Source organism: Mauremys reevesii, linkage group 13, assembly GCF_016161935.1.
Source record: "Mauremys reevesii isolate NIE-2019 linkage group 13, ASM1616193v1, whole genome shotgun sequence".
NCBI lineage: Eukaryota > Metazoa > Chordata > Testudines > Geoemydidae > Mauremys > Mauremys reevesii.
The window spans coordinates 6,160,117-6,294,531 of NC_052635.1; the positions used below are offsets into that span (position 1 = coordinate 6,160,117).

Below are 134,415 nucleotides of genomic sequence, written 5' to 3' on the forward strand. Positions count from 1 at the left end.
GCCAGGTTTTTTTAAAAAAAAACCTTTCCTCATAGGTCAGGTTTTCAAGACCTTTGATCATTTTTGTTGCTCTTCTTTGGACTCTCTTGAATTTGTCTACATCTTTCCTAAAATCCCAGAATTGGGCACAGTTCTCCAGCTGACGTCTCACCAATGCCGAGTAGAGTAGAATGACCCTCCGTGTGTTACATACAAGACTCCTGTTAATACGCACCGCCCAAGCCCCCACCCCCCCGAGCGCCGCACCGCCCAAACCCCCGCCCCCTGAGCGCCGCACCGCCCAAACCCCGCCCCTGAGCGCGCGCCGCCCAAACCCCGCCCCTGACCGCCGCTCCGCCCAAACCCCCGCCCCCTGAGCGCCGCGCCGCCCAACGCCCCCGCCCCCGAGCGCCGCACCGCCCAAAGCCCCCGCCCCCCGAGCGCCGCGCTGCCCAAGCCCCCGCCCCCTGAGCGCCGCGCCGCCCAAGGCCCCGCCCCCCGAGTGCCGCGCTGCCCAAGCCCCGCCCCGAGCGCCGCGCCAAGCCCCCACCCCCGAGCGCCGCGCGCCCAAACCCCACCCCGAGCACCGCGCTGCCCAAGCCCCCGCCTCCTGAGTGCCGCACCGCCCAAGGCCCGCCCCGAGCGCCGCCAAGCCCCTGCCCCCTGAGCACCGCGCCCAGCCCCACCCTGCACCGCCCAAAGCCCCCACCCCGCGAGCGCCGCGCCGCCCAAGCCCCCCGAGCGCCGCCTGCCCAAAACAAAAACAAACAAACAAAACCCTCCAGCGCTGCCCCGCCGAACCAAACAAACATAAAAAAAACCCGAGCACCCCCCCCAAGGTGCCGCCCCAAGCATGTGCTTGGTCGGCTGGTGCCTGGAGCCAGCCCTGTTTGCAGCTGTGCCTTTGATTTTCCCTTCCTAAGTGAAATTATTTGCACTTCAGGTATCAGGGGGTAGCCGTGTTAGTCTGTATCCACAAAAACAGCAAGTAGGCCGGTGGCACCTCCTCATTGTCTTTGCACTTGTCTCTATTTAATTTCATCCTGTTGATTTCAGGTCAATTCCCCCAACTCCTCAAGGTCATTTTGAATTCTAACCCTGCCCTCCAAAGTGCTTGCAACCCCTCCCAGCTTGGTGTCCTCCGCAAAGTTTATAAGCCTATTCTCCACTCTCCAAGTCATGCATGAAAAGATTGACTAGTGCCAGACCACGACTGAGCCCTGTGGGACGCCATACATTCGCCATCTCGCTTTAATGGCAAACCATTGCTAACTGCTCTTTGAGGATGGTCTTTCAGCCAGTTGTGCACCCAGCTTATAATAATTTCACCCTAGTTTGCTTATGAGAATGTCGTGTGGGACTGTCGAACACCTGACTAAAATCAAAATACATTTGTCTACTGCTTCCCCCCATCCACAAAGCCAGTAACCCTGCCAAAAGCAGGCAATGAGGTTGCTTTGGCATGATTTGTTCTTGACAAACCCATGCTGGCTCTTTCTTATAATCTTCTTATCCTCTAGGTGCTCACAGATTGATTGTTTAATAATTTGTTCCAGTATCTTTCCAGTATCAAAATTAGACTTACTTGTTTATAATAATCAAGGTCTTCCTTCTTTCCCTTTTTAAAGATAGCTACCATGTTTGCCCTTCTCCAGCTATCTGGAATATCACCCATGCTCCATGACTTCTCTAAGATAATCGCTGACAGTTCTGAGATTGTTTCAGCTAATTCCTTACGTACCCTAGGATGATTTCGTCAGGCACTGTCAACTTGGATACATCTAATGTCTCTAAATATTCTTTAATCTGTTCTTTCTCTATTTCCTTTGCTGTGGTTATTTCTTCCCCGCTGTGGTGTGTCATTGGCCCTGTACTGCTGACCCAGAAGGGAGATTTTCCTTAGAACTCCTGTCCCTGCTGAGCCGGGCTGTGGCCGGCTGTGTGCACCCACCACTATCCCCACCATCAAGGAAATGCCACCTTGCCCTGAATCTATGAGGCCGTGGGCTCAGAGAGCGGCAGCCCCCAATGAGCTGAATTCAGTTCCTCTGGATATCAGGACTCCTGGGTTCTTGCCCCAGCTCTGGGCATGGCATGGGGGGACTCCTGGGTTCCTCTCCCAGTTCCAAGAAGGGGTATGATTCTTATCAGTCAGGAAGACATGCAACCAACATTTTCAAAGGTGACTTGTGGGTCCTTGGGATCTGGCAAGGCCCCCATCCTCCAAGGGCAGCTTCCCAGCTAGTCAGACAGAATCTCTAGGCACTCTCGAAATTCCTGGCCTCTGGTCTTTATCGTGAGATCACCAGCATCTACCACCCCAGAGCCCACAGCCAGTTGCTGCCCATAAAAGCGTCAAGGCTGAGATGGCCAAAGGGATACAGACACCCAATTCACATCCTCGTTCATGGGCATTCAAACCCCTTAGGCCTCAGCCTAAACAGGCAAGTTTGAGCTGCTTAGAAAATCAGGGAGAAAAATTTCAATGCAAATGGGGGGAATCATTTATTTTCTTATATGTTGGCCACCGCAAACATCTGACTCCCAGTGGAGACTGTATCGCCCACCCTTGCCTGCGCCGTGCCTCAGTTTCCCCACACAGCTGGAGAAGGCCCTTGGGTTAGATAACACCGCATTGAGCTGAGCTGGCCCAGGGCCATGTTGTTTTTGCAAGACGCAGAGTGGGGGGAAATGCAGGGAGGAGGCCTCGGTTTGCGGTCAGCAACTGCTGTCACATTTCCCAAGAGCCCGGCATGTGACCATCGCTGGGATGCGAAGGAAGCAGAGGCTGGGTGTCACGTCCACACCAGGGTTCAGCTGACAGGAAGGGAGCCAGTCTCCGCCCTGGGCAGAGACGGGGCTGGCAGCTCAGGACCCAGCTCTCAGCTCACTCAGCATGGAGCTAACACTCCTTCTGCCACTGCTAGGTAAGTAGCCTCCCTGGGCCCACTTCCTCTCTTGGGCTGTCTCCTGTCCTCCTTGCTTTCCTGCTTCTCTTTCCTTGCTTGCTTGCTCACCATCCTTCTCTCTGGCTTTTACTTTCCATCGCTTTTCTTGCTTGCTTTTCTCTTTTGACGGCTTTTCTCTGTTTCTTCCCTTTTCTTTCTAGCTCTTTAATTTCTTTCTCTTGCTGTGGCTTTTCTTTCTAGCTTGCTTTTCGGATTCCTCTTCGCTACATTGCTTGCTTGCTTTCCTGATTTTTCTTTCTCTCTCTTTGGTTTCTTGACTGCTGCCTTCCTTCCGTGCTCTTTTCTTGCATTCTCTTTCTGTCTTGCTTGCATTCCATCCTCCTCTTTACTCTCTCCTGCTTTTCTTCCTTGCTTGCTTGTTTTCCTGCTTTCTTGTTCTGTCTCTTTTCTATCTTGCCTGCTTGCTCTTTCTGTCTCTTTTCTTGCTTGCTTGCGTTTTCTTGCTTTCCTTCTCATCTGAGCGGTACTGTCCTGTGACACTACAACCCCATCTTCTCCATAGAGATAGTGTTATGATATGATTAGGGCATAACTATGATGTATTTTATACACGAGAGGTCATGCGAGGTATCATTGGATAGGTTATGGTTTACTGAATATGATTATCCTGTTTGTGTGCATGTATCGTCTTCATAGCTGAAGTTATTACTATTGTCCATGCACCAAGTACAACTGTGTTTACACCTGGGGACGCCCACTAGGTAGAACGCACTCAGTCTGGATGTCTCGCTGGGAGGGGCTGTTAGAGAAAACAACAGGTCTTAGACGATGCTTCCCACCCACTGAGAACTCTGGGAGCTCTGCAAGCAGCCTCTGAGTTGTGGCCGCAGGGTCATGTAACCAAGTCACCCGGTACTGGACTCCATGATAATACCAGTGTTTTTCCACTGACTGGGGGGTGGGATGAGGACAAAGGATTCCCGCCATATGCAAAAACTATTTAAGGCAGGGGAGTGACATCGTCGTGGCTCATTCTTCACTGCCTCCCGGCCCAAGGAAGCAGACTATTGAACACACCTGAGAAACAAAAAGACTGAACTAGGGGAGAAGGGCTGATGACCCCAGGCTAGAGGGTTGTCTAGACTGTGAAAGGAATAACTGGAGTTTAAAGCTGAAAGCAAGTGCAGCTTGGCTTCAAGAATCTCTGCAATCTGCCGAAAACAACATTGAGGGAAAATTTGCTGCTCATATCGAATTTTGTTAGTACATTAAGCTTACGTTGCATTTTTTTATTTGCTAGGTAATCGGCTTTGATCTGTTTGCTATCCCCTATAATCACTTCAAATCTCTCTCTTGTAGTTAATAAACGTGTTTTGTTTTGTCTAAAGCCTGTGTGTGTGTGTGTGTGTGTGTGTGTGTGTGTGTGTGTGTGTGTGTGCAGGTCCCGCTCCACACTGAGGGAGGGAGCGAATTTCATGAGCTTATGCTGTAGAGCAGGGGTCAGCAATCTACGGCACGCATGCCACCTTTGGCACGCGAGCCGATTTTGCCTGGCATGCAGCTGCCAGCCGGGATCCCAGCCAGCTGAGTGAACGGAACCCCAGGCCGGCAGGAGGCTGAGCGGGGCCGGCGGCCAGGACCACAGACCAGCAGTAGGTGCACCCCCCGGCTACCCCCTCACCGCGCTCGGGTTCTGTGGCTCCCAGGAGTGGGAGCCGCCGGGGCGCAGGGCCCTGAGCCTGCTGCAGGAGGGGCAGCAGCGGTGGCTCCCACTGCCTGGAGCCGCAGAGCTGAACGTGGCAAGGGGGGAGCCGGGGGGTGCATGGGGACCACTGCCCATATGCATCCTCTGCAGGAGCCCCCGGGGGAGGCACCGGGCTGCAGCCAGCGCAGGCGCGCCCCCCGGCTCCCTCCTCACCACGCTCGGGTTCTGCGGCTCCCAGAAGTGTGAGCCACCGGCGCTGCTGCCTCTCCCATAGCTCCCCCACCCCGGCGCCTCAGCTCTCCACATAGAGTTTTGCCTCCACGTGGAGCCAGCGTCTCACCAGCATGGGCCTGGCAAGGGGAGTCCCGGGGGGCAGTCAGGGAGCAGGGGGAGGGATGGATGGGTCGGGAGTTCTGGGGGTCCTGTCAGGGGGTGGGGAGTGGTTGGATGGGGCGTGGGAGTCCCCAGGAGTCTGTCTGGGGGCGGGGATGTGGATAAGGGTTGGGTCAGTCAGGGGACAGGTAGGGGGTTGGGTCCTGGGGGGCAGTTAGGGTGGGGTCTCAGGAGGAGGCAGTCAGGGAACAAGGAGCAGGGAGGCTTAGGTAGGGGGTGGGGTTCTGGGGGGCAGTTAGGGGCAGGGGTCCCAGGAGGGGGCAGTCAGAGGACAAGGAGCGGGGGGGGTTGGGGGTTCTGACGGGGGCAGTCGGGGTGGGAAGTGGGAGGGTGTGGATGGGGGCAGGGCTCTCCCCTCTTTTTTGATTGTTGAAATATGGTAACCCTAGGTGAGGGGGGAGCCAGGGGGCGCATGGGGGCTGGTGCCCGCATACATCCACTGCAGCCTGCAGGAGCCCCCGGGGGGCACCGGGCCACAGCCTGGGCAGGAGGGGTGGGGGGGTGCAGCTGCTCCCCGCTAGCGGTGCCACTGCCACCTTTGCAGGGCTGCTGCCCCCTGCACCGCGCCGGCTCCTCCATGGCTGGGGCTCGCCGCCGCCGCAAGCGGGACGCTCTGGCTCTCCGGTGCCTCCGGACGGCGGCTCCTCCCTGCCGAGCTGCTGCAGCAGCCCAAGCCCGGCAAAGCCAGTGAGTGGACTCGGGGTGGGGGCTGCCGGGGTGGGGTGAGGAGGCCTCGCAGGGGGGCTGTGCACCCTCCAGGGGAGTTCAGGGGCAGGGAGGGGGGAACCTGGTCTAGGGAAAAGCCCCTGGGCATGGCTGGCCCCTGGGGTCTATAAAGGCTAGTTGGGATTTGCCCCTCAATGAACTGATGTGCGGGGGGGTGGGGTGGCACAAGGTGGAAGTTTTGCCTAGGGCGCAAAATATCCCTGCACCGACCCTGCCCCAGGGGGTGCGCGCACCCCAGGTTAAGACCCACTGCACTGAACTGATAAGATCTGCATTTTAATTTAATTTTAAATGAAGCTTCTTACACATTTGAAAAAATCGTGTTTACTTTGCATATGACAATAGTTTATAGACGTATAGAGAGAGACCTTCTAAAAACGCTGCCATGTAGGACCGGCCCGCGAACCCTTCAATGAGAGCGACTGCATGAAGACTCGGCACAGCGCTGCTGAAAGGTTGCCCACCCCTGCTGTAGAGTCCTCTGGGCAGCGGAGGACGGTACAAAGTTGTGCTCACCCTCTGGGGCGGGGGTGCACTTGAGTCCTGGGCAATTCCTTAGCTGAGCCCTCCCATGCAGAGCTGATCTCAGCATCTGTGTGTAGCTGCAGCTGGGTGCGTCCCTCCCTGTATGTGTGCTGGGAAAGTGAGTCTGAAGCCTGAGGCGGGGCTTGGCCGGCTTGCCTCAGCAATACAGTGTAAAGGGAGCCCAGGCTGGTGGGTCGGGTGGGCTCAGTGGTACCCCAGTTCCAAGTGGCCCCCTGGGGGGGGAGCCCATCACATATCCCACTCCCCGTTCTCCCTCTACCCCCCTGCCTTGCTCCTGGCAGTCCTGATTCCCATCACGCTCCTCCCTCCCCAGATCTCTGACTCATCCTCTCTTCTATCTTTCAGCCACTCTCCAGATTCTCCCCAGGCCAGTGCTCCCTGCAGGTAATGCCAACTCTTGTGCTCTCTGAGATGACTCATTTTGGGGTGGGGTTGTCTCTAGAGGAGAATTTGCCGGTGCTGGGGCTTGGAATCCCACGAGGTTGGGTCTGTGGGGATTTCCTGTTAGTCCCCCCTTGGACACACCAAGCTCCCACTTTGTCCAGCCCAGCACCAATGCCAGCCCCACCCCAGAGCGGCCCATAGGTGAGACAAGTTCTTGGGGTCTCAGCCCAGGGAGTCCAGAGGCTGGATGGGTACCCTGCTGCCCCCCAGTGGGGAGGGGAGGGTACATCAGTGGGTCACAATGTGTTTTTTGGGGGGTATCGTCCCTTGAAGTCTTGAAAGGCCAGTTTAGGAACATGCCTCATCATTGCAGAAGATTCTCCTCCCACCTGACCCTCATCCACCTCTTCTCCTGCCCCCACCCCCTAGTTCTGTGCCTGTATGCTCCAGGGGGGCAGGTCCTAATTCTTTGGCCTGGTCTGGTGGTAGCCCATGTCGGAGGGTTGGATGTGGGGCATCTGCGGGCTTTTCTCTTGGCTGCTGCTTCTGCCTTCCTTCCCAACCAATGCCAATGGAAGCTTTTCTTTCCCAGGTGCCCCTGCGGCCCCATCCCTGTCCCTGAACCCCCAGAAGCAGGAGTACCTCCCCGGAGACACTGTTGAAATCAAGTGCTCTGCTCCTCCTTCGGTGGATAGAGTTGAAGGATTCCAGTACTACAGCGATATCAGAAAGGCCATCTCAGCCCTAGCTTCATCCAGGAAAAGCCACACTTACAGCATAAACCTCGCAGGGCCTCAGGATGGGGGGTCATACCAGTGCGACTACTGGATAGGCCAAGCCGGTGCTTGGAACAGGTCCAGCAGGAGTGATGCTGTCCTCATCAGAGTAAAAGGTGAGCTCTGCACTGGCTCTACCATTCCTTAGGGTCAGAGGTGAACACTTCCAAGATGCATAAAGACATAAGCGGACAAAAGTATGGCAAGGAACCAACCAATGACACAGTCCCTCAACATGCCATTCAGTTCCCAACTACAGCTGCCCAACAGGGCTAATCCCCAGTGAATACAGCCACACAGTATGGCTGACCAGCTGTCAACAACATGGCCACCCAACATGGCTGCCCAGCTACCAACAACATGGCTGCCCCATTACAAACAACATGGCCACCCATCATGGCTGTCCAGCTGCCAACTATATGGCCCTCCAGTATGGTTTCCCCACTACTGACAACATGGCCATCCAATATTGGTCACCTACCACACTGGAATTCCGGGCCTGGACAAGAGCTCCTAGGCACTATGATAATTCAAATAAATAATTATTGCTACCCAACTGCTGACAACAACCTACAGCCACTAACACGGGCAGCCAACACAGCTGCAAAACTGATATCAAACATCTCAGCTTTCAGAAATATGGCTTCCAAACTACTGACTACCCCCGCCCCCGCCCCGCCCCCGGCCATGACTGCCAAAAATATAGTCTACCAACATGTCTGACCAACTGACAACACAATCTCCAGGCTTCCAGAAACATGACTCATTGACATGCTTACCCGAAAGCTAGGAACACCCTCAGCCACTGTACAAATACTGTGCCAAATTATGGAAATCAGGCTGCCAGCAATAGTCACCAAACATGCCCTTCACTTCCCACATAAGGGTAACCAAAATGGCTGCCAAACTATCAACAAAATGGCAACCCAATATGGCTATCCAACTACAAACAACATGGCCACACACTATGGTGATCCAACAGACACAGTCAACAACATGACATCCGAAATGCCTTCCCAACTAACAGGGTCACTGAACATGGCTGACAAAAAGCTAACAAAATGGCCGCCCCACTTGGCCGCTCAACATGGCTGCCCAATGGCCAGCAACATGAGACTCATCATGACTATCCAACAGCCAGCAATATAGCAATTCATCATGCCTACCCAACATGACTACTTGACTGTCAATAGCATGGAGATCCAGCATATGCCCCATACTCAGGACAACCTGATACATAAAGCACAGAAAAGGTTGTTACATGGAGGAGGGAGAAGAATTGTTCTTCTTAACCTCTGAGGATAGGACAAGAAGCAATGGGCTTAAATTGCAGCAAGGGCAGTTTAGGTTGGACGTTAGGAAAAAAACGTCCTAACTGTCAGGGTGGTTAAGCACTGCAATAAATTGCTAGGGAGGTTGTGGAATCTCCGTCATTGGAGATTTTTAATAGCAGGTTGGACAAACACCTGTCAGGGACAGTCTAGATAATACTTTGTCCTGCCATGAGTGCAGGGGACTGGACAAGATGACCTCTCGAGGTCCCTTCCAGTCCTATGAGTCTATGATATCTACGTTCCCAGAACCTGTTCCCCAACATGACAAACTAATGGCTAACAACACTCACCTTGCAGAATCTGGAGGAAGGAGTAAACCCCAGGCTCTCACTCGCAGCTACACAAAGGTCCTCATGTAGGGAGGCATGCGGTACCAGTTTGAATCTTACCACCGTTGAGTTTTGGGCAACATCTCTGCATTCCCACCATGTAAACCCCCCACCCCCAATTCATTCTTGTTGCCTCTCCTACCCTCAGACTTCCCTCCCTGGCCGGCGCTGAGTGTGGATCCTCCATCCGGAGCGGTGAGCGAAGGGCTCCCCCTGCTCATCACCTGCACGGCCCCCAGCAGTGCTGGCGAGCGGAGGTTTCACTTCTACAAGGAAGGAGCTGAGCTCGTCCCCGGGGATGTGGGGTCTGTGATCAGCACAAAAGAGACCAGGACTGGATCTATGATGCTCAGCATCCTACGAGCTGGTCTCAACAGCACCGGGCAATTCACCTGTGCGTACGAGGAGAACATGAGCGGGAGGTGGATTCTGTCCCCAAGGAGCTTGGCTGTGAATGTTACCGTGACAGGTGAAGTTGCCCCAGACTCACCAATCTAAGATATACTTAATGCTTCCTGCAGGGGGCAGAAGTCACAAATGTACACACACACACACACACACACACACACACACACACACACTGAGCAGGACTCATCCACTCCAACAAGGCTCAGCAGACACACACAAACATACACTGAGCCGGGCTCATCCCTTCCAGCAGGGGCCAGCAATCACACACACACACACACACACACACACACACACACACACTGAGCAGGACTCATCAGCTCCAGCAGGGCTCAGCAGACACACACAAACATACTCTGAGTAGGGCTCATCCCCTCCAGCAAGGGGGCAGCAGGGACACACACACACACAGAGACATTGTGCACATCCAGCAAGGGGGCAGCAGTGATGCGCGTGCGCGCACACACACACACACACACACACACACATATATTGTGCTGGTCTCATTCCCTCCAGCAGGGGGCAGCATAGACACACACTCCTGCCAGTGTAATATTTCTTAGCAATTTGTTCCTTTTTGCAGCCCACAGCTATTACTGGGTCCGGGACCTCGCTGTGGGTGGGTCCTTCTTCACCATCAATGGCTTCATCTTCCTCATCTCCCACCTCTGCATGAAGGGCAAAGGTAATTGCACATTTCCCTCCCCCCTCCCTGCTTTTGCAGGACCTTGGAGTAGCTTAAACAGATGGACCCTGAAATTTCTCCTCCTGAGTCTTACCTGGCAAAGCAGCTGCTGCTGCAGGCAACACTGACCCAAGTATCTGTCCACCATCTACACCGTTATATCTCCTCTTCTGACCCCTGAGCTCCACCTCCTGAAATGCAGCCACCTCTGGGGAGGGGCACCTGGGGAACCGCCACCCAGTAACATTGCCTAGGAATTCCCAAGGCTGAAAGGCAGCCGCTTCTCGGGTGGGATGTGGCAGCAGCTGGTGGGCAGCCGCAGCGTAATGCCACAAAGGGATCGCTCCTCCAGATGCAGCCATCTCTGGGGTGGCCTGCGGCAGCTGGACGCAGATGGTAGAGCACTGCAGGCCAGAGAGAAATGTGAATGCAGACTCCCAGGTAAGCTGCAGCAGCTCCACATCTCATCCACAGCTCCAGCATGATCACTGAGGGGACAGCACCCCCTGAAGGGTCACGCATCCCTCTAGCTGCAGCACAGCGCCCCCTAGTGCTACACAGGGGCATTGGCGATAGCACTGATAATGAGGGCAGAGCACCCCCTACAGAGCCCCTTCCCTGCTCCCCACAACACAGCGCCCACTATTGAGATGCCTGCCCTGCTCCCTGCAGAACAGCACCCCCTACTGTGACCCCACAGTCACCCCCTACTGGCTTCCTCACTTTCCTTGCTCCAAAAAGATACCCCCTCAAAACATGCCCTAAGCCTTTCTTTCTTTCTTTCTTTCTTTGTGATCTGAGCATTGCCATGTGCTTTTCTCATTCTCAGGTTCCAAGGAGGAGCACACAAGCAGCTCAGATCCAGTTCAATCAGATTATTACTCTGTCCCGGTTCAGCTGGTCACTGGTCAGTCTGGTCATTCTGTGACAGCCAAGGCAAACCACATCTCCAGCTCTATGCCCCAGTCCCGTGGGAATGAGTACATGGAAGAGATCTGAAGGCTCAGATACTGACTGTGAATATTCCTCCCCTGCTCACAGATGGCTGGCCAGCTCCACAGCTCAACTGGGTTTAAGGGAGAATGTTCTGCTCCTGAAATACTACGGACAAACTCTGTGTCACTTTCTCTGCTACAAAACTGGGAGAAACCAGATGGGTGTGTTTTGAAGAAAGAAAGAAAGAAAGAAAGAAAGAAAGAAAGAAAGAAAGAAAGAAAGAAATTATATTCTCATTTCTCCTCAGATCTTCCTTCTCTATGTATATTCAAAGCTGTATGAATCCCTGTAAATTTCCCCATCTCCAGCTTTTAATTAAACCTTTTTTTAGCCCCTTCTGGTCTCTGACTCTTGTTTCCTTCACTGTGGTTATTTTGTCCCCCACACGGTGTGTTTCATAGGCTCTGCACTGCTGAAACAGAAGGGTGATTCTCCTTCAGACCACAGACTGCAACACTTTCCCCTGTTGAGTGGGCCTTAGGCCAGCAGTTTCCACCAATTGCTGAGCCACCCAGTAGAGCAGAAAACAGTGACCTAGCCCTGAAGTTAGAGGGTGAGAGAGAGAGGCAGCCCATGAGGGGTAGGGGCCGGTCACTGCAGCAGGCCTGCTACAGTCCCCATCATTTCAGTGATATTCAGGGTCCCAATCCTGCCCCTGAATGTGACACTGAACTCTCTTTCACCCCCCCCCCATCTCCTCATCCATGTCATTCATTCATTCACCCCCCCTCCTCTGTCTCCCATATGTGCCCGGCTGGGACATACATGGGGAGCTGACACTGTCAGGGCCTGTCTGGTGCATCCCTGGCTTGGGGAGGGGAGTGGGGTCTAGTGGTTAGGATGGAGACGCTGGGAGCCAGGACTCCGGGGTTCTGTTTGATGTTCTCCTCTCTCTGGAGTTCTCCCATCTCTCTCTCTCTCTTAAGCCGCCCCATCCTCCCTTCGTTCCCAGCCCCGAATTCCCATCCTCTCCCTTCCCTTCTCTTACAGGCTCCCTGAAGAGTCTCCCTGGGCCGGTGTCCCCTGCACATCATGCCGACTTCTCGCCTTGCTGAGATGCCTCATTTGGGGTGAGGCTGGCTGGGGCGGGGGACCCGCTGCTGCTCCCACAGTGGGGCTTGAGGGCCCAGCAATGGGGTGTCTGTTAGAGGGTTTTCCCTTCCCCCTCCCACTTCCCTGGTTCTTGGCACGCAGACAGCAAGCAGCAAAGTCCCAAGCGCAGACACTGCGATGTTTATTGGGGTTAGTTTCCAAGCAAGCCTATTCCGAAGCCCTTCCCACCAGCCGGGCTGATCTCTATATGCGGATAGAGTCTGTTCCCCAGTGTTCCCTTCCCAGCTGTGATGTCGCAGAGAGTTTACCTGACGTCCCCACCAGGGCCGGCTCCAGGCACCAGATGACCAAGCACATGCTTGGGGCGGCACCTTGGGGCAGGGCAGCGCTCGGGTTTTTGGGGGGTTTTTTTGGTTCCTCAAGGCAGCGGTGGAGGGTTTTTTTGTTTCTGCGGCCCGGTGCTCAGGGGGGTGGGGCTTTGGGCGGGGCGGTGCTTGGGCCGCGGGGGACCCTCGGGGGGTGGGGCTTCGGGGGGCGAGGGCTTGGCACGGCGCTGGGGAGGCAGGGGGATTGGTGCGACGCAGCACTCTGAGGGGGCGGGGCTTCGGGCGGCGTGACGCTCAGGGTGGGGCTTCGGCAGCAAGGCACTCACAGGGGGGGTAGGGCAAGACGGCGCTCTTCTTTTTTGCTTGGGGCGGCACAAAAGTTAGAGCCAACCCTGGTCCCCACTCCCAGCTCTGACACCACAGAGCATTTACCCCACATCTCCTTCCCAGCTCTGACACCACAGAGCATTTACCCCACATCCCCCTTCCTGGCTCCAACGCCGCAAAGCGTTTACCCCAAGCCTCCCTTCCCGGTTCCGATGCTGCAGAGCGTTTACCCCATGTCCCTCTATCCAGCTCTGACACCGCAGAGCGTTTACCCCGTGTCAAGGTTCCTCCCCCACTCTGAACTTTAGGGTAGAGATGTGGGGACCTGCATGGACACTTCTAAGCTTAATTACTAGCTTAGATCTGGTAACACTGCCACCATCCAGAAATTTCAGTGTCTGGATCACTTTCTGTCCCCGCAAAACCTTCCCCTCCCTGGGCAGCCTTGAGAGGCTTTTTCAGCAAGTTCCTGGTGAACACTGACCCAACCCCTTGGATCTTAATACAAGGAGAATTTAACCATCCCCCCTCATTTCCCCCACCAATTCCTGGTGAGTCCAGATCCAATCCCCTTGGATCTTAACACAAGGAAAAAATCAATCAGGTTCTTAAAAAGAAAGCTTTTAATTAAAGAAAGAAAGGTAAAAATTATCTCTGTAAAATCAGGATGGAAAGTACTTTACAGGGTAATCAGATTCATATAGCCCAGAGGAACCCCCTCTAGCCTTAGGTTCAAAGTTACAGCAAACAGAGGTAAAATCCTCTCAGCAAAAAGGAACATTTACAAGTTGAGAAAACAAAAATAAGACTAACACGCCTTGCCTGGCTATTACTTACAAGTTTGAAACATGAGAGACTGATTCAGAAAGATTTGGAGAGCCTGGATTGATGGCTGGTCCCTCTTAGTCCCAAGAGCGAACAACCCCCAAACAAAGAGCACAAACAAAAGACTTCCCTCCACCAAGATCTGAAAGTATCTTGTCCCCTTATTGGTCCTCTAGTCAGGTGTCAGCCAGGTTTACTGAGCTCCTTAACCCTTTACAGGTAAAAGAGACATTAACCCTACATGATTCCAATTTCCCTTCCCCCACTTCCTGTTTGAGCCCAGTTTATATAGTAATAGTCTCAGCTAGACCGTAACCCATCATTGTACTGAAATGTAACTAACCAATCCTAACATATTGTGAGATAATTCTCTAACCCATTATATCCCCCTACCCTAATTAACTTACACCCAGCGAAATTAATTACACAGCAGACAGAAACAATTAGGGACCCAGACAGATTAACAATAGAAAAGTGGGGGCCATAAAGATCAAACATAGAGAAATGAGGGTTTCACAACCACAACCGCTGGTAAGTGATTTCTTGCCAGACCGGATGCTGTCAAACTAAGTTCTCTTTAACCATCTTAAGATGTTTATCTGGTGGTGATGGGCCCTATCAGGACAGGATCGTCTTCCTAACAGCCCAATCCCACCGTATTTCAGTGTGACTGGTTTGGGATGGGAGGATGTCACCGTTCGCTTCCCAACTTATGGCTGCCCCTGCTGCTTAGCCAAAGGCCTTAGCCTAAGAACCAGGCCTCAGACTGTCCTAGTGAGCGAAGGCCCAGACACAGGCAGACTGTGATTTTAATTCTTAGTTCTTTGTAACTAGTTAAGTGATAAAAATACACCTAAGTTCTTAAAGTACAGGCCTTCGCAGGCAGCCCTGCAGATCTATATCCTAATACTCCCCCCCTTCCTTTTTTCTTTTGGGCTCCTCCTGCTCAGGTATCCCTGGAAAAGCATAGGACATATGGCGACACATTTCCTGACACGGCCAGGCACCAAGGTGGAATGTGTCAATGCTCTATCTTTCCCACTGCCCCTTGTGCAGTACAATGCCCTGCCCCGTCTCTCGTACAGTCATACCACACCTATTCCAATTAGTGCTCCAGACTTCCCATTACAGTGGGCCCCAGAAGGCTGGGTCCGGGTTGTCTAGTGCACTGGGCGGGAGGGCTTACTACATTGGGTATAGGTTATAATTAGTGGCCGTTCTTTAGAGGGTTGTGCCCCTCTTGACTGTTTTCATCTACAATATAACACAAGTATACTTATGTAAGCAGAGTCAGGAGGAACTCTATACTGACATCTGGTGGTGAATTATGGCAAGTATGGAAAAGAATTTCAGGGGCTGATCGTGTTTGCATAGGCACACCCACACCGCCTAGCATAGCCCACGACAGCCTGGGATGGTTGCTTTGGCAGCTGTGGGATCCCCAGTTTCTTTGTTGTTGGGGTGGGAGGAGTGGAGTGTTGTCACCCTGATTGTGTGGATGAGGACCTGTGAAACTGCTTTGTGACAGGGAGTCTCACCATCAATTGAGTGACACTCGCTAGACAAGGGAGTGAGCTCCTTATGTGAGCCAGGAGCACTAATTGTACCTTCTTCACTCTCTGCTGTTGAATACCAGAGCTGATTTTTGATTCTCTTAAGAATCTAAGTTACGGGTTACTGAGCTGAACTCACTAAGAGCTGAAATCACTAAAAAGCTGTGCTAACTAGTGGGGGAGCCTGAAGATATATTGTAGAACAGAGCAGCTGGTGAAGCAGAGCAGATTGTGGGACAGTGGGAGTGCTCGCGGAGCTGAGCAGTTTGTGGGGACGGCTGGAGCAGATCACAGGACAGCTGGTGGAGCAGAGCAGCTGGCAAAGCGGAGCAGTTTGTGGGATGGTTGGAGCAGCCCACAGAGCGAGTGGAGCCAAGCAGTTTGTGGGGATGGCTGGAGCAGATCACAGGACAGCTGGTGGAGCAGAGCAGCTGGCAAAGTGGAGCAGTTTGTGGGATGGTTGGAGCGGCCCATGGAGAGAGCGGAGCCAAGCAGTTTGCGGGGGCGGCTGGAGTGGATCACGGGACAGCTGGTGGAGCAGAGCAGCTGGCAGAGCAAAGTGGAGCTGAGCAGTTCGTAGGGAAGGTGGGAGCAGAATCCCACGGAGAGGCAGGGCAGTCGGCCCCGGACCACATAAGGAACCCCTTTCTACCCAGGCTGGCAGAGGGAAAACCCCTGCAGAGAGACTCTTCAACTCTGGAGCTGCAACTGACACAGGACAGAGACTTTTGGGTTGTGGGACTTTTGGGACTGTGGGTGATTTTGGGGTTGCTGGACTCAAGAGCCCAGGGAAAAGGACACTGCCTAGTTGAGGTGTTTTCCCAATTTAATGCTATGCTGTTTATCTCATGTTATTAAACTTTTTCTGCTACACCAAGATTCTGTGCTTGCGAGCGGGGAAATATTGCCTCTTTGATTTTCCCAGGTCACTGGGTGGGGGCTCGAGCTGGTTTCCATTATGTTGTAGGGAAGGGACCTCTATGTACTGAACCCAGCCCTTGCTGCTGTCAATTCGGCCTGGCAGAAGGGTTACACTTAACAGTACACCAGCCGCTATGAAGTGGAAAGTGTCTCTTTTAAAACAATCTCTGAGGCCTGGTCTACACTACGAGTTTAGGTCCAATTTAGCAGCGTTAAATTGAATTAACCCTGCACCCCTCCACACACTTTTGTCGATATGATAATCCACAGCAACACCGAGAGTCCTGACCACTGTAGTACAGTTCAACATCCTGGCCACCACCAAAACACCACTTCTACTCCTTTGACAGGGTTAAAATTTGAACACCATTTTGCAGACCCCCACCGCACCACATGGCTGGTTTCAGGGACGATCCCTGCTAGCCAAATGCGAACAGCCCAGCGCCAATCCCTCCCCCCACCGCTTGGCTAACTGCACCCCAAGTCCTCAGGGCAAATTAATCATTAAAAAATGCTTGCTTTTCAACCATGTTTTATATTTACAAAGGTACACTCACCAGAGGTCCCTTCTCTGGCTTCATGGTCCAGGATACCGCCTTGGGAGGGATGGGAGGGTATTTCAGTCAGGGTGAGAAAAAGATCCTGGCTGTTGGGGAGAACAGTGTGCTGTGTGCTCTCCTCAACCTCCTCCTCCTCCTCATCTTCCCCATCCACAAAATCCTCAGGCATGGCGACTGAGAGTACCCCATCATCAGAGTCCACGGATGGGGTGGGTAGTGAAGGAGTGGCTCTAGGATTTGCACCGCCCCAAGCACGGCAGCACGCCGTGGGGGGCGCTCTGGCGGTCGCCGGTCCCGCGGCTCCCGTGGACCTCCTGCAGACATGCCTGCGGATGCTCCACCGGAGCCGCGGGACCAGCGGACCCTCCGCAGGCACGTCTGCGGGAAGTCCACCGGAGCCACCTGCCGCCCTCCTGCGGGATGCCGCCCCAAGCGCGTGCTTGGCGCGCTGGGGTCTAGAGCCAGCCCTGGGGTAGTGGTGGCGGCCCTCCCTAGAATTGCCTGCAGCTCAGCATAGAAGTGGCATGTCTGCGGCTCTGTCCCGGAGCGTTCGTTTGATTCTTTAGCTTTCTGTTACACTTGTCTCAGCTCCTTATGTTTCACGCGGCATGGTGTTGAGTCGCTGTTGTGGCCTCTGTCCATCATGGCCTTGGAGATTTTTTCAAATGTTTTGGCATTCCGTCTTTTGGAACGGAGTTCTGATAGCACAGATTCATCTCCCCACACAGCGATCAGATCCAATACCTCCCGTACAGTCCATGCTGGAGCCCTTTTTCGATTCTGGGACTGCATGGTCACCTGTGCTGATCAGCTCTCCACGCTGGGCAAACAGGAAATGAAATTCAAAAGTTTGCAGGGCTTTTCCTGTCTACTTGGCCAGTGCATCCGAGTTCAGATTGCTGTCCAGAGTGGTCACAATGGTGCACTGTGGGATAGCTCCTGAAGGGCAATACCGTCAAATTGCATCCACACTAACCCTAATTCAAACCAGCAATGTCAATTTCAGTGATCATAGATTACTAAGGTTGGAAGGGACCTCAGGAGATCATCTAGTCCAACTGCCTGCTCAAAGCAGGGCCAATCCCCAAATGGCCCCCCTCAAGGACTGAACTCACAAGCCTGGGTTTAGCCGGCTAATGCTCAAACCACTGAGCTACTCCCCTCGTCGGGGAGGAGTACAGAAATCGATTTTAAGAGCCCTTTATGTCGACAAAAGTGGCTTCGTTGTGTGGAGGGGTGCAGGGTTAATTCAATTTAATGCTGCTAAATTGGACCTAAACTCGTAGTGTAGACCAGGCCTCAGAGATTGTTTTAAAAGAGACACATTCCACTTCCACCAGAGTTCTGATTACTTTCCACTTTCATCTCCTGCTCTAAAACATACACAGATCTGAAAAAGAAAACACAACCTATTGTGGCTCCTTTCGGAGCCCTAATAGGATTTTAATTAAGTAGCGTGTTTTGTTTGCATTGCTTTTACCCCTTCTGCGATACACACTGCACATGTTCTGGGAAAATGCACACACCCTCCACAGTACAACTCTACAACATTCTATTAGCCACATCAACTTTCACACAAGGTGTAACTGACTCCCCTGCGCCCAGAGTTCTCATGCACCCCCACCAAAGCGACAGTCCGATCACCCAGAGCCACCCCAAGGTTCCCCTTTTCCTTCTCTTTTCCTGTGCACACACAAAAAGATCCAGAATGTGTCCCCCATCCCCTGGCCCTTGCCGCCTCCCACCACAGCCACCACTTTTGTCTTTATTTAAAAACATATTAAACTTTATAAAGCATCGAGGTACTTTAAGGGTTAAATGCTAAATACCAAAGCCAAACAACACTAGTTACCTATGTCTGGTAAAAAGTGTCCATCGGGTTTGCAACTTTGAATGAAAGATTCAAATGGCTTTTTAGTGGTATTATTTAAAAACCAAACCAAACCAATTCATCTTAAACCTACAAAAAAAGAGTTTTACAAACCAGGAGTGTTGATTTAGGTCCTTAAAACCTGACATATTTACACACACACACACAGATACATACATATTCTTTTTCTTAACATTCCTTGCACGGCTATTATTCATTTTTACACCGCTGTACCCCGATTACACTCCCATCTTATGTAATCAGAGACAGTCACGTTCAGTTCCAACAGAAACCCCTGACACTCCTTTAGTGATTTTGATTAACTCGTCCAATAGTCAAATAATATAGACCAGAGTATCTGGCTGCCTGCAGCAACCCTTTACAGACCATTTCTTTTGGGAAAAGGACCCATTTTCCTTCAGAATAGCTGCAAAGGCTTCCGGGGACAAAAACACAGTGGTGGTGGTGGTAGCCACTTTACGTGACCCCCTTGTATATGTAACCCTTCTGCCAGGCCGAGCTGGCAGCAGCAAGGGCCGGGTTCAGTACATAGGGGTTCCCTGTCAACAATACAATGCAAAACCGGCTTGAGCCCCCACCCAGTGACCTGGGAATATTACACACACCTCCTTGGGTGCCTCAACGAGGCCATACTTCCCCTCTCGCAAGCACAGAGTCTCAGTGTAGCAAAAAATCTTTAAAAACAGAAGGTAATCAACTCAGCATTAAATTGGGAAAACACCACAACCAGGGTTCATAAACACAAACCATGAACTAGAAGACCCACCCCCAAGCAGATTGGGCCGTGTCCTTTCCCTTTGGTTCTTGAGTCCAGCAACCCAAAAGTCACCTCTCCCACAGTTTCTGACCCTGGTCAGTACAGCCTCCTCCCCCCGAGTTCAGAAGTCCATCTGCAGAGTTTACCTCCCAGCCTGGGTCGAAGAGGGGAGGTATGGGGGCACCATACATGCTCCACTGCTTGGGTCAACAGCCAATTGCCACACCTCTCTGGGTGGTTCTGCAGTAGTCTTCACCACCACTCATCCTGCCAATCCACACCCCCAACTTAACACAGCTCTCAGCAACTTCAGCTCTTCAGTGATTTCAGCTGTTGCTAGGGGAGCCTCAATATTGCTGCACTTAGAACCACTGGCCCAAAATCAATGTAATACTTAGACCTAGATATCAGTGATCTCAGCTCTAGAACATATAATAAGACACCTAATGAAGTCAAAATTAAGTCTTTTATTACACCATGAAACAAAGAAAAAGCAGCATGGTACACAAACCCCTACATGTACCAACCATCTCAACACACTGCGTTTTGGAACCCATGTCCCTTGCTCGGCGGGTGCTACTTGTTGAGGGCGAGACCCTCTGTCATAAAATGCCAAGTACAGTTCTACTGTCCTTGATTCACATAACCAGGATAACAACATTTTATTACTCCTGCCCCAATAACAAAGAACTGGGGATCCCACAGCAGCCAAAGTGACCATTTGGGCAAATAGTCCATCCTGCTAGGCGGGGTGGATGTCCCCATGCAAACGAGATCAGCCCCTGAAGTTCCTTCCCACAGCTCACCACCAGATGTCAGGGCAGAGCTCATCCTGACTCTGCTTACATATCATTTAACTACCAAGCTTTCACCCAATGGGACTGCACAGAGTTGCACATATAGTTACATTTACATAACTGGATTTTATCATCAAACCAAAAACTTCCTTTTTCTACCACCACAACTGTGACTCTGTAACATCTTCACAGCTGCTACCTTTTAACATTTCCACAACTCCCAACCATTTACTTCCCTCCAAATTCCACCCACACTCTGTAGTATTAATTTCTGCAAACAATTGCCTTTTACCCTGGGCTGCCTTTATCTCGGGATTGTTCAGAAGTGCAGTAAAAAACTTTTATCTCCATGGTGTCCCCTGGATCTTTTACTCTAACAATTTCGACAGAATCCAGCAGGCTATCCTCATACTTTTTCCAAAAAGCACAAACATTTCACATGAATATCTATAGGACCCTCCATTAAAACTTCAGAAAAACCAAAAGTGTGAGAGAGGAAGGTGGGGTGGAAAGCAACCTATTAACCCTGTGAAGTTATTTTAAAGTACAGGCTAACAGCAGCAAATTAAGCAAACTGAGGCGGAGGAGGAGAGGAAAAGGATCTAGTTAGCTCTGAGCACAGGGTAGGGATCCCTAACTTTAAAAGTTGGGATCCCTTCCCCACGGGTTTGTATCCTGGTTCTGGGAGAAGAGTGGAGGTTGTTACCCGCTCCTGCAAACCCTGCCATTTTTCATTTCAAAACTTTTTTTTTCTCCACTCCCCTAGGACCAAGTCCCAGCTCCTGTCTCTTAGGGTTTGGAGTCAAAAGCAGAGTTAACAGACCAGCTTGTTGTGCCAAATCATCTTTAACCACCCCTAACTCTAATTTACAATCCTCCAGTAGCCTTCGCTGGAGTAGCACCAGACCTGAAAGATTACTGGCAGCTTCCCATAATGCTGCCTTGACTCCAAACCTCTTACAAGCAGATTTAAGTGCCTCCTTTCCCTGGAAGGCATCCTGTCCCCCTGGGCACAGACCTCCTTCCGCCACCCATTTACCAAGGAGGGTGGGCTCCTCAGCCAGCCCCCGTCCCTCTGGGTCCCCTAACACTGATCCCATTTCCTTCTTACTCTCATCCCAGGTTGACACTCGCACCTGAAATGGGCCCTGATTCTTCCGTATCCACTTATCCAAAAAGACTATTCCCCAGCTCGCCAGGACCTGCAACTACCATCATGAGAGACTTCCATAATCCCCGCCAAGCAGCTCCGGGGAGGGGAATTTACCAGGCTGCTACTCACCTGTCCAGCATGATGCACCAAGATGTTAGAAGGTTTTCCCTTCACCCTCTCCCTTCTCTGGGTCTTGTCACGCAGACATCAAGCAGAAGTCCCAAGCATAGACACATAGACACATAGCTCCCCCGGGCAAGCCTACCCTGAAGTCCCACAGCCGGGCTTATCTCTATACGCGGATAGAGTCTGTTCCCAGTGTTCCTTCCCAGCTCTGCACTGGGAGCGTTTACCCAGTCCCTCTATCCAGCTCTGGGGTGAAGTGTTTACAGCTGGTAACATCCTTCCCAGCAAATTCCCAGTGAATATCAAGAAAGAGATTGGGAAAGGAATCTTGAGAACCAGACAGATTAACAATAGAAAAGTGGGGGCCATAAAGATAAAACAGAGAGAAATGAGGGTTTCACAACCACAACCGCTGGTAAGTGATTTCTTGCCAGACCGGATGCTGTCAAACTAAGTTCTCTTTAACCATCTTAAAATGTTTCTTTATCTGGTGGTGAAGGGCCCTATCAGGACAGGATCGTCTTCCTAACAGCCCAATCCCACCGTATTTCAGTGTGGCTGGTTTGGGATGGGAGGATGTGACCGTTTGCTTCCCAGCTTATGGCTGCCCCTGGTGCTTAGCCAAAGGCCTTAGCCTAAGAACCAGGCCCCAGACTATCCGAGGGAGAGGAGGCCCAGACACAGGCGGACTGTGATTTTGATTCTTTGTTTTTATACCCCTGTGACTACCTAAGTGATGAAAATACACCTAAGTTCTTAAAGTCCAGGCCTTCGCAGGCAGGGCTGAATATTTATATTCTAACAGTGTCAATGGGGAATTCCCATCACTCCCGCTTGGAGGGATCAAACTCCCTCGTCCAAAGAAGACCCTCTGTTGGACAACCAAGGTGCTCGTGGATAGAGGTCAAGAATGTGGGGGAGACTCATAGAACTGGAAGGGACCTCAAGAGGTCATCTAGTCCAGTCCCCTGCACTCAAGGCAGGACTCCAGGCCGAGCTGGCCGTGGCCAGCTGCTACATCTGTACTACAAGGCGATGCAGCCGGGGGGACATCCCCTCCAGGGTCAGTGCCTCTGTCCAGGTACTGGTGCTGGATGAGTGGCTGTCAGTTCGTCCTCCTCCTTGATATTGGCTGGGGGGGAGCTGTGTGGCAGGGAGCCCTCCCCTGGCAGTTGGCGCTGACCCCAATGCCCCAGCATGGTGCTAGGGGGTGTTGTCACAGTCTCTGAGCCCCCCGTCTCCATGATCTGATCAGGGAACGTCTCCATAGGATTCCAGCCATCTGCAGGGCCCTCCGTCTCTTTGTCCGTCACCGCTCTCTGCCCCTCCCCATCCTGGTGCAGTCTAATCACGCCGTTTATCGCCTCCTAGTGGCTTCACATGGAACCCATCCAGCAACCCGGGAACACACACACACCAAGTATTGATACAGAGGTCTATGAACACTCTTGCAGGCCCATAGTGCGTCAAACATCTCAACAGAAGAATCAATTACATTTTCCTGCTTCCAATGTCCGGCTCAGCAGAATGCAGGCGACGTTTACAAAGTGGGTATCTTGGATTCAAAGATACGCCCGCCTGCCTCACGTCTGTCACGCCGTCCCCTGGGACAGTTAACAGCCCTGCAGTGACTCACATCCCACAGCCCTGAAATGCAGCTGCCTCTGGGGATGGGGCGTTCTGGAGAGGGTGGCCACATGCCAGGCGCCCCCTTGTGGGAAGAGGTGTTTCTGCAGGGCCCTCCCTCTCTCCTCTCGTTTCTCACCATCCCTGCCCTCAGGCTGGGTCGGTAGCCCGACGTAATTCCAAGTAGTGTCCCAAATGCAAGCCCCGGTAGGTCATACCCATCTCCAGTGCACTGGCGCCCACAGAGATCTTATTCTGCTCAGCAGACACCTTTTCTATGGGCACCACCCGATCCCTCTGAGGTGTGGATCTTGTATTCAGGGCTGACTTTGTCCCAGGTTCTCCAGCTCCCCCGGGCAAGCCACCCTGGTACAGGCATGGCAGCTGCTTAATAGACACGCAGCAGCACAGCATGGGGATCGGTCACCCAGTGCCGAAATGCAGTCACCTCTGGGGTGAAGCGTAACAGCTGGTAACATCCGTCATCATGACGACAGAAAGAGATTGGGAAAGGAATCTTGTGTCCTTCAGAGGCGCATGGGGAAGCGGCATTCGCTGTAGAAGAACGGTGCTGGTGGGGCTGGAGTTCAGCGTGGAAAATGGGATTGACAGGCCAATAAAACCAGGCACCGTGGGTAATTTGAGTAACAATGGACTCAGCATGGACTCTGGGGGGAAGCGCCTCCTGCTGAGCCCCACAGCTCGGCGCCCCCTATGGCCACAGTGGGGTCAGTACCAACTCTGAAGGAGGAGACCCTCCCCTGCTGCCTGCAGCACAGTACCCCCCAATGCAATGCTGGGGCCTTAGGGTCAATGCTGGCCATGGGGAGAGAGCGCCCCCTCCTGAGCATGCCATGCATCACAGCGCAGCCTCTCCCCAGCTCTGGCAGGACAGTGGGGACTAGGGGATTAGAGCAGTGGGGGCTGGGAGCTAGGACTCCTGTGAAAACCAGGAGCGCCAGTGCCAGAGCCAGAGCACCCATGGAGTTGGCACATGTGATGGCAGGGGAGTGGGGACTAGTCTGTTAGAGCTGGGGGCTGGGCACCAGGACTCCTGGGTTCCATCCCCAGATCTGAGAGGGGAGTGGGGACTAGACTTCCCTCCCTGGCCAGCGCTGAGTGTGGATCCTCCGTCCAGAGTGGTGAGCGAAGGGCTCCCCCTGCTCATCACCTGCACGGCCCCCAGCAGTGCTGGCGAGCGGAGGTTTCACTTTTACAAGGGAGGAGCTGAGCTCGTCCCCGGGGACGTGGGGTCTGAGGTCAGCACCGCAGAGGCCAGGACTGGATCTATGATGCTCAGCATCCCGCAAGCTGGTCCCAACAGCGCCGGGGAATTCACCCCGTACGAGGAGACCATGAGCGGGAGGTGGAGCTTGGCTATGAATGTTACCGTGACAGGTGAAGTTGCCCCAGACTCACCAGTCTAAGATATACTTAATGCTTCCTGCAGGAGGCAGAAGTCACAAATGTACACACACACACACACACACAGAGCAGGGCTCATCCCTTCCAGCAGGGGCCAGAACACACACACACACACACACACACACACACACACACACACAGCAGGGCTCATCCCTTCCAGCAGGGGCCAGAACACACACACACACACACACACACACACACACACACACACACACTGAGCAGGGCTCATCCCTTCCAGCAGGGGCCAGCACACACACACACATACACAGCAGCTCTCATCCCTCCAGCAGTGGGCAGCAATCTCTCCCTCTGTCTCTCTCTCCCTCTTAAAAACACACACACACTCTGAGCAGGGGTCATCCCTTCCAGCAGGGGGCAGTAGCTGGACACACACACGTGCACACACACAGCAGAGCTCATTCACTGCAGAAGGGGGTCAGCAGGAATACACACATGCATGCGTGTGCACACACACACACACACACACATTGTGCACATCCCCTACAGGAGGGGGCAGCACTGATGCACACACACACACACACACACACACACACATATGTATTGTGCTGGTCTCATTCCCTCCAGCAGGGGGCAGCAGGGACACACACTCCTGCCAGTGTAATATTTCTTAGCAATTTCCTCCTTTTTGCAGCCCACAGCTATTACTGGGTCCGGGACCTCGCTGTGGGTGGGTCCTTCTTCACCATCAATGGCCTCATCTACCTCATCTCCCACCTCTGCAGGGTCTCCCTGATTACAGGTAATACGCCTCTATCCCGATATAACACGAATTTGGCTATAACGCAGTAAAGCAGCGCTCCGGGGGGCGGCGCTGTGCACGCCGGCAGAGCAAAGCAAGTTCGGTATAACGTGGTTTCACCTATAACGCAGTAAGATTTTTTGGCTCCCGAGGGGTAGAGGTGTCTCTCATATTGCCCCACCCCTGCCCCACCTCTTCCCGCCCCCTTTACCGGGTGTGCCGCTTCCTTGCTCCTCTCCTTACCCCCCAGCCTCCTGCATGCCACGGAACAGCTGATGATAGCAGTTGGGAGGCGCGGGAAGGGAGAGGGAGGCGCCGATCTGCGAGGCTTGCTGGCGGGTGGGAGGCGCTTAGGGAGTTGAGGGGGAGCTGTAGGGGGGGCTGCCAGTGGGTGCTCAGCACCCACCATTTTTTCCCCATGGGTGCTCCAGCCCCAGAGCAACCATGGAGTCGGCGCCTATGCTGGCAGTGGAGTGGGGACTAGTGAGTTAGAGCTGGGGGGCTGGGCACCAGGATTCCTGGGTTCCATCCCCAGATCTGGGAGGGAGGTGGGGATTAGTGGGTTAGAGCAGGGGAGGGTGGAAGCCAGGACTCCTGGCTTCTAGTCCCCTCGCTGGGCAGGTCACTGGCCATGGCTATGCCTCAGTTTCCCCTCTGCAGGCTTGTGGTGTTGTCATTTCACATGGGCAAAAGTCTCGGCCACCCTCCCATAATGGCAGAGTCCAGGGATGGGTAAACACTGTTCTTATTATCCTGCAAACCCCTTGTTCGGCACGACTAGCTCATCACTTTAGTGGTATCGGCACCATCTTGCTGCCAGTGCACTGATGTTATCTACGGCTTCCTCTCTGCTTGTTGGCGTAGCGGTTTCACTCATTTCCCCCAACCTGTTTTCCGTCATCGCTGATGACACTTTCCCCCCCATGGTGCGGTGACCCAAAAACCTCGTGATGCCAGCTGACAGAGGGATCCCCTGGGTTCACCAAAGAACCTCACGTAAGTTATCTAGTGAAGGCCTGTGCCGCATTGGTCATTGTAACCATTGTGACACACGTGTATGGAAAACATGGAGAGAGTTATGTAGCTATGCTGAATATGATGTTCTCTGGGTCACTCAAAAGTAATCCGCATGTTCAGTGGCCAGCACATCCCTCGGCCCGCGCCGCTTCCAGCAGCTCCCATTGGCCCGGAGCAGTGATCTGCGGCCAGAGGGAGCTGCGATCGGCCGGACCTGCGGACCTGGCAGGTAAACAAACCGTCCCGGCCCGCCAGGGGTTTTCCCTACACAAGCGGAGACCCCTGTTTGAGAAACCCTGATCTATCCCAACAGGGCACTGTGTTATGCTATGTTACTAATAAAGCCAAAAGCCATTATTGGCTAGTGCATGCCATTGTTGCTGTTTTAATAATGTTGTGCATGTTGTATTGCTGCTAATGTAAAAAACCAATGGTGACCCTGGCCACCGGATCGGAGGGAGGGTGGAAACCTAAATGGTGACCCCTCCCAACAAAATGTTGCTTCGGGATCAAGGGGGGGACTGTCACACCCCAGGGCCCCTCCCCATAGGCAGGGCCTCCCAGAGGATTCAGGGGGTCTTCGGCAGTGGGGGTCCTTCCGCTCCAGGTCTTCAGGGCACTTTGGCAGCGGGTCCTGGAACAAGTGAAGGACCCGCCGCTGAACTTCCGCTGAAGACCCGGAGCGGAAGGAGCCCTCGCCGCTGGATTGTCGCCGAAGACCCGGAGCGGAAGGAGCCCTCGCCGCTGGATTGTCGCCGAAGACCCGGAGCGGAAGGAGCCCTCGCCGCTGGATTGTCGCCGAAGACCCGGAGCGGAAGGAGCCCTCGCCGCTGGATTGTCGCCGAAGACCCGGAGCGGAAGGAGCCCTCGCCGCTGGATTGTCGCCGAAGACCCGGAGCGGAAGGAGCCCTCGCCGCTGGATTGTCGCCGAAGACCCGGAGCGGAAGGAGCCCTCGCCGCTGGATTGTCGCCGAAGACCCGGAGCGGAAGGAGCCCTCGCCGCTGGATTGTCGCCAAAGACCCGGAGCGGAAGGAGCCCTCGCCGCTGGATTGTCGCCGAAGACCCGGAGCGGAAGGAGCCCTCGCCGCTGAATTGTCGCCGAAGACCCGGAATGGAAGGAGCCCTCGCCGCTGGATTGTCGCCAAAGACCCAGAGCGGAAGGAGCCCTCGCCGCTGAATTGTCGCCGAAGACCCGGAATGGAAGGAGCCCTCGCCGCTGGATTGTCGCCAAAGACCCGGAGCAGAAGAAGCTCTGGGTCTTCAGCAGCGGGTCCTTCACTAGATCCAGGTGTGTTTGGCGGCAATGAAGGACCTGCTGTTGAAGACCCACCAAAAACTCCCATGGGGGCCCCTGAAAACTCTCATGGGGGCCCCTGCGGGGCCCGGGGCCTGGGGCAAATTGCCCCACTTGCCCCCCCCCGGCGGCCCTGCCCGTAGGGAGTCGCCCAGGAAGGTAAATCAGCACCGTATATTGCTAACGCAGTGGCAAGCGGAGGTTTAAAGGGGCGTAAGAGGAGAGTGAACGTTTCCTTTGTAGGTCCGAGAGGCCGAAGGAAAAGCAAAGAAGGGGTAAACTCAAGCCCGCAGCAGGCGAACGCAGGCCAGAAATAAAACGCTGGCGGCCGCCCAAGGTCACTGCCCACAGCCAAGAAAAACGAGGGCCTCATAAAAACAAAAAATAATTCTCAGCTAAACAGACCCAAAGCTGTAAATAACCCAAACCTGTAAAGTCCCAAACCAAAAAAAAACCCCAGTCTCCGAAGCTGGAATGTTCTGGAAAACCGGGGAGGCCGCAGCAAGCCGTAAACAAAGCACCGGGATAGAGGGCCCCAAACAAAAACACCCCCCGAAACGCCCCAAACTTAAAATCCTCCTGAAAGCTAAAGCCCCTTGGCGAACCCGGCGAACCCGGCAGAGTCTCAAAGGCCCTGGGCCCCGTCCGCCTTCCCCTTCTTTTCTCCTAACCTGGCCAAGCCTGGGGAGTGCGTCTAGAAGTGCCGAGTGGGTAGGGCCTGGGGCATTAACGCTGCCTCTCCTGCCCCAGTAACGTACGAACAGCCCCAGCGCTCTCCGCTGGCGCGCGGGTCCCGTCATCTCCGCCCCAAAACAAGCCCGCGGCGCCAGCCTAAGCAACTGACCGTCCAGGCAGATTAGGAACAAAAATTGTCACACTGGCTTCTATTGCAGCTCCGGGAGGGGAGTAGGGACCAGTGGTTAGAGCAGAGGGCTGGGAGCCAGGACTCCTGGGTTCCAATCTGATTCTGAGGCATCCCACACTTCAGTGCAGGGCCTGAGCTTGGTGATCTCGCAAGGCCCCTCCCAGCCCTACATTTCTATTCATCTGTAAACGTGGGGCAGGGCTGTCCTCAGCCTACCCAAGCAAACCAGGGTGAGGGAGGTCAGTGAACCTACGGGAAGTGACGGAGCTGAGTCAGTGCTGGCCCCAGGGCAGCACTAGGGGGCGCTGTGCTGCTGGACGTTGGGTGGGAGGCTCAGGAGGGGGCGCTTTCCCCTCGCAATCCGCATCGGCCCCAGGGGATGCATGATGCAGGGAGCAGGCGGGTGACTCAGCACCCTGGGGGCTCTTTCCCAGCCTTCCTGCTGCAATCACACAACTCAACAGGAAGCCAGGACTCCTGGGTTCTCTCCCCAGCTCTGAGAGGGGCGGAAAAGGGGTCTAGTGAGTTAGAGCTGGGGTCCGGGGCTGGGAGCCAGGACACCTGGATTCTACTGCCGATTGGGGGGGAGTGGGTCTAGTGGTTAGAGCAGGGGGGGCTGGGAGCCAGCACAACTGGATTCTACTGCCGGTTCTGGGAGTGGGGTCTAGGGGTTAGAGCCGGGGGGGCGGGGAGCCAGGACACCTGGATTCTAATGCCGGTTCAGGGGAATGGGGTCTAGTGGTTAGAGCAGGGGCGGGGAGCCAGAACGTCTGGGTTCTACTGCCGGTTCAGGGGGGGAGTGGGGTCTAGTGGTTAGAGCGCTGGGAGTCAGGACTTCTGGGTTCTACTGCTGGTTGAGGGGGGAGTGGGGTCTAGTGGTTAGAGGGGGGGGGGCTGGGAGTCAGGACTTCTGGGTTCTACTGCTGGTTGAGGGGGGGAGGGGGGTCTAGCGGTTAGAGTGGGGGGGGCTGGGAGTCAGAACTTCTGGGTTCTACTGCCGGTTCGGGGGGGAGTGGTGTCTAGTGGTTAGAGCAGGGGGGGCTGGGAGCCAGGACACCTGGATTCTACTGCCGGTTCTGGGGGGGGAGTGGGATCTAGTGGTTAGAGCAGGGGGGGCTGGGAGCCAGGACACCTGGGTTCTAATGCCGGTTGGGGGGGGAGTGGGGTCTAGTGGTTAGAGCAGGGGGGGCTGGGAGCCAGAACTACTGGGTTCTACTGCCGGTTCGGGGGGGGAGTGGGGTCTAGTGGTTAGAGCGCTGGGAGTCAGGACTTCTGGGTTCTACTGCTGGTTGAGGGGAGTGGGGTCTAGTGGTTAGAGCGGGGGCTGGGAGTCAGGACTTCTGGGTTCTAATGCCAGTTTGGGGAGTGGGGTCTAGTGGTTAGAGCAGAGGGGGCTGGGAGCCAGGACACCTGGGTTCTACTGCCGGTTCATGGGGGGAGTGGGGTCTAGCGGTTAGAGTGGGGGGGGGCAGGGAGTCAGAACTTCTGGGTTCTACTGCCGGTTCGGGGGGGAGTGGGGTCTAGTGGTTAGAGCAGGGGGGGCTGGGAGCCAGGACACCTGGATTCTACTGCCGGTTCTGGGAGTGGGATCTAGTGGTTAGAGCAGGGGGGGCTGGGAGCCAGGACACCTGGATTCTAATGCCGGTTCTGGGGAATGGGGTCTAGTGGTTAGAGCAGGGGGCTGGGAGCCAGAACTTCTGGGTTCTACTGCCGGTTCGGGAGTGGGGTCTAGTGGTTAGGCGCTGGGAGTCAGGACTTCTGGGTTCTACTGCTGGTTCAGGGGGGGAGTGGGGTCTAGTGGTTAGAGCGGGGGGGCTGGGAGACAGGACTTCTGGGTTCTACTGCTGGTTCTGGGGAGTGGGGTCTAGTGGTTAGAGCAGCGGGGGCTGGGAGCCAGGACACCTGGGTTCTAATGCCGGTTGGGGGGGGAGTGGGGTCTAGTGGTTAGAGCAGGGGGGGCTGGGAGCCAGGACACCTGGGTTCTACTGCCGGTTCATGGGGGGAGTGGGGTCTAGCGGTTAGAGCGGGGGGGGCAGGGAGTCAGAACTTCTGGGTTCTACTGCCGGTTCGGGGGGGAGTGGGGTCTAGTGGTTAGAGCGGGGGGGGGGGGCTGGGAGCCAGGACACCTGGGTTCTCTCCCCAGCTCTGAGAGGGGAGGAAAAGGGGTGTAGTGAGTTAAAGCTGGGGTCTGGGGCTGGCAGCCAGGACACCTGGGTTCTCTCCCCAGCTCTGAGAGGGGAGGAAAAGGGGTGTAGTGAGTTAAAGCTGGGGTCTGGGGCTGGCAGCCAGGACTCCTGGGTTCTCTCCCCAGCTCAGGGTGTGGTGCAGATTTTAAGGATTAGGTCAGGCCAGCAGGAATCCAGGATTTCCTTCTATCTCCAGTCTGAGCACGCCTGGCAGGGGGGTTGACAAGGGAACAGACATTCCCTGAAGCACCCAACCCGGGCTGAGGACTGAGGCGGGCGTGGGTGGAATAGCCAGGTGCAGAGTCTCGTTCTGGAACATCCGTGGGCCCGGCACGCCAGGGACTCTCCCGCCAGAGCGTGTCAGCCAGGGCTCCTCGGTTCCCCAGAGAAGGAGTCTCAGCTTAACAGTTACAGACGCAAATGTTCCCCGGTGGCCTTATGACAAGGGGCCTCCCTTCTCTCTTCATCTCTGTGCAGCAAGATCGGGGGTTGCTGAGGGCTCCAAACAGCGGCAGGAAACACCCCTGGCGAATGTAGGTGAGTTCTGCTCATTAGTACTAGCAGTAATATTGGGAGGAGGGCTGGGGTGGGGGTGCTAGGAAAACAAGCCCTTATTTTTGAAATACCACGTTGGCAGAGAGGCCTGAGATCTCTGAGAGAAACCTCTTTAATAGGATCATTTCCCATGAGCTGGGGAGGGGAGCACAGGGCTGGGCTAGCAGGGGGGCTGCGGGTCAGGAGTGAGGGGCACTGGCAGAATAGGGGCAGGGCTGGGTTGGTGGGGGCTGCGGGTCAGGAGTGAGGGGCACCGGCAGGGCTGGGCTGGCAGAGGGCAGCGGTTTAGGAGTGAGGGGCACTGGCAGGGCTGGGGGGGCAGGGCAGGGCTAGCAGGGGCTGCGGGTCGGGAGTGAGGGGCACCGGCAGGATGGGGGGGCAGGGCTGGGCTAGGAGGGGCTGCGGGTCGGGAGTGAGGGGCACCGGCAGGATGGCGGGGGCAGGGCTGGGCTAGCAGGGGCTGTGGGTCGGGAGTGATGGGCACCGGCAGGGCTGGGGGGGCAGGGCTGGGCTAGCGGGGGCTGTGGGTCGGGAGTGAGGGGCACCGGCAGGGATTGCGGGGCAGGGCTGGGCTAGCAGGGGCTGTGGGTCGGGAGTGAGGGGCACCGGCAGGATGGGGGTGGCAGGGCTGGGCTAGGGGGCTGCGGGTCGGGAGTGAGGGGCACCAGCAGGATAGTGGGGGCAGGGCTGGGCTACTGGGGGCTGTGGGTTGGGAGTGAGGGGCACTGGCAGGATGGGGGTGGCAGGGCTGGGCTAGGAGGGGCTGCGGGTCAGGAGTGAGGGGCACCGGCAGGATGGGGATGGCATGGCTGGGCTAGGATGGGCTGCGGGTCGGGAGTGAGGGGCACCGGCAGGATGTGGGGGGCAGGGCTGGGCTAGGAGGGGCTGCGGGTCGGGAGTGAGGGGCACCGGCAGGATGGCGGGGGCAGAGCTGGGTTAGCAGGGCTGTGGGTCGGGCGTGAGGGGCAGAGGCGTGTGGAAGCTCTTGGAGCCGTCCAGTTTTTCTCTCGCAGAGGGCTCCGGGGACCTTATCAGCCCCCAGCACCCATCCTGCGCTGTCATCTTTTCCCTGCGGGTGTCGGGAACGGGGCGGGGAGAGGAGGAATGACAGAGTCTCCAGAAACCACTTCTTCCAGCCCTGGGCACTTCAAGGTGTGTCCCCACCCGACCCTTCCCTCCCCGGGAGCCTACGGGATCGGCTGGGGGGATCCTGCCAACCCGCCTGGCTGCTCCTCGGCCCAGCCCCGTGCTGTGGGGCCCCATTACTCAGCGGCTCCAGTCCAGACGTGCCGAGCTTCCAGCCAGCCCCCACCGGGCCATGGAGGGACTGGGTTAGGAGAGGACAGGACACGCCCGCCTGGATTGGAGGCCACCCAGTGGGGTACGTTGGGTCAGGAGTGAGGGGCAGCGGCAGAGCTGGGCTGGCAGGGGGCTGCGGGTCGGGAGTGAGGGGCACCGGCAGAGCTGGGCTGGCAGGGGGCTGCGGGTCATGAGTGAGGGGCACTGGCAGAGTTGGGGGGCGGAGCCCAGGGCTGGGATAGAAGGGGGCTGCATGGCAGGATTGAGGGTCATTGGCAGATCTGTGGGTCTTTCTTTCTTTCTGGAAAATGCACTTTCTGTTTCTAATCTATCTTCCCGTACAAACCTCCTGTGTTCTTCCATCTATCCATCAGTCTATCCCAGTGGCTCCCAAGCTGGGGTTCAGGAACCCCTGGGGGTTTGTGAAATGTTACAGGGGGTTCTCGGACAAAAATTCCCTAATGGCGGCCAGAGCTGTCCCTAGGGACCCCAGGCAGCTTGGGGCCAGCAGCCCGGAGCCCCTGGACTTCCAAGAGCTAAGCAGATCAAAGTGAGCATATCTATCACACTGAGGAGATTAAAACTTCAAGACTCCTTAGAAGAAATGGAAAGGGAGGTGGATATTTTTTGCTGTTTTAAAAATTAATTAGGCAGCGAGTGTTGTTTTAAAAATTATGATAAAGACCAAGTTTAAGGTTTGTTTTAACATACATTGGTTGCCTGGACTGCTCAAGACCTGAATGCTTGTGTAGGAGGAACTCTTTGAGTTGGCTTCTTAAATCCCTTCCTGCTGTTTCACATCTGAGGACTGGTCTACACTACGGGGGAAAATCGATCTAAGATACGCAACTTCAGCTACGTGAATAACGTAGCTGAAGTCGAAGTATCTTATATCGAATTACCTACCGTCCTCACGGCGCGGGATCGATGTCCGCAGCTCCCCATGTCGACTCCGCTACCGCCGTTCGGGTTGGTGGAGTTCCAGAGTCGACAGGAGCGCGTTCGGGGATCGATATATCGCGTCTACGCCGATACGGCGGGTAGTGAAGACGTACCCTGACACTCCCTGATGAAACACAGGAGCCTTGTCTTGTAACAGGCTTATTCAAAGTGATACAAGCTACGAAAGGGAGATCTTGGAAGAGTGTTGCTGTTTTCGTAATGTAATAAAAATGCTGTCATGATAAATAATAATTAATAATAAATAGTGTGTAATAAGCATGACCTAAAAACAAATGTTATGTTTCCAAGCTCACTTTTTATAATTTATACTCAGGTAAAGGAGAAAATCCCTGGAAATATTCACTTCACTTTCAGGAAGGGGTTCGTGAGACTTGACATGTTAGTGAAAGGGGTTCACAGGTTGTTAAAGTTTGGGAACCACTGGTCTATCCCCATAAACACCTGTCTCTCTGTCTTGCCATCCATCCATCCATCCATCCATCCATCCATCCATCCCCATACACTCTCTCGCTCTCTCTCCCCATACATCCCTTCTATCTAATCTATCTATCTACCTATCTATCTATCACTAGATGTCACCCCCTCTGTTATATCTCAGCCCTTCTAACCTCATCTCCTCCCTCCCCCACAGGGAAACCTGTCCTGGCCCCGCGCCCGATGCCACCATGAACAGCTGCCTGCACACCTCCAGCAACGTCACCCTCCTGACGTCCTCGGTCTCCAGTGTGACCGGGATAGTTTTCCTCCTCCTGGCCGCTCTGATCGGGCTGCCGGGCAACCTCTTCGTGGTGTGGAGCATCCTGTGGAAGATGAAGCCCAGCTGCCGTTCGGTCACCTGCCTGCTGGTCCTCAACCTGGCCATGGCCGATGGGGCCGTCCTCCTGCTCACGCCCTTCTTCATCCTTTTCCTCACTTTCAAGACCTGGCTCTTTGGCCCCGTCGTCTGCAAAGGCGTCTACTACCTCTGTTGTGTCAACATGTATGCCAGCATCTTCATCATCACGCTCATGAGCGTGGACCGGTGCTTGGCCGTCAGCCGGCCCTACCTCTCCCAAGCCATCCGCAAGAAGCGCCTGGTGGTCAAGATCTTGGCCGCCATCTGGGCAGTGGCCATCTTGTTGGCCGTCCCGGCCTTCGTGTATCGCCAACTCCTGTCAGACCCGTCCGGGCGGTGGCAGATCTGCGAGCCGTGCCACGCCACGCCGGGCCTGGCTGTCTTCCACTTCACCATGGAGACGGTGGTGGCCTTTGTGGTGCCCTTTGCAGTCATTGTGGGCTGCTACTCCGCCATCTTGGTGCGGCTGCGGGGGCGGCGGTGGCACCGCCGGGGAGCACGGACGGGGAAGCTCATCGCCGCCGTGGTGCTTTGCTTCGCCGCCCTCTGGGTGCCCTACCATGTGGTCAACGTGCTGCAGGTGGCCTCCAACATGGCCTCGGGGAGGACGGCGGAGAGCCTGGGCCACGCGTGGAAGGCTGGCCGGGCGGGGGCCACCGCCCTGGCCTTCCTCAGCAGCAGCATTAACCCCGTCCTCTACGTCTTCGCCGCCGGGGACCTGATCAAGACCTCAGGGGCCAAGTTCATTGCCCAGTTCTTCGAGGGGGCCTCCGGGGAGGTGCACAAGAAGTCGCCCTCCCAGAGGGACCTAGACAAGGACACAGTGGCAGGAGAGGGCGTGGAGCTAAGGCAGCTTCAGGCAGGTGGGGAGGGGACCAAGCAGGACGGGGCCATGCACCAGTTGACACCCCCTGGACAGGGTCCATACCAAGCTGCATCCCCTTAGCCCTCACTGATGCAGTACCACTTGTTCACTGCCCTTGTGGGTGCTTTCCCTTTAAGAGTGGAGTTTCTCTCTGCCAGACATGGTTTCTCATGGATACTTGCTCTTTAAGAGCAGCGTTTTACTGTCAGACTCACGCTCATGGACACTTTCCCTTTAAGAGCAGGTCCTCATGGACACCTCCCCTTTAATTTGCTCTTAAAGAAGAGTTTCTCACTGCCAAACATTTCTCACTGCCAGATTCTGGGCCTTGTGGATTCTTCCCCTTTAAGAGCAGAGTTTCTCACTGCCAGACTTTGGTCCTCCTGGACACTACCCCTTTAATTTGCTCTTAAAGAGGAATTTTTCATTGCCAAACATTTCTCTCTGCCAGATTCTGGTCCTCATAGGTGTTTCCCCTTTAATTTGCTCTTAAAGGGGAATTTCTTACTGCCAAACACTGCTGCCTTACCTTCTTGTGCCCCTCCTATGTCATGGGACACGCCCTTCACAGGTGCAGTTTATCCCTGCCAGACTCCATCCAGCATGGAGACTTGCCCTTTAAGGGTGGAATTTCTCACTGCCAGACTTTGATCCTCAGGGAAACGTCCCCTTTAAGGATACTGTTTCTCACTGCCAGAGTCCAAATTTCAGGGTCACTTCCCCTTCAAAGGGCATTTAAAGGGGAATGTCTTCATGCTGGACTCCCATTCCCATGTTGTATTAATGGGAGCACACTGCTGCCCCCTTGTGGGCATTTCGATTCCAGCTCCTAGACTAGAAAGACAGGAACTGCCCTGCTCCCAGGGCCCACACCGCTGGCCCTTGCCCCATGGACTCATGCGGTTACCAGCTGTAGGTGCTGTGAATACAGAGCAGCACCCATTCCGCCTCATCCCACTGGCAGTGCCGAAGACATGCCAGGGCCAGCTCCTCACCTGATGTAATACAAAGGTTGTTATTTGGGTAGCACTACCCAGTCTATGTTCCTGGGGTCTCTCCCCGGCTCTGAGAGGGCAGTGGGGTCTAGTGGTTAGAGCAGTGGGGGCTGGGCGCCAGGATTCCTGGGTTCTATCCCCGGCGCGGGGAGGGGAGTGGGTTAGAATACTGGGGAGGCTGGGCATCAGGACTCCTGGGTTCCATCCCTGGCTCTGCCCCTGATCTGCCATGAGTCCTTAGGCAAGAAACATGCTCTCTCTGTGCCTCAGTTTCTCCTCCCATCCCTTGTCTACTTAGTGTGTAAATAAGGCAGAGGTTGGCTGTCGTTCTGAGTCTGAGCAACACCCGACACAAAGGAGGGCCCCCGATCTCGGCCAGGGTCTGTGCAGCACCTGACACAACAGGGAGGCCTGATCTGACTCAGGTTTCTGCTGATAGTACTAAAAATACCATCCTTTGAATTCACGGCCTGATACCATCTTGTCTCTGAACCGCAAGGCAACAAGATCTTTGCTCAGAAACACCCGCCTGAGGCGATGGGTTGAGGGTTACATACCATCAGACTCATTTTTTGGTCAGTAGCTCTGCAGATAAATCAGTCGTTGGTGTAACAACAGCCCATGACTATGCTACATGGAACTAGTTGCAATAAACCACTTCACAGGTGTGGAAAATTCATCTGACACCCAGAGTTCCTGTTCAACCTCAGGAAGTCGTGAAAAGCTTTCAAACGTTTATTAGTTGGGTTGGGTCCATGAAAGGGGGATTCAGTCCCTGCCTCTGGGAGAGGAGCGGGGGTCTAGTGGGTTGGGGGGGGGGGGGACTGGAAGCCAGGACTCCTGGGTTCTATTGTGGCTCAGGGAGGTCTAGTGATTAGAGCTTGGGGGACTGGGAACCAGGACTCCTGGGTTCTATCCTGGCTTGCTTGTGGAGTTGGGGGTGGGGGAGGCTGGGAGTCAGGACTCTGGGGTCCAATCTGCTTTTGAGGCATCACAGACTTGAATGCAGGGGCTGGATTTGGTGACCTCTCAAGAGCCCTCCCCGCCCCACATTTCTACGCTTTTAGAAGTGTGCAGGGCTGGGCTTTCCTCAGCCCACACCAGCACACCGGGTGAAGTAGGTCACTGAGAGCTAAGGGAAGTGACAGAGCTGATGCAGCTGAAGAAGTGGGTTTTTAACCCACAAAAGCTTATGCCCCCAAAAATCTGTTAGGCTTTAAGGTGCCACCGGATGCCTCGTTGAGCTGATTCAGAGCTCACAGTCAGTGTTAACCCCAGTGCGTTGCTAGGGGGCGCTGTGCTGCAGGTAGCAGGCTTGGGGGCTCAGTAGGGGGCGCCCTCCCCCCACAATCAGTGTGGCTCTAGGGGGCACTGTGCTGCGGGGAGTGGGGAATCAGTAGGGGGCGCTCTCCCCTGGCAGTCAGTGCTGACCCATGTGCGGCACTAGAGGGTGCTGTGCTGTGGGGAGCAGGATTGGGGGCTCAGTAGGGGGCGCCCTCCCCCACAATCAGTGTGGCAACAGGGGGCACTGTGCTGCGGGGAGTGGGGAATCAGTAGGGGGCGCTCTCCCCTGGCAGTCAGTGCTGACCCCTGTGGGGCACTAGGGGGCGCTGTGCTGTGGGGAGTGGGGGATCAGTACGGGGCGCTCTCTCCTGGCAGTCAGTGCTGACCCCTGTGCGGCACTAGGGGGCGCTGTGCTGCAGGGAGCAGGATTGGGGGCTCAGTAGGGGGCGCCCTCCCCCCACAATCAGTGTGGAACTAGGGGGCACTGTGCTGCGGGGAGTGGGGAATCAGTAGGGGGCGCTCTCCCCTGGCAGTCAGTGCTGACCCCTGTGGGGCACCAGGGGGTGCTGTGCTGTGGGGAGGGGGGGCTCAGTAGGGGGCGCTCTCCCCTGGCAGTCAGTGCTGACCCCTGTGCGGCAGTAGGGGGCGCTGTGCTGTGGGGAGTGGGGGCGCAGTAGGGGGCGCTCTCCCCTGGCAGTCAGTGCTGATCCCTGTGCGGCACTAGAGGGCGCTGTGCTGTGGGGAGTGGGGGCTCTCCCCCCACAGTCATTGCAGGGTGTGTGACTCAACACAAGACATGATCATCATGTGGGGACCTGTTCTCCAGCATCAGGGCTGGGGTCACTTCACTCCCCGATCCAGTTCAGGGCTCCGGGGAGGTGTGGGAGGGAGGGGGATGGAGGTTTCCAGCTTCCCTGTCGCCTCCCTCCCAATGGGCTCCACTCTGGGGAAGTGAGGAGGGGAAGCAGAGCCGGACACCTGGGTCCCAAGAAGCCTGGTCCCTTCTCCCTCCACCTAGGGTGACCCCACGTCCTGCTAGTGGGGGGCTTTGGCCTCTACAACCGTCCCCTCCCAACCCTGAAAACAAAGTGTCCCCATTTTCCCCACTTGCTTTTAGGTCACCTCCCCCGAGCCAGCCAGGTCTCAGCGGGGCGGATCTGCCTGTGGGTTACCCAACACTGCTGAAGCTTCCGCTGGATGCTTGTACCCGCTGACTCAGCCCCCTCGGAGCAGCCAGACGGCTGGGGTGGCTCTGGGAGACGCCCGACAGCTGACGCGGCTGGAGGAAGAAGGTCCTAAGGATTAACCGTAAGCATCAGTTCATGCCAAGCTGTGGGGATGACCAGGCTGGGTGAGCTGGATTCTGTGCGTCGGGAGTGAGGGGCACCGGCAGAGCTGGGGGGGCCCAGGGCTGGGCCAGCAGGGGCTGCGGGTCAGGAGTGAGGGGCACCTGCCAGAACTGGGGGGGCAGGGCTGGGCCAGCAGGGGGCTGCGGGTCGGGAGTCAGGGGCACCGGCAGAGCTGGGGGGCGCAGGCTGGGCTAGCAGGGGGCTGCGGGTCGGGAGTGAGGGGCACCGGCAGAGCTGGGGGGGGCAGGGCTGGGCTAGCCGGGGGCTGCAGGTTGGGAGTGAGGGGCACCGGCAGAGCGGGGGGGTGGGGTGGGGCAGGACTGGGCTAGCCGGTGTCTGCAGTTCGGGAGTGAGGGGCACCGGCAGAGCTGGGGGGGCAGGGCTGGGCCAGCAGGGGTCTGTGGGTCGGGAGTGAGGGGCACCGGCAGAGGGGGGGGCAGGACGGGGGGAGCCGGTGTCTGTGGGTCGGGAGTGAGGGGCACCGGCAGAGTGGGGGGCAGGACTGGGCTAGCCGGTGTCTGTGGTTTGGGAGTGAGGGGCACCGGCAGAGCTGTGGGGGGGCAGGGCTGGGTTAGCGGGGGGCTGTGGGTCAGCAGCAGAGCTCGGGGGTGTATGTGGGGGAACCACATCATCTAAGTCAGTGGGGGTGGAGGGCAGCCAGGTCACTGGGTCCTGTGGTGCTGCCAAACTCCTGCCAGCCCCATTGCCCTCCAGGGCCCTGGTCGGCTCTTTCACTGGGAGGTGTCTCCCTCTCCCCCCTTCCTGCATCTTCCCCCCTTTTGCTGTGAAATGACGGGTGGAATTAGCACCGAACGGTGCAAGCGCAGGGAGGAAGTTGCCCCATCAGCAACCCACATTGTCCGCAGGAAACCATACACCTCTTCCCGCCATGAGAGCCACCCCTCCATCCCCCGCCACTGCCAGTGCCAAGGGGAACTCAGGGTGGGTAGGTAGATAGAGGGGGTGGATGGGGATAGATAGATAGATAGATAGATAGATAGATAGATAGATAGATAGATAGATAGATAGATAGATGGGGGGTGTATAGGGGGATAAATAGACGAGTGGGGTGGATGGAGGGGGTGTGGATGGAGGTGGATAGATGTACACGAGGATGGATAGGCAACGGGGTGGGTGGATGTGGAGCTAGACGGGGTTATGTGGCAATCGATACGTATGGAGTAGATGGCAGAATGGATGGATGTGCGTAGGGATGGCTAGACAGAGGGAAGTGGGGAGCTGGATGGATGTCGGGGGGATGGATAGAAAGAGGCATGTGGAGGGATGGAAGGGTGTGTATGGGAGGCTAGAGAGGTATGTATGGAGATGGATACATATGGCTGGGATGGAGTGATGTATGTGGCAGTTGGAGGGGGTGCATATGGGGCTGGATAGGCAGGAGTGCTTATGGGGCTGGATACAGCAGCACGAGGCATGAAGGGTGTGTATGGGCTGGCTAGACAGAGGAGTGTGGGAAAATTGAGGGGTGTGTATGGGGATGGATAGACAGAGGATTTGGGGGGGATGGAGGGGTGTAGGTGGGGGATGGATAGACAGAGGAGTGGGGGGGATGAAGGGGTGTATAGGTGGATGCAGGGGTGCATATGGCTATGAATAGCGAGTGGTGGGGGGGGAATGGAGGGGTGTAGGTGAGGGATTGAGGGGTGTGAATGGGGAGGGCTAGACAGAGGAGTGTGGGGAGATTGGAGTATGGAGGGGTGCATATGGGGATGGATAGCCAGAGGAGCGGGGGGACGAAGGGGTGTATAGGTGAACGGAGGGGTGTGAATGGCGATGGATAGAGGAGTGGGGAGATAGAGTGGTGTATGTGGGGGGGATGGAGGAGTGCTTCCAGGATGTGGCTACACTATAGCACTTCAAAGCGCTGCCGCGACAGCGCTTTGAAGCGCTAAGTGTAGTCAAAGCGCCAGCGCTGGGAGAGAGCTCTCCCAGCGCTGTCCGTACTCCACCTCCCTGTGGGGAATAACGTACAGCGCTGGGAGCCGCGCTCCCAGTGCTGGGGCTTTGACCACACTGGCGCTTTGCAGCGCCGCAATTTGCAGCGCTGGAGAGGGTGTGTTTTCACACCCTGCTGCAGCGCTGCAAATTTGTAAGTGTAGCCAAGCCCAGAGGAGTGGGGGGAGATGGAGGGGTGTGTATGGAGGGATGGGGGGGTGCGTATGGGTAGATCGTTGCAAGGGATGGAGGGCTGTATTTGGGATTATGGAAACTGAGGCAGAAGCAGCACTATAGTGTCCTTACTGTAGTTCTCACTAACCTTCCTGTCCTCCAGACCCTGCTCTTGCCCCAATGACCAACGCCACCCTCAACGCCACCGCCCAGTCGGGCGCGCTGCCCCCGTTGCCCGGTGCCAAGCTGGGGCTGACCGTGCTCTCCTTGGCCTTCATCCTGGGCTTCCCAGGCAACGTCTTCGTGGTGTGGAGCGCTCTCTGGCGTGTCCAGAAGCGCACGATCACCTGCCTCCTCATCCTCCACCTGGCCGTGGCCGACTGCGCCGTGCTGCTCACTTCCCCTTTCTTCCTTCGGCTCCTGAGCGCCGGGCAGTGGGAGTTCGGCTCCGTGGTCTGCCAGCTGTGCCACTACGTCTGCGGTGTCAGCATGTACGCCAGCATCTCCCTCATCACCCTCATGAGCCTGGACCGCTGCTTAGCTGTCACTAAGCCCTTCATCTCCCAGAAGATCCGGACTGCCATGGTGGTCAGGTCCTTGGTCTTGGCCATCTGGATGGTCTCTTTCCTCCTTGCCGTGCCGGTCATTTTCTACCGCAAGCTGGTGCTTAGGGGCAGGCACCTTCTCTGCGACCTGTCCCATCCCACCATTGGCCACCTTGTTTTCCACAACCTTTTTGAGACCCTGACCGGCTTTGTGCTGCCCTTTGCTGCCATCATTTGGAGCTACTGCGTCATCGGGCGCAGGCTGCAGGACACCCGCTTCCGGAGGAAGCGCCGCACCAACCGGCTCATTGTGCTGATCGTGGCCGCCTTTGCCCTCTTCTGGCTGCCCTTCCACGTGGTGAACATCCTAGACGTGGCTGGGGCGCTGAGCCACTCCAAGGGACTCATCATGGCCGGGAAGATGGCCCGGCCCACCCTGACGGCCCTGGCTTTCTTCAGCAGCAGCGTCAACCCCATCCTCTATGCCTTCAGCGGTGGTGCCTTGATCAAGTCAGCTGGCATAGGCTTCATGGCCAAGCTCTTTGAGGGGACGGCCTCAGAAATGTCCAGCACGCGGCAGGGGACGGGGCGGACCACCCAGCGACGCGAGGAGGCCAAGTTGGAGATGGTGCAGGATGGGAACCCAGAGAGCATCACCCTTTCCACCAACCCGCTGGAGTAGCCCTCGGCCATGTGGGACAGGCACTCCGACAATCCCACCGCGTCCACCAACACCCTGGACTAGCACTAGGGCACGTGGGACAGGAGCTGCAACAATCCCACCTCATCCACCAACACCCTGGGGCCATGTGGGATGGGAACTCCCAAAAATCCCACCGCATCCATCAACATCCTGGGTTTGCCCTGTGTCCGTGTGGACAAGAATGGGAAAAATCTTCCTGGGAGGCCCAGAAGATGATGGTGCAAGGCCCCAGCTGACTCCTTCATGGAGTGATAGTGAAACTATCAAGAATTGGCTGGGACAGTGCTCACGTGCTTCTTATTTGGGGGTTGTCCTGGTCTGAACAACCTGCCCGCAACACCCATTTTCCCTTCCTCACTGGCTGTGACTTTGTGGGGACAAACCCAGGCTCCAATATCTCCACCTTGACGCCACCAGGGACTGGCCCGGCTACACGAGGAGAATAATTAGACTTTGTGTAAATGTGGAAAAGGGACTCAGGCCTGAATGGGGGTATATGATGTAGGGAGTGCAGGCGCTGCCATTGGTGTGTGGAGAGGAAGTGGCCTGTGTGCTCAGGGGGTGGGAGAGTGAAAGTGGGAGGGGTAGAGAGCGGTTGAGGGACAGAGGCAGGTGGTGGGGGAAGAGACGGAGAGAAACAGGGTGAGGGATGGTGGGAACGCTGAGAGGCTGAGGCTGGGCGAGTCCGTGTCTTCAGGAAGTGCTTGAAGCTGCACTGACCCCACCCGAGAGCAGGGCCCCCGTTGTGCCAGGCGCTGCACAAACCCACGGTGAGACAGCCCCTGCGGCTAGGCACTTGCAGTCCAAATGGGCAAAGACAGGATTATTATCCCTAGTTTGCAAACGGGGAAACTGAGGCACTGTGGGAGGTGCAGCGACTTGTCAAAGGTGATAATGGGAGTCTGTGGCAGAGCAAGGAACAGCATGTGGGCGTCTAGGGACCCAGTCCACGGGCTGAACCACAGGACCATCCTTCCCCAACTCTATTGTCACAGCCAGATACAAAGGGAATCTGGGATTTCACCAGGGAGCTTTCCTGTCTCCCATCTGAGCTGCGGGGTTGGCTGCTCCCAGTGGCCAGCTAGGGCACTACAAGCCGTCGTTCCACAGTGAGGCGACTAGGAGCTCGGGCACCTGCTTAGAACCAGCGTATTAAGTATGTGAGTCAGCCCCGCTAGGGGGCGCCAGGCCGGCTCAGAGCCAGCCCCGACCGGCCGGGGGGACGACCGGCTGGCTTAGCGGGTGGGGAATGGGACACGTGTCCTGTCCCCGCTAGGGGGCGCTGGCTCCAACCCAGCCCCTCAGCGGCCAAATTCACCCTCTGTGTTATTTTGCTTAATTAAAGGAAAGTTTCTGTGTAGCCTGTTACCAGGCCTGGCCCAGGGAAGCTGTGAATCCTTCACGCCTGCCGTAGCCGCCTCGTTGGTTCCGCCGGCCTCAGCCCCACTAGCCCCTGCTGCTGCCACCTGCTGGAGGAAATGAGCCCTGCTGTGTGATGTGTGTGTGTGTCCTGCTGCAGGGGATCAGACCTGCACTGTGTATGTGTGTCCCTGCCACCCCCTGCTTGGGGGAGTGGGGGGGAGGGGGAGAGGGACCTGCTCCGTGTGTGTGCGGCGAGTAACAAATAGCCACAGAGACGCCGTTTACAAATCAGTAATGCTGCGTATTTCTACGTGACCTTAAATAGAATAATTACAGCCACAAACAACGACGTGAAAAGACCATTACCAGAGTCAGTTTTGCACAGGCCCCTGAATTCGGGCATTTCCTCCCTTGGCCATGCTCAGCTTTGTAACCTTAATAATATTCTTTTAATGTAGCTTGTGTGGGTGATTTCCTGGGTTTTTACAAAAGCGAACTGGGGAAAAAAAAAACCACAGAGAAATCCCCTCATGTGGCATCATACTGACACCCACATGGCTCCTCAGCAGGGCTGAAATCACTGGATCCACCACACAGAGCTGCAGAATAACTGGTAGCAGTAGCAGGTTGTCATCCTCTATGTGGTCCTGCACTCGAGGGGAACAAGCGTTGGTTGCACAGCTGTTTGCTCCCGTGCCAGTGCCTCGTCTGCACTCAATCTCCCCACCCCAGCACCTCCTGGCTCCCAGCCCCCTCACCCCGATCTCCCACTTTCCATTTCTCTCCCTGGCTTCCAATCCAGGCTCCTTGTCCAGCCAGACCCAATGTCCTCAGAGGTCAGACGAAATGATCTATTGCCCTCTTCTGGCCTAAAACTCCCCCACCCCAGCAGCTCCCAGCCCCACTGTCTCTTCTTAGCTCCCGGCCTCCTTCCCCAGACAGCCCCAGGCCCCTTTTCTCAGCTCCTCCTGCCATACTCTGCCCACCTCCCCTCCCCTCCCCTGGCCCCTCCCAGACTCCTCATTCCCCTTGCCTAACTCCCCCACCCAATTTTCTCCCCTCTTCATTCAAATCAGGCAGCTTCCGTCTCCTGGGCCCGGCAGGGGGGCACTGGGAGCAGAAGTGAGACAGGAGCCCTTGTCCTCAGCATCATCTTGGCCCAGAGCTGCAAATGCAGGGAACGCCCTGCTGAGCCTGGGCTACGGAGCGACTTCAGCGGCTCTTAGCTGCCAAATTCCCAAGTTGCTGCTCGGAAGCAAGGGGCACTGGGGCTGCTGACAGAAAAGCTCGCCGGCCGGAAGTGCCCATGGGCCAACCAGTGGGTTTTTCACTAGCCTCGCTCTCCGAAACGGCTGGACTTATTCGGCTCAAACTTTCCAGGAAAAAAAAAGTCTGTCTGAGGCAGACACCTGGCGTGGGAACTGTCAGCCCGAGTTCAGAAAGATTATCAGGAAACAGGGGCTTATAATGGGAGCTCCCCGGGAATCAGTAGGCTGATGAATGGCCCTGCCTACATTAAAACTATAGAGAAGTCCCCCTACACATGCACACACACACACACACACACACACACACACACACCCTCCCTACTCTGCACACACAATCCTCCCTTCAACATGCCCCCCAGGCTCTGGCACACCCTGGGGAAGGATGATCTTCCCGGGGAAGCCAGTTCTTGTCTCTCCAGAAGCTGCGGTTTCCTGCCACTGATCTTGGGTAACAGGAAGTACATACACACACGAGGCTGAGACCACAGCACACCCGGGGCCTGGAGGCTGGGGGGTGGGCGGCCTTCAAGGAAGAGGGATTAAAGGGGGAGAGGGGGGACTCTCCTTAGCTGGCTCCCCCAGCCCCTCACTGAGGGGGAGCAGGTTATTCCGAGCTCTCCCTGTACCCCCGTATTGTCTCGCCCATCCTGACTCACCCAGCTCTTCAAGGGTGTCATTCCCCTCTGCACCCCACCCACCTCAAACCAGCCCCCTTCCTTACATGCCTCCTGCAGGTGGGGTTCGTCGCCCTCTGAGCCGCCCCCCCAAATCGCCCCCAGCCCTTCGCTTGTCCCATTGGGAAAGACTGAGTCCAGGCATCAAGTCATGACATGAGTGGATGAATGCAAAGCCGTCAGTCTCCTGTGCCAGCTCCCCCGAGTGGTGGAGAGGAAGTACTGCAGCGGGACGGAAGGAGACCAGCCATCTGTCCGGGGGTGCGGGGAGCTCTCAGCTGAGCATGGCGGCCTGCAGGCCACCGCGTGACAGGTTGGTGCAGACGTAGTAGGTCCGTAACTGGCCTTTGCCCTTGACCTTGATAACCCCGCGGAGGTAGCAGGTGTAACCCAGGGTCTCCAGGGCCCTGGCTGTCTCCTCTGTGACCTGGGGGGCGGGAGTAAAGGAGAGAAGGGAGAAAATTAACCTTGTAATTTCAGCAGCCCTCCAGGCTCCCTGGTTGGGGGGATTCTGGTGCTGCAAGCGTCCCACAGCGATGCCATGGTCCCTGAGTAGTTGTGACAGGTAGGGCCCAGGTGAGGTGGGGGACCACACTTCCACCCTGCTCCCCCCACTTTCTTCCCTCCAGTGTGAGCTGTGAGCTCCCCCACTGCATGCCCAGCGAGGGACCCAAGTGCTGTGAGCTACTCCACATAGCAGGAAGTCACCAGACAAACCCTGAAAAGTCGCTAGATGTAGCTGTTTAAGCACTGAAAGGAGTCAAAAATGTCACCGAACAGAATTTCCAGAGAATTCAAGAGAGAATTATACACACACACACACACACACACACACACACACAAATTACACACACACACACACACACACACACACACACACACACACAGAGGCGAGTATAGTCACAAAATCATTCACAAGCAGCTCAATAGTGTTAATCAAATCCATTCCGTGCTCTTCTTACGACGTTCTGCTGCGCACCAGAAGCAGCTACACCTACACCAGTGCACTGCCATCCTCAGGAGGGCGCCCTCTGCTCACTGGGAAGGAAACTGCAGCCCTCTGCTCACTGGGAAGGACGCTCTGTACATGACAGCCCAGGTCAGCTGGGGTAGGTTCATTTCAGCTGAGCCTCGTCTTGCCAGCCTGGGTCTGAGCCGACAGGTTAGTGAACGGGAGAGCCCAGAACCAGGGGGAGAGGACATTCGCCTGACCTGAACTCAGCGCTGCAGGGAGCCAAGAAAGTAGATTTAAAAACAAAAGTCTGCTAGGCAGACTCCTTCCCCCCACTGCCAGGGTTCCATTTCTGGAAACAGCTGGGCTGCTAGCCCCAGGCCACGCCAGGGGAAGGAGTAAAGAGGAACCAGAATCAAGCTAGTTCCACTTTTGATCCTGTAATAAGGGCTTCATCCCTGAAGGCAATGGTGCTGCCCTGCCCCATTGGGGCACCGGGCCCCATCTCATTCCACAGTGACGATTCCATGCATGTCCCCTCACCCTGTCATCAACATACAGCTAAGGGCAGCATAAAATTCCTCTTTACCCTGTAGGGGGTTAATTCCTCTTTTACCTGGGAGGGGTTAAGAAACTCAAATAATCTGGGTGGCACCAGACCAAAAGGACCAATAAGGGGAGAAGATACTTTCAAATCTGTGGGGGAAGGTTTTTTTATCTGTGTCTCCCAGAGTCAACAAGGAACCAATACAGGGAAAATACATCTTCCTAAACCATATCAAAGCTAAACATCTAATATTGCAGCAATAGTAAGTAAGAGCAAAGAAATGTTTTAGGTTATCTTTTGTTTTAGGTTCTGAATTTTCCCTATGCTAAGACGCAGGTTTATCCCTGTTTTTGTAACTTTAAAGTTTTGCCTAGAGGGGAAATCCTCTGTGTTTTTGAATCTTTTGTTATTCTGTAAAGTACTTACCATCCTGATTTTACAGAGGTGATACTTTTACCTTTTCTTTAATTGAAATTCTTCTTTTAAGAACCCAATTGATTTTTTCATTGTTCTTAAGATCCAAGGGTTTGGGTCTGTGTTCACCTGTACCAACTGGTGAGGATATGATTCTCAAGCCTTCCCCAGGAAAGGGGGATTTAGGGCTTGGGGGAATAGGACTCCAAGTGGTCCTTTCCCTGATTCTTTGTCTAAATCACTTGATGGTGACAGTGATACCGTCCAAGGACAAAGTGGAATTTGTGCCTTGGGAAAGCTTTTAACCTAAGCTGGTAAAAATAAGCTTAGGGTTTTTTTTCATGTGGGTCCCCACATCTGTACCCCAGAGTTCAGAATGGGGAAGGAACCTTGACACCCCCCAATTAAATTATTGCTTGAACTCTTCTATGTATGTACTTCAGTTCATCCACCATTTTGGGGAGTGTACCACCCATGTTATGGACTGGAAAGACACATTGAAAAACGCTGGTTGCACCCACTCCCACAGTGGCTCCCACACATTCGCCCTTCAGAAAGCTTTTCCAGCTCCAGGCTGCAGCCATCTTAGATCAGGATTCTTCCAGCTTGGCATCCATATTACCTGTAGGGATACATTCTGCAAAGCGGTTAAACTGTCATACCCAGCAAGCCAATATTTCCTGATAAATTTGATATTCTCCACCAGGTTAGGACTCCTCCCCTTCCAATCTGTACACCACATACCGAGATTGCCAAATTCCCATGGGGTAGATTGTTAACATCCTTATCTGCCTTATTACCAAAACTTGGGGTGTAGCAGTACACGTGTTCCCTCCTTTCGCCACTTCACATTGCGGGATCTGGGCAGGGTTTGCAATAGTGACAAATGTGATTAGCAACAAGGATTGTTCCATTCCAGGCCAGGGAATCCTTGGGTTCCCCTTTGTAGGCCCACCTGTAATATGCATGTAACAATTTATACGTCCTTCTTCTTAACCCCCATTTTGTGGCTTTTTAACTGCACTTGATTTCCCAGCTTGGGTATACCGTGCTTCCCAGTCCTTGACCTTTGCTTCTATATGTGTTAACCCTCCTTGTACAGTATCCACCAAAATAACAATAATAACAAGAGAAACAACACAAACACACAACACAATCTTGGCTGGGAAAGTAGCCCCACGGTGCTCTGGGTTATTTTTCCGCCGGCGCCAGCTTGCTTGTAGAGTGTCTGAAAAAACAAAAGAAACATTTCCCACCTCCCTGGTGGGGACAGATTCTTGCCTTTTACAAATCTCCTTGCTAATTGCAGGAAAAACAGATGAATGACCTCCACACTGTCCTTATTTTGTTCAATGGGCAGGCCAGTGAATTATCTCACTGTTCATTTATGAAATCCATGAGGTGACGTACCTCAGTGTCCCCTCTTGAATAACAGACCATGTTTGTAATGGTTTCTTTGCTGTGCCTAGCTTTAAGATTATTCACAGGTAATAGGTGAGAAGCATTATTTCCATATGAATTAACAATAATATTAGCATCAAATCTATTACCAGTGGGCGTTTATAATTATCTTGTTATACCATGCCTTTTATTTAGACAATTTGTCTTTGAAGCCAGTGTGTCCATTACCCTCTTGAAATCTTTGCATAGGCTTTAATTTAATTACATCCTTGGGGTTTTGGTGAATTACAAGGCAGGGGTGTTGCGCATGTAAGCAGACCCCATTTGTATGTGTCTTCAGATTTTAGCCACACACACACACACACAAGGAATACTTAGGGTTAACTTGTTCCCTCTTGTTTTCAGGCTTGTTTTCCCACCTTCCTTACCTGGAGGGCCATAATCTGAGTCTTCTTGTTTACAAGTAGCTTGTTTGCTGACCAAGTAGCTTGTTTGCGCCTTTGTGCTGCCATTCATGGGCAGTTCTCTCCTTCCCTTATGAGCTAGGTAATTTGCATCCACACAGAGGCTTTCTGGCTTGCTTTTGGATCCAAAGCTATCAGCATCTGAGGGTACGTCTACACTGCAAAATTACTCCGATTTTACAGAAGACGATTTTTGGGAACAGATTGTATAAAGTCGAGTGCATGCGTCCACACTAAGCACATTAATTCAGCGGTGTGCGTCCATAGTAACGTGGCGTCGACATTCCGAGCGGGGCACTGTGGGTAGCTATCCCACAGTTCCCACAGTCCCCGCTGCCCATTGGAATTCTGGGTTGAGCGCCCAATGCCTGATGGGGCCAAAAATTTGTCACGGGTGGTTATGGGTAAATCATGTCGTCAGTCAACCCTCCCTCCGTGCAAGCAATGGCAGACAATCATTTTGCGCCTTTTTCCCTGGATTGCCCGAGCAGACGCCGTAGCACGGCAAGCATGGAGCCCGTTCAGCTCACCGCAGCAGTTATGAGCATTGTAAACACCTCGCACATTATTGTGCAGTTCATGCAGAACCAGAAGTTGAAAAACCAGGCGAGAAGGCGACGGCAGCGCGGTGACAAGAGTGATGAGGACATGGACACAGACTTCTCTCAAAGCACGGGCCCCTGGCAATGTGGACATCATGGTGTTAATGGGGCAAGTTCATGCCGTGGAACGCCGATTCTGGGCCTGGGGAACAAGCACAGACTGGTGGGACCGCATAGTTTTCAAGGTCTGGGATGATTCCCAGTGGCTCCGAAACTTTCACATGCATAAGGGCACTTTCATGGAACTTTGTGACTTGCTTTCCCCTGCCCTGAACCGCAAAAATACCAAGATGAGAGCAGCCCTCACAGTTCACAAGCGAATGGTGATAGCCCTGTGGAAGCTTGCAACGCCAGACAGCTACCGATCAGTCAGGAATCAATTTGGAGTGGGAAAATCTACTGTGGGGGTTGCTGTCATGCAAGTAGCCAACGCAATTACTGAGCTGCTGCTATCAAAGGGAGTGACTCTGGGAAATGTTTAGGTCATAGTAGATGGCTTTGCTGCAATGGGATTCCCTAACTGTGGTGGGGCGATAGATGGAACCCATATTCCTATCTTGGGACCAGACCAAGGCAGCCAGTGCGTAAACCAAAAGGGGTACTTTTCAATGGTGCTGCAAGAGCTGGTGGATCACAAGGGACGTTTCACCAACATCAACATGGGATGGCCAGGAAAGGTACATGACGCTCGCATCTTCAGGAACTCTGGTCTGTTTAAATGGCTGCAGGAAGGGATTTACTTCCCAGACCCAAAAATAACTGTTGGGGATGTTGAAATGCCTATAGTTATCCTTGGGGACCCAGCCTACCCCTTGATGCCATGGCTCATGAAGCCATACACAGGCAGCCTGGACAGTAATCAGGAGCTGTTCAACTATAGGCTGAGCAAGTGCAGAATGGTGGTAGATTGTGCATTTGGACATTTGAAGGGACGCTGGCACAGTTTACTGACTCGCTCAGACCTCAGCAAAACCAATATCCCCATTGTTATTGCTGCTTGTTGTGTGCTCCACAATCGCTGTGAGAGTAAGGGGGGGGGATGTTTATGGTGGGATGGGAGATTGAGGCAAATTGCCTGGCCGCTGATTATGCGCAGCCAGACACCAGGGCGATTAGAAGAGCACACCAGGAAGTGCTGCGCATCAGAGAAGCTTTGAAAACCAGTTTCATGACTGGCCAGGGTACCGTGTGACAGTTCTATTTGTTTCTCCTTGATGAAAACCCGCCCCCTTGATTGACTCATTCCCTGTAAGCCAACTGCCCTGTCCCCTTCTATCACAGCTTGGAAATAAAGTCACTATCGTTTAAAAAACATGTATTCTTTATTAATTGGTTATAAAAATAGGGAGATAACTCACAAGGTAGCCCGGGTGGGGTGGGGGAGGAGGGGAGGAGGGAAGGAAAAGGCCACTTCAGTACTTGTTGAATGACAGCCTTCTGTCCACTGGGGTGGAGTGGTTGGGTGCCCTGAGCCTCTCCCCTATCCCGTTCTTGGGTGTCTGGGTGAGGAGGTGGCTATGGAACTTGGGGAGGAGAGAGGGCGGTTAAACAGGGGCTGCAGCGGCAGTCTCTCCAGCTGACGTTCCTGAACCTCCACCAGACACCGGATCATGTCCGTTTGTTCCCGCAGTAGCCCCAGCGTTGCTTCGTGCATCCTCTGATCTTCCTGCCACCACCTGTCCCCACGTTCACTGACCGATTTCCTGTCCTGTGCTATTGCGTCCCTCCACCCTTTCTGCTGAGCTCTTTCAGTGCAGGACGCCTGCATGAGCTCAGAGATCATTTCATCGCGTATGCGGTTTTTTCGCCGCCTTATCTGAGATAGCCTTTGGGACGGAGGAGGGAGTCTTGAAACATTTGCAGCTGTGGGAGGAAAAAAAGGGAGAGAAGTATTTAAAAAGATACATTTTACAGAACAATGGGTATACTCTTTCACGGTGAACAACACTATTCACATTACATAGCACATGTGATTTCGGTACAAGGTCATTTTTTGCATCTTATATTGAGTGCCTGCAGGTTTGGTGTTAGAGATCAAACATGCCGGGCAACAGAATTCGGCTTGCAAGTGGCCATGATAAGCCATAGTCTATTGGCTTCTGCAACTTTCATAACAGCAGCACCCTCCTTTCCCATACCAAGCAAAGCCCATTGAGTTGTCCATTTAGGGCTGCAGTTTTCTTGTTAACGTCACTCACTCATGCCCGTCACCCCAATCGAGGTATGGGCCGCCAACCACAGATCTCCAGAGTCCTCTATCCTGGGCCATTCGCTCTAGCTGGTTCCAGGTATAGCCCATTTTTTTGCTATCAGCCTGAAGGTCACGTCACCAGGTGTTTCTTGGACGGCCTCTTTTCTGCTTGTCTTGGGGGTTCCACCGCAGTGCCTGTCTAGTGATGTTAGTTGGCTGCTTGCATAGTGTATGTCCTATCCAGCCCCACCTTCTCCTTCTGATTTCTTCCTCTGCTGGGAGTTGACGGGTCCTCTCCAAGAGGTGGATGTTACTGATGGTGTCTGGCCAGCGGATCTGGAGAATCCTTCTGAGGCAGCTATTAATGAAGGTCTGGATCTTCCTGATGTTTGTTTTGGTTGTCCTCCAGGTTTCAGCTCCATACAGTAGGACTGATTTCACGTTGGAGTTGAACAGTTGAATTTTTATTGCCAAAGACCGCTCTCTGGAGCTCCAGATGTTCTTGAGCTGTAAGAAGGCTGCTCTTGCCTTACCAATCCTTACTTTGATATCTGCGTCTGTGCCACCCTGGTGGTCGATGATGCTACCTAGGTAGGTGAAGGACTGCACTTCTTCCAGGGGGCTTCCATTCAGTGTGATTGGGTCGTTGCTGATGGAGTTAATCCTAAGGATCTTGGTCTTGTCCTTGTGGATGTTGAGGCCAACCTGTGATGATGTGGCTGCCACTACGTTGGTCTTCTCTTGCATCTGCTGTTTACTGTGCGAAAGGAGTGCAAGGTTGTCGGCAAAGTCCAGGTCATCAAGCTGGGTCCACTGGATTCCATTCCTATGCTCGTAAGTGGATGTCTTCATAATCCAATCGATGACAAGGAAAAAGAGAAGTGGTGACAACAAGCATCCTTGTCTGATTTCAGTTCGCACCTGGAAGCTGTTTGTGAGCTGCCCTCCATGGATCACTCTACAGTGTATGCCGTCGTATGAGTTCTTGATCAGGTTGACCACCTTTGCTGGGATGCCATAGTGCCGAAGGAGCTTCCAGGGGGTCTCTCGATCCACGCTATCGAACGCTTTCTCATAGTCAACAAAGTTGATGTACAACAAGGAGTTCCACTCCATACACTGCTCGACTATGATGCGGAGCTTTGCTATCTGGTCCGTGCATGATCTGTTCTGCCGGAAACCTGCCTGTTCATCTCGTAGCTGTGGATCGACGGCATCCTTCATTCTCTCTAAGAGGACTCGGTTGAAAACCTTCCCCGGCACCGACAGGAGTGTGATTCCTCTGTAGTTGGCACAGTTGCTGAGATCTCCTTTCTTGGGGATTTTGATGAGGTATCCCTCTTTCCAGTCTGCTGGAATCACTTCTTCTTCCCATATCTTCTCAAAGAGGGGGTACAGCATTTCCACTGAAGCATCCAGGTCTGCTTTCAGGGCCTCGGCTGGGATGTCATCAGGTCCAGCCACCTTCCTGTTCTTCATCATGGTGATGGCTTTTCTGATCTCATCTCTGGTTGGTTTATCACAATTGATTGGGAGGTCCTCGTTGGCTGGGTCGATGTCTGGTGGATTTGGTGGTGCTGGTCTGTTCAGGAGTTCCTCAAAGTGCTCCGCTCATCTGTTCATCTGTTGTTCTATTCCTGTTATAGACTTCCCTGCTTGTCTTTAACAGGACGTTCCGGCTTGCTGAACTTTCCAGACAGTCACTTGGTAGTATTGTACAGCTGTTTCATGTTGCCACTGTATGCTGCCTGCTCTGCTTCTGCTGCCAGTCCATCCACATAATCTCTCTTATCCTTCCTAATATTCCTCTTCACTGCTCTGTGGGCTTCAGCATACTCTTTTTGAGCTTTGGTGTTTGCTGCTCTAGTCCTGCTGTTGTTGACTGCTGCCTTCTTCTTCTTTCTGTCTTCTATCTTAGTCAAGGTCTCTGCTGTGATCCACTCTTTCTGCTGGTGTTTCTTAATTCCAAGCACTTCCTGGCATGCTAACCTAAGTGTCTCTCTCACTTTCTGCCATCTGTTGAGTACACTGTCTTCCTCTTCCTCAGACCGATCCTGTAGTACTGAAAACTTATTCTTCAGCGTCAGTCCAAAATCTTCCTTGTGTTGAGTCACACACCCTGCAACGACTGTGGGGGGAGAGCCCCCTCCTCACAGCACAGCACAGCAGCCCCTAGTGCCGCACAGGGGTCAGCACTGTCAAGGGCGAGAGCCCCCTACTGATCCCCCACTCCCCGCAGCACAGCACCCCCTAGTGCAGCACTGATTGTGGGGAGAACGCACCCTAGTGAGCCCCCAATCCTGCTCCCCACAGCACAGCACCCCCTAGTGCCCCAGCGGGGTCAGCACTGACTGACAGGGGACAGTGCCCCCTACTGAGCCCCCACTCCCCGCAGCACAGCGCCCCCTAGTGCCACACTGATTGTGGGGGAAATCGCCCCCTACTGAGCCCCCAATCCTGCTCCCTGCAGCACAGCGCCCCCTAGCAGCGCACTGGGGTTAACCCTGACTGCGAGCTCTGAATCAGCTCAATGAGGCATCCGGTGGACGTCTGCGCCGTGCTGCTCACTTCCCCTTTCTTCCTTCGGCTCCTGAGAGCCGGGCAGTGGGAGTTCGGCTCCGTGGTCTGCCAGCTGTGCCACGATGTCTGCGGTGTCAGCATGTACGCCAGCATCTCCCTCATCACCCTCATGAGCCTGGACCGCTGCTTAGCTGTCACTAAGCCCTTCATCTCCCAGAAGATCCGGACTGCCATGGTGGTCAGGTCCAAACTAAATAGACAAGGGATGGGAGGAAAAACTGAGGCACAGAGAGAGGATGAAGGCCCCAAGGATTAACCGTAAACATCAGTTCATGCCAAGCTGTGGGGATGACCAGGCTGGGCGAGCTGGATTCTGTGTGTCGGGAGTGAACGGCACCGGCAGAGCTGTGGGGGCCCAGGGCTGGGCCAGCAGAGGGCTGTGGTTTGGGAGTGAGGGGCACCGGCAGAGTTGTGGGGGGGGGCAGGGCTGGGCTGGCAGGGGGCTGCGGGTCGGGAGTGAGGGGCACTGGCAGAGCTGGGGGGGGCAGGGCTGGGCTAGCAGGGGCTGCGGTTCAGGAGTGAGGGGCACCGGCAGAGCTGGGGGGGGCAGGGCTGGGTTAGCGGGGGGCTGCAGTTCAGGAGTGAGGGGCACTGGCAGAGCGGGGGGGCAGGGCTGGGTTAGCGGGGGGCTGCGGTTCAGGCGTGAGGGGCACCGGCAGAGCTGTGGGGGGGCAGGGCTGGGTTAGCGGGGGGCTGTGGGTCGGCAGCAGAGCTGGGGGTGTATGTGGGGGAACCACATCATCTAAGTCAGTGGGGGTGGAGGGCAGCCAGGTCACTGGGTCCTGTGGTGCTGCCAAACTCCTGCCAGCCCCATTGCCCTCCAGGGCCCTGGTCGGCTCTTTCACTGGGAGGTGTCTCCCTCTCCCCGCTTCCTGCATCTTCCGCCCTTTTGCTGTGAAATGACGGGTGGAGTTAGCACCAAACGGTGCAAGCGCAGGGAGGAAATTGCCCCATCAGCAACCCACATTGTCCGCAGGAAACCATACACCTCTTCCCGCCATGAGAGCCACCCCTCCATCCCCCACCACTGCCAGTGCCAAGGGGAACTCAGGGTGGGTAGGTAGGTAGAGGGGATGGATGGGGATAGATAGATAGATAGATAGATAGATAGATAGATAGATAGATAGATAGATAGAGGGGGGGTGTAGGGGGATAAATAGACGAGTGGGGTGGATGGAGGGGTGTGGATGGAGGTGGATAGATGTACACAAGGATGGATAGGCAACGGGGCGGGTGGATGTGGAGCTAGACGGGGTTATGTGGCAATTGATACGTATGGAGTAGATGGCAGAATGGATGGATGTGTGTAGGGATGGCTAGACAGAGGGAAGTGGGGAGCTGGATGGATGTGGGGGGGGATAGATAGAAAGAGGCATGTGGAGGGATGGAAGGGTGTGTATGGGAGGCTAGAGAGGTATATATGGAGATGGATACATATGGCTGGGACGGAGTGATGTATATGGCAGTTGGAGGGGGTGCATATGGGGCTGGATACAGCAGCATGAGGGATGAAGGGTGTGTATGGGCTGGCTAGACAGAGGCGTGTGGGAAAATTGAGGGGTGTGTATGGGGATGGATAGACAGAGGAATTGGGGGGGGATGGAGGGGTGTAGGTGGGGGATGGATAGACAGAGGAGTGGGGGGGATGAAGGGGTGTATAGGTGGATGCAGGGGTGCATATGGCGATGAATAGAGAGAGGAGTTGGGGGGAATGGAGGGGTGTAGGTGAGGGATTGAGGGGTGTGAATGGGGATGGCTAGACAGAGGAGTGTGGGGAGATTGGGGTATGGAGGGGTGCATATGGGGATGGATAGCCAGAGGAGCAGAGGGACGAAGGGGTGTATAGGTGAACGGAGGGGTGTGAATGGCGATGGATAGAGGAGTGGGGGGATAGAGCGGTGTATGTGGGGGGGATGGAGGGGTGCTTATGGGGATTGATATACAGGAGTGGGGGAAAAAGGAGGGGTGTGTATGGAGGGATGGGGGGGTGTATGGGTAGAGCGATGCAGAGGATGGAGGGCTGTATTTGGGATTATGGAAACTGAGGCAGAAGCAGCACTATAGTGTCCTTACTGTAGTTCTCACTAACCTTCCTGTCCTCCAGACCCTGCTCTCGCCCCAATGACCAACGCCACCTTCAACGCCACCGCCCAGTCGGGTGCGCTGCCCCCATTGCCCGGCGCCAAGCTGGGGCTGACCGTGCTCTCCTTGGCCTTCATCCTGGGCTTCCCAGGCAACGTCTTCGTGGTGTGGAGCGCTCTCTGGCGTGTCCAGAAGCGCACGATCACCTGCCTCCTCATCCTCCACCTGGCCCTGGCCGACTGCGCCGTGCTGCTCACTTCCCCTTTCTTCCTTCGGCTCCTGAGCGCCGGGCAGTGGGAGTTCGGCTCCGTGGTCTGCCAGCTGTGCTACTATGTTTGCGGTGTCAGCATGTACGCCAGCATCTCTCTCATCACCCTCATGAGCCTGGACCGCTGCTTAGCTGTCACTAAGCCTGTCATCGCCCAGAAGATCCGGACTGCCATGGTGGTCAGGTCCTTGGTCTTGGCCATCTGGATGGTCTCTTTCCTCCTTGCCGTGCCGGTCATTTTCTACCGCAAGCTGGTGCTTAGGGGCAGGCACCTTCTCTGCGACCTGTCCCATCCCACCATTGGCCACCTTGTTTTCCACAACCTTTTTGAGACCCTGACCGGCTTTGTGCTGCCCTTTGCTGCCATCATTTGGAGCTACTGCGTCATCGGGCACAGGCTGCAGGACACCCGCTTCCGGAGGAAGCGTCGCACCAACCGGCTCATTGTGCTGATCGTGGCCGCCTTTGCCCTCTTCTGGCTGCCCTTCCACGTGGTGAACATCCTAGACGTGGCTGGGGCGCTGAGCCACTCCAAGGGACTCATCATGGCCGGGAAGATGGCCCGGCCCACCCTGACGGCCCTGGCTTTCTTCAGCAGCAGCGTCAACCCCATCCTCTATGCCTTCAGCGGTGCTGCCTTGATCAAGTCGGCTGGCATAGGCTTCATGGCCAAGCTCTTTGAGGGGACGGCCTCAGAGATGTCCAGCACGCGGCAGGGGACGGGGCAGACCACCCAGCGACGCGAGAAGGCCAAGTTGGAGATGGTGCAGGATGGGAACCCAGAGAGAATCACCCTTGCCACCAACCCGCTGGAGTAGCCCTCGGCCATGTGGGACAGGCACTCCGACAATCCCACAGCATCCACCAACACCCTGGACTAGCACTAGGGCACGTGGGACAGGAGCTGCAACAATCCCACCGCATCCACCAACACCCTGGACTAGCACTAGGGCACGTGGGACAGGAGCTGCAACAATCCCACCTCATCCACCAACACCCTGGGCTAGCCCTGGGGCCATGTGGGATGGGAACTCCCAAAAATCCCACCTCATCCATCAACATCCTGGGTTTGCCCTGTGTCTGTGTGGACAAGAATAGGAAAAATCTTCCTGGGAGGCCCAGAAGATGATGGTGCAAGGCCCCGCTGACTCCTTCATGGAGTGATGGTGAAACTATCAAGAATTTGCTGGGACAGTGCTCACGTGCTTCTTATTTGGGGGTTGTCCTGGTCTGAACAACCTGCCTGCAACACCCATTTTCCCTTCCTCACTGGCTGTGACTTTGTGGGGACAAACCCAGGCTCCAATATCTCCACCTTGACGCCACCAGGGACTGGCCCGGCTACACGAGGAGAATAATTAGACTTTGTGTAAATGTGGAAAAGGGACTGAGGCCTGAATGGGGGTATATGATGTAGGGAGTGCAGGCGCTGCCATTGGTGTGTGGAGAGGAAGTGGCCTGTGTGCTCAGGGGGCGGGGGAGTGAAAGTGGGAGGGGTAGAGAGCGGTTGCGGGACAGAGGCAGGTGGTGGGGGAAGAGGCGGCGAGAAACAGGGTGAGGGATGGTGGGAACGCTGAGAGGCTGAGGCTGGGCGAGTCCGTGTCTTCAGGAAGTGCTTGAGGCTGCACTGACCCCACCCGAGAGCAGGGCCCCCGTTGTGCCAGGCGCTGCACAAACCCACGGTGAGACAGCCCCTGCGGCTAGGCACTTGCAGTCGAAATGGGCAAAGACAGGATTATTATCCCTAGTTTGCAAATGGGGAAACTGAGGCACTGTGGGAGGTGCAGCGACTTGTCAAAGGTGATAATGGGAGTCTGTGGCAGAGCAAGGAACAGCATGTGGGCGTCTAGGGACCCAGTCCAGGGGCCTGAACCACAGGACCTTCCTTCCCCAACTCTATTGTCACAGCCAGATACAAAGGGAATCTGGGATTTCACCAGGGAGCTTTCCTGTCTCCCATCTGAGCTGCGGGGTTGGCTGCTCCCAGTGGCCAGCTAGGGCACTACAAGCCGTCGTTCCACAGTGAGGCGACTAGGAGCTCGGGCACCTGCTTAGAACCAGCGTATTAAGTATGTGAGTCAGCCCCGCTAGGGGGTGCCAGGCTGGCTCAGAGCCAGCCCCGACCGGCCGGGGGGACGACCGGCTGGCTTAGCGGGTGGGGAATGGGACACATGGCCTGTCCCCACTAGGGGGCGCTGGTCCAACCCAGCCCCTCAGCGGCCAAATTCACCCTCTGTGTTATTTTGCTTAATTAAAGGAAAGTTTCTGTGTAGCCTGTTACCAGGGCTGGCCCAGGGAACCTGTGAATCCTTCACGCCTGCCGTAGCCGCCTCGTTGGTTCCGCTGACCTCAGCCCTTAGCCCCACTAGCCCCTGCTGCTGCCCCCTGCTGGAGGAAATGAGCCCTGCTGTGTGATGTGTGTGTGTGTCCTGCTGCAGGGGATCAGACCTGCACTGTGTATGTGTGTCCCTGCCACCCCCTGCTTGGGGGAGTGGGGGGGAGGGGGAGAGGGACCTGCTCAGTGTGTGTGCGGCGAGTAACAAATAGCCACAGAGACGCCGTTTACAAATCAGTAATGCTGTGTATTCCTACATGACCTTAAATAGAATAATTACAGCCACAAACAACGACGTGAAAAGACCATTACCAGAGTCAGTTTTGCACAGGCCCCTGAATTTGGGCATTTCCTCCCTTGGGCATGCTCAGCTTTGTAACCTTAATAATATGCTTTTAATGTAGCTTGTGCGGGTGATTTCCTGGGTTTTTACAAAAGCGAACTAGAAAAAAAAACCACAGAGAAATCCCCTCATGTGGCATCATACTGACACCCACATGGCTCCTCAGCAGGGCTGAAATCACTGGATCCACCACACAGAGCTGCAGAATAACTGGTAGCAGTAGTAGGTTGTCATCCTCTATATGGTCCTGCACTCGAGGGGAACAAGCGTTGGTTGCACAGCTGTTTGCTCCCGTGCCAGTGCCTCGTCTGCACTCAATCTCCCCACCCCAGCACCTCCTGGCTCCCAGCCCCCTCACCCCGATCTCCCACTTTCCATTTCTCTCCCTGGCTTCCAATCCAGGCTCCTTGTCCAGCCAGACCCAGTGTCCTCTGAGGTCAGACGAAATGATCTATTGCCCTCTTCTGGCCTAAAACTCCCCCACCCCAGCAGCTCCCAGCCCCACTGTCTCTTCTTAGCTCCCGGCCTCCTTCCCCAGACAGCCCCAGGCCCCTTTTCTCAGCTCCTCGTGCCATACTCTGCCCACCTCCAAGCAGTGCCCCCTCCACTGCCCTCCCAGACTCCTCATTCCCCTTGCCTAACTCCCCCACCCAATTTTCTCCCCTCTTCATTCAAATCAGGCAGCTTCCGTCTCCTGGGCCCGGCAGGGGGGCACTGGGAGCAGAAGTGAGACAGGAGCCCTTGTCCTCAGCATCATCTTGGCCCAGAGCTGCAACTGCAGGGAAAGCCCTTCTGAGCCTCAGCTACGGAGCGACTTCAGCGGCTCTTAGCTGCCAAATTCCCAAGTTGCTGCTCGGAAGCAAGGGGCACTGGGGCTGCTGACAGAAAAGCTCACCGGACGTGCCCATGGGCCAACCAGTGGGTTTTTCACTAGCCTCGCTCTCCGAAACGGCTGGACTTATTCGGCTCAAACTTTCCAGGAAAAAAAAAAAGTCAGTCTGAGGCAGGCACCTGGCGTGGGAAATGTCAGCCCGAGTTCAGCAAGATTATCAGGAAACAGGGGCTTACAATGGGATCTGCCCGGGAATCAGTAAGCTGATGAATGGCCCTGCCTATATTAAAACTATAGAGAAGTCCTCCCATACACACACACACACACACACACACACACACACACACACACCCTCCCTCCCTCCCTCCCTCCCTACTCTGCACACACAATCCTCCCTTCAACATGCCCCCCAGGCTCTGGCACACCCTGGGGAAGGATGATCTTCCCGGGGAAGCCAGTTCTGGTCTCTCCGGAAGCTGCGGTTTCCTGCCACTGATCTTGGGTAACAGGAAGTACATACACACACGAGGCTGAGACCACAGCACACCCGGGGCCTGGAGGTTGGGGGGTGGGCGGCCTTCAAGGAAGAGGGATTAAAGGGGGAGAGGGGGGACTCTCCTTAGCTGGCTCCCCCAGCCCCTCACTGAGGGGGAGCAGGTTATTCCGAGCTCTCCCTGTACCCCCGTATTGTCTCACCCATCCTGACTCTCCCAGCTCTTCAGGGGTGTCATTCCCCTCTGCACCCCACCCACCTCAAACCAGCCCCCTTCCATGCCTCCTGCAGGTGGGGTTCGTCGCCCTCTGAGCCGCCCCCCCAAATCGCCCCCAGCCCTTCGCTTGTCCCATTGGGAAAGACTGAGTCCAGGCATCAAGTCATGACATGAGTGGATGAATGCAAAGCCGTCAGTCTCCTGTGCCAGCTCCCCCGAGTGGTGGAGAGGAAGTACTGCAGCGGGACGGAAGAAGACCAGCCCTCTGTCCGGGGGTGCGGGGAGCTCTCAGCTGAGCATGGCGGCCTGCAGGCCACCGCGGGACAGGTCGGTGCAGACGTAGTAGGTCCGTAACTGGCCTTTGCCCTTGACCTTGATAACCCCGCGGAGGTAGCAGGTGTAACCCAGGGTCTCCAGGGCCCTGGCTGTCTCCTCTGTGACCTGGGGGGAGGGGGTAAAGGAGAGAAGAGAGAAAATTAACCTTGTAATTTCAGCAGCCCTCCAGGCTCCCTGGTTGCGGGGATTCTGGTGCTGCAAGCGTCCCACAGCGATGCCATGGTCCCTGAGTAGTCGTGACAGGTAGGGCCCAGGTGACTTCCACCCTGCTCCCCCCACTTTCTTCCCTCCAGTGTGAGCTGTGAGCTCCCCCACTGCATGCCCAGCGATGGACCCAAGTGCTGTGAGCTACTCCACATAGCAGGAAGTCACCAGACAAACCCTGAAAAGTCGCTAGATGTAGCTGTTTAAGCACTGAAAGGAGTCAAAAATGTCACCGAACAGAATTTCCAGAGAATTCAAGAGAGAATTATACACACACACAAACACACACACAAATTACACACACACACACACACACACACACACACAGACGAGTATAGTCACAAAATCATTCACAAGCAGCTCAATAGTGTTAATCAAATCCATTCCGTGCTCTTCTTACGACGTTCTGCTGCGCACCAGAAGCAGCTACACCTACACCAGTGCACTGCCATCCTCAGGAGGGCGCCCTCTGCTCACTGGGAAGGAAACTGCAGCCCTCTGCTCACTGGGAAGGACGCTCTGTACATGACAGCCCAGGTCGGCTGGGGTAGGTTCATTTCAGCTGAGCCTCGTCTTGCCAGCCTGGGTCTGAGCCGACAGGTTAGTGAACGGGAGAACCCAGAACCAGGGGGAGAGGACATTCGCCTGACCTGAACTCAGCGCTGCAGGGAGGCAAGAAAGTAGATTTAAAATCAAAAGTCTGCTAGGCAGACCCCTTCCCCCCACTGCCAGGGTTCCATTTCTGGAAACAGCTGGGCTGCTAGCCCCAGGCCACGCCAGGGGAAGGAGTAAAGAGGAACCAGAATCAAGCTAGTTCCACTTTTGATCCTGTAATAAGGGCTTCATCCCTGAAGGCAACGGTGCTCCCCCGTCCCATTGGATCACCGGGCCGCATCTCATTCCACCCCATCTTCCATCCATGTGGCTCTCCTCACTGGCTAACCTGCCTCCCCCAACCCTGCTCACTTCATTAGCCGGCTTCCTCTGCACCCCAGGGTGCGCTACCTACCACGGAGCAGCGAGAAAGAACACATTTGGGTATAAACAGGGCCTGGCTAATGTGCTGCTCTCACCAAAGTGCACCTGGCTTTAGCAAAGTATTTAATTAGCCTCCACAAACTTCTTTTCCTCGCCTGCAGATTAGAGTGATCTCAGCCCAAGAAGCCCTGGAATGCGATTCCTTCCGAGGACGTGCTCAGTTGAGACATGATGACATTGACTTGGGGTGCAGCAGAACGTAGTAAGAAGCGCACGGAATGGATTTGATTAACACTATCAAGCTGCTTGTGAATGATTTGTTGACTATACACAATGGTGACGTCTTTCTGTGAATGCCACTGCAGTTGTCAGTGAAAGTCACTAGATTTGTGACTGGTCACGTTGACACTTATTTTCCCGTTGGGGAAACCAAAACATCACTAAATCTGGTGACAAAGTCGCTAAGTTGGCGACACGGCATCATTCCTCATACCTGGATCTTCCCCAGCACCCCGGTGCTCTCCATGCGACTCGCCACATTCACCGTGTTTCCCCAAATGTCATACTGGGGTTTCTGGGCTCCGATCACACCAGCCACCACAGGGCCATGGTTTATACCTGGACAGGGGGTGGGAAGGTGGGAGAGAGGTAGGAGGATGGGGGACACAGCTAGTAAGATTTGTGCAGGGCGAGACCATATGAACATTTCATAAGAGCTTCAAAAATTACCTGCCATGACATAGTCTGTTGGAACAGCTCTGAAATCTTAGCACCGAACATCAACATCCCAGCTCAGCACCCCCAGAATTCCATCACCCAGTGTTGAAATCCTGATACCCAAATACCAAACACATTCCCCCAAATCCCTACACTGCTCCTCCCCAATCCTAATCACATATCCTGAAATCAGTCATCTGAACAGGGTCAGCACTGGTCATTGCACATGTGGTCAAGTGAGTGGAGTCATCACTGGAAATGGGGGAAGCAGGGCCAGTCGGGTGAGGTCAACGTTGGCCATAGTTGGTGTGTCCAACCCACAAGGTCAATGTTGGCTGTTGGCCATGGCCAACCAGCAGGCCCAAGATTGGCTGTCAGCCATGGTCAACCAGCACGGTCAACAATGCTGGCCACATCCAATGGACAGCAAAGGTTGCAGAGCCTGGGGGTGATTGTTCCTGCATCTAGATTGGAGGGAACTCACCCACACGGAGTTTGAAGGTGTTGAAGGAGTGTTTGTTGATGATATCCAGCTTGGCTATCAGGGCCACCGCGAACTCCACCATGATGCCCAGGTGGGTGTAGCTCCTCTCGGCATCCTGAAGGGTAAACCCCACCACCGCCACAATGGGAGAGGAGGAAAATCCACCAATCACAACCAGGGAACCAATGTCTAACCCCACCCACAACCAATGAGAAAGCAGCCAACCCACAATCAGGGCATATCTCCAGGAGATGAGCAAGGGTCTGAGATAGATGGGACACAGGGTAAGCTCAGGAGCTGTCACCCAGTCCCAAGAGGTTCTGGGAAACTGGGGAACACTTGGCTGGAGCTTCAGCAAGGAGAGAGAAAGGAGGTACCTGCTGGTTGTCCTGGCCAGAGGTGGCATTTAATCCCGTAGCTGCCATGTAGGTGCTGCCAATGGTCTTGATCTTCTCCACACCACTGAATTTTGGCTTTGAGAGCAGCTGCAGAATTAGAAATAACCAAGTCATTGGTCCATTCAGCCCCATCTCACTCCCCCTACCTCCCCTGGATTGGATCCTCAGCCCAACCAGCTCTATCAAGACAGCAGCCCTCTGCCGCAGATCGGCCCCATGACCCATTAACGATGTGCTGAGATGCTGCCCGCTTTCCAGTGCCCAGATCTCATCTGAACCCCATCAGACCTCATCAAAATCCGCAATGATCTCATTGAGCAGCCGCAGACACTCCAGCCCTTCGTGGTTGACGTTGGACTCGGAATAGAACTCCTTGAAGTCGGGGATGGAGGCGAAGAGGACACAGACACAGTCATAGGATTGATGGTAAAGGTCCTGGATGGGAGGGTGGGTGGGAGAGAGAGACGACGCGTCACTTTCTGATAACTTCACACAGGGTGTGGACATGGCAAATAGACGCAAATCAAACCACAGCTAAAACCCACCTACCACAGCCAACCCTGCCAACAACCAAACCCAGCCACCCCCAACCAACACAGACCTCACCAAACCTGTCCAACCACCACAATCAGTACAGCCAATATAGCCCACCAACTCCAACCATCATCCCCAGCCGATACACCCACCCAGCCAACCCAACCACCACAATCAATACAGACACCCGAGCCAGCCAGATCCCACCACAATCAGCCAACTCCAAACAGCACAGCCATACAAACCCAACCACTCCCAAACCACACTCCCACAGTCCAGTAGAGACCCCACCTCCAACCAACACAGCTATCCAAACCCCACCAACGTATTGATCAGCACAGCCAATCAAAGCCAAACATCCCCAACTAACACAGCCATCACACACCTACCCAACCAACCCAGTCAACAGAACCCACCACAGTCAGCCAACTTCAGCAACACACCCCTCACCACACCCCTCCAAACCCAAACACCCCCAACCATAGCCAACCACCCCAACTAACACAGGCATCACCGCAGCCAACCAGACCAAAACATTCTCAAACAACATAGCAGTCATGAAACCCATCCAACTAACCCAAACACAGCCCACCCCAGTCAGCCAGCAGAGCCCACTCTAGCGAATCAGCTCCGGCAAACACAGCTACCATCACAACCAATCAAATCCAAACACTGCCAACTAACACAGTGCACCAAAGCCAACCAAACATCAGTGAAACCCAACCAGCCCCTAACCAACACAACCCACCAAACCCAGACAACCCACCCATCACGAAACCCAGCCACCAACCAACCAGCCCCAGCTCCACCACAACCCAAAGCAAAACCCCACCAGACCACCATGATTTATCCCAACCACCATAGCCTCCTGAACCCATCCGTCACCTCGCATGAAACAAAACCCAACACAACCAATATTATGACCCACCGAACCCAACCACTTCCCCATTCCACAACTTCACCCCAGAAAGATTCCACTACACCATCACACACAGATCCCACAAGAGCAACTTAACAGTAGCTGTTGAGATGCTCAAACCAGCCAATGTGATTCGGTAGCTCAAACTCATTCAAGTTAGACCAGATGCAGAGAAGGGCTGCAAGGATGATCAGGGGAATGGAGAACCAGTCTGACAAGAGGAAAAAGAGGCTGACTGCTCTCTGTAAATATGTCGGGGGAAACACCAGGGAGGGGGAAGAGCTCATGAAACTAGAGGACAATGCTGGCACGAGAACAAATGGGATGGACTAATCAGGGAGCAACTGAGGCTGGAGAAGATAAGAAGGTTTCTGACCATCAGACAAAGGAGGTTCTGGAACAGCCTCTAATAGGAGTGGTGGTGGTGAGAAAACCCTACAGTAGTGTGAGGATGGTGCTCGATAGGGAAGACGGGGCTCTCTGAGGTAGCAGGACCCGTCTTTGGTGACCCAGGAGGCCTTTTCCTGTCCTACAGTCCTAAATCCCAATGATTTCAATGGGAACTGAGTGTCCATATCTTGGCAATCTTAGTAAACTTATATGGACACACGCCATGTCAGGATCTCAGGAATGAGACCCAGGCATCCAGGAGAGTTCTCCTACGGACCCGGCTGTTCCAGCAACACAGGTGAGGGAGTAGCATGGGGAATGGGACCCAGAGATCTGGGACCCGCAGCTCTCAGCCCCACAGGGGGAGCGGGATGGAGAATGAGACCCAGACATTCACAGTGACATCCCTATGGGACCCACAGCTCTCAGCCCCAGGGAGACAGGACCAGGATGGGGAAGGCAGAGGTCACAGATTCTTTCCCCCCTCAATGCATAATTGGCCAGATGCATTCCAGGGTATTTTTCACCTTCCTCTGAAGTAACAGGGATTGGCTACAGCTGCAGATAGGACATTGGATGGGGTGGACCAGGGCTCTGAGGTGGTTCAGAGAACCATCTGTCTAGATGCCTGGCTGGTCAGTCTGGAGCACATGCTCTGGGTCACCAGATTTGTGGTAGAGAAGGAACCTCCACCCAGGTCAGATTGGCAAGGATCTGGGGCGAGTTTCCACCTTCCTCTGAGGCATGGGGTGTGGGACGCCTGCTGGGATCACCTGGGTTTGTGTCACTGAATAAATTCCTGGCGTTGCAGGGTCCTCGGGCATCGGCAGCACCTCAGTCTCTCCAGTGGCCACAACAGTTTAGCCTCCCAAGGACTGAAACGCTTTGGTCAAACCCAAGCTGGGCTCAGTAGAGAGGTACCTGGGTGAAGATCCATGGCTTGTGCTCCACGGGAAGTCAGACTAGATAACCTAGCAATCCCTTCTGGCCTTAAACTCGGGGAAATTCTATGAATCGTCAGCCCACTTCCTTCTGGCTGCAGTCCCCATCTTGGCCACCGGGTGGCAGCATTGGAGAGTTGAATGGTGGCCGTCTGAAATTCCCCCGTTAAAGGGGAGGCACACAGCCAGACTGACCTCGTTACGCCGGTTCTGGCCGATGAATTGCTGAGCCACGTCGGCCGGGAGCACATTCTCCAGCAGGACACGGTTCAGGTTCTCCATGGTCTCGATCTCCTCGCGCTCCTTCTTGAACTTCTTCTTCCACAAGAAGTCAAGACGGCAATAATACTCGTTCTTCAAGAGAGACACAGAGGGGCTCGGCCCATCAGGACCCCCCAGTCCTGGAGAGGGACGGTTCTCACCCTAGTGGGCCCTGCACTTCCCAGCATCCAGTAGGAGCGACTGGGATGGGACCCAGGCATCCAGGATAGCATGCAGATCCCAGCACCTGGGGGGAGAGCCTGGGACAAGGAATGGGATCCAGGCCCCTGGGGTGGAAGTGTGGGGCACTCCCCTGTAGGGGCACTGCAGCTCCCAGCACCCAGGGAGAGAGTGAGACCCACGTGTCCGGGACAGCAGCACAGGACACTTTCTTCTAGGTCGCTTGCACCAACCACAACAGACTGGGATGGGACATTGGACCCAGGTGTCCTGGATAGCAGTACAAGGTGCTCACCCCCAGGGGCACCGCAGCAGGACGGACTAGGATGGAGAAGGGAACCCAGGGGAGGTCCCCAGTGGGTCCTGCAGCTCTCAGCCCCACAGGGGGAGGAACTGGGAGGGGGAATGGGACCCAGGTATCTGGGATGGCAGCGCCCCACCCCTAGGGGGCCCTGTGACTCACTTGTCTAGCCAGGGCCAGCAGGGTGAAGAAGAAGACAAAGAAGGAAACGGCTCCCATCAGCTTGGGCTCCTTCAGGACCCCCGGCCTGCGGACAGGAGAGAGACCAGGCAGCAGAGAGAGGGTCGCCAGCTTTCTAATTGTTGAGTGCCCCATGTCCCGCCTCTTCCCTCGAGGCCCTGACCCTGCTCCGTGTGTTTCCCCGAGACCCCGTCCATGCCCCTACGATACAAGCTTCTTCCCTCGAGGCCCTGCCCACGTCTCTGCCTCTTCCCCCAAGGCCCTGCCCCCTGCTCGCTCCCCTCTCCCCTCCACTTCCTCCACCGCCTCCCCTCCCTGGGCTCCCTCTGCTGCGGAGCTGCAGGCTGACGCGGAGCCTGCCTGCCTGCCTGCTCGCAAGACACAGGGGGCGGCCCTGGCTGAGCAGGGGCTGGCACGGGTTGATGACCTGGTGCCTCCCCTCCCTGCCGCCCGCCAGGGCTAACTGGACTTGTAGCGTCCGGTCAGTACATCTTTCTGGTAGAAAACTGGGCATGAGGTAACCCTAAGCGCAGAGCAGACCTGGGCCCGGCTCGGACCTGCTTAGCAGGACTGCGTTGTGTTTGAGTGGGAGACTTCTGGGTTCTGCTGGGGCAGGGGCTAAGCAGGGGGTGTCCTACCCTGGCGGTCAGTGCTGGCCCCGGTGTGACACTAGGGGGCGCTGTGCTGCAGGGAGCAGGGGGGTGGAGACTCAGTAGAGGGTGCTCTCCCCCCACAGTCAGTGCTGGCACTAGGGGGCGCTGTGCTGCAGAGACCCAGGCAGGGGCTCAGCAGGGGGCGCTGTCCCCGCACACTCAGTGCTGGCACTAGGGGGCGCTGTGCTGCAGGGAGCTAGCAGAGGGTTAATAGGGGGCGCTCTCCCCCCACAGTCAGTGCTGGCACTAGGGGGCGCTGTGCTGCAGGGAGCTAGCAGAGGGTTAATAGGGGGCGCTCTCCCCGCACACTCAGTGCTGGCACTAGGGGGCGCTGTGCTGCAGGGAGCTAACAGAGGGTTAATACGGGGCGCTCTCCCCGCACACTCAGTGCTGGCACTAGGGGGCGCTGTGCTGCGGGGAGCCGGGAGGGGGCTCAGCAGGGGGCGCTCTCCCCCAGCAGTCAGTGCTGTCCCTAGGGGGCGCTGCAGGGGCACCTCCCCAGCGGTTACCTGAGCATGGTCTGGTTGGGGTAGAGGTGCCCGACGTAGCAGTCGGAGAGCCAGGCGTGGCTGTGGAGGAAGAGGACATTGTAGATCACCAGGCAAAGCGTCAGCATCAGGAGCTTGAGTTCAAAATTCATGTGGAGGAAGAGTGAGCAGGAGAGGAGTCCCAGGATGCAACAGTAAACGTAGTACTGGGGAGGCAAGGGGGAGGGGCATGTGGGGAAGGGGTGGGGCGTAGGGAAAGGGGGCAGGGCAAGGAAGAAAGGGGACGGTGAGTTAAAGACCTTCCCAAGTCCACCTTCAACACCAACAGCCTCCTCCTGGAGCGCGAAGCTTACCGGAATGCTGAATAAGGAATCGGTCGAGGGAGATTCTCGTGTGGCGTTCACTGGCACCGCGGGATTATGGGATGGTGGAGGACACCAGGGCGTGGGTATGAAGAACTGCTCAAAGAGGAGGATGGTAATCGTAAGCAGCAAGAGGGATACAACTGGGGACAGAACCCAGGAGTCCTGGCTCCCAGCCCCCTCTGCTCCAACCACTAGACCCCACTCCCCTCCCAGAGCTGGGGATAGAACCCAGGAGTCCTGGCTCCCAGCCCCCCCAGTCTAACCACTAGACCAGAGGTGGGCAAACTATGGCCCACAGGCCAGATCCAGCCCACGGGACCCTCCTGCCCGGCCCCTGAGCTCCTGCCCCGGGAGGCTACCCCCGGCCCCTCCCCTGCTGTTCCCTCTCCCCCACAATGCTCTGAGCAGTGGGGCGGTGAGCTCTGGGGCAGCGCAGCTGCAGAACCTGGCCTGCCCCGGCGCTCTGTGCTCACGGCTGGGTGGCACGGCTGCCTGTCCTGGTGCTCTGTGCTGCGCGGTGGTGTGGCTGGCTCCAGCCGGGCGGCACAGCTGCCTGTCCTGGTGCTCTGGCGGCGTGGTAGCGTGGCTAGAGCCACTGGTGCTCCAGGCAGCGCAGTAAGGGGGCAGGGAGTGGGGTGGGGGGTTGGATAGAGGGCAGGGAGTGGTCAGGGGCGGGGTGTGGATAGGGGTGGGGTGGTCAGAGGGTGGGGAACAGGGGTTGAATGGGGCAGAGGTCCTGGGGGCCAGTCAGGAAGGAGGGGGCTTGGATGGGGTGGCAGGGGGCAGTCGGGGCAGGGGTTCCAGGGGCGGTCAGGGAGAAGGGGGTTGGACGGGGCAGGTTTGTGGATAGGGGTCGGGGTGGTCAGAGGGCAGGAACAGGGGTTGAATGGGGCAGAAGTCCTGGGGGCCAGTCAGGAAGGAGGGGGCTTGGATAGGGCAGCGGGGGCAGTCGGGACAGGGGTTCCAGGGGCGGTCAGGGAGAAGGGGAGTTGGATGGGGCAGATTTGTGGATAGGGGTCGGGTGGTCAGAGGGTGGGGAACAGGGGTTGAATGGGGGCAGAGGTCCTGGGGGCAGTCAGGAAGGAGAGGGGGTTGAATGCGGCAGCGGGGGGCAGTCAGGGGCAGGGATTCCAGGGGCGGTCAGGAGAAGGGGGTTGGATGGGGCAGGGGTGTGGATAGGGTCGGGGTGGTCAGGAGGGAGAGGGGGTTGGATGGGGGCAGGGGTCCGGGGAGGCAGTCAGGAAGGGCGGGGGTTGGATGGGGGCAGTCAGGGGCAGGGGTTCCGGGGGCGGTCAGGGAGAAGGGGGGGTTGGATGGGGCAGAGGTCCCAGGGGGCAGTCAGGAAGGAGAGGGGTAATTGGCTGGAGCGGCAGGGAGTCCGGGGGCTGTCAGGGAACAGGGGGGAGGTTGGATGGGGCAGGAGTCCCGGGGGGGGCCTCAGGGGGTGAGAAGCAGGAGGGGTCGGATAGGGGTTGGGGGCCGGGGAGAGAACCCAGGAGTCCTGGAGCCCAGCCCCTCGGCTCTACGAGACCCCGCTCCCCTCCCAGGGCCGGGGAGAGAACCCAGGAGTCCTGGAGCCCAGCCCCTCGGCTCTACGAGACCCCGCTCCTCCCAGGGCCGGGAGAGAACCTGAGTCCTGGAACCCAGCCCTCGGCTCTACGAGACCCGCTCCTCCCAGGGCCGGGAGAGAACCCAGGAGTCCTGGAACCCAGCCCTCGGCTCTACGAGACCCGCTCCTCCCAGGGCCGGGAGAGAACCCAGGAGTCCTGGAGCCCAGCCCCTCGGCTCTACGAGACCCGCTCCTCCCAGGGCCGGGAGAGGACCCAGGAGTCCTGGAGCCCAGCCCCGCGGCGCTCCGAGCCCCCGCTCCCCTCCCAGGGCCGGGGAGAGGACCCAGGAGTCCTGGAGCCCAGCCCCTCGGCTCTACGAGACCCCGCTCCCCTCCCAGGGCCGGGGAGAGGACCCAGGAGTCCTGGAGCCCAGCCCCTCGGCTCTACGAGACCCCGCTCCCCTCCCAGGGCCGGGGAGAGAACCCAGGAGTCCTGGAGCCCAGCCCCTCGGCTCTACGAGACCCCGCTCCCCTCCCAGGGCCGGGGAGAGAACCCAGGAGTCCTGGAGCCCAGCCCCTCGGCTCTACGAGACCCCGCTCCCCTCCCAGGGCCGGGGAGAGAACCCAGGAGTCCTGGAGCCCAGCCCCTCGGCTCTACGAGACCCCGCTCCCCTCCCAGGGCCGGGGAGAGAACCCAGGAGTCCTGGAGCCCAGCCCCTCGGCTCTACGAGACCCCGCTCCCCTCCCAGGGCCGGGAGAGAACCCAGGTGGCCTGGAGCCCAGCCCCGCGGCTCTACGAGACCCCGCTCCCCTCCCAGGGCCGGGGAGAGAACCCAGGAGTCCTGGAGCCCAGCCCCTCGGCTCTACGAGACCCCGCTCCCCTCCCAGGGCCGGGGAGAGGACCCAGGAGTCCTGGAGCCCAGCCCCTCGGCTCTACGAGACCCCGCTCCCCTCCCAGGGCCGGGGAGAGGACCCAGGAGTCCTGGAGCCCAGCCCCTCGGCTCACGAGACCCCTCCCAGGGCCGGGAGAGGACCCAGGAGTCCTGGAGCCCAGCCCCTCGGCTCTCGAGACCCCGCTCCTCCCAGGGCCGGGAGAGGACCCAGGAGTCCTGGAGCCCAGCCCCTCGGCTCACGAGACCCGCTCCTCCCAGGGCCGGGGAGAGAACCCAGGAGTCCTGGAACCCAGCCCCTCGGCTCTACGAGACCCCGCTCCCCTCCCAGGGCCGGGGAGAGAACCCAGGAGTCCTGGAGCCCAGCCCCTCGGCTCTACGAGACCCCGCTCCCCTCCCAGGGCCGGGGAGAGAACCCAGGAGTCCTGGAGCCCAGCCCCTCGGCTCTACGAGACCCCGCTCCCCTCCCAGGGCCGGGGAGAGAACCCAGGAGTCCTGGAGCCCAGCCCCTCGGCTCTACGAGACCCCGCTCCCCTCCCAGGGCCGGGGAGAGAACCCAGGAGTCCTGGAGCCCAGCCCCTCGGCTCTACGAGACCCCGCTCCCCTCCCAGGGCCGGGGAGAGAACCCAGGAGTCCTGGAGCCCAGCCCCTCGGCTCTACGAGACCCCGCTCCCCTCCCAGGGCCGGGGAGAGAACCCAGGAGTCCTGGAGCCCAGCCCCTCGGCTCTACGAGACCCCGCTCCCCTCCCAGGGCCGGGGAGAGAACCCAGGAGTCCTGGAGCCCAGCCCCTCGGCTCTACGAGACCCCGCTCCCCTCCCAGGGCCGGGGAGAGGACTCCCCCTCCCTTGGTTACTCACCAAGTTGAACATGGCCATGGTGAGGACGACCAGGATGGTGGTGACGCCCAGGGTGACCCGGAGCCAGGGCTGGGTGCAGACGGCCGTGGAGAGGGAGGGGACCCAGTACAGCATCTTGGGGCCTTTCTGGAAGCACTTCTGGGCGATCAGCAGATGGGAGGGTGGGGGCGGGGAGAGGGGGGGTTAGTTTGCCCCCAGCCAGGGGCTGCAGGGACGAGAGCGTCCCCTAGCTGGGGCATGTTGGGGGTGGGGGGAAGGCCAACTCTGGAGCTGTGAGCTTCCCCACAGCAGTGCCCTGCCCAGCTCACTTACCACCAGGTTCCCAGCGAAGCAGATGAAGAGGAGAAGGGTGAAGAGGAAGAAGGAGATGCCGTAGGAGATCCCTAGCGCTGGGGTCCTGGAGGAGAATGGAGGACAAACTAGAAATAATAGGGACCCCCGGGCTGGGCTAGCAGGGGGCTGCGGGTCGGGAGTGAGGGGCACCGGCAGAGCTGAGGGGGAGGGAGCCCAGGGCTGGGCTATCAGGGGGCTGCGGGTCGGGAGTGAGGGGCACCGGCAGGGCTGGGTTGGCAGGGGCTGCGGGTCGGGAGTGAGGGGCACCGGCAGGGCTGGGCTAGCAGGGGGCTGCGGGTCGGGAGTGAGGAGCACTGGCAGGGCTGGGCTAGCTGGGGGCTGCGGGTCAGGAGTGAGGGGCACCAGCAGAGCTGGGCTAGCAGGGGGCTGCGGGTCGGGAGTGAGGGGCACCAGCAGAGCTGGGCTAGCAGGGGGCTGCGGGTCGGGAGTGAGGGGCACCAGCAGAGCTGGGCTAGCAGGGGGCTGCGGGTCGGGAGTGAGGGGCACCGGCAGGGCTGGGTTGGCAGGGGCTGCGGGTCGGGAGTGAGGGGCACCGGCAGGGCTGGGTTGGCAGGGGGCTGCGGGTCGGGAGTGAGGGGCACCGGCAGGGCTGGGCTAGCAGGGGGCTGCGGGTCGGGAGTGAGGGGCACCAGCAGAGCTGGGCTAGCAGGGGCCTGCGGGTCGGGAGTGAGGGGCACCAGCAGAGCTGGGCTAGCAGGGGCTGCGGGTCGGGAGTGAGGGGCACCGGCAGGGCTGGGGGCCGGGGCTGGGGGTCGGGAGTGAGGGGCACCGGCAGGGCTGGGTTGGCAGGGGCTGCGGGTTGGGAGTGAGGGGCACCGGCAGAGCTGAGGGGGAGGGAGCCCAGGGCTGGGCTATCAGGGGGCTGCGGGTCGGGAGTGAGGGGCACCAGCAGAGCTGGGCTAGCAGGGGGCTGCGGGTCGGGAGTGAGGGGCACCGGCAGGGCTGGGTTGGCAGGGGGCTGCGGGTCGGGAGTGAGGGGCACCAGCAGAGCTGGGCTAGCAGGGGCCTGCGGGTCGGGAGTGAGGGGCACCAGCAGAGCTGTGGGGGGGGGGATCCCAACCCCTCTCTCATCCTCACTTGTGGGCCACCAGCATCTGGATGAGGAAGCCGGCGAGGAAGACCAGGAAGGTGCAGGCCGTGTAGTACTTGAAGGCGGGCAGGGCCGAGAGTCGATACTAGGCGGTGAGAGAGCGAGAGCTGCCGTGAGGGACCGCGGCCACCAGGGGGCCCCGTGCAGCACAGCGTCCCCAGGCACCCGTCACACCCAGGAACTGTTTACAGGGGGTTGGTGCCCTGTCGCCCTGGGGGCTGCGAGCTTCCCCCAGCAGTGCCCCCTCGCCCACCGGGAGCCCAGCTCACCTCCTTCTCCATGAGTTTCTCCTTGAAGTACAGGGTGATGCGGTTAAAATCCTCCGACTTCTTCCACTGCCTGAAACGGGGGACAGAGGGGAGTGGGTGGGATCTGGGACCCCCCCAACACACGTACCCCAGCCCCACTGCCCAACCCCCAGCTCTGCCCCCCTCCTCTTCCTCGCTGCTCCTCTCTTGCCTCCCCCCATGCACCCGGCCCCCTGTGCCTTTCCCCTGCCCCGATTCCTCACCCCCCGTGTCCTGCCCCCATGGCACGTTCACTTACATCCCACCTGCTCCCTGGGACCCCTCCCTCTTTCTCCCCCCTCCGCTTCCCGTGTACACTACACCCCCGTTCCCATGCCCCTCTTCTGCATTTCCTGCCAGACCTTCCTCCCTCTCCCCTCACACCCTTTTCTCCCCATCTACCCCCAGCACCCCTCCCTCCGCCCCCCACCCCAGGACCCTACTTCTGGGAGTTGAGCTGTTCCAACACCTGGAAGAATTTCTCATCCACCCCATCGAGCTCCTCATCTGACCCCTTGGGGGAGCGAACCCTGAAAATGGAACAGGGGGGGTGAGGTGTGGGGGAGGGGAGGGGAGAGAGCACCCTATAAGGCAGGGGTCCGCGGGGCCCTGCGGCTAAAACCCAGAGTCTGAGCCGGGAACCTCCCCCCCACCCCCCGGCAGGGTGAAGCCAGGAGCCGCAGGGTTGGAGGTGGGAGCAGCTGGGCTGAATTCCATCCCTGAGCCCCACGGGGCAGAAGCCCTGAGCCCATGGGCAGAGTTGGGGAGACACGGGGGTGTTGCCCCGTCCCAGGCTACAGTGCAAGAGCAGGTCGGTCCCGGGGCAGCTCCACACCCCTGGTCCCCCACCTCCTCCTCCCGCTCCTTGGCCCGGTCAGAGGTGGGAAGCCGGAGCCGGGCAGTGTGGGGCAGCAGGTGCCATGGGGCAGGCGGCCGCGTTCCCTCGGCTCCCGCTGCTGCTGCTGCTGCTGCTGGGCTTTGAAGCTGCTCCTCGGCTCCCAGCCCCCGTTGCTCCCGCAGCCCGTAAGAGCCGCCTGGGTGGGGAACCCGGCTCCCTGCCTGGCAGAGCCCTCGGGGCACAGGGACCCCAGGGGAGCCCTCCCGGCACGCAGCCCCGAGGTACCTCCCTGCATCTGGAGCGACCCCCTCCCTGCACCCTGACCTACCCCCCACACAGCCCTGAGCGACCCCCTCCCTGCACCCTGAGCGACCCCCTCCCTGCACCCGGAGCTATCCCTCCACCCACCCTCAGCCCCTAGATACCCCTCCCTGAGCTACCCCCCTGCCATCACACAGCCCCGCGCGACCCCCTCCCTGCACCCTGAGCTACCCCCCTGCCAATACACAGCCCCTAGCTACCACCTCCCTGCACTCTGAGCTGTTTTCAAACTTTTTGAGCTGAGCCCCCACCTTTCAGATATAATTTCTGGTTGCTCCCCCCCCCTCCACCCCAGGGTGGCCTGCTGAGGTGGGTCGGGGGTGGAGGTGGCGCTCCCTCCCCAGACCCCGCCAGGGAGCTGGCTGGAGCCCCACTGGCCCCTGTTTCCCCCTCCAAACAGAAATCAAACTACCCCTATGCCTGAGCCCCCCCACCCCAGAGTCCCCCCTCCCCCACTGGGCCCTGGGTTTTCATAACATGTTGGGGGGGGGGGCGCAGAACGCTGAGAACCGCTGCTTAGGGGACAGTGACCCTAGGAGGCAGTAGTGGGGGGGGGGGTGCCCCAATACGACCATAGGGGACCAGTGAAAGGGGAACCCCCAAACGCAGCCCACTAACCCCAAAATCACCCCCCACACTGACCCCCAAAAATCCCCATTGTGCCCCCAGCATAAACCCCTTAATACCTCCCCCACACTGCCCCAATTCACCAGCTTCCCCCAGCCTGATCCCCCCAAATCACCCCCACACTGACCCCAAATTCCTCATTTCCCCACAGCCTGACCCCCAAAGTAACCCGCACACTGACCCCCCAATCCCCTCTGAACCCCAGACACCCTCAACCACCCCCAATCACCCCCATTTCTACCCCTTGGAACCAAGACCCCAAATCCACCAAGGTGGGGGAAGCCGAATGGGCATCACAATTTGGGGTTCACTGATTCAGAGGGGGAGGGGTCTGCGGGCCCGGCAAGGAGCCCATCCCTCATTGCCTCCCCCAAAGATGTTCCTGCCCCCCTGACATTGTAACCTTACCGCTCCACTGACTTGGACTGGTTCAGGGACCCCAGGGAGCTCTCCTGTGGGGAGAAAAGGGAGGAGGGGGTCAGATTTATGGGGTGTTGTGCTGCCCTGACTGGGGGACTCAGGGAAAGGCCACTTGTGGGTGGCCTTTAAAGCTTGGCATGGGTCAGTCTCTACTACGACCCCTAGTGATGTGTGAAGGAACTGAGAACTGGGGCTCCGTTGGTTAAATAGTGTGTGCGGGGGGGCGCTGTGCTGCAGGGAGTGGCACCGAGGGCTCGGCGGGCGCCATGACACAGGGAGTGTGGGGAGAGCTCGGGGGGGCGCCGTGCTGCAGGGACTGTGGGGAGGGCTCGTGGGGCGCCGTGCTGCAGGGACTGTGGGGAGGGCTCGTGGGGCGCCGTGCTGCAGGGACTGTGGGGAGGGGCTTGGTGGGCGCCGTGCTGCAGGGAGCGTGGGGAGGGCTCGGCGGGAGGTGCAATGACACAGGGAGTGTGGGGGGAGGGCTCGGCGGGGGAGCACGGTGCTGCAGGGAGTGGCACCGAGGGGCTCGGCGGGGGGGCGCCGTGCCGCAGAGAATAGGGCTGGGGTGCGGAGGGGGCTCGGCAGGGGGGGCGCCGTGCTGCAGGGAGTGGCACCGAGGGGCTCGCCGGGGGGCACCGTGCTGCAGAGAGCGGGGCTGGGGTGCGGAGGGGGCTCGGCAGGGGGGCGCCGTGCTGCAGGGACTGTGGGGGGAGGGCTCGGTGGGGGGCGCCGTGCCGCAGAGGATAGGGCTGGGGTGCAGAGGGGGCTCGGAAGGGGGGCGCTGTGCTGCAGGGACTGTGGGGGGAGGGCTCGCCAGGGGGCGCCGTGCCGCAGAGGATAGGGCTGGGGTGCGGAGGGGGCTCGGCAGGGCTCACGCCGTGTCAAATGTCTCCCCCTGCTGGACACACCGAGTAGTTGTTCCTGGTGAATCCTGGCTGATCAGCTGGGATGGTGTCGAGGTGCTTGAGGTTGGCAAAGGGCTTGGCGGCCCCCCAGGACTCCAGGTAGCGGGTCATACGGACCGACGCCCTCATCTTCGGGCCCTCCCCAGGCAGCGGGGACAGGGTGTTGCTGCAGCTTTCCGCTCCCACCTGGTGCCATGGAGAACAACCGAACAGCCAGAGAGAGACACTCACCCCCATCCCATTCCCTGCCCCCCTTGAACCAGCCAGTCCCCCATCCGGCACCCTCTAGAGGGGACAGGCCCGGTGTCCCATTCCCTGCCCCCTTGAACCAGCCAGTCCCCCATCTGGGGCCCAGATGGGAACCGGCACCCTCTAGAGTGTCCCATTCCCTGCCCCCCTGAGCCAGCCCATCCTCCATCCTCGGAGCTGGATGGGAACCAGCGCCCCCTAGAGGGGAAAGGCAAGGCCCCCTATCCCATCTCCCCACCACCACCACCACTATTAACCCTTTGCACGCTGAACCTTTGCATCAGCACCAGTTAAGTGTCCTGTCGGCACCATAAACTCACCCAAGGATCAATGACCAGGAAAGTCTTTACTTTGTTCTCCTTCAGGAAGGGGTCACGCTGCCAGCGACAGGTTTCCTCCACAGCATAGACCCCTCCCAGGTGAGACAAGGTGGCCTCTGTTATATGCACCCTCCTGTGGAAGAGAAGCCATGCAATTCCTCTGTGCACCAGCAGGGGGCAGCACGCCACACCAATGTGCAATTCCTCTGTGCACCACTAGGGGGCAGCACACCTCACCAATGTGCAATTCCTCTGTGCACCACTAGAGGGCACCGCGGCACACCAATGTGCAATTCCTCTGTGCACCAGCAGGGAGCAGCCCTCCAGATATACACATATGTGGGCTCTGATGTTCCAAGCTGATGCCCCGTTTCTCCTGGGGAGGCTTTGACAATTCCAGGCATAATTCCTTCTTTCCCCTGCAGGGGGCAGCACCCCCCCCCCCCGCCACCCCGCAGAGACACAGGATAGTCCTTCCATCACCAAGAGAGGGCAGCAGCACAAAGGCATATAATTCCTCCCCGTGCCACCTGGGGGCAGTGCCACATGGATATGCAGTTGCTCCAGGAACCATTAGGTGTCAGCACAACATAACACAACACACTACATGGACTTTCTCCATTCCTCATAAGGGGGCAGCACAACACAACACACACAGATATGCAGTTCCTCCATTCACCATAAGGGGCAGCATTACATGCTCTATGGAGCACCTCCATGCACCCTCCGGTGGTGGCACAACACACACAAACACACGAGTTGCATCATGCACCGCTGGGGGCACCCCACACCCCCTCTCACCCTGGCACTCCTCCAGCCTCCATGTGGTTAGCCAGCGTCACGTCGTGGGACCAGACATCGTACTGCCACTTCTGGAGCCCTATGACCCCGCACAGCACGTTCCCCGAGTGCACCCCGACCCTCATGTTGATGTCCACACCGGTGGCATCCCGTAGCTTCCTGGGGGAGGACAAGAGGTGAGGGATGCAGCCCCTTAGAGCAGGCTCTGAAGCCCGTCATGGCAACCCAAGGCTGGGCCACCTGCGTTGAGTACTCCCAGGGGTGTGGATCTCCCTTGGCAGCCATCCCCACTCACTTGATAGCCTGGCACATGTCCAGTCCCATCTTGACACAGTTGCGCGCGTGGTTGGGGAGCGAGACCGGCAGGCCCGAGACGCAGTAGTAGCAGTCACCCAAGATCTTGATGCGCATGCACTCATTGTCCTAGAGAGAGAGAGGGAAGAGGGGGTCTGTCCTTCGTGGCAAGGCCATTCTGGTCCTCTCCTCCCATATTCAGAGTTCAAGGCGAGAAGCGACCATAGGATAACCCAGTCTGACCTCCTATACCCAGGAATTTTCACCCGGTTCCCCCTGTAGTGACCCAATCACCTGGGTTTGGCCAAAACAGAGTGACCTCCAGCCTGGATCTGAAGTCTTCAAGAGCTGGGGAAGCCCCTCACCACCTCCCTTGGGAGTTTGTTCCATTGGTTAATCACCTCCACTCTTAGACATTCAGACCTTATTTCCACTTCGAATTTCTCCATCATTAACTTCCAGCCATGGGTTCTTGTTCCTTCTCTGGTAGATTAAACAGGCTTTTAGTGCCCAGCATTTTCTCCCCAGGGAGGTCCTTGCACATCTCTCAGTCTTCTTGTTGACAAGCTCAACAGAACGAGCTCTCTAAGTCTCAGGCATTTTCTCCAGCCCCCGAATTATTTTTGTGGCTCTTCTCTACCCCTGCTCCAAGCCAGGGCCGGCTCCAGGCACCAGCAAAACAAGCAGGTGCTTGGGGCAGCACATTTCTAGGGCCGGCATTCTGGCGCCGGCCATCATAGGTGCCGACTCCAGGGCATGGAGAAAAAGTGCTCCCCCCGCCCCAACTCGCCGCCCCAGCTCACCTCCGCCTGCTCCCCTGAGCGCGCTGCTGCCACTTCTCTTCTGCCCGCTCCCTCTCAGGCTGGCTGTGCATGAAACAGCTGTTTTGCGCAGCAAGTCTGGGAGGGAGGAGAAGCCGAGCCGCAGGCACTTGGGGAGGCGGCAGTGGTGGAGCGGAGGTGAGCTGGAGCAGGGAGTGGTTCCTCTACCCCTCCTTACTTCCTGCACCCCCCCACCCTAGCTCATCTCCGCTCCGCCTGCTCCCCTGAACGCGCCGCTGCTCCGCTTCTCAGCCCTCCCTTGCCTGACAGGGAGTGGGGAGAAGCAGAGCGGCCGCACACCGGGGGGAGCAGGTGGAGCAGAGGTGAGCTAGGGTGGGAGGTCGTGGGGGCCCCCAGGAAGCAATGGGGAGGGAAATGCTGCACGCCCGGGGGAGGAGACGGGGCTGGGGATTTGGGGAAGGGGTGGAGTTGGGGAGGAGCCGGGGGGGCATGAAAAAAAGGGGAGAGGTGGCCAAAAATTTTTTTGCTTGGGGCAGCAAAAATCCTAGAGCCGGCCCTGCTCCAAGCTCCCAATGTCCTTGGTAAGAGGTGGCACCAGAACTGGATGCGGTGTCCCAGTGGCGCTCTCCCCAGTGAGGCAAAAATCACTTCCATTCCCCCGCTTGCCGCTCTGCTGCTATACGTCCAAGGATCGTGTTCGCCCGTTTTGCCCCAGCATTGCACTGGGAGCTCATGTTGAGTTGCTGGTCTGCTCCGCCAGCGCTCACGAGAGAGAGAGAGAGAAACGCCAGGTGAGGGAGGTGTTATTGACATTCAGGACCAAAGTTGGCATGAGAACAAATGGATCTAAAGTGTCCACCAACAAGGTTAGGCTTGAAATTAGATGAAGGTTTCTCACCATCAGAGGAGTGAAGTTCTGGAACAGCCTCCCAAGGGGAGCAGTGGGGGCAAAAAACCTAACTTGGTTCAAGACTGAGCTGGATAAGTTTCTGGAGGGGATGGTCTGACGAGGTTGCGTCCAATGGCACACGGCCTCATCCATGTCGGCTGCTAGCAATATCTCTAATGTCTGGAGACGGGGAGGGCTCTGAGCCACTACAGAGACGTGCAGGAGGTCAGACTAGATGATCACAATGGTCCCTTCTGCCTTCAGAGCTATGAGTCTATGACAAATATGAAATCCCTCCCTCCTCTGACCTCTGGCCGATCCTTGGAGATCTGGGCTTCGGGCAGGGGAGAGGGGGTCCCCTGGAGGCCCCCAGGAGAAAGTAGGAAGTCTTTGGGCTGGAGGGACCATGGGTCCCTAAAGGGTCTCAGTCCGAGACAGTGGGTCTCTGTAAGGCAGGAGTCCCCATCTCCCCCGGGGGGAGAGAGCGGAAGGGTTCCCATGGGGGTGCAAGGGCACCCTGTGGAGTGAAAGGGGGTAGAGATGGCACAGAAGGGGGCTGATCTCTGGGACGGTGTAGGAGGTGGATCCCTGGGGAGTTCGGGAGGTGTCTCTGGAGGTCCCTGGGGTTCCACAGGATGCAGGAGGGGTCCCCAGTGGGGTGGAGGGGTCCCAGGGAGGTGCCAGGGGCAGGGGCCTCCTGATGAGGGGTGCAGATATGTAGGGAGCTTCTGGGAGGCTGGAGGGTTTTTTCGGGGGGAGGGAGGGGAGATCCGGCTGTCTTACCTTGGCGATCTGGTCAAACTTGCCGAAAAGCTCGTTAAGCATCAGGACCAGCTCTTTTGGGGAGCACTCGCTGGCCAGCCTTGTGAACCCCACGATGTCGGCGTACAGGATGCTGTGGGGGCGGTTAGGAAGAGGGGAGACAGCATCAGGGTCCTGGGCGCAGGGGTGAGAGTCGGGGAGACACCCCCTAACCCTGCTCCACCGCCCTGGCAGCCCTCAGCTAATGGGGTGCTTATAAAGGGGGCTCATGGGTTCACAACACTCACCCCCCCCCGCTCCCTGCTGCCCCCTCGCGGCGTGGGGTGGGGATGGGGGTTCGGTACCTGACGTTCTTGTGGTGCTTGACGTAGAGATTGTGGAAATTGTTGGCGCTTTCCTGCCGCCCCCCGTCCCGCAGCCGCTCGATGATCTCGGCCTTCATCTCCATGGCGATGTACGCGGGCAGGATGGAGAGAAGGAGGTGCTCCTGCGGGGGGGGGAGGGTGTAGAGAGTGAGTGAGAGGCGTCGGGGTGGGTGGGGATGGATGGATGGATGGATGGACGGATGGGTGTTTATGGGGATGGATGGATATGGGGATGGGGTTGGATGGTGGGATGGTTGGGTGTTTATGGGGATGGATGGATATGGGGATGGGTTGGATGGATAGATGGGTGTGTATATGGATGGATGGATGGAAGGATGGATGGATGGGTGTTTATGGGGATGGATGGATATGGGGATGGGTTGGATGGATAGATGGGTGTGTATATGGATGGATGGATGGATGGGTGTTTATATGGATATATGGATGGATAGATGGGTGTGTATATGGATGGATGGGTGGATGGGTGTTTATGGGGATGGATGGATATGGGGATGGGATGGATGGATAGATGGGTGTGTATATGGATGGATGGATGGACGGATGGACGGACGGATGGGTGTTTATGGGGATGGATGGATATGGGGATGGGATGGATGGATAGATGGGTGTGTATATGGATGGATGGATGGGTGGATGGGTGTTTATGGGGATGGATGGATATGGGGATGGGATGGATGGATAGATGGGTGTGTATATGGATGGATGGGTGGATGGGTGTTTATGGGGATGGATGGATATGGGGATGGGATGGATGGATAGATGGGTGTGTATATGGATGGATGGATGGACGGATGGTTGGGTGTTTATGGGGATGGATGGATATGGGGATTGGATGGATGGATAGATGGGTGTGTATATGGATGGATGGATGGATGGATGGGTGTTTATGGGGATGGATGGATATGGGGATGGGTTGGATGGATAGATGGGTGTGTATATGGATGGATGGATGGATGGGTGGATGGGTGTTTATGGGGATGGATGGATATGGGGATGGGGTGGGAGGGGTAGATGGGTGTGTATATGGATGGATGGATGGATGGATATGGGGATGGATGGATGGTGTTTATGGGGATGGATGGATATGGGGATGGGATGGATGGATACATGGGTGTGTATATGGACAGATGGATGGATGGGTGTTTATGGGGATGGATGGATATGGGGATGGGATGGATGGATAGATGGGTGTGTATATGGATGGATGGATGGATGGGTGTTTATGGGGATGGATGGATATGAGGATGGGTTGGATGGATAGATGGGTGTGTATATGGATGGATGGATGGAATGGGTGGGAGGGAAGGAAAGGTATGGGTGGATGGACGAATGAGCATGGGGATGGGGAGGGATGGATGGGAGGGCGGGTGAGTGGATATGGGGAGGGAGGGATGTGTATGGGCTGGACGAGGGAGGGAGGGGTGCGTATGGCGATTAGATAGAAAGATGTGTATGGTGATGGATGGATGGACGGAAGGAAAGCGATGGGGGATGGGTGCATGGAGGGGGGTGGGGAAGGAGGGCAGTATATGGCTGCTGGAAGTATGGATGCACAGATTAGGGGTTGTGGTGGATAATCAGCTGAACATGAACTTCCAGTGCCACCCTGTGGCCAAAAGAGCTAATGCAACCCTGGGATTCATAAACAGGGGAATCTCGAGTAGGAGCAGAGAGGTAATTTTACCTCGGGATTTGGCCCTGGTGCTACTGTTCCTGGGATCCCGTGTCCAGTTCCCACCATTCAAGGAGGATGGTGATAAGTCAGAGGGGCCTCAGAGAAGAGCCACAGGAATGATTCAAAGGTTGGAAAACCTGCCTTTGAGTGATAGACGCAAGGAGCTCAATCTATTGAGTTTAACGAAGAGAAGGTTCAGGGGTAAAACGGTTACGGTCTGTCAGTACCTACGCGGGGAACAAACACTTAATAACAGGCTCTCCAGACTAGCAGACAAAAGGTCTCACACGACCCAATGTCTGGATGTTGGAGCTAGATAAATTGGGACGGGAAATAAGGCGTAGATTTTAAAAGGTAAAAGTAATTAACCACTGGAACAACTGACCAAGGGGCACAGTGCACTTCTGTCAGTGACCATGTTTAGATCAAGATGGGATTTTTTTTCTCTGTGATCTGCTCTAGGAATTATTTGGGGGCAGGCTCTGGCCTGTGCTGTACACAAGTTCAGACAAGATGGTCACCTTCTGGCCTTGCCAGGTGTGACTCTATCAGTCTGGAGATGGGATGGCTGAAGGGGAGAGAGGGACAGGCTGAGTCTGGCATATCGGTGGATGGATGGAGGGGTTATGTGGAAATCAGATGGATGGAAGGACCGAGTGGGTATGCGGAGGTGAGACAAATGGACAAATATCCAGATGTCCCCCTCCTCACCTGGTGCCGTTTCTCAGACTCCAGCTTGACTCGGGACTGGATGAGTTTGAAGGTCTCCTGGAAGGTCTCCTGCAAAGCCACCTCCATCAGGTGCTTGTGATAGGCTCCCACCAGGTTGCCACAGATGAAGATCACCGCGTTGGCCAGCAGCTGTGGGGGGCGGGGGTAGAGAGGAGGATGAGATGGGGCTCAGAGGGGGGCATGAAAGGGGAGATGGCATTGGGGAATCTCTGGGGCAACAGGGGGTGGACAGATGGGAGAGGCGATGGATGGGGGGCAGCCTCTACAGGACAATTGCGGGGGGAGAGGGGATGGGACGCAGCTAGGGAAAGGGGTCAATATGGGGAGACAGGGAAACTAGGAGGAGGGAGGAGGGAGACAAGGGGGGTTCTGGGAAATGCAGGACATCAATCGGACACGGAGTGGGTAGGAACAGGGATAAGGGTCAGCAGGGGGCAGTGAAGGGAATCAAGGCAAGGGGGCAGCAGGGCAGAGAGGGAGGGTGTTGCCGTGGGGGAACAAAGGACCCCAGGGGGGCAGCAGGTAGGGGGCTCTCACCTGCACAGCCAGGTCAGCCCGGGACTCCCGCCCGGCTGACAGGTAGACCCCCAAAACGATGATGTGGGAGAGGGAGGAGGCGAGGCCAGCGACCACGGCATCCCGCATGCACACGGGCAGCATGGTGTACACGGTGAAGATGATGAAGAGGAAGAATGAGACCTAGAGGGGGAGTCAGGCCAGGCAGGACTCAGCATGGAGAATTATTTCCATATAACGGCCCCTTCCCACCCCCACCCTCTGCTGCCCCCTGGTGCCCATTATACAGTACAGCCGCCCCTCCCCCGCCCCCACCCTCTGCTGCCCCCTGGTGCCCATTATACAGTACAGCTGCCCCTTCCCCCCCACCACCCTCTGCTGCCCCCTAGTGCCCATTATACAGTACAGCCGCCCCTCCCCGCCCCACCCTCTGCTGCCCCTAGTGCCCATTATACAGTACAGCTGCCCCTCCCCACCCCACCCTCTGCTGCCCCTAGTGCCCATTATACAGTACAGCCGCCTTCCCCACCCCACCCTCTGCTGCCCCTAGTGCCCATTATACAGTACAGCCGCCTTCCCCACCCCCACCCTCTGCTGCCCCTAGTGCCCATTATACAGTACAGCCGCCCCTTCCTGCCCCACCCTCTGCTGCCCCTAGTGCCCATTATACAGTACAGCCGCCCCTTCCCGCCCCCACCCTCTGCTGCCCCTAGTGCCCATTATACAGTACAGCCGCCCCTTCCCGCCACCACCCTCTGCTGCCCCTAGTGCCCATTATACAGTACAGCCGCCTTTCCCACCCCACCCTGCTGCCCCTAGTGCCCATTATACAGTACAGCCGCCTTCCCGCCCCACCTCTGCTGCCCCTGGTGCCCATTATACAGTACAGCCGCCCCTTCCCGCCCCCACCTCTGCTGCCCCTAGTGCCCATTATACAGTACAGCCGCCCCTTCCCACCCCACCCTCTGCTGCCCCTAGTGCCCATTATACAGTACAGCCGCCCTTCCCACCCCACCCTCTGCTGCCCCTAGTGCCCATTATACAGTACAGCCGCCTTCCCGCCCCACCCTCTGCTGCCCCTAGTGCCCATTATACAGTACAGCCGCCCCTTCCCCACCCCACCCTCTGCTGCCCCTAATGCCCATTATACAGTACAGCCACCCCTCCCCACCCCACCCTCTGCTGCCCCTAGTGCCCATTATACAGCACAGCCGCCTTCCCCACCCTCTGCTGCCCCTAGTGCCCATTATACAGTACAGCCCCCTCCCCACCCCCACCCTCTGCTGCCCCTAGTGCCCATTATACAGCACAGCCCCCTCCCCACTCCCACCCTGTGCTGCCCCTAGTGCCCATTATACAGTACAGCCGCCCCTCCCCCACCCCCACCCTCTGCTGCCCCCTAGTGCCCATTATACAGTACAGCCGCCTGCAGGTCTCACCTGGTCCCAGGCACTGACCACCCCGCTGGTGAATACAAAGATGTAGCCCATGGCTAGGAGACAAGCCCAGATGACGGCCGAGAAGACCCTTGTGCACTCCTGGAAGATGCTCTCGATGCAGACCAGGATGAGGATGAGGGAGAAAACAGCCAGGGCCACGAATAGGGTGACGAGGAAGCTCAGGTTGGAGGAGAATTCCTGGTGGTCAGAAACATGGCGGAGTGAAAGTCCAATCACTGCAACGCCCTTTGAGGCACCCAGCCGCAGGGTGCGCAGCTGCAGCCTTTGGCCACTGGGTGGCGATGTTGATCTCTTAACTCTTTGGGGAGCAGCTAAAGCTCTCTGGGGGCTGGCCAGGTTTAACCAGCCTGACCCGGTCATCCAGCTCCCTCTCCCCGAGTCCCCCTCATCCTCTGCCTACCCCGGGCCTCCACAAGCTCGGAGGATGGACTGGGGCAGGAGGTGTTGGGGGTCAGGGGATGGGGGAGTGGAGGCAGGAGGTGTGGTTGGGGGTCAGGGGATGGGGAGTGGGGCGGGAGGTGTGGTTGGGGTCAGGGGATGGGGAGTGGGGCGGGAGGTGTGGTTCGGGGTCAGGGGATGGGGAGTGGGGCGGGAGGTGTGGTTCGGGGTCAGGGCATGGGGAGTGGGGTGGGAGGTGTGGTTGGGGTCAGGGCATGGGGGAGATGAGGTGTGGAAGAGATGGGGATTGTGGAGGACGGCTCAGAGGTCTGGGGACAGCAGGGGGCCGGGTCGTGGGCAGGGGACAGTGTTAGGATGGGTTGGGGGTTAGGAACAGTGGGGGGATGGGGTGAGGAGTGTGGGGCCAGGGGACCACCGGGGCTTAGATTGGAGAAAGGGTTGGTGGGAGGGGTCTGGGGGGGAGCAGGGAGAACATGGTGGGGGCAGCGGGGGAAAGAGGGTAGAGGGGAGGGGTTGTGGGGAGACAGTGGGGGACGGATTGGGGTAGCTGGAGGGAGGGGGCAGTGGGGATGAAAGTGGAGGGGGCAGGAACAACATGTCCCAGAGGGGCAGCAAAAGGGAGGGGGTCATGAATGGGGCCCGGTAGCTGTCATAAGACCCCTGGAAGTAGATTCCACTATGGGTCACTTGGGGGCAGTGCCCCCGTCCTTTCCCAGTGCCCCTGTTCCTGCTCCCTCCCCCACAGAGCCCTCCCCCCACACACCAGCCCCCAGCTCTCCAGCCCCTCCGCGGACCCCTCCCCACATGCCAGCCCCCCAGCACCCCCTGGGCCCCTCCTCTCCCAGTGCCCTCCCCACACACCAGCCCCCAGCTCTCCAGCCCTTCCCCACAAGCCAGCCCCCCAGCCCCTCCCCAGACCCCTCCCCACATGCCAGCGCCCCAGCACCCCTGGGCCCCTCCTCCCAGTGCCCTCCCCACACACCAGCCCCAGCCCCAGGCCCCTCCCCACACTGCAGCCCCCAGCCTCCCGGGCGCTCACCCTCCCGCTGGCCAGGTGGAGGGTGAGCAGGGCCAGGCAGGTGCCCAGCACGATGAGCAGCAGCAGCAGCAGCAGCGGGTACAGCTGGCTCAGGCTGTAATACGTCTCGTAGAACAGGGCTTCCCGCTGGGCCGGGGGGCGCCGGCGACAGCCCATCCTGTCCTGGGGGGACCCCCCTTCCCCAGCCCCCGGGCACCCCCCAGACACCCCTCTGGGACCCCTTCCCAGCCCCGGGCACCCCAGACACCCCTCTGGGACCCCTTCCCAACCCCGGGCACCCCCAGACACCCCTCTGGGACCCCTTCCCAGCCCCCGGGCACCCCCAGGCACCCCGCGGGGACCCCTTCCCCAGCCCCGGGCACCCCAGACACCCCTCTGGGACCCCTTCCCAGCCCCGGGCACCCCAGACACCCTCTGGGACCCCTTCCCAGCCCCGGGCACCCCAGACACCCCTCTGGGACCCCTTCCCAGCCCCGGGCACCCCAGACACCCCTCTGGGACCCCTTCCCCAACCCCGGGCACCCCCAGACACCCCTCTGGGACCCCTTCCCAGCCCCGGGCACCCCAGACACCCCTCTGGGACCCCTTCCCAACCCCGGGCACCCCCCAGACACCCCTCTGGGACCCCCTTCCCCAGCCCCCGGGCACCCCCCAGACACCCCTCTGGGACACCCACCCTCACCGCTGCTCGGGGACCCCCCTTCACATCCCCCAAGGGATCACCCCTTAACTGGCCCTTCCCTCCCTCTTGGGTTCCCCCACCCCCTTTGCCTCCCTCGAGGATCCCCTTTGGGGTCCCCCCCTTCACCCCTTCCCTGGCTCCCCCGCCTGGGAGTGAAAGGGTTAACTGGCTCCCCTCCCCCTCTCTGGGGGCCAATGTCCCCCTTTAGGGACTACTCGGAAAGTCCTGAAGGCAAAGAGGGAGGGGCCCCTCTCAGGGAACTTTGGGGGTGCAGAAGCGGGGATCTTCAGGAGATTCGGTGGGTGGGGGGGGCTCTTCGCCAGGCTGGGGAAGGAAAGGGAAAAGTTCATGTCAAGCCTGACCCACAGCCCAAACCCCACAGATCCCAACCCAGCCCTGGGCTCCCTCCCCACCAGCTCTGCCGGTGCCCCTCACTCCCGACCCGCAGCCCCTGCCAACCCAGCCCTGCCAGTGCCCCTCACTCCTGACCTGCAGCCCCTGCCAACCCAGCCCTGCCGGTGCCCCTCACTCCCGACCTGCAGCCCCCTGCTAGCCCAGCCCTGCCGGTGCCCCTCACTCCCGACCCGCAGCCCCCTGCCACCCCAGCCCTGCCGGTGCCCCTCACTCCCGACCCGCAGCCCCTGCCAGCCCAGCCCTGCCGGTGCCCCTCACTCCCGACCCGCAGCCCCCTGCCACCCCAGCCCTGCCGGTGCCCCTCACTCCCGACCCGCAGCCCCTGCCAGCCCAGCCCTGCCAGTGCCCCTCACTCCCGACCCGCAGCCCCTGCCAGCCCGGCCCTGCCGGTGCCCCTCACTCCCGCCCCTCAGCCCCTGCCCCCCCAGCCCTGCCGGTGCCCCTCACTCCCGACCCACAGCCCCTGCCCGCCCAGCTCTGCCGGTGCCTCACACCCGCCCCGCAGCCGCGGCCCGCCCCGCCCTGCCGGTGCCCCTCCCTCCCGCCCCGCAGCACCTGCCACCCCAGCCCTGCCGGTGCCCCTCACTCCCGACCCGCAGCCCCTGCCAGCCCAGCCCTGCCGGTGCCCCTCACTCCCGACCCGCAGCCCCTGCCAACCCAGCCCTGCCCGTGCCCCTCACTCCCGACCCGCAGCCCCTGCCAGCCCAGCCCTGCCGGTGCCCCTCACACCCGACCCGCAGCCCCTGCCAGCCCAGCCCTGCCGGTGCCCCTCACTCCCGACCCGCAGCCCCTGCCAACCCAGCCCTGCCGGTGCCCCTCACTACCGACCCACAGCCCCTGCCAGCCCAGCCCTGCTGGTGCCCCTCACTCCTGACCCGCAGCCCCTGCCAGCCCAGCCCTGCCCCCCTCAGCTCTGCCGGTGCCCCTCACTCCCGACCTGCAGCCCCCTGATAGCCCAGCCCTGCCGGTGCCCCTCACTCCCGACCCGCAGCCCCTGCCAGCCCAGCCCTGCCAGTGCCCCTCACTCCTGACCCGCAGCCCCTGCTAGCCCAGCCCTGCCCCCACAGCCCTGCCGGTGCCCCTCACTCCCGACCCGCAGCCCCCTGCCAGCCCAGCCCAGCCCTGCTGGTGCCCCTCACTCCCGACCTGCAGCCCCCTGCCAGCCCAGCCCAGCCCTGCCGGTGCCCCTCACTCCCGACCCGCAGCCCCCTGCCAGCCCAGCCCAGCCCTGCCGGTGCCCCTCACTCCCGACCTGCAGCCCCTGCTAGCCCAGCCCTGGGGTCCCCCTGCTCAGCCTTTGCCCCACCATGTCTCTCTCTGAAGCCCTAGGAGACAGGCAGGTATCCCCATGTTCGCTCTACGCACCCCTCTATCTATGTGTCCATCCCACACCCGGCTGTCCGTCTGTCTGTCTGTCCGTCCGTCTGTCCGTCTGTCTGTCTATCTAAGAGGCAGGATGGCCCAGTGGTTAGAAGGCAGTGACCTGGCTTCAGTTCCCAGCTCCGCCCCACATGCCTCAGTTTCCCCACCTGCACAATGGAGATCGTTGGGCCCTCGGGAGGCTGCCCCGATGGGGGTGGGGTTAAGCTTGAGGGTGCATAGGGACGGGCACCCCAGCCCCCCTACTTAAGGAGACATCCCCCCATGGATCCCACCCCCACCCTCGCCCCTATGGGACACCCCGGCCCGGATCTCCTGCCCCCTCACCTGGCGGCTCCAGCTCGGGGAAGACCGAGATTGTAGCTTCTCCGCCCTGGTGCCTGGCCGCAGCGAGCGGGCGGGATCCCTTCCCCCCATCCCTCCGCCTTAACGCTTTCACGGCCGGGGCGGAGAGGCCGGCATGGGGAAAGGGACCCAGGCGTCCGGGTCAGCTGAGGAAGACACCGGCATGGGGAAGGGGACCCAGGCGTCCGGAAAGGACCCCCCAGAACTTCCTCAGCTGTCCCGGGGGAGAAAGGAAGATCGGGAAGGGGACCCAGGCGTCCGGGTTCTCTGGGGAAGAAATCGGGAGGGGCCCCAAGAGTCCGGGAGGGGCCCCATCGCTCTCGGCTCCCGGCAGGAATTGGACCCAGGAGTCCCGGGTGGCAGGGTTCACCCCACCTTCGCTTGGGGCGGCTCGCTGTGACCCGGGCTCCGTGGGGTTAACTGACCGGGGGAGGGGCGGAAATCATCTGCCCCTCCCCCCCTCCCAACCGGCTGTTCCCTGCAGGACCAAGAGTCAGGTAAGGGGGCGGGGGGTCTAGTCCCAGCGACCTGCCCCGCCCTGCTGGTGCCCCTTACTCCCGACCCGCAGCCCCTGCTAGCCCAGCCCTGGGTCCAGCTGGGTGCCTGGTGGAGGGCAGGGAATATGCCCAGAATTACACACACACACACACACACACGTGTAAGGACACACAACATCCACACTCACAGCTGGACTCAAACACAGGTCACCTGCCCCACTCACAACCCCCCACAGATCAAACCTGGGGTGAAGTTCAGCAAATGAAGCTCCCTTCCCGGAGCCGGGGACCCCAGGCAGCTGCCCTGCGAACTCTAGGGTGGGGTCTAGTGGTCAGAGCAGGGGGGCGGGGAGCCAGGACTCCTGGGTTCTAGCCCCAGCTCTGGAAGGGGAGTGGGAACTAGTGGTTGGAGGGTGGGCACAGGAGACTGTGTCACACTCAGGGCCGGCTCCAGACCCCAGCGCGCCAAGCGTGCGCTTGGGGCGGCGTCCCACGGGAGGGCAGCAGGCGCCTCTGGTGGACCTCCTGCAGACGTGCCTGCGGAGGGGCCGCTGGTCCCGCGGCTCCGGTGGAGCATCCGCAGGCACGTCTGCGGGAGGTCCACCGGAGCTGCGGGACCGGCGACCGGCAGAGCGCCCCCCGTGGTGTGCCGCCCTGCTTGGGGTGGCGGAAATCCTAGAGCCGCCCCTGGTCACACTGGTCCAGTTCCTACTGCTCTAAGTGCCTCTGTTTCCCTTTATGGATTATGGGGATAAAAGGCCTTAGGGGAACCAGAAACCAAAATCTTATTAAACTAAATGGGAGCCTGGTGCCTAAACCCCTTGGGCCCCACAGCCCCTCCGGCCCAAATGGGGCTGGGAGATTGGCCAATGGGAAGAGTCACCATGGGAAGAGAAAGTGCTGGGGTGGGTCGTGTCAGCTAATGACCTACAGCCTGAATCCCCAGGGGGACATCAGCCCCCAGCTAGCCCCACTCCGCCAGTGCCCCTCACTCCCGACGCGCAGCCCCCCGCTAGCCCAGCTCCGCCGGTGCCCCTCACTCCCGACCTGCAGCCCCCCGCTAGCCCAGCTCCGCCAGTGCCCCTCACTCCCGACACGCAGCCCCCCGCTAGCCCAGCTCCGCGGGTGCCCCTCACTCCCGACCCGCAGCCCCCCGCTAGCCCCACTCCACCGGTGCCCCTCACTCCCGACGCGCAGCCCCCCGCTAGCCCAGCTCCGCCGGTGCCTCTCATTCCCGACCCGCAGCCCCCCGCTAGTCCCGCTCCACCGGTGCCCCTCACTCCCGACCCGCAGCCCCCCGCTAGCCCAGCTCCACCGGTGCCCCTCACTCCCGACCCGCAGCCCCCGCTAGCCCAGCTCCGCCGGTGCCCCTCACTCCCGACGCGCAGCCCATCCCAGCCGGAGTCTCCCATCCTCCAGCAAGCTGGCGGAGGCCCAGCAGACTCATTTGTCTCTCTGCGGCTCGGAGCAGATTAGCCCATTCAGAGCGATCGGCTCCCCACTTAGGGGAGCAGCCACTGGGCTACAACGGTTTCCTGGAAACTCACCGTCCCGTTGGGAATCCGCTAATGGAGTCCAGTTCGTGACTAGGCAAAGCGCCTCTTCCCCCATTTAACCCCCAGGGGGCGTCTTTGTTCACCCAGGCCCAGCCCCTACATGGGGACAAGGCCACTGTACTGGGGAGACCAACTGGCTGGGTAAACTGGCCAGGAGCGGGGCCTGGTGGTTAGAGCAGGGGGGCTGGGAGCCAGGACTCCTGGGTTCTATCCCTGGCTCTGGGAGAAGAGTGGGTTAGAGCAGGGGGGCTGGGAGCCAGGACTCCTGGGTTTTATCCCTGGCTCTGGTGGTTAGAGTGGGGGAAGGGGAGCTGGGCACCAGAACTCCTGGGTTCTCGCTCTGAAAGGGGAGTGGGGTCTAGTGGTTAGAGTGAAGGATGGGCTGGGAGCCAGGACTCCTGGGTTCTCTCCCTGGCACTGGGAGGAGAGTGGGGTAGAGCAGGGGGGTTGGGTGCCAAGACTCCTGGGTTCTAGTCCCATTGCTGAGCAGGGTGCTGGGTTCAGAAATTCCAGCCCAGGTCTGATGGGCAGAATGAGGAAGGTCCTGGGGAGGAGCAGAGGCTGAGAGGAAACTGATCTGGACCTGAAAAGCTGGTTGGGCTGGTTCCTCTTAGCTCAGCGCCCGCCCGGGGCAATCCTCCTGCCCGCTCCCGGCCCCTCCCAGCTCTTCCTTGTATCCCCTTTTACAGAGGGATCGGGGTCCCCCATAGAGGGCAGGTCCCCAGGACCCCCTCCCCCACTGACCTTCCTGGCCCTCATCTGCCATGTCCGCTCTCCCTAGTTCCGTCCCTGGCCCCCTGGGAATCACGGCCAGTGTCTGCCAAGCCGCTGGGGCTGGTAATGAGCTGCCAGCCGGGGCTGACAATGTGCCCACTAGCAGGGGGCTGCGGGTCAGGAGTGAGGGGCACTGGCAGAGCTGGGGGAGCAGGACTGGGCTAGCAGGGGCTGCGGGTCAGGAGTGAGGGGCACTGGCAGAGCTGGGGGGCAGGGCTGGGCTAGCAGGGGCTGCAGGTTGGGAGTGAGGGGCACAGGCAGGGCTGGGTTGGCAGGGGGGCTGCGGGTCGGGAGTGAGGGGCACCAGCAGGAGCGGGGGGCAGGGCTGGGTTGGCGGGGGCTGCGGGTCGGGAGTGAGGGGCACTGGCAGGGCTGTGGGGAGCAGGGCTGGGCTGGCAGGGTGCTGCAGGTTGGGAGTGAGGGGCACCGGCAGGGCTGGACTAGCAGTGGGCTGTGGGGTGGGACTGAGGGACACTGGCAGAGCTGGGGGGCAGGGCGAGCAGGGGCTGCGGGTTGGGAGTGAGGGGCACTGGCAGGGCTGGGCTAGCAGGGGCTGCGGGTCTGGCGTGAGGGGCACCGGCAGAGCTGGACTAGCAGGGGGCTGCGGGTCGGGAGTGAGGGGCACCGGCAGAGCTGGACTAGCAGGGGGCTGCGGGTCGGGAGTGAGGGGCACCAGCAGGAGGGGGCAGGGCTGGGTTGGCGGGGGCTGCAGGTTGGGAGTGAGGGGCACCGGCAGGGCTGGGTTGGGGGCTGCGGGTCGGGAGTGAGGGGCACTGGCAGGGCTGTGGGGAGCAGGGCTGGGCTGGCAGGGTGCTGCAGGTTGGGAGTGAGGGGCACTGGCAGGGCTGGGTTGGCGGGGGCTGCGGGTCAGGAGTGAGGGGCACTGGCAGGGCTGGACTAGCAGTGGGCTGTGGGGTGGGACTGAGGGGCACTGGCAGAGCTGGGGGGCAGGGCGAGCAGGGGGCTGCGGGTCGGGAGTGAGGGGCACCGGCAGAGCTGGACTAGCAGGGGGCTGCGGGTTGGGAGTGAGGGGCACCGGCAGAGCTGGACTAGCAGGGGGCTGCGGGTCGGGAGTGAGGGGCACCGGCAGAGCTGGACTAGCAGGGGCTGCGGGTCGGGAGTGAGGGGCACCAGCAGAGCTGGACTAGCAGGGGGCTGCAGGTTGGGAGTGAGGGGCACCGGCAGAGCTGGACTAGCAGGGGGCTGCGGGTCAGGAGTGAGGGGCACCGGCAGAGCTGGACTAGCAGGGGGCTGCGGGTCGGGAGTGAGGGGCACCGGCAGAGCTGGACTAGCAGGGGGCTGCGGGTCGGGAGTGAGGGGCACCGGCAGAGCTGGACTAGCTGGGGGCTGTGGGGCGGGACTGAGGGTCCCACCCGGTCCCTGATTCCCCTGCCAGTTTCCCGTACGTCACAGGAAGGGCCTGGCTGGCCGATAAGCGCCCGCGCCCTGAGCTGGCGCAGACCCATGGCTCCAGATTTCCTTCCTGCTGCTGAGCCCTGCACCGGCTGCTCCCTGACCCCCGGGCCCCGCCAAGGAGCAGGGCAGAGCTCGCCTTCGGCAGAGCAGGGAGGGGCCAGGCGGGGAGGATCCCTCCAGCCTCCTTGGCCTTCGCTCCTGTTCTCCCCCATCTCCGCCGCGGGGCCGTAATGCTGCCTGGGGAGGCAAGAGGGGATTAGCAGAGCTGCTGAGCCCCTTCCCCCAGCTCCGCTCCAGATGTGCACAGTACCCAGCGGTGAACGGCTGCCGGGGTCCCAGATAGCTCTGTCCCCAGCTGCGCCTCACCTCAGAGTGGGCAGCCACCAGCTGGGAAGGGGGCTGGGGGGCAGATCTGGGAAGGGGGCATGACCCAGCTGGGCCTGATCTCTCCTCCCGCCCCCATCCCTGCCAGGCTGTGGGGGGTGGGGTTTCCAGGAACGGAGACGCCCGAGGCCCCACCTGGCAGGTGGAAACATCACATCCCCCAACCCCCATCTCTGCTCCCCCCTGTGGCCCCACCAGGGTGGACTCAGCACCTGATGGGCCCCAGATGGTGACTCCCCTTTTCCACCCTCCTCCCCAGCTGGCGTGGCGGGCGGTCCAAGCACTGAGACGGCAGGTCCCCCACTCCTGAGTGTACGGCCCTGAGGTTTCCTGCCTTGCATCCCCGCTCACAGCCACGCCTGGAACCCCCCTCCCAGGCAGATCCTCCCCCTTCCAGCTGGGCCCTGACAGTGCAGCTCCTACTCCTGCTCCCTGGGGCTGGTGAGTGGGGGCAGGGGGGCATCAGGGGCCCTGATCTCGGTCAGGGGAGGGGGTCACCAGCTGCCTGGATCAGGAGCCTGAACTAACTCCTCTCGGGGGCTCTGCCAGGGGAGATCATCGGGGACGGGAAGCCCGGCCTCACTCCAGACCCTACATGGCTTTCGTGAACAGAGAGATAAGACGAAATCGAGGAAGCAGGTGTGGAGGGTTCCTGATCCGGGAGGGTGTGGTGGTGACGGCGGCTCATGGTAACTGCAACCTGCCCTAAGAAATGCAAGAGCCCCTGTCCCGGAGCCAGCCAGTTCCACACCCTGGGGCCAGGTCAAAGCCGGTGCCCCCTGCAGAGGAAAGACCCTGGAGTGCTGGCTTCTCTACACTGAGCCTGAGTGCCAGGCCGCGTCTACCCCCACCCACTTTAGCGAGGTTACTGACCTGTGACGAAGTGGGGGGGTTCTTAGTGTTTTGCAGGAACGCTGTGTGTGCCTCAGTTTCCCCATGTGCTGTGTGTGTAACGAGGGGGTGGGAGAGGGGGTTTGTTGTTGCAGAGGACCCCGGGGTGACCTCGCCTAGCGGTCAGGACCCCGGACAATGGCCGGGAGATTGGGTACCCCAGCAACTGGTGACCGGGAGGCCCAGGCCAGCTTGGAAGGCAGCCGGTCCTGGCTAGTGGGGGACAATGGGCTGAGGACAGAGGACCCCAGTGACCTGACTAGCTGGTTCCAGCCAGTGACTTTGCTAATGCTTCGTACGTAGCCTGTTCCAAAACTAGGCAAAGCTCTAGATGAGTTGATGGCCCCCCTGGAAGAGCTCTGTGTACCCCAGGGGTACTTACCCCTGAATGAGAACCACTGGTACAGGATGATCGGCAGGAAGGAGGGGGCAGCTGGACTGGGGAAAGACAGGGCAGCCAGAGCCCCCCGGGACATGGGGGAGAGCGAGATGAACTGGGCTGGGGGTTGCTAGGCCCGAGGGCCCGGAGAGTTTCCTGTGCTGGGTTCAGGGGTTCGCTAAACCTGCTTTACGCTGGCTGAGAGTCGCTCCAGGCTAGGGATCAGGGTGGCATTGCTCCCTCAGGGCGTGGAGCCCCGGGGCGGGGAGGGGGAGGGACAGTGCAGAGACTTTGCCGCTGAAGGCTGAATGGACCCAGAGGCAGATAGGAAAAGATCCCGGGGTGTACGAGCAACCCCCTGGAGGTCCGCACCCAGCTGGGGGAAGTATCTCTGCAAGGGGGGGCACTAGCAAGACCCATGCGGGGGGGGGCATGAATGTCAGAGCAGGCAGACCCCCTCCATGGGACCTGAGATGTAATTACTGCGGCAAATGGACCCCAGGCGGTGCCATACCCACAGACACAGGGACTCTTCGCACAGGAGCCCCTCGAAGGGTTTACGTGGCCAAGGGAAGGCAGCCTGTCAGGCAGCTCAGAGAGGGGCCTTGTGTTTATCCCTTGGGAGAAGCAGCCACCCAGCCAGGGTCTGGTTGCAGAGCTGGCCGGGCAGGGAGGAGAGCCAGACGGGCGTCCGCCCCAGCCCAGCAGTATTCTCCCAGGCGCAGGCCCCTGTGAACCCCAGTGGGAGCAGAAGGTGGGGGTCAGCGGGGAGACAGTCGTGGGGCAGAGAGATTCTGGGAGCAAGAGACCCATGTCGATGTGGGACAACCCCACCGGCTGCTGAGGGGCCGTGTCACTTGGGGGAAGGCTCCCAGATATAAAGCCATTCGCCCTGCCTATGGCTCAGGTCCCTGTGCAGACACAGGGTGGATTGGGGAGGCTCCACCGGCAGGGGGAGCGCAGGGCGGAGCCCAGTGGGGCATCGCCCCCTCATCCCCCCAAGAAGCAGGTGGGAGGGAAATCCAGGGGCAATGGGACACGGCTGCTGAGGTGACGCTGGCACGACTGAAGTGGTGGGCCGGGGCCAGGGAGTGCCCATTGCAAACCTAACCCTGAGGGGGGTGCTCAGAGGATACAGCTACGGGGGGTGCCCCAAAGGGGCTGGGGAGCGCAATCGGGGAGGTGCTGATAGGGGATGGATTGGAGAACTGGCTGGACGGCACCTTTTCTGGGGCACCAGCGATCGACCTTACAGGGGAGGTAACACCTCCCACAAGGGGGAGTGAGGGTACGTCCACACTACGAAATTGGGTCGAATTTATAGAAGTCAGTTTTTTAGAAATCGTTTTTATGCAGTCAATTGTGTGTGTCCCCACACAAAATGCTCTAAGTGCATTAAGTCGGCGGACTGCGTCCGCAGTACCGAGGCTAGTGCTGGCTTCCGGAGCGTTGCGCTGTGGGTAGCTGCGGGTAGCTATCCCACCGTTCCCGCAGTCTCTATGCCCCGTCCAGGATGCTGTGCGTGGGGGGGGGGCAGGAAAAGAAGGCATCGTTCTGGGTGAGTGTGGGACAGGGGCACGTGGTGCCCGGAACAAGGTGCTGCTAGAACAGGAGACTGACAGGGCTGAGCAGAATGGGGAGAGCCAGGATCCATGGTGAACCAGGCAGATCCTGGGAGCCAGGAATCAAAACTAACTAGAGCCTAGGACCCAAGGATGGAGGGTAGAAATGAGGAACTGGAACTGGCCAGAGCCTAGAAATCAGGGATAGGGGCCAGCGGAGTCCCTGGGCTGTGGGGTGAGAGCCCTGGGCAGGTCCCGGGAGTGACTTGACCGTGAGTCCCCAGGAAGTGGGGTACAGAGGTGGATTTCAGGAACTTGAATACAGAAAGCAGCCCTCCCTTTGCTTGGACCTGTGTAACCCCGCACCTGCTGTTTGCGTCTCAGGGTGAGTCTAGGGCCTCCCTGGTCCATGATGGGAAGGCCCAGGGCATTGTCTCCCATGGCCCCGCTGATGGGTCAGCACCCAGAGTGTTCACCAGAGTCTCCAAATACATGTGCCGGGTCAAGAAAACTCTGCACAAGCTGAGGCTTAGAGGGGAGCGTCCATCTCCTGTAGTGTGACTGGAGCAATAGATGGGTATTGCAGAGGGACAGCTGACTGGCTGGCTTGGTACGGACGGATGGATGGATGGATGGATGGACATTGCAGAAGGGTGGATGGATGGATGGATGCTGGATATTGCAGAAGGGTGGATGGATGGATGGATGCTGGATATTGCAGAAGGGTGGATGGATGGATGGATGGATGGATGGATGGACATTGCAGAAGGGTGGATGGATGGATGATGGACATTGCAGAAGGGTGGATGGATGGATGATGGACATTGCAGAAGGGAGGATGGATGAATGGATGGATGATGGACATTGCAGAAGGGAGGATGGATGGATGGATGGATGATGGACATTGCAGAAGGGAGGATGGATGGATGGATGGATGGATGGATGGATGATGGACATTGCAGAAGGGAGGATGGATGGGTGATGGACATTGCAGAAGGGAGGATGGATGGATGGATGGATGATGGACATTGCAGAAGGGAGGATGGATGAATGGATGGATGATGGACATTGCAGAAGGGAGGATGGATGGATGGATGGATGATGGACATTGCAGAAGGGAGGATGGATGGATGGATGGATGATGGACATTGCAGAAGGGAGGATGGATGAATGGATGGATGATGGACATTGCAGAAGGGTGGATGGATGAATGGATGGATGATGGACATTGCAGAAGGGAGGATGGATGAATGGATGTATGATGGACATTGCAGAAGGGAGGATGGATGGATGGATGGATGATGGACATTGCAGAAGGGAGGATGGATGGATGGATGGATGTGGTAGATAAGAAGACAGACAGCTGGATATTGAGAGGAAAGATGGACAGAAAGCTACTGATGTTCCAGAGAAATGAACAAACAGCAAGTTGAGCCTGCTGTGAGATCTCCTCCCAGTCAGAACTGTCCTTGTCCCATCACCCATCTGCCCCACAGTCTTTGCTGGTTCATTGCACACTCTGCCTTGTATGACTTCAAAGAAAGTTACACACTGAACGTGTCACCTTCCCAGGCACTGAATGAACTGGCCAAGCCTCGAGCTAGGAGCCATCGCTGCGGCGGCCAGGCTGAACCAAGCGAGAGAGGACGGATGGGCTTGGGCGTAAGGCACTGCCAATGGGGCACAGTGCCCCCGTGTTCCATTCCCTGCTCTGTCACTTGGCCTGGGCTTTGCAAATAGGTTGAGGCATTAGATGCCTAAATCCCATTGGGTTGAGTGAAGGGCCCAAATCCCTTGGGTGTCTGTGAAAATCCAGCTTCCGCTGGGCTTGTTTCCCCATCAGTACAAGGGGTATGAGCATCCATTGTGTGTTTGTCTCGGCTATGAATTGTGTGAGCTCTTTGGGGTGGGGACTGGCTCTCACAATGGGGCCCTGAGCTCGGTCGGGGGCTGGGCAGCGCCCAGCTCCAGTCTCGGTTAGGGCCTCTAGTTACTCTGTGTTGAAAATATGGCTAATACAAATCACCATAACCTCCACTCTGTGGCCCTGGTGCCCTGGAGGTGACAGAACCAGAGAGAGAAATAAAACAGGAAAATTAACATTGTACAGGGCTCCTGGGTTCTATCCCAGCTCGGGGAGGGAAGTGGGGTCTAGTGGTTAGAGCCAGGGGGCCAGGACTCGTGTGTTCTCTTCTCAGTACTGGACAACATTTTTCTCTTGATTGTCAGTGGCTTTTCTTTATATCCAGGATGCTGGTCTGCACTGCTGGGTCAAACAAAGAGCCCTCTGGACTCTGTGTGATTCCTCTGTGTAGCTGAGAGTGAAAGGGATTGAGAAGTGTCACAGCCGAGCTGTTGGAGTGCCCTAAACAATGGTTGCTGGGAGCCAGGACTCCTGGGTTCTATCCCAGGTCTGGGAGGGGAGCAGGGCCTAGTAGGTTGGAGCAGGGGGGCTGAGAGCCAGGACTCCTGGGTTCTATCCCAGATCTGGGAGGGGAATTGGGTCTAGTAGGTTGGAGCAGGGGGGCTGGGAGCCAGGACTCCTGGATTCTATCCCAGATCTGGGAGACGGAGAGGGTCCAGTGGGTTAGAGCAGAAAGGTCTCAATCCCTACTGTGTCCGTATGATGGAGGCTGGGATGGGGCAGTGTCTCCTCCCCTTTCCAGCATTCAGGGGGCAGATGGGCAGAGAGCTCCAGTCAGGCTGGTTACAGGCCGACCCAGGCTCTCTACCCCCACAAGCAAGCAGAGGTGTTATTGCCTCCCAAGTAGTACGTGAAGCGTGGGAACAAAATCTCCATGAGGAACCGGCCTGAAACACTGAGGCTGGTGCAAATCAGGCTACGGGGGAATTTTGAATGATGGGGCCCGGGGCCTTGGCCCTGCAGGGGCACTGGCTCCCAGCTGGCCCCAGGGCAGGGGACTGGCTGGCTCAGGGTGTCAAGGCTGGAAGCGAGGAGGGCATCAGCGAGGTGCTCAGTGGGGTCTCTGCAGCCTTACCCACCGGCTGGGCGGCGCAGGGTGTCTTTGGGACTGAGCGGGTCGTCATGCTGCCGGAGGGCCAGCAGCTGGCGCCAAAATAAACCCTGGAGAATGGCTGCCCCAACCTGTCCACAGCCCTGAGGGATGTCCCATCCTGAGGGGCTGAGCCGGGGGGCTGGACCCCTTTGAGCCCCTGGCTGCACCCCAGAGGTCCCCCTGTTCTGGGGTCACCCCATTAAGAGCCCCACAGAGATCTCCCATTTTGGGGGTTGTCCCATTGAAAGCCTCCCCCCTCCAAAGATCTTCCTGTTTTAGGGAACACACCATTGGGGGCCCCATCTCTGGCTCCCGCAGCCCATCACCCAGTGCTGAGCCCCCTGGCTCTCTTAGCCTGAATTTGGAAGGCTCCCTTCTGAGCCCTCCAAATCCTCCTCCCCCTTGACACCCCCAACTCCTCCCTAGGGGTCATCGTTCCCTGCTTACTTATACCCCCGGCTCCCCATGTCCCTCTCTGGGAGGAGTCACCCCAATTTCAGACCCTCTCCCTCCATTCTCAGAGCCCTCCCCAAAATCCTGGCTCCGGGGTGTCACCCCATTCGTGTGCCCCCTTATTTCCCCAGATCCTCCCCCGCTCTGAGTGGGGATTCCAGGAAACTTTGAAGATTCCTGAGCCTGCCAGCGATGCTGTGGGAATGTGACCAAGCCTTTCAACAGAAGCGAGCAGCAGAAGTACTCGATCCATTACCTGAGCAGGCACTCAGCCCAAATGAGCATCGAAAGTAGCGTCTTCTGAAAAGCAACAAAGCAAAACCGTTATCAATAAAAAACTTGTAACGGTTTTACATCCATACAATGTTGCAAATGGTTTTAAACGTACAAAATACAGAGATTTTCCTACCATGACTGGCAAAAAGGTAAAACAGTGACACGGGCTCTACCCACATCTGCAGACTCCAGAGGCACACGGAGGAAGCCGTGGGGGGCACCTGAGAAAACCGAGGCCATGATGTGGATCCGATAAAAAAATTTGTGAAGTGAAATTTATATTCATGAGTAAGGCTAAAATTTTGTCATGGATATTTTTAGTAAAAGTCATGGCTAATTAAGAAAAATTCATGGTAGCCCGTGACCTTTCCCTGACTTTTACTAAAAATATCTGTGATAAAATAGGAAGGGACTGGGCAGCTGCAGGGTGGCTGGGAGCTCTTGGGTCCCCACCACACGTGGGGGCTCAGAGCTCCAGGGTCCTCCTGACCCCCACGGTGGAGGGGAGCTGAAGAATCCCCTGTCCCCTCCCCAGCGGTGGGGAGTTGTGGGAATCCCCCTCCTGCCACCACACTGGGGAGCTGTGGGGGTCCCCATGCACCCCCTGTGGTGGCAGGGGCTCCAGAGGTCCCCGTGCTTACCCATGGTGGAGGGGAGCTGTGGGGGTCCCCCTACCTCCCACAGCAGAGGGGATCTGAGGGGAAGTCATGGAGTCTGTGACAGAATCGTAGCCTTACTGATGGGTCATGCATCAAAAAGTGCCACAAATTCCCCAGTGGAGAATGATTGAGGGGCTGCCTGGGTGGGGACAGAACATGGAAACTGGGGGAGGTTTTATGGGAGGCTGGGAGCTATGGGGTACCGGGATGGTTGATGGGTGGGGAGGAGCATGGGATGGTTCAACTCCTCCCTGCACCCCTTTGCCAGGGGTGGTCCATGTGTCTCCAGCCTAAGCTGGTGGCCCTGGGAGAGCCGGTCACTGGATCCACATCTGGTCACTCGGTGGCTTCTGAGCAGGAAGGTGCCTCCTACTAGCTCAGCCAGAGCCAGAGCAGAGTTGAGGGTCCCTGGCTGTGTTGCGCCGGGTGATACGGCCCCCTCTGCCCCCTCATAGGGGAAGCCCAATTGACCCACCTGGCGACCCTGCCACCTGGGGCTCACGCCTGCCCTCTCTCAGCCGGGGGGGGGGTGTGTGTGTGTTGGTGGGGGGGGGTATAGGGATCACAGCTGAGGGGGGAGCGACTTCCCACAGCCACAAGCCCTCTATCCAGCCAGGCCTCAGCACGGAGCCCCTGGGATCTCCTGCTAAGCAGGGCCAGGCTGGCTTGGTACTTGGCTGGGAAACCAAGTGCTGCGGGGTGGAAGCTCAGCAGGGGGCGCTCTCCCCCACCAGTCAGTGCTGACTCCAGTGCAGTCCGGGGGGCACTGAGCTGCAGCGGCTGGGCTGGGAGGCTCTGGGGGGCACTAGGGGGCGCTGTGCTGCAGGGGCTGGGCTGGGGGGGCACTAGGGGGCAGTGTGCTGCATGGGCTGGGTTGGGAGGCTCTGCGGGGCACTAGGGGGCGCTGTGCTCCAGGGAGCGGGGTGGTGGCTCAGGATGGGCACTAGGGGTCACTGTGCTGCAGGGAGGGGGCAGGGGCTCCGGCCGGGCACTAGGGGCGCTGTGCTGCAGGGGCAGGGGCTCAGGACGGGCACTAGGGGGGCACTAGGGGCGCTGTGCTGCAGGGAGGGGCAGAGGCTCAGGACGGGCACTAGGGGCGCTGTGCTGCGGGGGCAGGGGCTCAGGACAGGCACTAGGGGGCGCTGTGCTGCAGGGAGGGGGCAGGGGCTCAGGACGGGCACTAGGGGGTGCTGTGCTGCAGGGGGGCAGGGGCTCAGAACTGGCACTAGGGGGCGCTGTGCTGCAGGGAGGGGGCAGCGGGTCAGGAGGGGGCGTTGTGCTGCAGGGAGCATCACTCACCTGGCCTCCTCCTCTGGTACCAGCCCAGGGACCCAACTCCCAAGGCAGCAAGGATGCAGCCAGCAGCGATCGCCCGGACACCAGCCTGGCCTATGGCCTGGGAATCTGGAAATGCCCCGAGACTGAGCAATGGGCCCACGCAACCCCCTGCGCCCCTCCCCTGGGGTCTGCCCCATATCTGCTGTCTGCCCAAGAACTCTGAGCTAGCATCCCCCTCCCCTAGCTAATCTCCCCCGCAAGCCACCCGTCCCCCCATGTGTCTGCCCTGCAGCTAGACATCCCAGTGCTCACCCCAGGGCTGGCTCCAGGCACCAGCGAAAGAAGCAGGTGCCTGGGGAGGCCAATGGAAAGGGGCAGCACGCCCGGGTCTTCGGTGGCATTTTGGCAACGGATCCTTCACTCCCTCTCGGAGGGAAGGAACCACCGCTGAATTGCCGATGAAGAATGAAGCAGCACAGTAGAGCTGCCGCCAAAGTGCCGCCGATCACGGTTTAATTTTTTTTTTTTTGGCTTCGCCACTTGGGGCGGCAAAAAAGCTGGAGCCGGCCCTGGCTCAACCCATGAATACATGTGAGCAGATGCGGACCACGTCAGACATCGGTGTCCAGCACCTGGGATGGTTTTCTCTGACTTGGCTGAGCCTCTGAATCACCACAACAACACGAAAGCTGTTTATCAATGTTCGTAGCATCATAGAATATCAGGGTTGGAAGGGACCTCAGGAGGTATCTAGTCCAACCCCCTGCTCAAAGCAGGACCAACCCCCAACTAAATCATCCCAGCCAGGGCTTTGTCAAGCCAGACCTGTCATAAACAGATAGTTAAGGGTTAATGTCTCTTTTACCTGTAAAGGGTTAAGAAGCTCAGTAAACCTGGCTGACCCCTGACTAGAGGACCAATAAGGGGACAAGATACTTTCAGATCTTGGTGGAGGGAAGTCTTTTGTTTGTGCTCTTTGTTTGGGGGTTGTTCGCTCTTGGGACTAAGAGGGACCAGACATCAATCCAGGCTCTACAAATCTTTCTGAATCAGTCTCTCATGTTTCAAACTTGTAAGTAATAGCCAGGCAAGGCGTTAGTCTTATTTTTGTTTTCTCAACTTGTAAATGTTCCTTTTTTGGCTGAGAGGATTTTTCCTCTGTTTGCTGTACTTTGAACCTAAGGCTAGAGGGGGTACCTCTGGGCTGTCTGAATCTGATTACCCTGTAAAGTATTTTCCATCCTGATTTTACAGAGATAATTTTTACCTTTCTTTCTTTAATTAACAGCTTTCTTTTTAAGAACCTGATTGATTTTTTTCCTTGTGTTAAGATCCAAGGGGATTGGATCTGGACTCACCAGGAATTGGTGGGGGAAATGAGGGGGGATGGTTAAATTCTCCTTGTGTTAAGATCCAAGGGGTTGGGTCGGTGTTCACCAGGAACTTCGTGAAAAAGCCTCTCAAGGCTGCCCAGGGAGGGGAAGGTTTTGGGGGGGACAGAAAGTGATCCAGACACTGAAATTTCTGGATGGTGGCAGTGTTACCTGATCTAAGCTAGTAATTAAGCTTAGAAGTGTCCATGCAGGTCCCCACATCTGTACCCTAAAGTTCAGAGTGGGGGAGAAACCTTGACATGGTGAGCAGCGGTGAGGGATTTTTTAGGAACCAAAAGCCAGTAGGATTTTTTTCTCCTTTCTAGCTGCTTAGAAAGCAGCCTGAAAGCAGAGGTGTTAAGTTTTTTTAACAAGGGTCTTTGTTAAGAGGAGGCTTCAAGCTGTGAGCAAGCAGCCAGCAAAAGGAATTTACAAGCTGAATTGTTTTCTTTCTTTCTACCTCTCGGGTATAGCTAGTTAGAAAGTCTCTGTTAACCAAGCAGCCCTGAGCTGAGTGCATCCCTGTTTCAGAGAGCTACAGAGGGGTGTGGCCAGCACAAGAAAGCAGGAAAATGAGTACCAGTGGAGCAACTAACAAACTAGAACTGGCTAGGCTGGAAGCAACAGAGAAAGACAACGAACATAAGAGATGGATGGAACTAAAACAATTAGAAATTAATGCAGAAATAGCCAGGGAAGAAGCGGCCCACAAGAGAGCTATGGAGATGAAACAAAAAGAGATGGAGATGAAAGAAAAAGAGATGGAGGTGAGAGAAAGAGAAGAGAAAGCCAAAGAGGCTGACCACTGGAGAGCTAGGGAGATGAAACAAATAGAGATGGAGGCAAAGGAAAAAGAGAGGGAAAAAGAGAGAAAGCATGAACTGGAATTAGCAAGGACTAAGCAGGATGTACCAGCCAACCCTAACAACCCTTCTCCACGTACAGTTTCCCATCCCAGAAAATTCCCCACCTACAAGGCAGGTGATGATACTGAGGCCTTCTTAGAAAATTTTGAAAGGGCCTGCCATGGGTACAGCATCTCTACAGACTAGTACATGATAGAGCTGAGGCCACAGCTCTGTGGACCCTTAGCAGAGGTGGTGGCTGAAATGCCTAAGGAACACATGAACGATTATAAACTTTTTCAAACCAAGGCCAGAATCAGAATGAGGCTAACACCTGAGCATGCCCGTCGGCGGTTCAGATCCCTAAGGTGGAAACCAGATGTGTCATTTACCCGACACATCTACCACATTGGAAAGAATTGGGAGGCCTGGATATCAGGAGCAAGTGCTGAATCTCTGGAAGCTCCGTCCTTTCTAATGCAAATGGAGCCATTCTTCGAGGGTGTTCCTGAGGAAATAGAAAGGTACATCCTAGATGGGAAACCCAAAACTGTAACCGAGGTGGGGGAGATTGGAGCCAGATGGGTGGAAGTGGCAGAAAAGAAAAAAACTACTAGCAAGGGGAGCGAATATCAGAGGGGGCAAACCGAAAATAAACCCTATCACCAGGGGCAACCCAAGATCCCACCTACAACACAAGGAAAGCCCCAGACACCCTATTGTCCCACCTCACCAGCCTCCAGCAACCCACCTCGATCCAGTGACCAGTCAGCTGGGCGATGTTTTAAATGTAATGAACTGGGACATATAAATGCCAACTGCCCCCAAAACCCCAATCAATTACAGTTCATTACACCACCATCACACCAAAGATCCCCAGGCCCAGATGCCTCTCAAATACCCTCGGAGTGAAGGGAAACCTTGAGAGTGGGCGGAAAGAAGGTTATCGCGTGGAGAGACACTGGGGCACAAGTGTCAGCTATCCACCAATCCTTAGTGAACCCCAAATTCATCAACCCAGAGGCCCGAGTGACAATTCACCCATTCATGTCAAAATCTGTAAACTTGCCTACAGCTGAATTGCCTGCCCAGTACAAGGGCTGGTCAGGAAGGTGGACTTTTGCAGTCTATGACAATTATCCCATCCCCATGCTACTGGGGGAAGACTTGGCCAACCATGTGAAGCTGGCCAAGAGAGTGGGAATGGTCACACGCAGCCAGGCCAAGCAAGCTTCCACACCCATCCCTGTTCCTGAGCCGTCCACAAGGGCCCCGTCTGTGTTACCAGAGACCCAGACAGAGGTGGTGGAACCGTATCCCCTGCCAATGACTGCAACAGCCCTAGTGCATCCAATCCCAGACCCGGAACTGGAAAAGCAACCAGCACCAGAACCGTGGCCAGCACTGACTCCAGCGCTTGCAAGCCCATCTACCACTCCAACGCCAGAGGGCGCCAGTGGACCTGAACTGGCAGAAGCAGCAGACAACCCTACCCAAGAGGCTCAGCCAGAGCCTGAAATATCACCTAGTGCAGCAGCGGAAAGCGGTTCACAATCAACAAAAACAACCTCATCACCTACATCGCTTCCAGAGGGACCAAGCCCAAGTCCACAGTCTAAGGAGGAACTGGCATCTCCAGCCTCAAGGGAACAGTTCCAGACTGAGCAGGAAGCAGACGACGGCCTTCAAAAAGCTTGGGCGGCGGCATGGAGCACCCCACTGCCTCTCAGCTCTTCTAACCGATCCCAGTTTGTTGTAGAACAAGGACTTTTATACAAGGAAACTCTTTCTGGTGGACACCAGGAAAAATGGAATCCTCATTAACAGTTGGTAGTTCCAACTAAGTACCGGGTAAAGCTCTTAAGCTTAGCCCATGATCATCCCAGTGGCCATTCTGGGGTGAACAGAACCAAAGAGAGGTTGGGGAAGTCCTTCCACTGGGAGGGGATGGGCAAGGACGTTGCTAATTATGTCCGATCTTGTGAGGTGTGCCAATGAGTGGGAAAGCCCCAAGACCAGGTCAAAGCCCCTCCACATAATTGAGGTCCCATTTCAGCGAGTAGCTGTGGATATTCTGGGTCCTTTCCCAAAAAAGACCCCCAGAGGAAAGCAATACATACTGACTTTCATGGATTTTGCTACCCAATGGCCGGAAGCAGTAGCTCTAAGCAACACCAGGGCTAAAAGTGTGTGCCAGGCCTTAGCAGACATTTTTGCCAGGGTAGGTTGGCCCTCTGACATCCTTACAGATTTGGAAACTAATTTCCTGGCAGGGACCATGAAAAACCTGTGGGAAGCTCATGGGGTGAATCACTTGGTTGCCACCCCTTACCACCATCAAACCAATGGCCTGGTGGAGAGGTTTAATGGAACTCTGGGGGCCATGATACGTAAATTCGTGAATGAACACTCCAATGATTGGGATCTAGTGTTGCAGCAGTTACTTTTTGCCTACAGGGCTGTACCACATCCCAGTTTAGGGTTCTCACCATTCAAACTTGTGTATGGCCACGAGGTGAAGGGGCCATTACAGTTGGTGAAGGCGCAATGGGAGGGGTTTACGCCTTCTCCAGGAACTAACATTCTAGATTTTGTAAGCAACCTACAAAGCACCCTCCGACACTCTTTAGCCCTTGCTAAAGAAAACCTAAAGGATGCTCAGAAGGAGCAAAAGGCCTGGTACAATTAACATACCAGAGAGCGTTCCTTCAAAATAGGGGACCAGGTTATGGTCTTAAAGGCGCAACAGGTCCATAAGATGGAGGCATCATGGGAAGGGCCATTCACAGTCCAAGAGCGCCTGGGAGCTGTCAACTATCTCAGCTCCCAGGCGCTCAACCGTAAATGGCCCTAAAGTGTACCATGTTAACTCTCTAAAGGCCTTTTACTCCAGAGACTTAAAGGTTTGTCAGTTTACAGCCCAGGGAGGAGATGACGCTGAGTGGCCTGAAGGTGTCTACTACGATGGAAAAAGTGACGGTGGCGTGGAAGAGGTGAACCTCTCCACAACCCTGGAACGTCTGCAGCGGCAACAGATCAAGGAGCTGTGCACTAGTTTCGTGCCAATGTTCTCAGCCACTCCAGGATGGACTGAATGAGCATACCACTCCATTGACACAGGTAATGCTCACCCCATTAGAACCCCACCCTACCGGGTGTCTCCTCATACCCAAGCTGCTATAGAACGGGAGATCCAAAGCATGGTACAGATGGGTATAATCCACCCCTCTAACAGTGCATGGGTATCTCCAGTGGTTCTAGTTCCCAAACCAGATGGGAAAATACGCTTTTGCGTAGACTACCGTAAGCTAAATGCTGTAACTCGTCCCGACAACTATCCAATGCCACGCACTGATGAGCTATTGGAGAAATTGGGACGTGCCCAGTTCATCTCTACATTAGACTTAACCAAGGGGTACTGGCAAGTACCACTAGATGAACCCGCCAAGGAAAAGTCAGGCTTCATCACCCATGCAGGGCTGTATGAATTTAATGTGCTTCCTTTTCAGCTGCGAAATGCACCCGCCACCTTCCAAAGACTTCTATATGGTCTCCTAGCAGGATTGGGAGAATCTGCAGTTACCTACCTCGATGATGTGGCCATTTTTTCTGATTCATGGGCAGAACACCTGGAGCACCTGGAAAAAGTCTTCGAGCGCATCAGGCAGGCAGGACTAACTGTTAAGGCTAAAAAGTGTCAAATAGGCCAAAACAGAGTGACTTACCTTGGACACCAGGTGGGTCAAGGAACGATAAATCCCCTACAGGCCAAGGTGGATGCTATCCAAAAGTGGCCTGTCCCAAAGTCAAAGAAACAGGTCCAACACCTCCCTAGGTAACCCATTCCAGTGCTTCACCACCCTCCTAGTGAAATAGTTTTTCCTAATATCCAACCTAAACCTCCCCCACTGCAACTTGAGACCATTACTCCTTGTTCTGTCATCTGCTACCACTGAGAGGAGTCTAAATCCATCCTCTTTGGAACCCCCTTTCAGGTAGTTGAAAGCAGCTATCAAATCCCCCCTCAGATGGAAGGTTAGTCGAGAAATCGGAAGGTTCACAGCTGACCATGTGCTGCATGGAACTAACACAAGCTCTAGCACCTGCCTGTTGCTCGGAGACAGGGTACGTCTATTGGGCCGGGGTCAGAGGATCATTCAAATATAAACTGTCCATGTTTTAGAACAAACCTGGTCTCTGATTTCTTTCAATGGCCCTGCCACAAAGCCCCCACCCACTGTGACATGACCAGGAACAGCAGGCCACACTCACACAGTTGTTCTTCACGCCACACAATGCATGGGAATCAGGTTACAGGAGTGGGGAAGACTTCAGAGAGACGCATTCCCCGGTTATGGTGATGGGGAGCTGGGTATAGTAGTAGGGTGGGGGCCAGGTTGGAGGAGGAGACGCAGTGAACGGGTCAGGGACCTGGCTGGGGAGATGTGCTGAAGCAGGGCTGGTACGGCCCAGCTGATGTGTGTTGGGGGCTGGCTGGCTCGATATGCAAATTGCAGGACATGAGATACAATGACTAGTTGACCACTAACTCCTACCAACCACATCTCTTCTTCTGTTCAAAAAAGGGTTAATGCAGCGTGAAGGTTGCTTGGTGGTATTGTCGCCCCATGGCAGAACAGTGCGTTGAGCAAAACTCAAACTTCAGGAAACCAGGAAAGGCCAAGGTAAGGTTGATCCACACCACCAGGGCTGGCTTTAGGCACCATGGGGCCCGATTCGAAGGACCTGCTGCCGAAGTCCCACCAATGTCTTCAGTGGCAGCTCAATCGCTGCCGCGGAGGAAGGTCTCTCCGCCGAAATGCCTCCCTCCGCGGCAACGACTGAGCTGCCGCCAAAGACAGTGGCGGGACTTCGGCAGCAGCTCCTTCGGGATGTTGCGGGGCCCTCTTAGGGGCGTGGGGCCCGATTCCGGGGAATCGTCCGAATCGCCCTAATGCTGGCCCTGCGCGCCACCATCCCTCTACCCTCTTCAAGCAGTGCCTCAGTACACACAAACACTGGCCCTTGGAGCTAGAAGATCCTTGAGGCTGGAGATCCTGGCTTACAGTCACACATTTAGCCAACTCTGCAGAACGAACACCACAGGTGGACAATTGAAGAACCATGTCACAGCAATTTACAACTCCCTTACGCGTATTCACAGGATACGTTGTGATAACAGGGCCTACAAATTTATCCTAACTGTGAGTTTAACTGTGAAAAGTCAGTGGGAGTTCATAAGAAGTCACAATAACATATAACAGGTGGTTTCTGTGACTGGTAATAGTTTTGGAGGTTTAATGACAGGATATTTTTAAGGGAAAAAATTGTAAAAACCAAGTGTTTTGAATTGTTAAAGGTTACGTGGCTAAAACAGACTTTCACTGAAATGACATCTTGGGTTGTAACCCCTTGGCTGTTGTAACCCCTGACTTTCTGTGATAGTGTCCAGTAGTTTGTGTAGTTGTTCCCTGCATGTAGGACGGCGCAGTGCTTAGGGTTGCTGGCTTTTGACTGGAACGCCCGGTAGAAAAGGGACCCTGGTAGCTCTCGTCAGCACCGCTGACCAGGCCATTAAAACTCCGGTTGGTGGCGCAGCGGGGTTAAGGCAGGCTCCCTACCTGCCCTGGCTCTGTGCATCTCCCGGACCCTAGGCACATGTGCGATAAGGGAAGGTCTGTGCACTGCCCCTGCCCCAAGTACAACCTCCGCAGCTCCCATTGGCCAGACATGCTGACCACTTCTGGGAGGAACCTGCCTTAGCCCCGCTGCGCCGCCACCCGGGAACCACCCGAGGTAAGCACCACCTGGCTGGAGCCAGCTCTCCGAACCCCCCGCCCCAGGTCAGTACCCCCTCCTGCACCCTAACTCCCTCCCAGAGCCGGCACCCCAACCCCCCACCCCAGGTCAGTACCCCCTCCCTCAGCCAAACACTCTCCCAGAGCTCGCAACCTGCACCCCCTGCCCCATCCCTGAGCCCCCTCCCACATCCAAACTCCCTCCTGGAGCCTGCACCCTCACCCCCTCCCGCATCCCGACCCCCTGCCCCAGCCCAGTGAAAGTAAGTGAGGGTGGGGGAGAGTGAGTGACGGAAAGATGGGGGGGCTGGAGTGTGGGGCGGGGCCTCAGAAAAGGGGCAGGGCCTCAGGGAAGGGGCAATGGTGTTCGGTTTGTGCAATTAGAAAGTTGGCAACTCTAACACTGCTAGGGACGCAGATGAGATCCCATGACAGGCCAAGTTGTCTTCATAACTGGTGGTGGTAAAAGAGGTCTACCATAGACTAAAAATGCCTGGGATTTTTTACCATCTTTGGGTGTTGCAACGGGTTCATGACAGCAAAAGTGGTTCCAAAAGATCATCATTTTGTTGCTCCTTTTTAAAAGTGGCAACACGCTTGAGGAAGAATGCGCCCGGGGCTGACGTTTTTCTCCATGTCAGCAAGCTCACCCCCTAGTGCGCTCAGTTTTCATCCTTTGTGCTAATGCCCCACTTTAACTGTGTAAACGGTAAAGAGGGGGGAAGTTTTTCCATCTTTGCCCATTCTGGGCATACAGCCAAGGCAGGGATAACAGCTGGTTTGTTCTTAAGTATCTTACAACCATATAACAGCAGCAGTTTTCCGTTTCGTTTTAGCGACAAAGGAAGTGAGTTGTAAGTTTGAAAGCTTTGTTAATATCTGAAAGGTCCAACAGTCATTTTTTGTAATGTTGGATCAAGTTAAGATGTGTAAATCTCAATTTTAGGATAAGGAATTTGCCACCCTTAAAATATAATCAAATATTTTTCTCCCCTTCTTCTAAATACTTAAACTGAAATCAGATATTTTCTGATATTTTGGCTTTTGTAATTGTGGTTTTATGAAGAAATGTCCGATCCTAGGTGGGACTGGCTCATAAATGAGAGGGGCTGTATGGTGCTAACTGGGCCTACAGAGTTACCCGAATTGGGAGCTGAATTGGGAGGAGTGAGCGAAGCTCATAAGACATTGCATGGGCCAGTCCAACCGTCCTGCAAACTGCTCAGCTCTGTCCTGCTCTGCGTTCCGTGGGCTGCTCCAACCATCCTGCAAACTGATCCACTCTGTCAGCTGCTTAGCAATAGATCTTCAGGCTCCCCCACTAGTTAACACTGCACTCAGTGATCTCAGCTCAGTAAGTTTAGCTCTTTTAGTGATTTCAGCTTGTAGTAGGGGAGCCCCAGTGCTGGTGCACCATTGGCCCAAAGTGAATTCAGTTCAGCAGGTTCTAGATAGATTTCTAATAAAATCAAAATTAGCTCCACTATTTAACAGTGGAAAGAAAAGAAGAAAAGCTACAGTTAGTATTCCAGGCCCTCAAAAGAGGCCCAGACCATAATCAGGGTAACAACACTTTATTCCTCCTGCCTCATTAACAGAGAAATTGGGGATCCCACAGCTGTCAAAGTGACCATTTTAGGCTGCTGTGGGCTATGCTAGGCGGGGTGGGTGTGCCTATGCAAACAAGATCAGCCCCTGAAATTCTTTTCCACACTCACCATAATTCACCACCAGATGTTAGGGTAGAGCTCATCCTGACTCTGCTTACACTTATATAGGCTCCTATAACCCCCGACCCCCTGTCCCAGTTTTTCACATTTGCTGTCTGGTCACCCTACGTCGCAATAACCAATAATAGCAAATGTTGATGGGGAAGGCGCAAGGAAACCAGATAGAGAAACTGGATCAATCTAAACTAGAAAGGCTACTTTGATATAACCCCAGGACCGTGCTGAAATCATGCTTGTTAAAACCAGATGACATGGAGCCAGAAGTTAATGACCCAAAATTGGTGTGTTGGAATTTAGATCTAATTGGTGGACAAAATAATAAGGGGATGGGCCATTCCACCCATCAGTGCCCTTTTTGGGTCCTTAAAGAAATAGATTGGGTGGGGGGGAGAAGCAGGAAAGGAAAGAATAAAAGAAAGATCAGAAGGAAAGAACAAACCGAGGTTACTGGAGTGAGCTTCACCATTATGGCTGCCACCCCCCCACCCCCCCCACCCCACACACACCCATCTCCTGGGACCCTGGATCTTCATTATCTTGAGAGACATCCTGAGACCAGACTGGCCAGAGAGAGGTACCCAGATCATATCATCACTCCTCCCAGCTCCAGCTGAATCCCAAACTCCACCTGGGATCAAACGGGATCAGACTTTAACAACAACAGCTCCAGCCAGTGTCAGCTAACTTCTCTTTCCCCCAAAGGACAGTTACGGCCATCTTTGATGTTGCCTAAGAGTCTGTCGTACAAAGGGGTTTTTCCTCCTGGAAACTCTCTCCAGCTACAGGGACAGGGAACAAGGGATGTTGTTATAATGAGAGCCTCACTTAATACTTTACATTTCAAAGGCTTTACGTGTTTTTCCTTGTTTCTTTATCTTTAATAAAAGGTTGGGGTGTTTGCCATGGTCCTAAGCAGGCTGAGGTCTCTGTACACCAAACTCTGGACCTTTCAAACACTGTTTAATGTTGGACAGTGGCTGGGTTATGTTAAAACCTTTGGCCCATATAATCCATTTAAATGAATACAAGCGCTCCCTGCACCATGCTGGAGCTAGGTGGGCGGACACGATCCTTGGGTGTATAAGCCAGGGGATATCAAGTGGGAACAGGGAGGTGGGGTCATCTTGGAATATTGTCTTGGTTGAACTATGACTGGAGACTGTGTCCAGCTCTGATGTCCACATCTCCAACAGGATGTTGGCAAATTGGAAAAAGCTACAAGAATGAGCTGAGATCTGGAGACCCTGCCTGGTGGGAGAGCTCCAAGGAGAGCGATCTCCTGAGATTTTAGTAGGCTGCAGTGAGGCAGTGGCTTCCCTCCAAGCCTGAGAGAGTGGGACCATTACACGTCCCTTAGTGGGTGGAGCCAAGCTCCCCCCAACCCGTGCTCCGGAAGCAAAGGGGGAGGACAGGAAGAATAAAGAGAGGGCCGCCAGCTCAGGCGATGCTGAGCTAAGGAAGGAGGTGGACGTCTCAAGCCCTCTACAGGATCCTGGACCAGACGCCAAACTGCACAGCGCCCTGCCACTGGAGGCAGCTGGGAGCCATGAGGAATTGCTGGAGCTACTGTTGGCCAACTGGGAGCTTGAACAGTGAGCCACCCTCCTGGCCCCCTATCTGATGGGGCCAGCCCAAGCGGCGTACTGTGGGATCCAGGTTGAGGGGACCCAACACTACGGGCAGGTGAAAGGGGTGATTCTTGATGCACTCAGCATCATGCCCCAAACCTTTCAACAGCGATTCCGGGGAAGGACTTACCCACCTGGCGCCCAACCAGGGAGCCTGAGAGGTGCTCTGCCACTGGCTGGCAATGATGAGTGTGGCAGTTTCCCTTATGGAGGACGTTTTGGCCACAGAGACCCTTGTCAGGCCCAGAGCCAGGGCTGCAACACTGGGGATGACCCTGCCACAGGAAGAGAGGACTCACAGTCAAAAGAACAGGAGTACTTGTGGCACCTTAGAGACTAACAAATTTAGAGAAGAACAAACTATCTAACAGGACTCCTGCTCTTTTTGCAGACACAGACTAACACGACTGCTGCTCTGAAACCAGTCAAAAGAACAGGGCCGGCTCCAGGTTTTTTGCCTCCCCAAGCAAAAACATTTTTGGCTGCCCCCCCCCCCCGTCCCAGCCCTGGGCTCCCCCCGCATCCCCCTGCTGCCCCAGCCCTGGGCTCTCCCCCCCTCCCCACCTACACCCTCCTTCCGCCGCAGCCCAGGGTCACTGGTAACTCGCTCCCAGGGCGGGTCATTGTGAAGAAGCAGGGACTGTCTGTGTGCGTGGTAGGCAGAGACAGGTATGCAGCTGTAACATGAGCCTGGCCTGGGTCTGGCTGGAGGTAGACAAGTGGAGGCATTGCTCGGTTTTGGGAGCTGGGAGGTGGGTTTCAGGGGATCCTAGGCTGGGATCCAAGCACCCTGAACCCCCAGAAAGGCCAGATTGAGGGGTCCTGGCTCTGCACACAAGCTGGGCTGTATCCTGTGTTCCTGTTGTTCAATAAACCTTCTGTTTTACTGGCTGGCTGAGAGTCACTGTGAGCCCAGGAAGGTGACAACTGGTGGCAGCGGTGGGATTGGCAGCACAGTGACTGGGTGGGAGAGTGTGGCCAGAGAGCAGGACTTTGCAGTAACAGGGCAGGAAGATGTATTCCAGAAGCGTAAGTGTGAGCTGGTGGAGCTGTGCAGCAGGGGGCTGCGCCATGGAAGCTCACCAAGGCCCAGCTGATTGCCCGGCTGGAGGAGAGATCGCAGGAATGAACCGGTCCCTGTCTCTGAGGAAGCAGCCGGGCAGATGCAGCGCAGGCACCAGTGTCTGTACCGCTGGGAGTGGCCAGTCGCGATGAGAGGCTCCCGAGACCTCCGTGGAACTCAGGCGGCTGGAGTTGGAGAGAGAGATCAAACGGATGGAAATGGAGGAGCGCTGAGGGCATATGAGGAAAGACAAAGCCAGCGAAAATGAGGCGAGAGAGAAGGAGGAGCAGCGCAGACATGAGCTGGCCATGGCCCAACTGAACAACAGGAGGACATAGACACCTTCCTGGCCCTTTGAGAATGCCTGCGCGCTGCACCAGGTTGACCCTGCAGACAGGATCTTACTGGACTCCACCCCCGTGGAGTGTACAGCCGAAATGAGAGGGAGGCGCGGGACTACAACCTGTTCAAAGAGGCCCTGAGGTCACATACCTGCAACTGGTCTGGGGCCCAAACCAGAGAGGACCTGCTTGACCTAGTCGTACTGGAGCACCTGTATGATCAGTGCCCAGCTGACCTGAAGCAGTGGCTGATGGACCAGAAGCCGGAAGAACCGCGGCATGCAGGGGGCTGGCCGACCAATACCTGGACAGTCGGGCAGGGGATGGCAGGGAGGAGTCTCGAGGAGCAGGCCTGCCTCACGAGAGAGAGAGTCACCATGGGGAGAACCCCACAAGAGGGGAACGTCCAGGCTCAGAGACAGACCAAGCAGACCCAACCCGCAGAGGGTTGACTGGGTACAGACCCAATTGGATGAGGGCAACCTGCCCAAGAGGGGCAGCGGCCACCTGGGAGGAGGAGGAGGGCCCCGGTCAGCGCCTCTGGGGGCTGGATGCAGTGCCTTGTTCTGGAGGTGGATGGGAAGAAGGTCACTGGGTACTGGGACACAGGCGCAGAGGATGGTGCCTGATACCTACCTGTCCCTGATGGGCGGAGCGGGACCCCATTCAAGGTGCCTGTGGCGAGGTGCACCTGAAGTGGGGGGTCAGGAGGGCCCCAAGGATGGAGGTGCTGATGGGGGACCGAGACCTGGCCCGTACACCCACGGTGTACCCTGTGTGTGTCAGAGTCGGCGCAGGGGCTGCACCACCCTGACAACGGGAAAGTACTCTGCCCGAGTGCCCATGCCCCAGCTGCTGAGTTCCAGGCCGGTGCAGAAGGATCCCTCCTTGCAGAAGCCCAGGGACCGGGCTGACCTCAATGCAGCGCAGACCATGAGGAGAGGTTGCAAGGAGAGGTTCACCAGGCAGAGGCTGCCTACAGAACTTTATTGGCCTGGGAATCCTGTGACCCCCTGCCAGCGGGGGGGAGGGCCGGGACAAGGGAAAGCAGCTCTGAGGCCTTTGCCCATCATAGAATACATCCTGGTGGTGGTAGATTAAAGATGATGCTAAAAACATATGCACCAGCACCACAGGGACTGGACAAGTACTACCTCACCTGCTGTTCCTGGACCTGATGAGGATGGAGAGTCAGTGGTGGAGTATGTCCTGACCTATCAAGTGATGGTCTCATCCCCGTGAGGAAAAAAAAAAACTCAGGCTGCCTGGGAAGGGCCCTTCAAGGTTGTCAAGCAACTAAATGAGGTAAACTATGTAGTGGAGCTGTGGGTGTACCATGATGATGATATGATGAAGCCATTAGACGAGGAGAATATGTGTTGGCCCGTGTGTGGGCTGGGAGGAGAGGGGGATGACCCTTTAGTGACCTATTCCCAGGGACAAAGGCTGGTCTCAGCATGCTGAGATCAGAGGGTGCTGCATCTATACCGACAGTTGTTTAAGACTGCCCAGGACCTGACATGCTGGCTTTAGGGGTGATCAGCCGTCCGCCAGCCCCTGGGCCTCCCAGTGGTGCTGGTCCCCAGCTCAATGCCATCACTGTATCTGATGCCTACCCCATGCCAAGGCCTGACGAGCTCCTAGACAAGCTGGGAGGCGCCGGTACCTCACCACCATGGATCTATGCCAGGCTGAAATCGGCCTTCATCACTCCCTGGGGCTATGAGTTTCTGACCCTCCACCTTCCAGCGCCTGGTGGATCAGCTACTGAGGGGGATGGAGAGTTTCGCTGTGGCGTATATTGACGACATCTGCGTCTTCAGCCAGACCTGGGAGGACCACGTGCTCCAGGTTAGACAAGTGCTGAAGGCTGAGAAGTGTAAGGTGGGGATGGCTGAGGTATCTTACCTGGGCCATCGGGCCAGACCAAAAAGCAGGTCCAGGCCTTATCACTGAGCTGTGCAAGAAGGGAAGCCAGACAAGGTGGTCTGGACCGAGCAGTGCCAGGAGGCTCTCCAGGCGCTGAAGGAGGCTCTGCTCAGAGGCCCAGTTCTGGCAAACCCAAACTTTGACAAGCCTGTTGATGCAGGAGGATGAAAAGGGGACAGACACCCCATCGTGTACCTGAGCAAGAAGTTCCATCGAGAAGGAATGCCTGGCCATGGTGTGGGCCCTGAAGAAACTGGAGCCCTATCTCTGACCTGGCTGCACCAGATGAAAGCCAACGCCAAGCTGCTGAGGTGGAGCCTGCTCCTGCAGGACTATGACATGGGACGTGGTCCACGGAAGGGAAGTGCCAACCTGATGGGCAGTGACCCCGCAGTTCAGTCTCGGAGGGGAGAGGTGTGAAGAAGCAGGGACTGTCTGTGTGCGTGGTAGGCAGAGACAGGTATGCAGCTGTAACATGAGCCTGGCCTGGGGGAGGGGAGGTCTCACCTCTGGCTGGAGGTAGACAAAAGGGAACGGGGGAGTGGAGGCATTGCTCAGTTTTGGGAGCTGGGAGGTGGGTTTCAGGGGATCCTAGGCTGGGATCCAAGCACCCTGAACCCCCAGAAAGGCCAGATTGAGGGGTCCTGGCTCTGCACACAAGCTGGGCTGTATCCTGTGTTCCTGTTGTTCAATAAACCTTCTGTTTTACTGGCTGGCTGAGAGTCACTGTGAGCCCAGGAAGAGGGGTGCAGGGCCGGACTCCCCCACACTCCGTGACAGTCATTCAGCAGGAATTTCGGACGTGCACAGAACACAGACAGGATTGGTTCCCATATGGTTACAGAACTGCAGTAAAGTGGAACAATTTTCAGCTTGTGTGATTGGAGGATATCTGGATGCATATTATAAGACTGTCCTACATGAATGAGGAAAAGTTGAGGTGCCTTTATTATTCTTTTGTTCCACTCTTTGTTTCTATGGGGAATTTGCCAATTCAGTATCACTGTCTTCCTTTCAAACAAACAAAAGGCAATGGCTGTTGAAAATAGCAATCCCAGTCCTAATAACCACTGAGAAGCATTTCTTGCTCAATTTTATCCTACTTTTTCTACAGCAAGTTACAGTGGATCAGTATATTTGATTTGGGAGAAATGAAGTAACAGCTGCCCAAACTGAGCTTGAGCACTCCTGAATTTTGAGGTGTTCAAATCTGGAAGGCAGGTGCTGGGTGTGTGTGTTTGGGGGCGGGGGCTGTGGGCTCCACGGGTGAGCACAGCAGCATGTATGCAGCAGCGTGTCTGGCGCTGCGCGGAGCCAGACATGCTGGTCTGAAAGGCACGGTAAGGGGACTAGGGGGTTGGAGAAGGGGTGGGAGGTTTTGGCGGGCAGTCAAGGGACAGGGAGCAGGGGGGTTGTAGGGGACGGAGGTTCGGGGGGGCAGTCAGGGGACAGGCAGCAATTGGATAGGCATGGGAGTCCCAGGGTTTGTCAGGGGCAGGTAGGGGTGGGGTCCTAGGGGAAGTTGGGGGTCTCAGGAGGGGGCAGTTGGGGACAAGGACCAGCGGTGCTTAGATAGGAGGTGGGGTCCCAAGGGGCAGTAGGGGCAGGGGTCCCAGGAGGGGGCAATCAGGGGACAGGGAGCAGGGGGGGTTGGATGGGTTGGGGTTTCTGTGGGGGGCAGTCGGAGGGAGTGGATGGTGGCAGGGTGGGGCTTCCCTCCCCGTGGAGTGTCCTGTTTTTTGAATGTTAAAATATGGTATCCCTACCCTTCACAGCACTCACAGCACCCTGCCGCATGAGGTCCCCCTCCTTCCTTTCCAGTAGGTAGTGGCCAAGGGAATGCTGGGAAATGTAGTTCTTTCCCTGCTCCAGGGCTGGCTCTGTAGGCAGGGAGCTAACCAAGGAACTACAGCTCCCAGGCCCCTCTGTTGGTTCTCAGCTCCCAGGCTGGATCCCTGCCAGCTGCCGCCCCTGCAAATGGGCTGCCCCAAGCACCTGCTTGCTTTGCTGGTGCCTAGAGCCGCCCCTGCAAAAGAACATCTCCCAGCCCGCAACACCCCAAAGGGCGAGATATTATCAACCCTTGTCATGCAGCACCAGCCTTTCGAGGAGCGCTCAAAGGCCTTGACCTGGCTAAGAGGTCCCCAAACCTGGGCCAGCCAACGCACTTGTCAAACTCTGAAAATTGGCCTGGATGCTTGGAACTTGGTCCCTGTTTCACCTGTCGCCGTTTCAGACACTTGCAATGTGACTGTCCCATGATGGACTGCAGCTTTGGAGAGGTCTGGACTGGGGAATCTCATGCCCCAAAACAACCCACCAGTAAGGTGACAATCCCCATGGATGTAGGCGGAATACAGGATGCCACCCTTGTCAACTCTGGCTGTGGGCAGACTCTCGTCCATCAACGGCTCATCACATCTGACCTGGCACTTGGGGTTATTCGGCTCCAGTGCATTCACGGGGAGGTGAAGCCCTATTCCAGCCCCCGGGCCACTATGACAATGAATGGGGTGACCCAGGCCATGCTGCTGGGCTTGGTGCCAAGGCTGGCATACCCCATCATCCTAGGGCGGGACTGGGGGGAGTTCGCACAAGTCCTGAGTGCTGCAAACATTGGGACCCACCCCTGCTGAGATGGTCTTCAAGGGAGATCCCCTCCACAGAGTGGAGAAGCCGCCCAAAGGCTCTGACCTGAATGACCTGCCAACCCCCACATCACCGGCTTGCGAAGAGGCCCCAGCTGTGGGAACTGACTTCAGCCAGGCTCAGCAGGAAGATGCCATCTTAGCTGGGCATACGAGCAGTTGGTCTGTGTCAACAAGGAAGTGACGGAACCCCAGAGATATTTAAGACTGGCATTTCCATGGGTATCCCGTCATCAGGGGTTGGTGTTGGTAGGGAGCCAACAGTCAGCTGGTACAGGCAAGGCTCCCTCTCTCCAGAGACAGGGGGTGGTAACCGGGTGACACACAGGCCTGAGCACCCTGAGAACCATCACATCTTAACATCTGTGCCTGATGAGGCCAGAAGGAACCATTATGACCAGTCTGAGCCCCACTTAACACAGGCCAGCGAATCCCCCTTCCCCCCTGCCCCGCCCGCCCGGGGTTCCAGCCTCAACCCAGGAACTAAATCTCTCCCCAATGGAGCCGGTTGAACATTTCCAATGAAAACATTGTCCCCAAAGGGAAACAATCCACCATTGTCTCCACAGAGACCCCAACTGACAGGCCCTTCCTCGCTCCCTCCTGCTTTCCTTCTTTTGCCTCCATTTTTTACCTTTCTATAGACCCCAGATCAAGGAGAAAACAAAAGAAATTCAAAGCCAACAACTTGGTGAATGCTAAAAAATCAGTTCTTTATTTAAGCTTGACAAATGTGTTGCGTTTCGGCAGCAGATTCAACTCCTCAGTGATCCCAAAGCAGAATTCAGGCTGTGGATTATAATGAGAAAAGACAGATGAAGAAGAAGATGAAATAAAATCAGCTGCATTGCTAACTAGATTTGGAGAGAAGCTGGGGAACGGGAAGCGAATGAGCTGGGTTTGCGAGCTGGGAGGAGGGCACTGAGAAGTGGTGAGCATGCATTTGAAGGGACTGATTTGATCCTATCGATTTCCAGGAGGTCAATGCAAGACTCAACTCAAGAATCTCTCGCTCCTGCAGACACCCATAAAATCCACACTAGGCACCACCCTACTCCTTCAGGCACCTAAATGCCTTTTCAAAGTTGGCCCCTTGTCTGCTATGTTTAGAAGAATTATACAAGATTTTGTCTGTTTTCTTTCAGACTGATTGTTGCCTCATGGAATTGATAGAGACTGTCTGGCACAGGACGGAAAATGAATATTGAAAGGCCGAAGCATCCAACGTACGTGTGACTTTGAAACATTAAAATAAATTGTTTTAAAAAGGGGGGAAACCCAATTAATAGGCTGTTTTCATACAGGAATGCAGTGTTAAAAATTATTAAAACAAAGAGCCTCAGAAGAATGACAGAAAATGTGGATGAGCATCTACTGAATAATGATGGAAGCAGCAGAGAAAGTAACAGACCAGAAATCTGAGAGCTGCAGCAAGTGTCCAGTAGAAAATAAGAAGATTGTCATCCTCCAGTGAACCCCAACACAGGGTGTATAAAGTGGGGTCATCATGGTGGACCTCAGAGTTTTGCTGAGCCCACCAATGAAGCTGGTGAATCTAGAAGTGCTGCCAGATACTTGGACAGACCATGTGTCCCGCATTCTCCTGTGCCAGGCTTACCAGGCTGAGAAGAAGTGGTGAGACTTCCTTTTGGAGGTTGTATCGCTTGATGTTTCTTTAATCTCAGTATCTGAAAGTTCCCCTGCTGTGTCTGCTCTCTTCGTAGCACAGCACTGAGGAATTGTATCTTGGATTTTAACTACACATTGCCATTAGCGTGTTTCTCCATCCTCAGCCCAAGTCAATGGCTGCAGAGAACCTCCCACAATAACTTTAAACAACAGCTTTTGCTAGTTTGAACTAGTCCCTTTCAAACCCCGCACTAGAACAAGCAGGGACCCGGTTAGTAGGATGCCTTCAAACAAAGTGCTTCAGAGAATTACTTAAAGTGTGACAAATGTATTGGAGAGACTGAAGAACTGATGATTATAAATGAGGCTTGGTCGACACTACATATTTACTTTAGTGTAACTATGTCATTAAGCCAGCTAAGTGGTTGGTCTATAGTATAAGTCCTGGGCCCCAACCCTGGTCTATCTATGACCGTTGAGTGCCAGACCACATGTGTTCAGTACATCCCTGGGATATTTGGTGTATCTAATCTTTGATCTGTAAAGCTGATGATTATATACCTTGTTGACTTTAGAAGTACTTTCCAGGGTGAAAATAGACCTGAGAAAAGTTAAGCATTAAATTGAGAACACTAATGCTCCCAGGACTCAATAATACAGGGTAACCCTAATTAAATTTCATTCAGACATGGACTGCAAATGCAGTTTGCTAGATTTCAGATTTCAAATCTACTCTGGCACCTAAGCAAATCCATGGTATTGATCCTCGTTCTCACTTACAACACTTCAGGGATTCCTCTGGTTTCCACTGGACACTCGACTCTGAAGGAGCCCAAAGCAAATTCTGGGCTGTGACTATCAGTAACAATTGGAGAGGGAACATGTCATTCAATCACGTCCTTTATTTGGCAGGAGGTTTGGGGAAGGCTGTGAAGGAGGTGGATGAATGAGAATGGAGACGTGGCAGGGGGAGAAGTTTGGGCCGGCCGTGTGTCCTCATCATTAAAGCTCGTTGAGATATTGGTTTTAAGGGAAAATTGGATTGTTTTGCAAAAGGAAAATATTCCCAGCAAGTGTCAGCTTCCCTCGAAATCAGGGTCATTTTTTTGGTCAGAAGACCTGAAAATGCTTGGCTACAAATAAAACATTGTCCAGTTTTCAGCAAATATATTTTTGTTTCCTTTGGCAGTGTTTTGCCAAGAATTTTTCTGTTTGGGGCATGTTTTTGTCAATTTTTTCAGGTTTCAGCTCTTTTCTGTCCAATTTTCTGAGGTTTCAGCAGCTTTTAGTCAATTTTTTTGTTGTTGCTTTGGTTTTTCAATAGAGAATCCAAATTTTGCACAGGAAACTCAAATCCCATTTTCAGACCAGCTGTAATAATAATAATAATAATAGGAAGGAAAGGACATTTAATGAAACCCTCTACGTTGCAAACAAGATTTGGGTAATGCTGGGAACAGTAGGAAAAACAGGGGGAGGAATGTTGGGGATTCTGGAGAAATTTTGGGCAGCTTGGGGAAAGATCTGAAGGGGCAGTACTAGGTCAAAGCAGTTCACATGCACACATCCAGACTATCATCATGGTGCTGGCATCCTCCATCCTCACAGATGCTCAGACCAGAGACAGAGGGACGTGGTCGGGTGGGTTATTTTCTTTGGTGAACTGGATGTTCCTGCAGAACAAGATGGGCTCCTGGCCCATGCAGAGGCGGTACTGCCAGATGTACAGGTTCTTTTTGGGCTCCAGGGTCACTTGAATTGACTCCTCTTCTTCTCGGGCTTCGGTCCAGTCTTCCTGCCACATATGGACGTTTCTCCCACCGTACTCGAACTCAAGGGAGAACTGGAGCTGGGTGATGAGCTTGATGAGCTCTCCAGCTCCGCAGGACAACTCAGCAGATATGCTCCAGTTGCGCTCGATGCTGGACATGTACTGCTTGGCATAGCCCACCTTGCGGGTGACCTTGTCGGACCAGCTGATGGGGGAGCCGGAGTCATTGTGCAGGGTCTTTATGCACTCCCAACCCGCAGAGGAGATGCCCTTGGTGAGGGTCACCCCCCCCAGGGAAGAAATTCAGCACGTCAGGGTAGATGGAGTAGAAGGAATTCAGGTTGGCAGATCTCATCTCATTGTACAAGTAGAACTGAGCCCCCCACTTCTCGTCCACCTGGATCAGGGTAAGGAGGCAACTGATCCCAAAGTAGTAGAGCCCCTTTGTGCATTCGGGGTGCAGGATGACGTTTCTTTCACCTTCAGCTGTTCTCAAATCAGTCACCCACCGCATTTCACCCTGGTTTTGGAAAATGATGAAGAATCCATAACCAGTCATCCCATAGTGGTCCCCGCTGTGGCACCTGGGATGCAAGTCAAAGTCCTGGGGGTTGTCATCCATGCTCAGGTCCTTCACCACCCGGTAGTAGCTGCCTTTGAGGATGTAGATATTGGGCTCCCCCACGCAGCCCAAGTAGTGATCCCCACCCTCGCACGCGGGGTGCAGTCTCTGGATCTTGATGTTGCGCCCGTTCTCAAGGAGCTCTGTCTGCAGGTAGCAGCCCAGGTCGGAGCGGACGATGCAGTCTCCATTGTCATTGCGGAAGATGTCTGTGCCCGGGGAGTCCTTCCGAGGGACCAATGATCCAATGACTGGCCTGGAGCCCTGGGGTGGGGAGAAAGTGGAGAGAAGGGAAGGAAGCAGTTGGCAGAAGGATCAAGGCAGTTTGAGATGATCATGTGCACGTGGGGTTGAACTAGGAGACATCAGGGAACTTCTCTGTTTCTATTAAGGGAAAAACTTTTCAGTGACACCAGAGTGAATCCCTCAGGGCAACAACGACCCCTCTTCACTCACCCCAGTGGAGCTACGGCCGATATACAGCAGCTGGAGGAGACTGGTCCAATGACACCATTGGAGCTAGGGACATTTGATATTAGCTCATCTGATCTTTTGTGAATCTTTCATGCTTGAAGACCCCCTGGTTCCAACAGTGACCAGGCACCTGGGACCAGTGACGTAGCCAGGTTCTAACATCAGGGGGAGCGAACACATTAAAAAGGCGCCACCCGACATATCAAATTACTAATTACATACTTTAAAATTTGCTATACATATTTATTTTGTACTTAAAATAAAAACACAAGAATAATCCAGCCACGGAAGGGTTTGCACAGCCAGCATTTCACAGGAGAACTTTAGATTATACTTAGATATACTTTAGATCAGGGGTCGGCAACCTTTTGGAAGTGCTGTGCTGAGTCTTCATTTATTCACTCTAATTTAAGGTTTCGTGTGCCAGTCATACATTTTAATGTTTTTAGAAGGTCTCTCTCCATAAGTCTATAATATATAACTAAACTAGTGTTGTATTGCAAAATAAACAAGGTTTTCAAAATGTTTAAGAAGCTTCATTTAAAATTAAATTAAAATGTTGATCTTACGCTGCCGGCCCGCTCAGCCTACTGCTGGTCTGGGGTTCTGTTCACCTAGGCTGGCAGCAGGCTGAGCGGGGCCTGCGACCAGGACCCCGCCTGGCAAGGGGCCAGCAGCCGGAACCCCAGACTGGCAGTGGGCTGTGCGGGGCCAGCACCCGGGATCCCAGGGTGGGGATGTGGGGGTGCAGGAGTCAGGATGGGGATGCATGGGGTGTGGGGCTGGGTATGTGGGGGTGCATGAGTCAGGACAGAGGGCTGGGGGCATGTGAGGGGGGTGCAGGTGTCAGGGCAGGGGGGGCTGGGTATGTGTGGGGGTGCCAGAGCCAGGGCTGGGGTCTTGGGGGGGTGAAGGAGTCAAGCAGAGGGCTGGGTGACTATGAGGGGGTACAGGGCTCAGGGCAGGGGCCTGGGGGGGGTGGGGCACAGGGCACGGGCCTTGGGGGTGTGCAGGGCTCAGGGCAGAGGGCTGGGTGTGTGTGGGCGGTGTGAGGTCAGTGCTGGGGGCATGTGAGGGGGGTCAGGGCTCAGGGCAGAGGGCTGGGGGTTGTGTGGGGGGGTCAGGGCAGGGGGCTGGAGGCGTGTGCCCCTATTCCACCCCTCCTTCCCCAAGGCCCTGTCACCGCTTCTTCTCTGCAGACCCCAGGACTCCCATGCCCCATCCAACCCCCCTGCTCCCTGACTGTCCCCTCCAGAGACCCTCTGCCCCTAACCACCCTGCCTGGGATCCCACCCTGCTCCCTGTCGCCTGACTGCCCCATCCCTTATCCAACCCCCCCGGCCCCGGCCCCGGCCCCCTTACCATGAGGCTCCTAGCAGCATGTTCTGCTCCACGCAGAGCCAGACACGCTGCCCCATGGGAGCGCACAACCCCGGCCCCCAGAGCGCTGCGTGCGCGGCGGCAGGGCTCCAGGGGAGGGGGGAAGGTGGGGGAGGGGCCGGCGGCTTGCTGTGCTCGGCCGGGCCCTCCGGCCCGGAAGTGCGGACCCTGCGGCTTGCCGCGCCGGAAGAGTGGGGCCATTTGCCCACCCCTGCATTAGGGTGTGCCTGGGTACACCCCGTGCACACTGATGCTTCAGCCCCCTGCCCCTGTTGGGGGGGGGGGGTGGAGAAGAGCGGGCCGGGCCGGATTTTTAATGGCACACTGCTCCGGCAGGCAGTAGCGTGCCATTAAAAATCGGCTTGCATGCCGTCTTTGGCACGTGTGCCATAGGTTGCTGCTTTAGATTCTAGAAAGTAAATGACAGAATATAGTAGTTTATAATTGTCACAGGTTTAAAAAAAATACTGGCCATTTTTTCCAGTTACTAATTTCATTTTAAAATTAATCAATGAAATGCACTTTATTTATAATAGATCGTCATACCAAAGCCACCAAAAAGGCATGACAAATACAAGTTTTATGAGAATTGGTGAGCAAAGATCTCATAGCTCTTCGGGGTTGGACAAAGCAGTAATTTCCCTTAAAGTAGCTTTATTCATTTTTTTTTTTAAACAGAAGACATCTCTATGACACAGGTTGGCAGTCTAACATTTTTGGAACACTGAGTACTGAAAGTTAGGGGGTTTTAACCAATTTAAGCTGTACACACACTGCTTAATTTGTGCAAGGGTTTGCCAAGGCTGTGTCCCAGCACCTGTAGGCTTGGCAACTCATAGCCCTGGTACTTTTGGGCTGGCTGCGTCAGCTATGAAAGCAAAAAAATTGCTTGAGCCCTGGCACCTTTAATTACGAATTAAGCACTGAGCTAGCGACATTTATTATTCTTTTTAGAGCCTCACCTCGTAGAGGACTGTGAGTATGTGAGAATCTCAGCTATCATTAACCACAACAAATACAAGATACTAGCCCTCATAGGAGAGGAGCAAAGCTGGAAAACAGGAACCCTAAAAGCTCAAAAACCAGAAGGCAAATAAAAAGAACCCCAATTGTATTATACTTTAAAATCTCATGATTTTTAAGCCATTCTTGGGATATTTGGGGGCTCGCCTCATGATTGTTTGAGTGCTTGGCATTATCACTGGTAAGGGAATCACATGCTTTTCAAAGCCATCCAGGATATATCCCTATGAAAAATCGAGGACAAAGGTTATTGTTGGGAGACCTGGCACCATAAGACGTTGTGTGGTGGGTCACAGGCACTGCTCGGAAACCAGGAAAGGTGAAATCCTGCCCCTTCCCCTATTGAAGTCAAGGGCAAACCCCACATTGATCAGCACAGACAGAGACAGGCTTCCCCCAAGCGCTGGAGCTGCTCAAACGCTTGATGGGCAACAGGGTCCTAACGCACCACCTTGGTGCAGGACTTTGGGCCCCAAAAGGCACCCCTTAATACATGCCAGGTGTCCTGGGGACAGAGTCAGCCCAGCTCCCCTCCCCGCTGACCCTTCGCACGGCCCCGTCAGCCCCGCGTGGATCAGAACCAAGCGCCGTGGGAGCTATTTCCAGTGGAGACAGGCCGGGGGAACGTGCTCGGGCGGGGGCAGGAAGGAGGCTGCTGCGCGGGACATTGGGTCAATACCTATTCAGATGGAAGAGTATTTACCTACGGAATAACCACCACCATATCCAGCAGCACCTACTGTAAGCGAGGCATTTGTTGGAGGTCTCCCCTGTAAGTCCTGAGCCTGGCCAAACCACGCTAAGCTTGTGAGAGCTGACAGGATGCCAGCCAAAGGTAGTCTTGTTGTAGGCAGGCCACTTCCCATTTGAAAAGATTGTCTTCCAATTTTTTTCCCCACACTGCCCACCCGAGAAATTCCACTAAACAATTTGCCTTGAGCAGTGATAACAGGGAGGTGCTCGTTGGTTCTTTGTCAGTCTCACGTTGCCGGGTACAGAATCCCTGCACTTTCAGTCCCTGCAAACGGTCTCTCACCGCCTGCTTGGGAGTGCAATTTAAAGGAAGTCTCTGTTTAGGAAACCGTAGTATAATTTTACCACTTGACTGCTGATAAATGAATGCCCTAGGTATACGTGGCAGCACCTCTTTTGTGCTGCTGCACTTGGCAGTTATGGCCCTGCATGTCACTGATTTTGTATCAGCAGGACAGTCAAGGAGTCACAAGACAGGACCTTATTGAGCAGCATTAATTCAGACAGTCTGTACAGTGGAGTTGTGAGGATGTGAGTTAGGGGCAAAAAATTGGCATCAATTCCCTTCTCCCACCAGGCATAATTAACAAGGAGAATTAAAAAACCTGGGACCAGAAGTGAATCAATCATGTCTCTGACACTGGAAGGTAGTCAGTCACCTAAAAGCCTTTGAAAAACGAGGCAGATTTATGCCCAGTAGCTTTAGGGTTGCCAAGGATTGTCCTGGCATTTCCAGGAATTAAATATTAATCTTTAATTAAAGATTATGTCATGGGATAAAGCCTGCAGGAATATATGCAACCAAACCCGGCATCTCTGGGCCTTAAACCTGCAAGTCCCCTATTACTGTCTGGAGAGCGTTAAATCTATTTGTTCTGTGCCATGTTGAAAGCTTCCCCTATTTGTATTTTCTCCTGTTCTGAAGTGATTCCCAATAATAATAATACATGAATAACAAAAAGACTCTGCTTTGGCAAAGCAGAAATGGTTCAATATTGAATCACATTGAAAGTCTTTTATTTTAATTATCCTGCAGCAGACAAACGCCAAAACGCGACCCGCTTAATAACGAGGGGGGGGAATCGGGTCGCTGACGTCCTGCGCGATCTGCCTGTTCTGTTTGTTTATGTGATAAAAGCCGGCGCTGACTCACATCGCCCGGGCCAGCGCTGGAAACACAAACCTGCAGTGGCTCAGGAAGCCAAGGCTCAAGCTGCGGGGAAAAGCGAGAGCTGGTGCGGCGTGTGCGGGGGCTGCAGCGTCCGAAGCCCCCGCCAGGCAGAGGCGGCGGGGCGGGGAGGAGCGGGGCGGGCAGGGGGCGACCCCGCAGCGGCGCTGAGCTGCCTCCACGAGCCTGCAGCTCCTCAGCCCCCCCCGCGCCGCCGCCCCCCCTTCCCCGCCCGGCAGAGCCCACCCCTGCCGGGCAGCTGCAGGCGGGCGGGAGCCTCCTCCTCGCGGGGGAGCCGGGCAACCAGCCGCCGCCGCCTGCAGCCCCGGAACGAGTCGGGACCGGGGGGAACCGAGAGGCAGCCGGCAGCCGCATGCAAAATCCGGCCCCGGACCTGCTCCCCCGCTAGCTACGCTGCTGCCTGGGACAGGACTGGGGCAGCCCTGGGAAGGGTCTGCAGAGAGAGCTCCGCGGGCCGGCACTGGCCTGAGGGAGGGCGGACGGGAGAGACCAGATCCTGCCTCGGAAGGATCCTGCCTCACACAGGATCCTAATTACCAGCGTTGGTTTATCCGACCTCAGCATGGCTCCTCCGTCTCACCCCGTAAGGCCGAAGGGAAGGGCCGCCCTGCGTGGGGAGAAGGAGGTGAGGAGATATCAGTGGTTATCCTGATGAATAACTCTGTGCCCAGCAAGGGCTCCACAAATGAAGCTGAAAAGGAAACAATGCACCTAAGTTCCCTCAGTCTGACCCGCAGCCCCCTCAGTACAAGGCCTGGGCTCACCCCTCCCTCCCTCCTCTGACGGTGCCCCTCAGTCCTGACCTGCAGCCCCCACTAGCCCAGCCCGCGCCCCCAGCTCTGCCCCTCAGTCCTGACCTGCAGCCCCCACTAGCCCAGCCCTGGGTTTCCCGACAGCTCTGCTGGTGTCCCTCAGTCCTCACCCGCAGCCCCCTGCTAGCCAAGCCGCCCCCCAAGCTCTGCCAGTGCCCCTCAGTCCTCACCCGCCGCCCCCTGCTAGCCCAGCCCTGGGCTGGCTGGTCATGAGGAAGATACTCACTGCTAGGAGTTGTGTTTGCAGTCACTGCCCCTGTCTGGGTGTCTCCCGCTGGGGTGGATGGAGCTGGGGATTTCTGTTGAGGATCCTCCACATGAGACGCTCTCACAGGAACCAGGTTATGACAGGTAGAGCTGGGCATTCCCTCCGCCTTCCCCCGATCTGCCTCTCTGGCCTTCACCAACACACCCTGCACTTCCCTGGCTCCTGGAATGCAATTCCCCTTCCCCGCAGCCTGCAGGGAGCCCAGAACCAGATGGCCTCTCTGCGGCTGGGACACAGTGTTTAGTGAAAGCAGCAAAGAATCCTGTGGCACCTTATAGACTAACAGACGTTTGTTTAGTGTTTAGTGAACCACCTGCACCTGGATTGTCCTGAGGCTTGTGCTCTGCATCAGTGGCTCTCAACCTTCCCCGACTGTCCCCCTTTCAGGAGTTTGATTTGTCTTACGTCCCCCAAGTTATACCTCACTTAAAAGCTACTTGCTTACAAAATCAGACATCAACATACACAAGTAGCCCATGACTACTGAAAACTGGCTTCCTTTCTCATTTTTACCAGAGTGCCTTTTACATACAGCCTGTTGTACAGTCCCTATGTAGAGCAGTACAAACAAGTCATTGTCTGAATGAAATTTTAGTTTGTACTGACTTCACTAGTGCTTTTTTATGTAGCCTGAAAACTAGGCAAATATCTAGATGAGTTGATGTACCCCCTGGAAGACCCCTGCATACCCCTAGGGGTACACTTCCCCCTGGCTGAGAACCACTGGGCTATATCAGTGGTTCTCAACCTTTTTTCATTTGTGGACCCTTTGTCTGTATATACAATGGAATTCTGTTCAGTCAGTTTTCAGTCTAAATCTTCTGTGGACCCCTGCCAACATAGTTTGTGGAGCCCCAGGCCAATGCAGACCACAGGTGGAGAACCACTGGTCTACACTGGCCTGGGGAACAAGAGTCCCAACTCAGCCTGGCTCATCCAAGCAGCATTGCCAACTCTCATGATGTTGTCATGAGTCTCATGATCATTAGTGTTTTCCTTAAAGTCCCAGCTCCTGGAGTCAAGTGGATCTGTGATGATTTCAGCCTTCATTCTTAAAGGAAAAGTAAGTTTCTAGCCCTTGTGGCTGTGGAGAAAGCTTCAGAATGTGCACCCTAAAGGCTCAAAAAGCGGAAGGCAAAGAAAAAGATCCCCAGATCTATTATTTTCACATAATCTCACAATTTTTGAACCTTTGGGGTAGGCAATACTGAACTGCTAAGTGTTAGAGGATTTTCCCTTCACCCTCCCACTTCCCTGGGTCTTGTCACGCAGACAGCAAGCAGCAAAGGACCAGAAGTCCCAAGCGCAGACACTGCGATGTTTATTGGGGTTAGTTTCCAAGCAAGCCTATTCTGAAGCCCTTCCCACCAGCCGGGCTTATCTCTATACGCGGATAGAGTCTGTTCCCCAGTGTTCCCTTCCCAGCTGTGACACTGCAGAGCGTTTACCCCACGTCCCTCTATCCAGCTCTGACACCGCAGAGCGTTTACCCCGTGTCCCCCTTCCCAATGATGCTGTACGGCCCTGCCTGTGTCCCTGGTCCCTGTTCTCCACCCTTAACAAGCCCAGTTTATATAGTAATATTCTCAGCTAGACCTTAACCCATCATTGTACTGAAATGTAACTAACCAATCCTAACATATTGTGAGATAATTCTCTAACCCATTATATCCCCCTACCCTAATTAACTTACACCCAGCGAAATTAATTCTACATCAGACAGAAACAATTAGAGACCCAGACAGCTTAACAATAGAAAAGTGGAGGCCATAAAGATAAAACAGAGAGAAATGAGGGTTTCACAACCACTGATAAGTGATTTCTTGCCAGACCGGATGCTGTCAAACTACATTTTCTTTAACCATCTTCAGATCTGTCTCTTTCTCTGGTGGTGATGGGCCCAATCAGGACAGGATCGTCTTCCTAACAGCCCAATCCCACCGTGTTTCAGTGTGGCTGGTTTGGGATGGGAGGATGTGACCGTTTGCTTCCCAGTTTATGGCTGCCCCTGCTGCTTAGCCTAAGAACCAGGCCTCAGACTGTCCTAGTGAGCGAAGGCCCAGACACAGGCAGACTGTGATTTTGATTCTTTGTTTTATACCCCTGTCACTAGCTAAGTGATAAAAATACACCTAAGTTCTTAAAGTCCAGGCCTTCGCAGGCAGCCCTGCAGATCTATATCCTGACACTAAGGCAAGTCAGGCAAAGCTGGACATGAAGAGCTGGGATGATCCAGATTGGCTACGCTCAGGCCAAAGGAACAGAGCTCAGGGGTTTGCATGGCTCACGGCAGGGCCCAGGCCGGCTTGACAAGGAGCTGAAAGGGCTACAGGATGGAAGGGTCTTGCTTAGCAGACGCAGGGGCAGCTCTAGGCATTTTGCCGCCCCAAGCACGGCAGGCAGGCAATGGGACCAGTGGACTCTCCGCAGGCAAGCCGCCCCCCGCGGTTTGCCGCCCCAAGCACGTGTTAAACAGCTGTGAATATACAGGTTTAAATCCTCTTTCACTCCAGGCCACCATCCCCGTTTTTTTAGTTTTTCTAAAGCCTCTTCCAGTTTTGGATGATCACAGTTGAACCATGGATCCATCCTAAAAGGAGGTCCTGCATCTGCTGAGGGATTTCCAGAACCCATTTATTTTCTGGTTTTGCCAGAATTAGGCCTCCCTCCTTTCTCAAGCTACAAGGACTTATGTCTCAGGACCTCATCTTACTACACTGCCTATTAGTGTCACTAGGGGTCACCAGATGAAATTATCTGATTAAAATATGACTATAGATCATTGTTGCAACCACCATTCACATTTGTTCCAAATCTTGTACAAAGGTTGTCAAGTGAGATGTCTTTGAAAAGGTTATGATTTGCTGGTTATGATTATGCTATCTGGATGCATGTATCAGTTTTGTATTTGAAGTTATAAGTGCCCCTCTGAGTTGGCAGCAACAAGGGCCAGATTCAGTATCTAGGGGGTTCCATTTCAATAATGCAATGCAAAACCGCCTTGAGCCCCCACCCAGTGACCTGGGACAATTACATACCACCCCCCAGGCACCTCTAGGAGGCAATACTTCCCCTCTCGCAAGCACAGAGTCTGAGTGTAGCAAAATCCTTTTAATAAAGGAGGGAAACAATGCAGCATTATGTTGGAAAATACCACAAACAGGATTCATAACACAAACCATGAGCAAAAATCCACCAAGTAAGTTTTGGCAGTGTCCTTTTC

The 134,415-nt window shown here is 56.5% G+C and overlaps 6 protein-coding genes and 2 long non-coding RNA genes across 21 annotated transcripts; 5 read left to right on the plus strand and 3 right to left on the minus strand.

The window, feature by feature from the left end:
- The first annotated feature begins 2,786 nt into the window (after positions 1-2,786).
- On the plus strand, positions 2,787-11,499 carry LOC120379745 (alpha-1B-glycoprotein-like). The gene is made up of 6 exons (XM_039497248.1): positions 2,787-2,906; positions 6,604-6,642; positions 7,235-7,534; positions 9,230-9,550; positions 10,073-10,174; positions 11,004-11,499. The coding sequence occupies exons 1-6, from the start codon at positions 2,876-2,878 to the stop codon at positions 11,171-11,173; spliced, it is 963 nt and encodes a 320-aa protein (XP_039353182.1). The 5' UTR covers positions 2,787-2,875; the 3' UTR covers positions 11,174-11,499.
- A 13,754-nt stretch (positions 11,500-25,253) lies between these two features.
- Positions 25,254-36,241, plus strand: LTB4R2 (leukotriene B4 receptor 2). 2 transcript variants are annotated; one of them, XM_039498898.1, is made up of 4 exons: positions 25,254-25,270; positions 26,135-26,266; positions 31,111-31,170; positions 34,082-36,241. In XM_039498898.1, the coding sequence occupies exon 4, from the start codon at positions 34,116-34,118 to the stop codon at positions 35,229-35,231; it is 1,116 nt and encodes a 371-aa protein (XP_039354832.1). In that variant the 5' UTR covers positions 25,254-25,270; positions 26,135-26,266; positions 31,111-31,170; positions 34,082-34,115; the 3' UTR covers positions 35,232-36,241. The 2 variants fall into 2 exon arrangements, with proteins under 2 accessions (XP_039354832.1, XP_039354834.1); XM_039498900.1 differs by lacking the exons at positions 25,254-25,270; positions 26,135-26,266 and having other exon boundaries at positions 30,937-31,170.
- A 2,360-nt stretch (positions 36,242-38,601) lies between these two features.
- LOC120380363 (leukotriene B4 receptor 1-like) lies at positions 38,602-59,640 on the plus strand. 7 transcript variants are annotated; one of them, XM_039498041.1, is made up of 2 exons: positions 38,602-38,737; positions 56,716-59,640. In XM_039498041.1, the coding sequence occupies exon 2, from the start codon at positions 56,733-56,735 to the stop codon at positions 57,777-57,779; it is 1,047 nt and encodes a 348-aa protein (XP_039353975.1). In that variant the 5' UTR covers positions 38,602-38,737; positions 56,716-56,732; the 3' UTR covers positions 57,780-59,640. The 7 variants fall into 7 exon arrangements, with proteins under 7 accessions (XP_039353975.1, XP_039353972.1, XP_039353971.1 ...); XM_039498038.1 differs by having other exon boundaries at positions 38,735-38,780; XM_039498037.1 differs by lacking the exon at positions 38,602-38,737 and adding an exon at positions 54,671-54,912.
- Positions 38,649-43,874, plus strand: LOC120380362 (leukotriene B4 receptor 1-like). Of its 4 annotated transcripts, none has more exons than XM_039498033.1 (2): positions 38,649-38,737; positions 41,072-43,484. In XM_039498033.1, exon 2 carries the CDS (start codon positions 41,089-41,091, stop codon positions 42,133-42,135), a length of 1,047 nt encoding a protein of 348 aa, XP_039353967.1. In that variant the 5' UTR covers positions 38,649-38,737; positions 41,072-41,088; the 3' UTR covers positions 42,136-43,484. The 4 variants fall into 4 exon arrangements, with proteins under 4 accessions (XP_039353967.1, XP_039353966.1, XP_039353968.1 ...); XM_039498032.1 differs by having other exon boundaries at positions 38,717-38,780; positions 41,072-43,874; XM_039498034.1 differs by lacking the exon at positions 38,649-38,737 and adding an exon at positions 38,775-38,794 and having other exon boundaries at positions 41,072-43,874.
- ADCY4 (adenylate cyclase 4) lies at positions 44,537-88,147 on the minus strand. 4 transcript variants are annotated; one of them, XM_039498028.1, is made up of 25 exons: positions 87,954-88,147; positions 86,495-86,692; positions 85,077-85,238; positions 84,519-84,668; positions 82,091-82,233; positions 81,768-81,879; positions 79,315-79,442; positions 79,020-79,178; positions 78,219-78,351; positions 77,653-77,835; positions 76,733-76,776; positions 74,982-75,068; positions 74,521-74,590; positions 74,239-74,336; positions 73,120-73,204; positions 72,808-72,945; positions 69,499-69,603; positions 69,167-69,351; positions 67,987-68,071; positions 67,278-67,436; positions 64,587-64,733; positions 64,278-64,385; positions 63,901-64,015; positions 63,193-63,317; positions 44,537-45,887 (listed from the first exon to the last, which is right to left on the minus strand). In XM_039498028.1, exons 1-25 carry the CDS (start codon positions 88,107-88,109, stop codon positions 45,735-45,737), a joined length of 3,228 nt encoding a protein of 1,075 aa, XP_039353962.1. In that variant the 5' UTR covers positions 88,110-88,147; the 3' UTR covers positions 44,537-45,734. The 4 variants fall into 4 exon arrangements, with proteins under 4 accessions (XP_039353962.1, XP_039353963.1, XP_039353961.1 ...); XM_039498029.1 differs by lacking the exon at positions 44,537-45,887 and adding an exon at positions 60,844-61,622 and having other exon boundaries at positions 72,808-72,942; XM_039498027.1 differs by lacking the exon at positions 44,537-45,887 and adding an exon at positions 60,844-61,622.
- Positions 88,148-88,757: 610 nt separating this feature from the next.
- LOC120380364 lies at positions 88,758-91,250 on the minus strand. The gene is made up of 3 exons (XR_005587742.1): positions 90,757-91,250; positions 90,415-90,489; positions 88,758-88,959 (listed from the first exon to the last, which is right to left on the minus strand). It is a non-coding gene; the product is annotated as an uncharacterized LOC120380364 (long non-coding RNA).
- An 18,950-nt stretch (positions 91,251-110,200) lies between these two features.
- LOC120381289 lies at positions 110,201-122,497 on the plus strand. The gene is made up of 3 exons (XR_005588010.1): positions 110,201-110,259; positions 110,721-110,819; positions 122,417-122,497. It is a non-coding gene; the product is annotated as an uncharacterized LOC120381289 (long non-coding RNA).
- Positions 122,015-131,166, minus strand: LOC120381288. Its single transcript, XM_039499484.1, has 3 exons — positions 131,151-131,166; positions 130,650-130,719; positions 122,015-125,557 (listed from the first exon to the last, which is right to left on the minus strand). Exons 2-3 carry the CDS (start codon positions 130,674-130,676, stop codon positions 124,895-124,897), a joined length of 690 nt encoding a protein of 229 aa, XP_039355418.1. The 5' UTR covers positions 130,677-130,719; positions 131,151-131,166; the 3' UTR covers positions 122,015-124,894.
- Between the last annotated feature and the right edge of the window lie 3,249 nt (positions 131,167-134,415).

Bases quoted from the DNA above. Each gene is read 5' to 3' on its own strand.
- LOC120381288 (XM_039499484.1), bottom strand. From the start codon at position 130,676: ATGCTGAGGTCGGATAAACCAACGCTG. The intron at 125,558-130,649 runs GTAATTAGGATC...TCCCCACCCCAG, and splicing joins GGTCGGATAAACCAACGCTG to GGCTCCAGGCCAGTCATTGG.
- ADCY4 (XM_039498028.1), bottom strand. From the start codon at position 88,109: ATGGGCTGTCGCCGGCGCCCCCCGGCCCAGCGGGAAGCCCTGTTCTAC. The intron at 74,591-74,981 runs GTAGGGTCCTGG...CCCCCGTTTCAG, and splicing joins GAACAGCTCAACTCCCAGAA to GCAGTGGAAGAAGTCGGAGG. The intron at 64,016-64,277 runs GTACCTCCTTTC...TTTACCCTTCAG, and splicing joins CTGGCCAGGACAACCAGCAG to GATGCCGAGAGGAGCTACAC.
- LTB4R2 (XM_039498898.1), top strand. From the start codon at position 34,116: ATGAACAGCTGCCTGCACACCTCCAGCAACGTCACCCTCCTGACGTCC.
- LOC120379745 (XM_039497248.1), top strand. From the start codon at position 2,876: ATGGAGCTAACACTCCTTCTGCCACTGCTAG. The intron at 6,643-7,234 runs GTAATGCCAACT...TTTCTTTCCCAG, and splicing joins CAGGCCAGTGCTCCCTGCAG to GTGCCCCTGCGGCCCCATCC. The intron at 7,535-9,229 runs GTGAGCTCTGCA...TCCTACCCTCAG, and splicing joins TGTCCTCATCAGAGTAAAAG to ACTTCCCTCCCTGGCCGGCG.
- LOC120380363 (XM_039498035.1), top strand. From the start codon at position 54,848: ATGAAGGCCCCAAGGATTAACC. The intron at 54,870-56,715 runs GTAAACATCAGT...CCTGTCCTCCAG, and splicing joins GAAGGCCCCAAGGATTAACC to ACCCTGCTCTCGCCCCAATG.